The sequence below is a fragment of the Apus apus genome, chromosome 14, assembly GCF_020740795.1.
Source record: "Apus apus isolate bApuApu2 chromosome 14, bApuApu2.pri.cur, whole genome shotgun sequence".
Taxonomy (NCBI): Eukaryota; Metazoa; Chordata; class Aves; order Apodiformes; family Apodidae; genus Apus; species Apus apus.
The window spans coordinates 14214023-14329632 of NC_067295.1; the positions used below are offsets into that span (position 1 = coordinate 14214023).

Below are 115610 nucleotides of genomic sequence, written 5' to 3' on the forward strand. Positions count from 1 at the left end.
ATGATGCTCTGCTATCCTCACTGTAAAAGTCAAGTGGCTGCACATCCTGGAAGCTGTAAGGGGAACCACTCTGGAAACCCAGTTTTTGCTCCAAGAAAAGCCCAGCACAACCGTGTGCATGCAGTGTGCTGCAGACCCCAGGGTCTCAGAAAGCCAGGTTTTCTAACTGCAGATTCTAAGTGATTCCTCTCACATCTAAAAAAAAAAAAACAAAAACAAAACTTTTTGCCCAGTAGGGAGGGAAACTTTAATCTTCCCAAACAGATGAGCTTTTACAGGAGGCTATTTTAGGTGCTGATTCTGTAACAGTGAAGTTATGGGCCAAATGAAGACCATGGCATATGCTGTAGCTTGGAGCAATGCACATTCCTCAGGTGCTAAAAGCTTTAAATGCTTCCTTTGGGCATGAAATGGATCTGCTGTCAAAGAAGCCAGTGCTCATCCCACACACTCCCACAGGAGAAAGTCTGCAGAGCTGAACTAGTCTGACCCCAGGAAATCCTTCCCACATCTCTCATTCTTGCTAAGCTTCTCCTTTAATTTTCAGAATTTGCTGAAAGGCCAGTTTGATAGCAGTTTGGTTATCTGCCTTCTCATGCACTTTCTTGGCCTTCCTTTCTTATGTTGATACCACATGAAAGCTGGGATGTGAACCATGCAAGTCAGGCCTGTCTTGCCCTGTCTTGCTCTTTCAGAGACACTCAAGTCAATACTGCTGATGATTTTTTTAAATTTCTCTTGTTGTCTTTGCTAATAGCACAAACAGCTGACTTCAGACTGGAGCTAGACACCTTTATGCAGCCAGCAGGTAATACCTCTCCAGGGAATCCTAACTCTTGTGAGCTTATCTTTGTCCATTTTAACTGAAAAATCGTTAATAGATCTCCAATTAAAGTATCAATAACTTTAGGATGCATGCGTGTTTCCTTCCTTTTCTTCCTTACACTACTACAGCAGCAGTGCTATCCTGCTCCACAGCAATTATTTAAGGACTTTTCAGTGCATTCTTGGTGTTGCTTTGGGTTCCAAAGTACATTAGCTGTTTCTTCATGGTGAAAATAATTAATATTGTGTAACAGACTCTGAATGTTATCCATTCATTGTTGGCTTGGGAATTTTTTTTTACATCTTCTTACTAAACAGGAATAGTAAAATTTGGCAATTCTGGGTTCAGCTCAGGGTTTACAGGAATATCAGAGCTTTTTATCTGGCTCCCTCACATTTGAGCTCACCACTGGATTGTTAGTCCCCGTTTCTGTCTCCTTTAGAACACCCTTAGCCACTCGCACGCTTGGCTGCACCTCCAAAGCTGCTGATGTCTCCTAAAATTTTAGTCAGGAATTCATTCTTCTCCCTTGTAAATTTATGAGTGGGGTAGACTAAGTCTTCCTTTTCCAGGTGGCTGGCTCCTAGGCGGTGCTGTCCTAGCTACTGCTTGCCTGGAATAATACTTTATTACACAAATTAGAATAAATCTATTTGGATCCATCAGACTTTCCCTCATACCCTTCATGCAAACTCTTGCTTATGACTCGATGGCCCTGGCTGCTTGTCTCCGGAAAGTTGTGAAGAAAATTGTCTTTTCACCCCGTTCTGTCCAAATGCTCCATCTGGTTAAAAGCTGAAGCCAAGTATTTATTTTTTTTTTCCTGCAGGCCAGACACTTGTTACTCGGGGAGCTGAGGGAGTAATTAACGCAGCTCTCTATGTAACCATTCGTATCCATCAGAAAGTATATTCACCCGTTTACTTTTCCGAGTCTAATTAATACGAAACAGCAAGAAGTGGATGCTGAAAACCAGGGAGAGCTCCAAGACGGCCTGAAGAGGATCTGGGGCCCGGAAAACAAGACCTACGATGAGAGATCAGCACGCTCAGAGAAAAGGCTGTAAATCAATTCGATCGCAGGGAAAAAAAAAAAAAAAAAAAAAGGCCGTAAATCAATTCGACCGCGCTCCACCGCCGTCCCCAGAGGGAAGTTTCAGGGAGAAGGCCGACCCGCAGCTCCCGGCCCTGCCCCGCTCCCGGGCCCGCCTCCCCTCACGCCTCCCCGGGCCCGCCCCGCACCAGAGCTCCCGGCTTCCGCTGGGCCTGCGGGCCGGACCTGAGGTAACGAGCCGAGGAGGGAGAGCAGAGGGGGGAGGCGGCGACGCGGGGAGCCCCCGGCAGGTGTGGGTGTGTGGGTGTGTGTGGGTGTGTGTGTGGGTGTGCGTGGGTGTGCGGCGGGAGCAGCCCTGGGCTGGGCCGCGGCCCCGGCACCGCCCGCCCGGCCTGCCCGTCCGGCCTTCCCGAGCGCGGGGGGCGGTGCCGGGGCCGCCTCTTCTCCCGCTGCTCGGAGGCCCCTGTGCCACACAAGTGGTGGCTTGGACCCTGTCGGGAGGAGGAGCAGCCGGTCTGTGGAATCCCGCGTATTATCCGGAGCTGTGTGGGAGGCTGTCCTCTCCTCACAGCCTCCTTTGTTCCTGGAGGGCCTGACGGGTTTGCTCTAGTGGTTTGAAAATCATCAGGTATTTGTCTTCGCCTGTATTTACACTCCTGCTTTTGCAGACTAGCATCTGTTAAGGTTTTGATCTAGTAAAAAGTGTCCCTGCCCGTGCAGGGGGGGTTGGAACTAGATGATATTTAAGGCCCCTTCCAACCCAAGCCATTCCATGATTCTATGATTCTATGACCCGGTTCTGTTTTCTTGCTCTAACTGTTTAACACACACAATGCAATGCAAAGCACACACAGGTGGTGTTTGTAAGGAGGATACACTGTACAGATTGATCCCGAATTGCTAAGTGTAGGAAAAGCCTTTCCTCTGGTTGAAAATAGAAGAAAGGAACTTTCTCTCTAAAGGTTTGTGGCGTGTGCGTTGAATCAGTCCCAGTTTCATCTCCTTGAGCAGCACCTCAGCTGTTCCTGAGCCTGTCTCACGGCTGAGGACAAAGTGTGGCTGTGGTTCCCTCCACCTGGTTTTGTTGGAGACCTCAGGCCCTTTGTGCAAAGTGTGAATACTGTCACCTTTCTTTGAGTATCTTGGCCTGAAATCTGGAGGAAATAATCTCTCTTTCAGTCACAGATTTCTCGTAGGACTTCCCGTGTTTCTCCTTTGTACAACTGCACGTGGAGCAGGTCCGTTCCTCTGACTTCTCAGGAGGAGGTGTGAGAGCTCTGCTTCTGTGCTCATGCAGGGATTCACTCCAGGATCTTTCTGTAGGTGAATCTTTGTGTCTTTGCTGCTTATGCTTTCCTTCCTAGCCTTTAAGTTACTGGTACTTCAACAGGAACTCTTCAGTGGAACTCTGTTTGTGGATATTGTTCAGATGTTTCAGCATTTGTGTCACAAGTTTTACTTTTTGTCAGTGCATCAGTTCAGGCTTTGGTAAAACACCTTTGGTCACCAGGTCAAACCCCCATGCCTGAACTAAACTGTGTCTTGGGATTGAGGAAGGAATGTATTTTCCAGGATCTTCTTATAAGATGGGTCCCTAAGACTTCAGTGTAACTAGTTTTGTATCCCCTTATTTAGCTTTTCCAGTGTGATTTATAAATCAGGAGTGTTCTCACTGCCCTCCTAGAGGTGGAAAAAAATTACTTGGATGATTAGCCCAAGACACCCAATGCACTTTTGCTACAAATTATGTAGATACAAATGAAAAACCTGAACTGCAGGTGATTTCTGAATTCTTACATCCATTTCCTAATCAGTGTTTGTGGCCTCTCTTAACGCTGCCTTGCTTAACTAAATGCTGGCTTGGTTAACTCAAATCACAGAATGCTGAGCTAGCTAACATTCATTGTCAGTGTTATATTTAACTTGTTTGCTTTCATTTAATATATAAGTTTGGTACTTGGTTAAAAATAGCAGCTAGAATGTTGAGGGGAGAAACAGAACAAAGCAAAATGTTTTAAAAGAGTCAATCAAAACAGAGCACAATTTTCTTGTGAAGGCTTTTTGGGCTTTTCATGACTTTTCATCACTCTCCCTTGTTTTTATTTTCTACATTCTTTACAGAAGGATGAGTAAGCTTTCATACCAAAAAGCTCACCATGTCCAGTAGGTCTCAGGAGTGAGGATGTCTTGCAGAAAATTACACCCCCAGTGTTCAATAAGGTAAGTAAAAACATTCATTTTGCCATAATCTTGAGGTATTGGTAGGATTGCTATCAAAGTCTGTCTCTGGATAGATTAACTTAATATTTGTAGTTATAGTAAACTAAATTCACTTTTCATTCAAGAAGGTGGGTTTTTTGCCTGCTTCTCACACTGTTGTCCCAGAAGTTGTACATGATTAACTCATTTCTAGTTACTGATAGGTTAGACTGAACAGGAAAGGTGGATGGAATTCCTTCTTGCTGAGAACTCGTTGAAGGATCTGGTTGAAAATAAAGTGTCTAAGAGGTTATGGAACAAATAGACAATGGGCAGGAACAAGTTGCCCCACCAGGTGAAGCCCTCAGGCACAGTGCTGCTAACTATGGTCTCTCCCTTCTCCCTGAAAGCTAATGGAGAGCAGCCAATCTGCCAATACTTTTAAAAAGAGGGTTCTGGGGGAAATCTGTGGGCTGCAGACCAGGAAGTTTGACCACTACCAACTAAATTATAGAAAAAATAGCAAGGTAGAATTACTGGACACCTGCATAAATATTATATAGTGGGGAAGAGCCAATGTGGCTTTTGCAGTGGAAAAGTTATGCCTTTAAAAAGTGTTGGAATTCTCTGAAGGTCTACTAAATAAGCATGTTGAGAGGTCTGGCTTGCAGTCAGTACTCAGATTTCAGGAAGCTTTTAAACAGGAGCCCTCACCTGAGCAGCTCCTGTCATAATAAGGGAGTGCCCTGTCGTAAATGAACAGTTGGTGCAAAGATAGGAAAAAGGATGTGAGTAAATGGGCAGCCCTGGTGGTGGCTGGAGGTCACCACTGGAGTGCTGCAGGGATGTTTGTAAATGACCTGGAAAAACCAGGTTTCCAGCTGGCTTTACATTGTTTGAGGTGGTAAAGAAGAGGACTGAAAGTGATGAACTGCAAATATAAACTGATTGGTGTGGGTGGGGAGCAGTCCTCATTTCACACACAAAATAAGTGAGTTCTTGGAGCCATGGTGGCTAATTCTGTGAACCTTTCTCCATCAGCACAGTCTCAGTTTTACACAGGCTCAGCAAGACTGCATAAGGTCACTGCCCATCTGGGAATTGGTACCAGCAATTGTCCCTTCAGGGTAGCAGTGTGTTCTCACCTACACTGCCTTTTCATGCTCTCAGAGAGATGGATGTGTGTGAGGAAAACATTCCAGCTGCAGGGATCTGGACTTGTGAGCCAAAATACATGCAAATACTGATGGGATTTTTTTTTTTTTACCTCCTTTCAGTGGAGCTCATTAAGTACATAAGGAAATACCTACAAAGGCCATCTTATTAGAGGGATTAAAGTAGCCTGCGTAGACTCAGTTGTGCCTTGACCACAGGGGGTTTCTGCAACTGAGCTGTATTTTACACAGGTTTTCAGTGTCTTTCTTATTCTGGTTGGCAGGGTCCCTAAACACTTGCCTGCTGACCCAGCAGCCCTGAACACTTCAGGCCATTGTGCAGGCTTACCCAGCTCTCCATCTTCCTGCTCTGACTTCCACACTTTTTTCTGTATGCTCTTAAAAACTTGTCGCTCCTTTGGTTACAACAGGATTAGTAAGAAGTGATTAAACCCACAGCTGATTTATTGGAGGCACAGAAGTAGAATTTGTTTACTATACAAGCAAATAGGGGTTCTTCTGGATTTCTCAGGTGGTTCTGCAGTCCCCTCATTCTGCATTGTTGCTTTTAAAGCAACCACATTTTCCTACATGATCCATTTCTCATGACTATAAGGCAGTGTCCTGCTGTTTCCAGTGGAAGTGCTGAGATCTGTCTAGGAGCAGCCCACAGCAATGAAATTACAAGTGCCCTAAGGCTGCCAGTCTAACATCTACATAAAAGCACTTGTAGCTTATAAGAATTACTTAATTGGAAAGGCAGTAGGTGCCAGGCAACTCAGATCCTGTTTCTGATGTCACATTCCGTAAGAGCACCATGCGAGTTAATGTTCCACTCAGGCTGGCCATGTGTTCAGCATGTCTTTATGTATGGCTGATGAACTGGAAGTTCCAGTTAATACTGTCAGAGAAGTCTGGAGGTCTGTCTTCAGACTGAGGCATCCCCTTGAGTGAGTCTTTTCCAGGGCCAGTCTGATACGGAGAAGTGTTCCTCCTCCATCCCTTCCTTCCTGCAGCCCATTTTCCTATTCTCACCCTCTCTCCTAGACAGGACTCTCATCAGGGAAGGCCACCAGGCAATTTTGTCTGAGGCAGGCTGGTGACTTCTGACAACATTTTTAACAATTCCCACCAGCTGAAAGCCTTGGTTCAGAGCAGAATACCTGGCACAGAGCTGCCCATTCTATGGCAAGTCTCTGATGTCACTGAATTATTGCAATCAAGAATTAAATGTGTAGGGGAAAAAAAAAAATCCCACCTCCCTGCCAACCCTGCCAACGTGATTTATTCCTTTTTTTTTTTTTTGCTGCCTATTTTTATATGTTTGTGTCTGGATTCTTCTGAAGTGAAATGTAACGCTGCTGGGGAATTGGCAGTGATGATCCTGCAAGCAGCAATGCTGAATTTGGTTCAGTGTAGTTCAAGGAAACTGTTGCTGGTGGATCTTTTTTTGAGAGGAACATCAGAGCAAGATAAGGATTGCTTTTGGTGGTGATGGGTTTTGTAGCCTTTTTAAAAAGCTGATATCTGGTGAAAAATGAGCGGCAACAGATACATAATTATGTATATACTTCCCTTACAGGCTCAGCTGCAAATAGGTCCTTTCTCCATCTCTAATTATGTATCATGTTGAACCTTTGCTGTTCTCCTTTGTATCTACATGTGGTTCAATTTCAGAACTTAAGAGGCATCTTCTAAAACTTGGTGTCTTTGCATTCTCTTGAAAGAGTCCTTTTTTGAGGCTGACCCTTTCTTAACTTAGTCCCTGTGGGGGAATTTAAATAGTTTGCTTTCAGCTTTTTGTGTACCCAGTCCAGGAAAAGTACATTCCTCACTGGTTTCATAACCTGTTGTATAAAAAAGGCTAAAGAGCATCTCCAGCAATGCCCCAGCTGAGAGATCATCTTTTGTTAAACCAATAGAAAACTGCAAATTGTCCTTGAGTTTGAGCTAATGATGCAGTGTTGGTATCATGATCTCCAGCTCCAAAATCTCTCAGCCTATTTCAAAGTGCCTTATACAGTGAATAAACAAGTTTTTCCCTGTTTGACAGGTACAAGGACTGCAGCACAGAAAAAGAAACATTAACTGTTTGAAGCTCACCTAGTAAATTGGTGACAAACCTAGAACTATCTCAGGTTACATTACGTTGACTGGCACAAACTGCTCTTCATCTTTCTGGTAGGTTTAATTGAAAGCTTGTTTTGTGGAGGTTCTAATACAAACTGTTCTACAGCATGATAAAAAAGTTTGTCCCTGTAACTGTAAATCAGGCATCTCCCAACTGAAATGTCTGTGTCTTGTGGGGTTTTAGATTCTGATCAGTGATGTTACTGATTAAAATTATTAATACACAACTCTTGTGGACTTTCAGAGTCAGCAGAGTTTTTGAGGTGGTGTTTCCTCTTTATTTTTTTTTTTTTTGTCTGCTTAACAGGTGATGTTAATTTGAGGTAAAAAGTATGTAGTACTGGTTTATCTTTGTTTTCAGTTTCTGAATTTCCAAACCTAACAGCTAGCAAACATTTTTACTGCTGAGTGGAGCAGAGTTGCTTTTCATCTGCAGTTCTTAAAAGATGGATACTCGAAACTGCAGTTTTCTGTTTGCTTATCAGTAGAGCCCAATATTTGCCCAGCCTGATGTAGACACAGCTACATCTGTCACCTGCTTCTGTAGTTTGCTGAGACTGTCCAGTCAGGTTGAGCTTTCAGATTCATTGTTGTGTAAAAATAAAAGATTGTGGAAACGAGTTACTTTTTAATAAGCTTTATATTCCTAATCATGTTTTTATCAATCTTCTAGAACTATGCCAAGGAAAAGAAAGCTGTTGGCTCAGTTAAGTGCTCTCCAAAGTAACACCAGCTTCCCTCCTCTTGATGCCTTGGAAAACCTGAATGCTACACCTGATGGGGATTCTCCAAAAAACAGCAAATACTTTGTGGCAGAGAAAAGAAATTCTTCTCAGCTAGAAGCAGATTTCTTCAACCAGCCCTGTATTAGTCTGGCCAAGTCCTTTCTGGGACAGGTAAGACATCAACCCCGAGATGACTGTACTGGAGCACGTGCGAGTTAGTAACTCAGTGTAAAAGGATGGAATTCTTTTTTTGCCACTTGACTCCAGGGCTTTGCTATTATAGGAATACAGCTCTAATCCCTTCTCTTGTTAAGTTCACTGGAATTCAAGGACTAGTAGCCAAATCTATTTTGGATTAAGTGACAGGAGTAATTTCTCAGGTTTAGTTCACTGTCACATTTCAGAATTAGTTTTTAGTGGAGTTTTTTCTCCATTTTTTCTGGTTTACTGCAATGTACTTTGCTGTTTGTGGGTTGAAGTTTGGTTCAGGCTTTTTATTTTCCTGTCAGGTGTTCCTTTGTTTTTGGCTCTTGCTTAGCCCAGTGGAAAGCAATCCTCTGCAGTCAGCAGCATCTCCTTCTCTGCCTCCATTTTCCTCTCTTGTGATGCTAATAGCATGGCAGGCCCTTGGCCTTTCTTGACTAGAATCCACTGTCAATCTACTGGAATATTTTGTTCTTATCTGCAAGTTCAGCAGACTGCTGGGTCCTTTCTTTTGTACGGCCCTGGCTGCTTTGAAAGTTGTATCTCATGCTACCACCTGCTTTTGGGTGTGCTGTTCTGAATAACTCATTATTGTCAGTACACATGGGGAACTCTCCATCGATCACCTTTCCCAGGTTATTCACACAAATGCTCAAGACAGCACAGGAGTCATTTAAGAGTCCCACAGCTAAACTCTCTTCACTCTGAAAACAGCTATTCCTGTCTTTTGTTTCTGAGTTTTCAAGCCATTACTTGTTCATGAAAGGGCCTTCTCCCTTATCCTATTGCAGAAGCTTTGAGGAATGTTTGGGTCTTGTTGAAAGCCTTTGGAAATCAGAGTGGGGGAGATTAAACACGTCTCTTCTGCTCAGTGAGTCCTTCAAAAAAATTCTCTTGCTGTTTCCATGGGAGGGAATTCCTCCAGTGTTTTCCCTATAAAAAGTTCCAGTCTGAGACCTCGTAAACGCAATTGCAAAATGTGTTTTTAGTTTCACTGCTGTCGTCTTATCTTCCCTGGCTCTTTTTTATACCTTTATTGTCTGTAGGGGGAACAGATGCCCTGGGTTCTCATTGGTTTAGATAACTTCAGGAATTTGTTCCACAAACTGTTGGCTTTGGCCTGTCTTGCTGTGTCTAGCTTTTTTTTTTTTTTTTTTTTTTTTCCTAAGGATATTGTCTTGCTTGTCATTGATGCCTTTCCTCTGCTTTTTAACCCTGCTGGGTTTTTTTTGGTCTGTCTTAACCTCCCTCTGACACATCATGTGTATTTGCTATCTTTCTAGACATCCTGCAGGAGGGTTCCCTTTCCAGCTTCAACCTTTGGCTGCCTCTTTTAAGTTCTTCCTAACAAGCTTCCTCACTTTATGTAGTTTCCCCTTTTTGCTGTGTGCAGAACTCTGATAGATTATTTTTGGACCTTACCACTTGTGGAAAGGACACTGAACTTGATACTTCATGGTCATGATACCAAGTTGTTTTTCAGGGATAAGCCTTTGGAAAAGACTTTTTCTTTTTCACTCTGGATCAGTCTGAGAGTTTCGTTTTTCCTTGTAAGATCCCTGATTACTCACTCTGCAAAGCATCTGGTGGTGTCTCAAAAAACACAGCCTGTGTCCTGTCCTACTGTGATAGTCACTTGGTCTATATGAGGACACCTGAAGTCTCCCAGGACTGATGCATCTTTTGTCTTGATGACTCCAACATCCTTATACAATCAGCTGCATTTAGTCTTAATTCTATACATTTCCTATTTAGGCCTAGAATTACAAGCCAGGCAATTTCTGTGTCAATTTTATATCTTCTTTAAAGTATAACCCCCAGTCTCCCATGGCCCAGCCTAGTCTCCTTTTCTAAGAATTATAACAGTGATTTAGTGTCACATTAATTATTTTAATTCTACCACATTTTGGAGGTGCCTGGTATATTAATATTGCTTATTCACATGTGATTCTTGAATTCTTGGAAACCAAAAAAATACCCCAAAACATACAAGCAATAAATAGCCTCTTAAAATGAACTTTCCTAGCACCAAGATACATCCTCAATGAGAAATAAAGACCTCTATCAATTAGTTGACTGTGAGGTACTGTCAATAATTACCATTTTTCAGCTGTTTAACTGTGAGTGTTTGGTGTGTCTGAGAAGTCAGGGAAGTGCCTGTGTGCTTTTAAAGTCATAACCTGACCAATGCATTTGATCCTATTGAAAGAGAAATGTGGCCACATGGGTTTTTGGGGTGTTTCCAGGCAGTTGCTAAACACCAGTGCTTTCCTAAAGCCACTGCATTTTTCATAAAAACAGTAAACTGATTGTTTTCAAGGTTTTGAGAAGTGCTGTAGGGAAACCCTGATATGTTGGAGTTGCACCGTTGGAAACTGATTTTGGGAGCATCCATGCTGGATCAGGTCAATAATTGCATTAGCAATCCAGCAGAGGCATCTGTTAGGAATTAAGCTTTGTTTCTTCAAGGTCATATTTGAAGGGCTGGTTATCAAATATGGAAGCATGGAATATAGCATAATTAAACTGATAGTCACTGTTGCCTAAATGAGACTATACTGCATTATTTCTTAAACACACATGATGTGAATGAAATTTAGAAATCAGTTCAAACCACAATAAACTTTGTATTAAATTTAGTGATTGTTTTAATTTAAGATAATCTTTTCACTCTTGTGTTTGTTGTTTAGGTTGGTGGATTTTTTTTCCCACATCTGCTTTGTTTTATTTAAGGAGGCACCAGCAGCAGGGAACACACTGTAATAACAAAGCTCTGTGTTGTCTGCCTGAAGCCAGTTCCCAGCTCTGTAGTGAAGAAAACAGCAATAGCACTGGTACTCACCCTGGTTGTGAGTATCTCTGTGGTTAGGGACTAGAACCTGTTTGAAACATCTGTATGGAGAGATCACACTACCTCATCACAGCCATTATTTATTTGTGGCACTGTCATATTTCCTCTGATCTAAAAAATACACAGTTGTGATTCTTCCAGGTTGATAGTGGTGGTGCTTTTTGCCTTAAACCTGACAAACTGGGCTGGAGAGTGCAGAAAACAACCCCAAAAGCAACTAACTCTGGTTTTACTGTATTTAGGATCAAAAAATGGTTCTTTATGGTAGTGCCACATGTGGACACTCCAGGTGTTTTGTGGGATGAGGGACAGGTGGGAACTTCTTGTGCTAGATAGTAGAAGCTGAGAAAGTTCTGGTTAGCTTACAGACCAGACTGCTGGGAAAGAGGACAGTATGTGGTACCACCAGGTCCTTTTTCCAAACTCTTTGCTCCCACTGCCCTTGTGCTCTGGTTATTTTGTACCCATCTGGGTTGCTAACTGATGCCCTCTGACCTCTCTTTTCAGATTTTAGTGCGCAAACTTCCTGATGGCAGAGAACTCTGGGGGAGGATTGTTGAAACAGAAGCTTATCTGGGTGGGGAAGATGAAGCTTCCCACTCAAAAGGTGGGAAGCAAACTCTGCGAAATGCAGCAATGTTCATGAAACCAGGAACCCTCTACGTGTACCAGATCTACGGGATGTATTTCTGCATCAATGTTTCCAGCCAAGGTAAGCTGAGGCTGGAGGAGTTTTAATGCCTAGAGTTTTAATGCCCCATATGCCCCTACATGGGGCTGGTATTTCAAGCTACACTTGCTGTGTTGCAGTCACTTATGAGCTCTGGCAAGTCAAGGACTTGCTGTCACAGTCTTTCCTTGGGGCCTGGGTTTGGCCATTGGGAGCAGTATGTAACTGTGGACAGTCAGCACAGGAGCTTTCAACATCACAAAGAAGGCCCATCTCTGGCTGCACAGTGGGGTTGAGAGCTATGTGAGCTGTTCAGGCACAGAAATAAAGACTTAAGGACTGGAGGAGAATCTTGATAGGATGGAGCTTTCCCTTTTGATGACCTGGGCTGCTGTTCATGTGATTCAGTGAACTTTGTTCCTTGAAAATGGTGATGTAGAAGTAAATTTGCAGTCTAATGGCAGCCTCAGTCGTGGGGTCTGTTTTCATGACAAGAAACTCTTCTGTCTCCTGCCTTTATCTTCAGAAGCTGTAAATGCTGGGTAAAACAAAAAGGTCTGAGATGCCCTAAGCATAAGCAAGGAGTCACTGCAGGAGCATTTTAGGTGCTTTGCTTTATCTTAAAACAAAAAATCCCCAATCAAAATACCCAGACTGTTACAGAATCTTCAGTCTTCTTTTATTATTCTCAGGATAATATAATCATCCCCTAATCAAGCAATTCTGGAATTTACTGAAACTCTCCTTCCACGGTTTCTCTCAGCATGCAAATGTTATTTTTAAAACTTGGGGTTTTTCTTTTCTGCAAGAATGACACTGCTTGCCTGGCAATAAAGCTATGGGTTAATCAGACACCTTGAGATGGCAGCAGGTAGTTCTTAGCTAAACTCTTCTTTTTGGCCATTTTAAAGATACAGCTTCAAAAAAAAGCAGCCACTTGAATATTCCTAAGTAGAAAGCAAACGTTGTAACAGTGACTATGACTCCTCAGATTTTGGCCTCTGGACAGGAAAGCAGTGCTGGGTTATAGTGTGGGGGCAGAGCCTGTCCTTCTAAATGGAGATCTGGAGCCTGGTGGCTGAACATGTCTGGATTTCATTACCTTGTCTCTGCCAAATCTGTTTAGATAATGACAGCAGAATGGTTCTTTATTCAGGATGGGATTCTTGGTGTTTCAAATATCACAAATAATAATTTTTATTTAAAAAAATATGCTTGGCCTTTGAATTCTAGGAAGATTTCTTTGAAACTTACGGTTTGGGAAATTTTGCCTGATATACCTGTGTTTAGTTCTGTAGCAAATGAGTCAAAGAGCTGACTGTTGTGATGGACTGAGTTGGATTTTTTTGTTCCAAACATACTCTGCATTAGCCTGTCATGCATGCAGCTATGCTGACAGCAAGCCCAGCTGTCACTGCCAGCTTTGTCAGGAACCCCCTGAAGTAAACAGCATGGCTGTGCACCTTGTGTGTCACAGATGAGTCTACTTAGGGAAGATTTACTCCTTCAGTGTACTTGCCCATGGGCAGATGTGCTGAAAGAAAAAATTTGAGGAGGAATCATACCCAAGATGCTTTTCCAGTCTTAACACAGAAGAAGGAGCCTGTCCTGTCTTTTAGTCTGAGGGAAGGACTGAGGTGGTGGCACTTACGCACCTGAGTGGAAGGTAAAAGCATTTCATTTTCTGGATGTGGGACCAATCTTGGAAACTGTTTGGAATCTGGCCGTGGCTGTGCAGAAAACACAAGCAAACCCTGGCAAAAGAAATGTCTGTTGTGCCTTAGTAGCACAGATCATGTTCTGCTTATAGCATAAACTTCTGATGTAAATGGTTTCATCACCTTTGTGCAGGGCATTTGATGCAAAGTATCTTAGTATTCAGGGTGTCTCTGTGAATGCTGAGAAAGCCTGAGGGACTGACCAGGAGATGATAAAAGGGATATGAACATACTCTTTCTGGAGGTGTTGCTTGGCAAGACTGAACACAGATTACTTGAAGAACACTAAATGTCTTTCCTTGTCAAAGGGCACATCTCCAGTGATGTCCCAGAGCTGCATCACTCTGCTTGGATTTTGGCAGTGCAAAGCTGCAGAGCACAGGAGTTAAACAGTGGAGAACATGGGGTGACTGCATCTATTCTCATATATCATCATTTGCCTCCTGTGATTTCCCAGGATCTTTCATATCCCTTCCTCATCTGTCTTTCAAGCTGAGAGTTCCTAATTCTATTTCATTATTCCTTCCTTGCTCCAAAGCTAGTCCATAACTTTGATCATCCTGGTTGCTTGTCCCTGAATCTCTTCCAGTTTTGTTACATCCTTCTGCAGATGGAGAGGAGGAGCAGAACAAGTCCAGACATGCACGCAGGTTTTCAGGACAGCAGAGCAACTTGCTTTATAGGAGTAGTTGGGGTTTACATCTGGGAATGCTGTATGGCTGTTGGAACAAGCACACAGATTTAACTGAGATCCAGTGTGGTTTTAGGCAGTTTATTAAAGTTAGCACAAACTAATAACCACAAATGAATTCTTAGTGGGCTCAGATTGAACTATCTAGTTTTGTAGTGGAGGCAAGTCCTTGTGCTGCTTAAATTACAGGATCCTCATAGGAGGAAGGCAGGTGGTTCAGAGAACCAGAATATTCTCAGAAGTACTGGCAGTGACTGCTCTCCTGCTGCTTCTCACTCTCTTGAATGGAGTGACCATAGGGCTGATTTGGAGCCACTCACAGGCTGAAGGAAAGCAGCTGTCCTTTTGCTGGAGAGAGAGCAGACTGATGTTCTGTCCTTGTGTTCTGCTACCTTCCTGGCACAGACACTGCCCAGGGCTGTCCCAGACACATGCTGTTGGGACCAGGCAAGCAGCATGAACTGGACTGTTGGTACTTGCTTTGGTAAGTAACCTTGTAGCATCTTCTGTTTTAATAGCAGGTGGAATAACCCTTCTCTTCCATTTCCTATATTTGGCTTATGCTAGACTTCAAGGCTCAGTGATATCACTGAGGGATAGGAAAAGGTGTGTCACCAGCAGAGCTGTGCTGGGAAAGGTGTGTGGTAGAGAGGCTATAAAAGCATAGACTTAACCTTGAGAGCCACCCCCACTGCAGTGTCCTCAGCAGGGTGTCCTCAGCCCAGCCTGATGGTTCCAGCAGACATTAGAAGCACTTCAGCTGTCACTGGGTTTTGCCAGTTTAGCTATTCCACTGGGGCAAGATGTGTGCACGAATCCTTACAGCACATCCTGGCAGCAGCCAAATCGTCTCACTACAAAGAGCCTTCCCTAGGGTTAAGACATTGGGCTTCCCTCACTTCAGGAAGAGGGAAAATGCCAGCCAAGTTTTTCTTTCACTTTGCTGTGATTTGTTTCCCTGGAATTTGCCCAGGTGTGTGTACTGCTGCCAGAGCTGAAAGAACAGCTTGTAAAATCAGGATCCCAGTGATGCTCTGTCCAGGCCCAGGGTCACACAGCATGGACTTCCCTCTTACTTTTGGATCCTAGACTAGGACTTTGAAGGAAGTGTTTTGGGAGCAGTGAGTCAGATGGGTGGAGACAGAAAATGTTCTTCTCTCCAGCAGCCAAGAGCTGTTTCCAGGAATGAGTGCTGGAGCAGCTCCAGGGAAGGAGCAGCAAGCTGCACAGTGGGGGTGCCGGACTTCCCCATCACTTTATGATTTCTTGCTGTTCAGGGAGAGAATTGGCCTGAGCATCATTGTCAGATCCCAGTGTGTAGCTCTGAATGCTGCTCGGGATCTGGAGTGACTCTGTTAGCTGTGGAAGGGAGATACTCAGCACCTCTGGACTGGCCCTGCAGCAGCTGACGTGCCTGTGGCTGTATCCCTGCCAGGCAGATGCTGAAGCCAGGTAATGCCTGAGGGCAAACTGCTGTGGGGGGGAGCAGGGCAGGCTGCAGCACTCTGGCAGGCAGGAGGGGAGCTGGAAGGATTTAGCTACTCTGTGGTTGTTAAAACTTCTGATGTGCAAGCATGCTCAGGAGGACCCAAACATCAGCCCAGGGGCATGGGGACAGATGAGGGCAGAGAAGGTAGTAGCTTATCGTGGCATCCCTGCACTCTAACCCTGTCTGCTTTCCACCTCTTCCCAAAGCTCTTCTGGTGTTGCTGTCGTTCAGGGGCTGCTGTTTCAGAGCAGAGTGCAGGGTCTGTCTTGCACACAGCTAGAAAGAGTGTGAAAACCTTCTGGTGGAAAGGCAGGAAGAGCAGCCGGAGACAGAAATGCCAGGTACCCCCTGCCATGGCTGTGCAGGTGCTCTGAGTGCTTGTCTCTCTTCACATGAACCCCCAAGAACTCAGTTCAAGTCAAGTCTAACCATAGTTTCCACTTGCATTTGTGATGGCTGAAGGCAAGGAGTGTAATTAGTGATTGCTCATAATCCCACAGTTGTTCCTGGCAAGGGAAGCAGCATCCCACTGCAAGTGATGTTTCTTTGTGCATGGATGAAAAGCAGAATTAGGAGATGGAGCATGTTCTTAAAAATCTAAAGTAACCTTTGAGCTCTAAATCACTGTAGTACAGGGAAGCAGCTTTTGGCTGCCAGATTAGCATCACTCTCCTTCCTTTGAGAAGGGAGTGCCTGGGAACAGATTGCTGCCAGCTGCTGGAAGTCAGTCTGTTGACTTAATGGAGCTGTTCTGAGGGCAGTGGGGGCTCTGAGCAGGTTCAGGGCAAGAGACATGCCTCACAAAAGGCAGAAATTGGGTCCTCAGTTGACAGGCTCAGCTAGGAGCCCAGGAGAGTAATTTAGTGTGGGATTTGTACAAAATATGAGAGGGATACTATTTTTGGAAATCATGAGTCCTCAGGGATCTGTCAGTGCCTACAAAAAAAGCCTTTGCCAGGCAGGAACATGGCTCCAGATGTTTGAGGCTGGAGAGGGAGAGGGATTCTTGCAGAGAGGCAGCATGGAGCACGCAGATGGTGGTGGGGAGGAATGTCGTGGGTGGCCCCAGCACAAGGGGGGCTGTGTAGGGCAGCACACAGGCGGCTTTACCAGGCTCTCTCCTCACCCACTCAAGGTCATGAGAAGACCTTCCTTGCTGTCCACTGGAAAAGCTTATGTCTCACTTAGTCTAGAGATCCTCATCATAGGGGAATGTCTGTGCTCAGAATCACAGCTCTGCTTCACTGCCAACAAAAGCAGGCAGGACAGCTGATGGCAACAGCTTGGAAGGGCTGGGGTTCCTTAAGGCTCCTGGCAGAGTGGCAGATCACATCTAAGAGAACATGTCAGTTTTCTTCACTTTTTGTCTCAGAGAGGTCTCTGCTGGAGTGATGCTCTGAGGGCCATTTGTCCCACAGCCAGAGATGGTACAACCCTGCCCTGGGTTCCTGTCTTGCAAGAGCTTCCCTGGCACAAGGGTTCAGATCATTCTCCATTGTAGCTCTGCAGTTACCCAAAGCCATGTCAATCCCACCTGCTCTTACACCTCCACTTGGATATTTCAGTTGGTAACACCTGCAGCCAGGGCTCCCTGAGCACAGACAGCAGCCCTTCCCTGTGCCTGCAGCTCCTGCCCTGCTTTCTCTTTGTCCAGCCTAACCCTGCAAGCTGCCTCTTTCTGCTGGCAGCATCCAGACTCACTCCTCCTCTCCTTTGTTAGCTGGAACTCTTGTAATCAGAGTTCATTATAAATCCACTGGGTTTGGGAGCAGCTTTGGATAAGAATGCCAAAACTGAACCATATGTGTATTTATTCCTGAACATTGTGCTGACATAAGAAGAACCTCTTGCCCTCTGGCAAGCCTTGGAGCAGCAGCTAGACTTAATAACATCAAGAAGTGGGGTTGGGGAAGAACAAGTCAGCACTGATGAATGAAGGACACAGAGCTATGGGACAGGGGACATTCAGAAGAGGGAAGGGAGGGCACAGGTTAGCAGCTGACCCAGAGTCTGGCACTTGAAGCCAAGGGCAGACTGCAGTTAGGTGCTGCAGGCCATTCCCTGCTCCATCAGGCTGAGCTGAAGTGCTGCTGCTGAATTCAGAGGTTGTTGATGAACAGCCCTGCACTAACACAAGGCTCTTGTTCTGCCCAGGGGAAGGGGCTGCAGTGTTACTTCGGTCCTTAGAACCTCTTCAGGGCTTGGAAGCCATGAGGGAGCTGCGCAGCACGGCAAGGAAAGCGGCCCTGAAGCCCCTGAAGGACTGGCAGCTCTGCAACGGGCCCTCCAAGCTCTGCCAAGCCTTTGGGATCGACAAGGCTTTCGACCAGAGGGACCTGACTCAAGATGCAGCCATCTGGATGATGCCTGGACAAGACCTACTGGGGGAGCACGAGGTGGTGGCCACAACGAGGATCGGTATTGGCAACAGGGGAGAGTGGGCTCAGAAACCTCTCAGGTTTTATTTACGAGGAAACAGATTTGTCAGTGTTATAGACAAGAAAACTGAGAGAGAAATGGCAGCAATGGGACACTCACCTTGCAGCTGAGGAGTCTTGCAAGTGTGCCACTGAGCAGGACTGGAGCTGTGCTCTGTGTGACAGCCTCAGGCTATGTCATGGCAGCAGCTAGGCAGACAGTGGCTTAGAGGTTTTTAACAATAAATGTACTTTATCACAAGGAATGGGGCAAGGTGGCATTTTATTTCTGGGGCAGACTGGTGTGGGTCTCCCAGCCAGACCTGAGGTGGGGTTTGGATGTTGAAGACCGCTTTCTCCCTTGTGAAGAGATCCAGGCTCAATTAAGGTGGACAAGCAGTGAAGGTTCACAGCTCTGAGCTGCTGTGCTGCTCCCAGGAGGGGCCATGGCCTGGCTGAAGGGGAACAGTCAAAAAGACTGGCTGGCAGCAGGGCTGGCTGAAAGGATGAGAGCTGGGTTTGATCAGCCTGGAGGAGGTAAAGGAGGCATCTTACTGTTGTCTACAACCACCTAGTGGGAGGGTGGAGAGAAGGCAGAGCCAGACTTTTGTTAGACAGGATGAGAGGCAATGGGCACAAGCCAGAAAACAGGAAATTCTCATTAGCTGTATGGAAAATATTTTCACCATGGGGGTGATCAAACACTGGAACAAGGGCTTGGAGAAGCTGTGGGATCTCTGTCCTTGGAGACATTCAAATCTCCACTGGAGAAGTTCCTGAGTGACCTGACCGGTCACATTTTCTTTGAGCAGAGGTTTGGATAAAAGACCCCCACAGATCCCTTCCAACCTATGCCAGTCTGTAACCTGCAGCTCAGAGAATTAGAATGCTTTTTGTTTGCTTTCCCAGCTGCTTGTGAGACTTAGCAGTGTGTGAACCCCAGCACAGAGATAAAGCACTAATGCTGCAGCCTGCCATGAGCTACAGGGGGAGAAGCCTCTAGGATTTGGGGCAGGGCCTAAAGGACTGTAGCCACACTGGCAGCCTGAAGGGTGACAGGGACACTTGCCACCCTCACCTTAGGATTCACATGCAAGAAAACAACCAGAATTTTTCAAAACCCTTTTCTCCATCACATGAAAAAAATCTTATTTGGCCCCTTCTGAACAGCCCTTGTTATGCCAGTCTCAATAGTTCACTTCGAGATACAGGTGCTGGTGGCTGGTTGGGACAGGGGTCCTGAATATTGATCTGGTTTTCAGGTCAGGCATTGCTTTTGCTCTTCAGTAACATCCCTGCCTGCAGCTGCAGGGATGCCAGAAGGGACCATGTGCAAGTAGCTGTCACCAAGTATCTGGTGCACTGTGGACACCAGGCTCCCCTGTCACAACTGTGCCTTGCTGGTGGTACACAAGTTGCATATAGCTCACAGTTTCACCCCATTTGTGTGGGAAGTGAAGCTGCTCTGTGAGAGCCTGCAACTCTGGGAAAAAATCCAGCTTGTGTGTGTGGTATAAGGGAAGGTCTTAAAGAGGAGCCTGGAAAGTCTTCTAACAACACATACCCCTGGAAGACACCAACATGGAGGTAAAGGTCTCCCCCCACTTCCCTGGTTTGGGAACAGTGGCCTCACACAGGCCAGGGGTGAGCTGGCATAAGCTCCTGCTGTCCCCAGACACAGGGCTGTCACCTCTCATTCCATCCCTGGCACAGCTGGAGCAGCACTCCTCACCCAGATCAGGAAACAACCATGTAAAGGCACCTTGGTTCCCAGCTGGACAGCTTTAACCCAGGCCAGGTCCCCAGCCTGGTTCTCTGCCAGAAAATTTCACTCCTGCTCAAAAGCCAAGCTCCCCACCCCTAGTCAAAACCTGGAAACACAAACACAGGCTGCTTGGTGACAGCCATGCTCTGATGGACATCTAGTGTTAAGGATACTGGGGAGAGGAAAGAACAAGCACTAACAACACAGTGAGCAAGTCACTCTCATTCATAGAACTGTTTACTGGCCATACTTGGCCTTCCTACCTACATCCTCACTGCTGCCAGATAACAGGGATCAAACAGAATTCCTTGGAGCCCGGGGACGTTTCCTGAAAAGCCAGGCCAACTCCACTGCCCTCCAACAGAGGCCATGTACACTGCTGTGGGGACAGGCTGCTCTCACACGGTGCTGGTGGCCAAGTGGCCCTGCAATCCTGTTGCTGGGGAGCAGACGAAGCACTTGTGATGCACCAGTGTCCACCCAAAGGGGAAGTGCTGATGGTACCACTGCAGTGGCAGTCTCCTTGGTTGAGTCTCACAAGCTCTGGGGAGGGAGCAGGGGCAGAGTAGGGCTGTGAACTCCCATTCCATGGACATGACACAGCAGGAATCCAGGCTGAACAACTGCAAACTGTCCTGCAGCAGCCCCAGAGCCCTTGCACAGACCAGCCTCAGCTGCCACCACAGGCAGCAGCAGATGGGGAGAACTTGCTCTTCTGTGTCACATGGCAAGAAGGAATCGAAATAGCCTCCTTTCGTTTTCAAGCATCTTTCAGAAAACCAGCGTAGGGGGTGTAGCTGGTTCTTTTCCTTTGCCAGCAGAGTCACTTTAAGAGAGACTGAAAAACTGAAATGACAGGGTCCTCGTGGCTGGTGACCACCAGCACGCTGCGGAACTTGTCAAACAGCATCAGGAGCTGGGAGCGCCGCATGTTCTCGTTGTACATGATCTCCTCCAAATGGTGCCGGCCTCGGAAGTAGTGCAGCAGCCTGGGGGAAGGAAAGCAAGGGAGGCACATGAGCCAAAAGCAAGTGCATGCAGCTAGAACTGATACTGCCAGATCAGAGGGTCTTTGGTTGTGTCCCTCAGAGCTTTGCAAAGGTCTCCTTTGTAGCAAAAGCTTCCCTAGCCTGGGGCATTTCCTGAGATTGTCAATCTTCAACACAGTTTTAACTCAAGAAAGTAAAGAACCACAAGTGCCAACAAGCCTTAACAAGTTAGCAAGTGGCAGATTTACTTCTGCCCTCTTACCTGGTTCTACACTGCCCTTTGTCACAGTTCTGTGTCAGAGGCCTGGGTACCTACACTTGCTTTTAGAATCAAGAGCGTATTTTTCTCCCACAGCAGCCCAAGGGCTTGGTAACTACAATTGTGCACTTGAGGTTTGGTCAGGTGGAACAGTCAGGGAGCTGGAAATTTTGGTGACAGACACCACAGAGAAGCTCTAAGGAGTTTTAAAGCCCCCCAAAAGGCCCCAAACCCTGAAGCCTAAGCTCAAACCACAGTGGCTTCTTAAATTCTCAGTTCTTTTTAAATAGAACCAGAACAGATAGCCTTTTCCTGGCCACCAACATTCTACAGACAACAGAAAACCTTGGCCTGCACAGTCAGTCATGGCAGGGTGTAAGACTAACAAACTGCTGCAGCCTCTTCAATGCTGAGGTCCTGCTCCCTAGGAACCCTCCAGAGCCATAACACCAAGCCAGACCTCCAGACAAAGTTCAGGTTCACTGCTCAGTCTCTTAACTGTCTTAACAACCTTCTAAACTTGGAACCAAAGGCACATGCCAGAATCACTTCCCCAGCTACACAGACAGATGTGCAACCCCAGGTGTTACACATCACACTCTGCACTTCAGCTCATGTTTCCATACCCATCTGCAGTTTAGGGATATCCTGGCCTGCTGTTTCATGCCAACTGACAGTAAAAAAGAGTGGAGATGACAGAATGTATTTTCCAGTTCATTCATACAGTCCTCATGCAGGATCAGCCCTCGGAAGACACCAAATAGCTCTTGGAGCATTCCTGCCTAGTTCACATAACAGCAGAATGGGGCCTCTCATGCTTTCCTTGAAGGACCAAGGGTTGCTCAGCTGTCTTCTCCTCAGGCCTGGCACTCCTGTCATGGGTGATGTCACTATGAAACACTCCTCCATCCATCACACTCTCCCTCTACACTGCAACAAGCAGGTCTCACCTCTAGTACTCTGTCTTTTGTGTTTCTCTGTTCCCCAGTTTGCCATGTCCCTCCTTTCACCCCCCTCTTGATCCCTCAACAGGCTCAGAGCTGGAACCCTCACTGCCTCAGCCCTGTGCAGCCTCAGCACACTGCAGACTCTCTCTGTTTTGACATTCACCTGCTTCCTCCCAGATTGGCACCACTGGCTTGAACGTAATAATTGCTGTCTCTGTACCTGCAGTACAGACAGACATACAAGCTCCAGTCCTATTTACCTTTCCAGTCTCTGGGCTGTGCATTTGCCTTTTGCAGTATCTCCCACTGGGTATTTAAATCAGGCTAATTGGCTTCTTCACCTGGCCAACAGTGTACACAGAAGTGGCCATTAGCAGGGACAGCATCACTTTGTGTGTCTATGTGTCAAAACCAGACCATTCCCTGAGCTATTGTATCTTACAACTTGTATCACTGTTCAAAAAGTTATTTTGAGAAAGATTTTAAAAGCTTTGTGTTCTCTCCCTTCTACAAAGCTGCTCCCTGTGATTGTCCATGCTCTCCTGGCACAGCTGTCTGCTATGCAAATGTTTATGACCTGGCTTTCAACAGCCACACAGACCAAGCAGGAGTTTTCCAATAAATAAATCCATTCAAAGAGAGTCTGGATTTGTAACAGGTCAAGATTAAATACTTTCCATTCCAATAAAAGCTAGAGAGGATATTAAAAAACATCACAAAAATGCCGGCTGGAAGACCCCTCCAAAGGCTAATCCAGCATCCTGCTCCAGGTGGACTATTGCCAGTGCTGCAGTATTTTCTAGCCAAGCTCTGAAACCCTCCAAGGATGGAGATCCCTCCTGCATGCCTGGGTCACCTGCCCTGGGCTGCACCACCCTCCCAGGGAAGAAGTCTTCCCAAAAGCCAATTAGAATCTACAAAGCTGTAATGTGGGCCACTCAGCTCCGGTCAAGACAGGCGCTCCCTTCGCCTTTTTGGGCAATGAACATTTCTGGGGCCCAAACAGGACATCAGATGGCACTTCCTGGGACAGCAACATTGCACCCGAGTCCCTCTGAAGATGCACAGGTAAGTCTGTTGACAGATGTGCATGTCCAGATCCAGGTGTGATGATGGAAGATTACTGGTCATCACTGTTCTCTCCTGCAAGAGCTGCATCTCTAACAGGAGTCTACTGTTCTTAAACACTAAAAAGATTACCTCAGACTACTCATTCAAATAAAATTAGCTTATTTCTGGCCAAGGAAATACCCCTTCCACCAGCACTGCTGGAAAATGGAGCCAAACTGTCCAAAGCTTAGTGCCACTAATGAGCATTCCTCAGTGGAGTAAAGGATCTCCATCTCCCAGTCTAAAAGCAAGAAAAAAAAAATCCTGAAAGTGACTCCACAGCCACAACTAAACCCTTAAAGTGTCTTTGAAAGCACAGCTGTTTGTGCAGTGAGGAAAGCTTTGGGTACATTACTGAAGATCCAGCTCAGAAAGAACCTGACTCCTTCCTAAGTTTAGTTCTGGAAAGACATGCCAACTCTCCTCCAGCAGCACCTAAGGAAAGAACCTGGATTTCAATTCCCATTGAACATTACAAGAGCTAATGCAGCCAGTGCTGGAGCCAAGCCTCAGTATTCCTTATTTCCCCCAAAGGTTTCTGCCTTGCAAAAACTGGCTGTACATAGCAATGGACAGGCACCAGCTCTTGCTGCCATCTGTTTGATGAGTAACAGGCATCCAGAGGCACAAGAAAGTGTATGGGGCTGAAATTTATTGCTCTGCTGAAAATAGCCCATCCCTGTGTGCACACACAGGTACCCTTGGAAGGGCAGTTGCAGTATATTTAGTGCACTAACTATGCATTTATAGCAAGAGTTTGTTCTGGAGGCAGCTGATGCAGCAGAGCTATATGCCAGAGCACAGCCCTCAGGAGGCTGCTGTTCCTCACAATGGAGCAAAAAGAGCTGGTGCAGTCCCTGTGTCAGAGTAAGGAGGGAGATTCCCCCCCCCTCACTGCAGCAGCCTCTCCACAATTGTCTACACTTCCATTAAGAGTAATAGGTTTACCCAGACACTCATCTCTGATGGTTCATGGCACAAAAAGAGAGAAAATACACCCACTGCCTCCAAGTTATGGTGTCTCATAAAGCTACCAGTAACCAAGAGTGTCTCACATAAACATTCCCATTTGTGCACTTCAGCATCCCACCCACAGGACGCGTTTATCACATCTTCTCTCTCCCTCACTGCTGACTTCAGGGTAAACGCTGAAGCTGGCAATTCAATCTACAGTAGAATGGAAATTCAGACTTAGCAAAGGCATCCTGGGGGCCTGAAGAAGAGCCTGGTGCATGAAAAACCCATGAAATAAACAGCATTCAGGCAGCTCCCTGGTTACAGCAGCTGCTTTTATGAAGAAACCAAAGTAAATTTTTTTGCACCTGCAATTCCAAAGCTTTCATTCAAATGGCTCTTTTACCCAGATGAGGGAAGTGATAGGGGAGCAACCCTGAAATCCTTTCTTCTCCCTGGGATAACTAAGAAGCCACATTGCCACTAAACTGGTCCAAAGCATCCCCCAGAAATCCCACCTTAAGGTATCACCTATTATTATTTTGTTTTTACTTTCCTTTCTCACCGGTTTTGTACTGATTCATCTTGTAATGAGGAAAAAAACATTTCCAAGTTCTCAAAGTGTTACCTCTCCATCAGAGATTATCCTCTGAACAGTTTACAGAAGATGGAGGAGGAGATGAGTAATTTTGAGATCATTAACTACCCACAAGCTTGAGAGTGCTCTATGAAGACACCCGAGCACAGCATAGCTGCAAACTTTACCACAGACAAGAGAAGGGTTTTCTTGCTCTTACAGTTTCTCTAGGTGCTTGACTATATCCATCCTAGGGCAAGAACCAGGTTTTCAGGGGATTACCAACTGCATCTGGGAAGCAGAGAAAAAGCTGCAGCACTTGCTTCAGGTGGTTTTCTGCTCCACAAGTATGCAAACCAGTGGAAGCTGCATTCCAGTGATGCCACTGTGTTTTGAAATACTTAGGAAGAAAAAGTCTTCTCCCCCACACCTTTTTGCCAGATGGCTGGTTACAAACTCATTCTGCTTTTTACCACGTGTGGAACCACATCTTGTGTATTTCAGTTGCTTCAAATTTGTAACAACAAAACTATGTGCTACTGATCACACATCCTAATGACTTGAGCTAACTAACCTAACATAACAAGCAGCTCATCTCTGCAAAACAGACCTGGAAACCTTTGTAGACTTGTCTGTAAAAGTACTCAGGCTGGTTTTGTGTCTGATGTCTGTCTCATATTTGCATGGAGTTTACAAACCCTAGAGAAGTATAGCTGGCTTGGAAATATCACTGGACACAAAGTGACAGCATCAGCATTGCTAGGTCTTTACTTTGCAGGCTTAGAAGGTTTTTTTTTCAGGCTGTGCAGTTTTATGTCTACCATGTGTGGACACAGGAAAACTGGCAGAAAAATAGTGAAGTCCCTGTTGTCCAACCACACACCCTGATGCTTCTTCACACATCCAGGACTCTGTTAACAAGTGTTCTTGTGACACATGCATTAGTTTTAGTCAAAAACTCATGTGCACAGATGAAAGAGGTATTAGGGGAAGAAACCCAAAATAACTTATCCTCCAAAATCCCAAGCTACTGGGATTTGCTCAAAGTCCACACCAATCCTTCAACAAAACAGCAACAATAAGGAAAAGAAAAACAACAAGATCACATTCTGCTCTCCTCATTTCCTACCTTGCAAACATACGAAGATCTTCTGGATTTTGGGCAGCAGGGACATTAAGGATAGCTTCCCGTTCATGTTCCAACAAGCTTGCCAGGAGATTCTCTGTCATCCTTTTATTTAGGGGTGAGTCCCCACCAGGTATCAACTCAGCACTGGAATTATCCATGCTAGGGCTTGTCAGAGTCATGTCGTCACTGCTAGCTATCAGGGGAAGAGAGAAAGAGACAGATTTTTTATATTCCTCAGCATAATGATGCAGAAATTATAAATTCAGGCTGTTTCTATGGAGTCTTTCCAAATAATCAGGTTTGTAGAGCAAGAAGGTGGCTCTCAAAATGCTACTTATATCTGCAATTAGTCATATGACAACACAGCAATTTTCTCAATGCAAAAGTCAAATGTTTCAAAGTCATCAATTTATGTGGAAAATTGTACTTCTGGAGACCATAAACAGTCCATAAAAAACATCTGAAAAGAAAATTCCCAGCCAGCTCTGTTGGAATACCACAAAGTGGTAACATGAAAAGCCCAACAGCTCAGAAGGTGGGAGCAAGCAGGAAGGCCAGGAAGCAATATCCTCTTGTGAGCCAAAATATACAGATCACAGACTTATCTGACTCATGTTCCAAGATTTCTGCCCTAATTCCTGACTTGTGTAAAGCTGAATGTTGTACAGAGGATCTCTCCTGATATCCAGCCTCAGTGGTGTTCTGAGAATGCTGCTCCTGACAGCACAGGCAGGAAAGTTTGGGGATTTCAGCACTGTATATGATTCATACTCATGAAAAAAATGCTTTCCTAGAATCACTTTGAGAAATGACACTGAGGACATTAAAGAAATCAGGAGAAAAACAGAAACCAACCACTCATGAAAACAACAGCTAGCTCTGCAGCCCTTTATGTGGCTCTACAGAAACCAATGCTGTTTGAAACAAACTCTCACAATTTTCTTCCTCTCCTGAAAACCAAAGTTCATGCAGTAACAGTGGTGCAGCCACAGGAACATGGCAGTTACTCTTGAGGACAGCATGAAAGCAGGGAGTGACTTAAAAAACTAAAGTACCTCTGATAAATAAATTTTACATGACCAGACGAGAATATGGCAAGTTACAAAGCAGCACTTCTTTCTTAAAACAAGAATTTAAGGTCTAATGGCCCCAGAGACTTTCACCAATGTCCAGGTCTAAGTTTAAAAAGGGCTGGACCTAATCAGCAGGCATTCCAGCAGAGAGGAGCTGTCTTGTTCTCAGGGCCTGACTACCCTGGGCACTGCTAGGGAAGCTCTAGAAGTGGGCTGCAGCCTGACCAGCAGAGAATAGGGTGCTCATACTTGGGGAACCAAAGCTGAGAGCATTTGGGGTGCTTAAACTTCGGCCTCCAACTCTGGCAGTAAAGGGCATGTCTTCATCTTGGGCTCGGAACTCCTCCTCGTTTGGTGGCACCATCAGACAGACATAAGTGTGAAGCTGGATGAGAAGCCGGTGTTGGAGCATCCATATCACCATCTGGATGAGCTGAGTCTGCAGAGGGAGCAACGAGGTATTAAACACCCATGGAATAAAATCCAGGAGGAAAACAATGCACAAGGGTTAAGCTTTGTGGCTAGGAAGTCACAAGGAGAAATGCTTCCCCCCTCCCTCCCCCCCCGCCACAGTTTTATCTCTTCTCCAATCATAAAAAAGTGACCAGGCACAGACATTCATCACACCCAAAGCCTCTGTGGATGCAATCAAGCCTTTAATGATCAATATACCTTTATGCAACACTGACCAGCACAGCCAGTGTCCTCAAATGAACCAGCCCTGCCCCTTTGCCATAGCCCAGCACCTGCTCTGTTCTAGCAGAGCAGCTCAGTGCCCTCCACCACACTCTGCTTTAGCCAGACAGCCCCTCCTGGAGTTGTTTTGGCCTCTTTGAACAAAACACATTTAGTAGGGGATTAAAAAGATGGCATAATCTTCCTTCTGGGAGACCAGACGTGGAAAATGAACCAACTAGACACAGGCCTTGTTGCCCACTGGAGTGAGCCCTGAGACCAGTTTGCTGGTTTCTACTCAAGGCCCACTGAAATCCCTAACCACCAAAGGGTTAATTCCAGAGGGGTCAGATTAAGGTGTAGGTTCCCCTAAAAAGCCAGGGAGAGAGCAGGGTGACAGGGCAGAGCTGAAGCAACCAAGACAGGTCCCCAGAAGTAGGAGCCATTTGCAGTCAGAGGGGAAATAGCTGCATAACCATGGGAGAGACTCTGGAGACCAGAGCCCTGCCAGGACTCAGTGATGCAGAAACAGCACTGACAGCAGCAGGAACCTTGGCAAGAGAGCAGCCTGCTGCTGCTAGGGAGTCCCCTCTCACTGCAAAGAGTTCATATACCCCATTTGCTCACCATCCCTCTGCAATAATAGGACAGGCCAAACTTCTAAAGGCATCTAGATTTTGAGGGTCAGACGGGAGAGTTTCAAAAGTGCTGAGAGATGCTGCTTGTCTTGAACAAACATGCACAACACCTTTGTGTCACAGCAGCAGCAGCCCTGCACAGTGTCCCCAGGGTGATGCTGATAGCAGTGGGCAGTGTGAGGGACAAGTGTTTGTAGGTTCTTGGCACAGCCTATTTTCAGGAGTTTTGCAGGAGCATTCAAAATGCATCATCATGTCTGAATTTCTGCACAAAAAGCCTTTTCATATCCCTGCAGGCAACCCATCCCATCACCAATGGCTCTGAAAACACTGATTCACTGACAAAAGCTGTTTGGGGATTTCATAGCAACAAGCACTGTTTGGGTGAGAGAAATACAAGCAGAATGAGCTCAGACTCTGAGAAGGAAACTAACTCTGCTGTATTAATCATCAGGGTAACAGGCCAAATCTCAGTGAAAGCCCCAAACCGAAGTTCATCAGCCCACATAACTTTCCTTTTTCAATCAGTCTTATAATTCACAGTTCCTCTCCTCTGCTATCAAATCACAAAAGAAACATTTTCTGTTTGCAGACAGACCCACACCCTGTCTTTTTAGGGATTACCCTTTTGGGGGCTGAATGGATTTTAATCTAAAGAGAGATTATCTGGGATCACCTTCAAATGTATTTTTTTGGAAAATGCCCTAATTCATTTTTACATGTTTAATAGAAAGTCTACAGAACAAGAAGGTTGGCAAAGGATCCCAAATGCAGAGTGTTTGGCTAACATCTGAAATCAGCCTGAAGGAGAAAGGAGGCTCACTCCAGTGATTATGTTGCTAAAAGCCTTCCTTCCAGATGCAGGCCTGGATGGAAAGATGTCTCATGTCTTTTACTTATATTTCCAACCTGTTGGCACACAGTGATAACTGATTAGCTAGTTTCACATCAAATGAAATAGGTCTGCTCGTTTCACAGCATAAAATAACCCTGGAAAAATCCAAGGCAATTCAAAGAGACAGTAAGACAGGCTCTACCAGACCTGCAGAATCTGCCAGGTAGTGCCTGACCTAGACCAGCCTCCACTGGTCACCTTGGTGGTTTCATGGTACAAAAGCAGCCAGTTGCTTTTGCAGCAGCTCCACATGCATGGAAAGCCTCACCCAACACTAATTCTGTACATGCACCTTCAACTCTGAGCTCTTGTGGCAGTATCTAGAAAGCCACCCCTGAGCCAGCAGCTCTGGCTCAGTGGAACAAGAAGCCAGACAGAAGTAACATGACAGCTTCACCACCAAAACACTGAACAACCACTGTCCGATGCCCTTTGTGCCCTAAGCTGGAGATCAGCTGTGACTAACTTGAGAACTGGAGAAAACTGTTCTTCTAGATTGAAGTGAGCCTGAACAATCATCTCTAGGTAAGAGAGAGTGACCATTGATGGTTAGCTGTAGCAAACTAGACTCCAAGGGGAATTTGGTACCTCCTAACATCTAGCCCTAGAAAAAAGCTCAAGCAGTGCAGCATCCTTAGCTGGCACCATGCCCCAAATAGTGTGCTCTGTGCCATCACTGGAGATGTGCCTCACACCATATCCACTTCTTCCAGCTTTAAATTTATTTCTTAGCAACTGCAGCAAGTGTTTTCACACACTTTGCCCATATGTTCTGCCCCTTGTCCTTCTGGACATGAATGGTTTATATGGTCTATATCCATTCTCCATCTGCTCCTCTTGAGCACTGATGGAGCTTACAGACAGGTCTGCAGAAGAGGCTTCCCTGCAGCATCTGTGCTGTGCTGGCTGTTGGAAATGCTCAGAGATACAGGGTTATCCTCCTGCTTGGTCTCTACTCAATGAGCCAGGCTCCTTGCTGAAGCCAGAAGGGCTGGGAGTAGCTTCCCAGGCCTGTCTCCCCTCACTCAGCCATCATCTGGCATGGCAGGAATCCACAGCCACCCTTTTTTGGCTGAAACACCAGGACCACGACAGAAATAAAACACATTTTTCATTGCTTAATTTAACTAACAACCAACTGTAAATGTCATCCATATTCTTTCATCCTTCCCCTCTCCCTGTGTTGCCTGTTTCTGGTCTACTTCCAGGGGGTCCTCTCTGCCACAGCATCTGGATCACTCTCACTGGCATGGATCAGCCCATGGCCACCCCCTTCTTCTCCCCACCTGAAGAAGGGGGTGGCCATGGGCTGATCATGCCAGCAGGGGAGTTAGAGCATGTTGTCATGCACAGTGGCACGCAAGGCCTTGGGAACAACACCCTGCTTTGTGCTGCCTGACAAAAGCAGAGAAGAAGCAACAGCTTCTGAAAACACAGGCACTATACATCAGCCCATCTGGGCAGTTTGGGACAGGCAGAGGGAAGGTCAGCCCTATGTCTTGGAGGGACAAGATCCAGCATTCATTATGTTCTTCCCTCTGGGAACCAAAGGGAATATTTGTAAAACTCTTGAGTAACGTGTTAAAAAAAGACACAATTCCTGCAAGGATTCTTTAGGGCTTTTTTCTTTGCCAGACCTAAAAATAACTAAGACCAGCAATAGGTTTAGGAAAGGGGAACGAAAAGGAGCAACCCAGAAGCACTCAATCCTAGTTTGTTTCTCACTACATGAGGATGCACTTTTAGTTAAAACAGAGCTTGTTTTGCCTACTAAAGTATAGGAGCTTGCTTTCTCCAGTCTGGATTATCCAGTTATTTGACACAGGCACTCTTCAAGGTCTGACTTGAGAACTAAGGGCTGCCTTGGCTCAGGAGGATAGCACCTTCATAGTCACCGGGGTAAATGGGTGTTCACTGACATATTTTACCCGTCTTTCTCACTCAAACCACACTGTTTTATCAGCTATTAAAACTTCTGTTTTGGAAAAAAAAAAAACCAACAGACTCTGAAGACCTGCCTTAATGTAGGACAGAACAGTCAATGTCTTAATATTGCCATTTTAATCATTAGGTAGCTGCTTTGAATCCTCAGGTTAACCATTCCCTCCATTTAGGCCTAGAAAGACATAAAAAAAAGTCTTTTTATATCTAGTCCAACTGAATGTAAATGCACCTTCATACGACTTCCATATCTCTGCCAACAACAGCTCCCATGACTCCTAATGCCTTCCAGATGCCCAGCAGAACAGTCCCATTTGCAGCATGTCTCTCAGAAGACACAAGTGCCTATTCAGTATTTGCATGCAGCTCCTCTCCCACTCCCACCTCCTGACACACTCCTCATTCCCCTCTGGGCCCTTACACAAAGCACAGCACGTTTTCCAGATGTATAAGGCACAGGCCTCATCTACCACTGCCTTGCTCTCAACAGGATGGCCAGACTTACTAAAACAGAAGGGAAAAATTAAATTCATTTTGTTCAGTGGCAGCTGTCATACTTTCCCATCTGGTTTTTTTTCTGCCGTTATCCTACTCCCATCAAGGGAGTATTAGATACATACAATAAGAATTACAATGTGCATTATGATAAAGAGTGAGTGTAGTGAAGGGGATGCAGGGAGGAAATGGGGGAACACTCCTATGTTATGAGTGGAAAGATCCCTCCTATTAGTCCACATTTGCTCCTCTAGGACGGGTAGAGTGATGTTACTGCTTCTTCTGAAACAGCTGAACTAGCTGAGGCCACAATGAGGCCACGGATGAGGGGAAGCCACAAGCATTATCCCTTTCTCTTGGTTTGCAACGAAACTTTGTGCAGAGTAGCTGGGTGAAGAAACTTTGAGACTGTACAAAGAAAGCCTCACACTGAAAGCAGGCACCAACTGCAGAGCCTAGTGCACAGTCTGTCAATGAACAACACGTGCTGACCCAAAACTTTCAGGTCATGCTCCTGGGCTTTCACAGGAGGTATTGAAGGGGTGTGAACGACACCGAACAACACTAGAGCTCCACGCTGGTGTGCTCTGTGGTCACATCTAGGCTGTGCCACACAAGTGAGAAGAGAGCACAGTGACAGGAACTAACAGCCATGGTCAGCAGAAGGAGGGACAGCTTCTTTGGGGTCAGGGTAGAGGAGATGCAAACTGCTTCTTTTCCAGTAAGACACTAAAGGGGAAGATGAGTATCCCTATTGTATCAGCTCACAGGATCTGGCTGCACCCTGGTGAGGTCCAGCACAAGCAGTGCGAGCTAAACTGGTTGCTCTGCAGGACCAGGCCCAGGCTGCATTGGATCACTGCAAGTCCAGGTGACACCACACAGCACAGTGAGCTAAAAAACACCTCACCACTGTAAGAAGGGGAAAAGAGCTTTTGCTTTCCTCACGCACATCCCCAGCTGCAGAAGTGCCTCCCTCATTCTGTACCAGCCCTGGAGTTTGTTGGATCTCCCCCTGCTAACCTGGCAGAAAACTAGTGCGGCTGAAACAAGCTAAGTGAATAAAACCAAGCTGGGCAGGAGCCAGAGCTCCAGCACAAAGGGAAGAGGGAAAGGAGGAAGGCATGTGTGCACACACCTGAGATTGGAAAGGGAAAACAGGGCCTCCCCTCAGCAGCACCCAGATATCCTTAGATCAGCTGAGCTGTATGCCTAGGCTCATCCCCATGCTGCTGCAACACTGCTATCCAAGTAAGGCAGGTTAAACACAGGGAAAGGGAAGCTAGCATAGAGATCCCTGCAAGAATACCAAAATCTTCCCAAATTATAATCACAAGACCACCAATATACAACAGAGCTCAGCTACACTATCCTCCTCATCATCACAGGCAAGAAAAGAGATCAAGACAATAAGCTCAAGAAGAATTCCTATCTCTAGCATGGGGCATGGCTGACAGCACTGGCAGAGCTGGCAGGCAGCACCCACTGGACCTTTCCTACTCACTGGACACAGACACCAAAAGCAGAGTGTGGACAGACACTTTCTAGGCAGCCTTGTCCTTGCTCAAGGTATTGCAGGTTGTTTGTACTTCCTACCAGCCAAATAATACCACAGCACCCCAGGTATCAAAATGTGTCACATTTTTTCCATCTACCCAAAGGAATGGAGCAGCTCCACCCATGTAAGAGTAAGCAAACAACAATAACTTTGTCCTCTTTCAAATCAAGCAGTACAACCTCACATAAAAACAGGAGAAAGGGCTTTTTAACAGCTTCCCTCTTTTGTATCATGGTCTTTATTAATGCCTTCTGTGCTCTCTGCCCATCCAGTAGCAGATGCCAACAGGAGGGAGCCAATCCCATGCCTAAGACAAGAATCAAATGGGATGGATGCCATGAGACCATAACAGTTTCTGCAGAAAATACAGCCCTTCCCACAATACTGGCCTTCTAGCACAGATGACCTTCAGAAATACAGAGACAGTACAGTCAGCATGATGAAAGCACCAGATAACAGACCACTAGTGAAAACCTTTTTGAAGATCTGAAGATTAAAAGAACCCCATGTCCCCTCCTATGTACACAAAGAATAAAATTACAGTGAAAGGTCCCAACTTTGTTAAGTTTTTTTCAAAGGCAAAGCAAATACAATTTGACAATATTTACAGTTCAGAGTACAGTATCTTGTATCACTGCACGGTGGAAAAAAACCCCACCTACATTTCATCAGATTAATTGCTCTATTGACTAGATCTCTGTTAATTACAACTGGAGCCTGACTACTTCAAGCCAGGGACTGGATTCGTCTCCCTTGAAAGGCTAGTTCCTAACAAAACAATAATAAAAAAAAAGAGTTCTACACAGGTAAATCACAGTAGAATAACATATACTGATCTGAAAACATGTCAAAAGTCTCTCTGGTCTAAACTCCCAAGAACTGTCATGCTTATCTTTATCCAGAAGAAGCTTGCCATGACTGAAAGCAGCCCAGCAATGTACGGGGGCCTCCTTCATCTTCACAGACACATCTTGCCAATGTGTCCCTGACTCTTCTGCACCCATAGACCTCACCTCCCCTTTCCACACTGTAGAAGGCCCTTCCATAGCTTTTCACAGCACCATCCTTCCTCCTTCCATACATGCTGAAAGGACAGTGAAAACAAGTCATGCTTTTGACCTTTAGGGCCCCATCACAGGCAGGTAAGCACCAGAGAGCAGGTGTGCACTCTGAAAGAGCCATTTTAGCACTCCAGCAGCTCTGGCAGACATTGCTCACACACTGTTTCAAGGCACAACTGCAGCAGTAAGTAGCAGATATTATTTGTGTGTTTTAACAGAAGTAGGACCTCTGAGAACAACCAGAAGTATTGAATGAGAAGGATTAAGGTGAGTAATTAATTTTAAAAGGAGTCCTGAGAATAAGAATACCTCCTGAAGCTACTGCAGCTGGAATAAAATGAATGCTGTTAACTCAGCTTCAATTTTCAGGACACCGATTTGTCTGTAACTGCAACAAAGTACTGACAAAAAGGTAACACTGCTCCTCCCCTGCCTCTCAAGGTGGCAGTTGACCAGTACATACTATTGGGATTAGACACTACCTCATTACTTATCTTTATCTCTGATCATAATCTCCGCCAACCTGTAATTACAACAAATTCTTCTCTCACAATTTTGCCTGTGTGCGCAGTCGATGTTAATCTTCCAGATATGTGACCAGTGGCTAAATTCATATAGCCAGCGAGTCATCTGAGTATGAAGGCCAGGAAACAGCTCTACAAATCAGCCCAAGAAATCTGCCTGTGCTTCCTCTGCCACAATGAGCTGTGCTCAGAGGTCCAGGCTTCTTCATTTGGGAATATGAGTGTCAGCCAGGAGGCCTCACGTTATGGAGCTCTTTCTTGCATTTCACCAGTTCCCAGAAACGCCGCAAGCCATGAGCTCTGCGTGAGCAAAACAACAGCTCACAGGTCTAAAATCCATATATTATTATCCCAAATCTGAACATTAAAATGCTAATCTTGTAACACATGGACTTCTGCTGACTACATGCCGAGTCTCCTTCCTCTAACAGTGTTTCAACAATTCCAGTTTCACAGCAAAAGCTAAGTGAATAGACAGTTTGCTTTTAAAAGCAGATTGTGAACTTAAAGCAGATGGAATATAATAAAATTTAACATGGTTGTGAGGAATCCACAAACTTGCTCTCAGCCCTACTAATTTATTATAGTTTTCAACAGACCAAATGGAGTTTCAGTTTTGCCTCCTGTGACACTCAAGGAAAAGACACTTTCTAATTTTTCTCTTAGAATTGAGCTTTGCTACCACAGAGCATCCACCCAGCTTCACCTTGAACATCCCTCCAGGTTTTTGGCACGTGAATACCAAACAACAAATCACATAGTTGGAAACACAGTAATTGGCAACTTCTGAACCTGCAATAAGGTTCTTGACGAGGTGCTGCAGAAGCAACACCATTCCTTGTTCTCATCAGCAGGAGAACGAGGAGCTCTTGTGCAGTGCCCATCTCACCTCCTGCACAGGCGGCGCGAGTGGATTCTTGAACTCTGAGAGTGACACAGGGAGGGAGAACTTGGAGAGCATGGAGGGCAGGTTGTGGCCCCGGAACTGGCAGGAAAATGCATCTGCTAGTGGAGAGTAACTACAGAAAAGAGGGAGAGGCAGAAATCAGTTTTATATTGCTGGTCAGTGTAACACTTATCCATTTAGGCATTACAGAAGTGCCAGTTTCCAAATGAAACACTGTCTGTGTAAGGATAGTTTATGGCATGTTGCATCCTGCAAAAGCAAGCATGTGCACTTTCATCTTGGTGTTACATTCAGCCCCAGAACAGTATTCAAGGTGTGGAGGGAATCCAGAGCAGAAAAATAAAAATTATAAGAAGTCTAGACCTGTGCAGTCCCTGATCACAGGAACAGGGATTGGGCAGTCAAGAGAAGATGGGGATGGGCAGGATACACACAGTCTTTGAATATAGAATCACAGAAGCGTGTTGTTTGGAAAAGACCTTCAAGTCCAGCAGCTGCAGATGTGACTGCTCTCCCTGCTGATGCTGGAGAGTCAATTTAAATATTAAGAAAACTGTCTGTCTTGGGATTTCCATCTACCAACGTCGTCAAGAACAGCACTGCCATATATGATGCAGTCACAGTTGTTTGTGAATGACCTCAAGGTCCCTTCCAGCCCTATTTTTATACTTCCATCACAGAAGTTTTGACTTAAAACTATTTTTCTATACCGAGTTCCAACAGAGATTCTAAAAACATCTCAAAACCCAAAGGGTTGCCAATCTTCAGCAGAACAAAAACACCCAGCAGTGCCTCCACATCTCTCTTGTACTGCTGCTGCCTGCTCTCAAAGTGGCCACATCACCTTCTGCCTGCAAGGTGTGTCAGTATAAAATGCCATCAATATGAAACAATACAACAGTGACAGCAGCACTACCCTGATTTGCTATTTCTTATTGATCTCAGGTGATGCTGCATGCTAGATACACAGCAAGTTCTATGAAACACTCAGTTATTTCACTTCATCATAAAGTATTTTTGTTTCCATACTGCTTCAGGTTCATACAGCCTTTCTGACAGGGCCATTCAGTCAGCAAGCATCCTAAAAATACTACAAGTAGCTTCACAGGGTAAATATTGCTTCCTAAGCCTACATGGCTGCAGAAGCTTATTGATCTGCCATGATCCTACCACACACAAATTCTTACGTGCCTTTCCTGATTCAGAAACATGGAATGGTTTGTGTCCAGTGAGACAGGGAAGGAAAGCCTGTCTGGACTTCTCACCACTTTGTTGCTACAGCCACTCATTTTCCTTCTACTTACAGACAGACGCTGGCATTTGGAGAGAGCATGTAGACATTGTTTTCACACAGAGGATAAATAATAATTGCTTTTCCCCAGTAAACAAGGTGTGCAGCAAGCTGGAAAACCTGCATTGAGAAAACAAGGAAAAATTAGGGGAGCAACAGTAAAATTTAAACTCTCAGCAAGAGTTCTACACAATGACAGAAAAGTCTTGTTTGAGCTGAAAGGAAAGAAAAATGTTCCATCCTTTCAGCCTGCCTTCTGAATAAATTCCTTGCTTAATATAACATATGGCATATCAAAAAACATTTGACAAGGTTATGAATTTCCAGGCATTCACTTCACATTTCTAAGCAACTTAGTATTTCTTGCCTTAAAGGGATTTCTTCAAACTATATTGACTTTAGTTCAGTTACCTTTCATGCCCCAAAAAACTATTTTTGTTTATGCACAAAATGCATTAAGTGTTACACATGAAAAAAACCCCAAAAGAATCAGCCTCTTCTATGATACAAACATAAAGGAAATCAGCACTGCTTTTTTACTACACTGAGATATTTTAGTAATGAGTTACACGAATTATTTTAATGTCTTAAACAAGTCAGTGGTTGTTAATGGCTCTGGAAGAGCCACATAAGTAGCATCTATGAGACATAAAATCCAGCCTGCACCATTAGGTGCATTTAACTTTGCTTTTTTGTGGAGAACAAAACTAGAGAAGCAGGAGGGAATTTCCAGAGTTAATCCCATAGCTACATAATGCCAAGTCACACCACAGACTGCTGTAAGCAGACCTGGAAATTTTATTACCAAACAGGACTTTTGGAATAAGAAGGTGTGGACCTACCATCAGGAGCATCCAAGATGACAAGCCATGTTCTACTCCCCTGTTACACAGACCATAGATTGCACCCTGGGTTGGAATTGACCCTGAGAAGCCTGGAGTGCTTCACCTGAATCATCTAATATAGCCATCAGGCCTGACAAACAAAGGGCCACAACGACCATAGTCTTGTGTCTCACATGATTGCTGGAATCTCCTTCCCTTCACTGGCACAAATGTCCCTTTTCAAGGGCGTGTCACATCACCTTGAGCAATTCAGATTTGGAATCTGGTTGCCAGCACTGAGAAGGCATTTGGAATGAGCTGCTGGCTTGGAAAGACCAGCTCAAAAACTTTTGCCCATGCCTAAACTAGAGCTTCTTCCTGGACCTCTGCAAAGTCCAAGACCAGTGCAGTAAGGGCAGTCAATAGGTCTGCACAGGCTTTCAGAGCTCTTCAGCAGAAAAGACCCAGGGGAAACAACATCTTTGGCCATGGTAGCCCTAAGCTTTCACTTGTATTTTGGGTGCCTCTGTTTGCATACAGATATCAATGTGGCAGAACCAAGACAGACCACTGTGGTGCAAGTCAGGACTATGTGCCCTACAGGGCACAGGACTGTGCCCTACTTAACAGGCAGGCACAGGGAAGACAGAACTGCTCTTCTGAGAGGGCTCAGAGAGGTGGTGGGAGGTACCCCTGGAGGAATTCAGAATTTCAACAGACACGCTCCTGAGCACCCTACCTTAATGGACCCCCTCTGAGCAGTGGTGTGTCTGTAGACCCGCAGGCACCCCTGCTGCCCCACAGCCATCAGTGGTGGGGCTCTGGCTGCAGGACTGCCCAGCACTGCCACCCTTCATTTCTCTGACCTTTCCCCACCCTCTACAACTCACGCTTGCACTGTGCACTCTGTGCACACCCAGAGAAGCGACATGGTCCTGCACCACAGAAACCCCTTGGCACCCAGAAAGAAAAGACTTCATGATTTAAAAGAATTTGAACTGCTGCTGACAGCTCCCCGTACCTGCAGCAATGCCAAGTCAGCATCTTGAGCCAGCTGCTGCAAATTCTTCACAGCAGAGGTAGTTTTAATTACTCTCACCAGGGCAGGAGAGCAGTCCAACGGGAGCTCATTAAGCAACGACTTCTCATCATTTAAAAGTAATAAGGCATGGTAAGGCCTGCAGAAAAATATAATACATTTGCACAGTAAACTGCAGTGTTTCCTGAAGGCTTAGTTGTTCCCAGACCATGACACCTGGGGTCAATCTATTGGTACAAAAACAGAACCGTTTTTGTACCCTTTCATTCCCAAGTATCATCCATTCGATGTAAGTGGGTTCAGAATACCCTTGGGTTTATGTCACAAGGTTAAGATGCTCCCTACAAAAAGGGAAGAGAGAGCTGATGGTAACTGGATGTCCCAGTGACTAGAAAAGAGACTGCACTGTGCTGGCATGCAATTAAGCCTGGAGAACTAGTCTGAAAACTGCTCATCTGCATTACTGAAACACAGAATGGAGCAGAGAAGGGAAGAAAGCCAGAGTCAGTCACTTTTGCTGATAAAAAGTTGTAAATACGGAGTTCAGAAAAAAAGATATGACAGAGCCTGAGCCCAGCATCATGGTACCACTGCTTCAGCTTCAGGGAGTCCTGTCTCAGCCAATGCACTCACCACAGCTCAGTGTCACACTCTGAAGCACAGAGCTTGCTCTTACCTGATAGATTTCAGGCTTCTCTCAATTGCTTCAGGGGGTATGAAGTTTGTGGCAACGTAATGGATTTTATGAGGCAGGCAGAAACTCACTTCCAGCCAGTTGTTAATATGTAAACGGACCACCCCTGTTGTGCAGAGACTAAAATAGGAAGAAAATAAATACATACAGCATTTACCATGTATAACTAAAGCAAACAGTGGTTCAGATTCACCATAGGAATCACATCAGGACACAAAGGCTGAATGTAACCAGTCTGTCCCCAGACTGGACCAGCTGATTCCCAGCTGCAAGGGCTTCCCTAACTTGCACTTACAGAGCATTGTCCCCTATGAGGCATGCAGTGGGGTTGAAATACTTCATTCTACTGATTTTCTGCTCCCTCTGCTCTTAACATTGTGGCAACATCTCAAGTTAATAGTTTCTTGAAGATCTACTGCAAGGCACCGGAAAATTCCCTAGACCAGAGCTGCAAAGGGCAGAGATTAATTTGGCACAACATTTTCAACTCTAATTTCCATCTTCCTCTCCAAGGAAAAAGAAAAGCAGATGTCTGTATTGGGCAAGGGGTGTTACAAGCAGCAAGTTTCCACAATAACAGACTCCTTTGGTTCTGCTTAGGTTGTTTGTTTCCTACTAACGTGCTCCTGCTTGTCACATGAAATCACAAACGTGCTTGTTAAATGGTTTCTTCATTCTAGGAAACCGCAGGGACTGAGCTAAGCCTTTAAGCTCACTTCAGACAACAGGACTGGAGTGGAAATGATGGACATCTCAGGAACAACAAAGTCTGTTCAGCCTGAAAGCAACTATAAGGCTCTTTTGCTGAAAAAAACCCAGAAAGTTGGAAAAGCAGAGCAACAAACAAAATTCAGGTAGTTTTACAGACGTCCATAAATCTAGACAACAGATGAAATATACTTCGGTAGGTAACTACAGCTTCTTAAAACTGGGTAAAGATACCACAAGGGTAACATACCATACGGAGTTAAGCTAGCACCACCTCACAAACCTTTACCATGCTGCCTTCAAACCTTCCTGCAGGCAGGAAACACCAGCCTGAGCACAGCTTTGTCAGAGGCAGCAGGACTGAACAGGAAGAGGCCAGGCCCAGTCACCTGTCCATGTATCCCAAGCTAGGAACACAAACCTGCAAATCAGTCCTGAGCAACAGCTAATCTTGTCAGCACTGGAGAGCTGAATTATTCAGTACATCCTTTGATTTAAAACTTTGTTCCAAAAGATCCTTCTTTTTCTTTTTTTTTCCTTACTAAAATGAAATTTCAAAGTTTGCACTCTGAAAATTCTAGTCTGAATTTTAAATTCAAGTGTGTTGAGACTTGCAATGTGACTGTTGTGTTGGTAACACCCTTGAACTTCCCCTCTGCACAAAACATTTAAAAACATGCCAGGAACAGGCTGGGAGCAAATACATGTCTTGGAAACTCTTTATGTGGTGACTTAAACACTTATACCTCGCATTCAGTTGTAGGCCACAAACTAACATGCTCTTTTTCAAGTTCATCTGGTTGTACACAGGGTTTAAACAGACTTGAAAATTCAGCTTTACAACAGAAACATTGGGCAGCTTTGGCTGCTGGTGGGACTATTCACCAAACCACAACAGAGTGGTGAGAGAGCAAACACCATCCCAACCTGTCTCCTTCATGATCAGACTCATTAGGGAAAATTTCACTGCAGAAAATGCTTTTCAGAAGCAGAAGCCAAGGTTTTGTTCTCAAATATTGCACTGACCTCCAAAAATATACGTATTTTCCAAGTTTGCAAATGGAATATTTACTGAAAGGATGAATATGCTCTGATGCTACAGCCTCACACCCCATCAGAGGCTCCAAACCCTGCAGGAACATGCAAAGCCCAGCAAACCTCCATTTTTCTTGCATTAAAAGCTGCAGCTCCAGGAACACTGTTTATCCCACCAGCCATACACCAACTGACAGATAAAGCTAGATTCTTCCAAAATACCTCAGGGTAAAGGGTACTCTGAAGCAGCAGTTACCAACACCATCTACTGGGCCAGATACTCACAAGAGAAAACCAGACAATAAGTGAATGAGACAAACAAGTCAGGAGACTCCCTGAAAGCTACTGGGTGGTTCAAACAGTTTACCAAAAAGCAGCAGAGATAAATTAAAACATTAAGTTCTTGCAGGGATATTATCCCTGCTTAGTTTAACATTCAAGAAACAGAAAAAAAACAAAATACAAAAAAACCCCATTTGGTTGCTTTAATTCTTTGGTCCAAGTGCACCAAGGCAGAAGCTTTAATTACATAATTACACTCTCCACAGCATAATTTTGTCTACAGTGCACTATACAACAACAGCCTAGAATTAAAGACAACAAGAAAGCCACGTTTACAGTTCTAATCTGGATCTTCATTTAATTCTTCTACATTTGCATTCAACCATACAGTATTAAGCCTTCATTATAGTTTATGTATAGGATTTCTCCTTCATCTGCCCCTCCTTGCATAGAAAACAATTTAAGTCTCTAATAATTTGCCAAGGAATAAGCTACATTCTCCAACAGCAAGATATGTGACTGCCCTTAGCCAGCCAACAGAGTTAAATAATTCCACCAATGTAGACACAAAGATCCATGCAACATGAAATACAGTCAAGTCACAGAAAGTGCAGCACTTTTCCTAACTACTCTTCACATGTTATGGGGATTTTTTGCAGTGCTGCTGCATCCTGAGCCTTTTCACCAAGTTGACATTTTTTCTGAACTGCTGTCATTCCAAAAGCTCTTTTCAGAGCAGCCATGTACTCTATTAAGGATTACATACATTAGTTTACATCTGTCTACACGGAATTTCATCTGCTGTTTTATCAGTTAACTGGTATCCAGAGACCTTGCTGCAACTTTTCCTTTTTCCCACAGACTTTAAGGTAACTGGGCAAAAATAGCCTCATCCCCCATATTCTAGCTGGCTGTTAAACCCTGAAAGGCATTCCATTTTATCCCATGAAAAGTTAGCTTTGACACTTTTTTTTTAATCTCTTGTTAGATAATACATGGTGAGACATCCTGAGGGAAGCATGGTGAGGGATTAGGATACTGAGAAGGGATATCATAGTCTAAAACTGAGACAGGGAGAAGTAAATAGGAAAAAGCTGTTTTATGTCTCTCTCTCTCATAAGACCTATGAGACACCTCATGATACCAGAAGAAGTAAAGTTCAAAAGAAATAGAAAGAAACACAGAAACTAGTCAAGCCATGGACCTCCTTATCAGAGGATGCTGTGGTTGTTCAATATTTACTCTGGCTCACAGGATTGTGGACTAATTCCGGGAAGTGAGATCAGCTGAAGGCTGCTGAATATACAGAAACCACCTCCAGAGCTGCAGGAAGCTGGGGAATGTTTTTGGGAATATCACTGCTCTTTTGCTCTAGTCTGCTCTGCCTTGAACAGCCACTGCCCCAGAATGGGAACCCAAAAGCTGGCCAGTATCCCACAGAACCGCAGCCTGCATTTTCATAACTATTGGCAAAACAGAAGAGTTATGAATTTTTTACATATGCACACCTAATTTTATGTCTATCTTATTTATATCAGAAATTAATAGTCTGTTTTCTCATTTGGTGGAGCTTTGGAGCTTTTTTTTGCTAGAGGTTGTGACTACTGAGAGCTTAGAAATTACTTCACATTTCCTTGTAACAGACACATAGACCATACTATGATCAAGTAACAGTAGTTAGTTTATATTTTCCAGTAGAGCCACACAAATCACATCAAATCATTCATTAAAACTCAATTAATTATTCCACTTCTTCTAGAGCTGCTGAGATAGGCTAGATCTACCAGTAGTTCAAGTCCCACTAGGCTAAAAATGTGTAAAGGCTCTTTGTGTTTTAAACAGAGGAAACAAACAACCCAATCCTCCCCAAAAAACTCCCCATACTTTCATGTTTAATCCAATATAAAGCTAAGAGAAGTTGGCTGTAACAGACAACTAGTTAGCTAGTATCAAGCTAACATCATATCCGCAGTTGCAAATAAAACATGGTGAAAGCTCTTTTAATTCCTTTAATTGAACCTTTTTGTACATTTGTCAGCACTGGAGGTGCTTTCTTGGTCATAAAGCCGTTGCTTTTCATCCCACACTAAAGCTGAAGCTTGAGAACAAGAATGAAAACTCTCAGATCTGATTTCTGAACTAATCAAAAAGAAACATTCTAGATTTCTCCATTAGTCAAGGAAAGGTCCCAGAATCTAGATGTTGCTAACCTCTAAACTGTCAATTTAATACCAAACACTACTATGGCAGCAATAGCATCACAGTCGTATTGATTCCTGCCTTATCAAATACAGGCATTTCATTCAAAACACAAGGGGCATTTTGAACTAAAAAAAGATTCATACACTTGTGGTTTTGCACAAGCCAGCTTGTTAAGGGACATGTAGGGTCTTGCCTGAAATACCTCAGCACCATCTACAGGAAAAGAAGGGCCAGACAGCACCTCTGGAACAACCATGGTATTTCAAGGTCTTGGACTAGAATTGCAGAAATCAGCAGACGCTGTAAGTGCTGGCTTGAGCTTAGTTCCCATCCACAATGCAAAATGCTCTCTGCCTTACTCTTACTCTCTGCTGTTCCCCTGTGCCAAAGGCTATGCCCAAAATCCCAGTGCATTTAAACCAGCACATTGTCACTGCATGCATTTGAAGATTCACTGTTCCCAGCAGTCTTTCTCCTCTAAAAGAAACAAACTACATCTTTCCATCTTCCCTCTTGGGTCATTCTCACTCCTTCACACACTCCAGTGGCCCAAATTCTTCTTGAAACATTGTGCCCAGAACTGGAAACAGTATTCAATACAGCAAGAGATGTACAATCCTGAGCTGGACTGGTTCCCATCTTACAGACAAGAGTTTTCTTACGCATTTTTATCTATAAATTTTTTTCTGCAGCCCCATGTCACTTGTGGTTAACCCCCATTTCATAAAAAGACCACAAAGATTTCACTCCAGAGCTGTTGCCACCCAGGAATTCTTTGCCTTGGAGTTGCAGAATAAAAATCCTATTTCTAGAATATTTCTTCTACTTGAGCAAAACAAATTAAATAAAATTAATTCTGTGCCTGCCTGGCAAGCTACTGCAGCCCCTCTCACCTAATCTGACTGTAGGTGTAATAAGCATATTTCCTATTCTCTCATATGAAAACAATACTGCAGACCACCACCATATTACCCAGCCAACCAACAACACTGTTAACTGCTCTACCAGTAGAGCTTTCCAATCAAATGCTTATTTGACCAACACCTTCTTGCTTGTATTTGCTTATGACAACGTCATGCAAAAGTGGCAAAATGTAACTTGCACCACTCCTCCCTGACTCACACTGCCTAAATGAGGGAGATTCTGTGCTATTTTACATCTGGGAGGCAGCACCTATGTGTGTTTCTCCATGGTCAGTCTATTCCTTCTTGTAACATAGAAGGGGTTTATTAGCTCACTTCATGAGCTCAGGCTGTGTGTTCCTCCAGTCACAGCTAAATGCCACAAGATGTCACTGTGTCACTAAAATGGCTGGAAATAAGATCAGGGTTTGCCCAGTCACAAACACGTAGCCCTAGAGGAACAGAAAAAAGTAAGTAGTAGGTGAAGTTTAATATTAGTCTTAGAGGCTACATAAAAAGAGTCTTATTTTAAACTTAGTGCAGGTTTTGGGCAAGTTGTTTTGAAAAGTACACAACATTATTCCCAAACAAAGTGAAATTCACAGCTCTTCTACATAATAGAGAACAGCTTATTAGAAGTTTTCTAATGTGCTTTGCTCTCAGAGCCTCACCTTACAGGGTGTTTTAATTATTCCCTTTTCACCAGGGAAACCACAAACTAAGGAGGCTGAAGGGTTTGTCTAATGACATACAATATGCTCTACAGTCAATCTAGAAACTCCAGAGTAATTCTCCCAAGTCTTGACAAACACAATAAGGGGCATATCATCTTCCTCCCTACCACAACGTTCTGTACTCATTTGTCAAGGCCTTTCACCTCGTGCACACCCTGGATGGAGGTGTCTGCTCCACTGACAGGCAGTCAGAGCAGAGGGATGCCAGAGGGAGGAGGTTGGTGCTGGCTCCTGCTGAAATCCAACACTGACTCCACACTCCTTTGAAATCCTTGCCAGAACTTTTAATCCAGTCAAGAAACAGCATATTACACACAAACCCACTGTCCACACATGCCCAGAGTAAGCAAATGAAGCCAGGGCAGTATCTGCCCTGCCATCAGTGCTGGGTGCAGCACTTTTCTCTTAGCTGCAGGTTTAGAGCCCTTCTGTGGCAACATGACATCCACATTTTGACACTTTTCAGTTCTACAATTTACTTGTCTTTATATTTCTCTGTGGTGAGGCAGAAAAGAATAGTTCTTAAAGCTATGACAGATATCACTAACTTCCAAGAACTAACATTTCCAAAGGGAGACCAATTATTAGGATAGCAAATTCTGCAAACATTTCACCTGACAGTGGCCTTCTCATTGTTCTACCTGGTCTAAAACCCGAATCTCAATGAGTTCACAGCATGAAGAAGTGGATAGTATCCTAAGGAACAAGGCCAGGAGGTTTCAGTGAGAAGCAGTACACCATGAGGAAGGAAATCCCACCTACCTGTCATATGTCTCTTTGAGATCTCTGGCCAGTTTGCACTTGGGCAGGATGTGATGAAAAGGTGACTGAGGACCTTCTGTGGCTAGGGAAGATTTCAAAACAAGAAAGCAAACAACTGATTTAAAAGCAAAGATAGTTTTATCTTCCCCCACTAAGTATGAACCAGTATCTTTGGGACAGAATTTCTATACTTTTAATCTTTCAAAGCTTGTACAATAACTCAAGTTACATGTTAAAATAATAATAGTGAATAGCCAACACATGTAACTTTGAATTTGACAAGTGACAATTTTAAGTGTTTTTGTTTGCATACATGCTAGTTTTAATTTTTAATGCTTGAAGCAAGATGATGCATCTCTGCCAGACAGAGTTCACCTCAACTACTGCATATTATAGTAAATTGCTTTGAAGTACAGTCAATAAAACTGCTTTGTAACTGTTTGCTAGCCATGGTAACAACATGTCAGAGTAAAATTTCTACACGAGAAGTCTGGTGACTCAGCACACAGCATTAAAGCATGGGAAACCTGCTCTAGCTTGGGTGAAGCAACCTACGCGAGTTCTTCCATCTCGGCCTGACAGGCAGATCTAATTGTGATGGTTCAATGCCCAGTCTATAGCTAGCAAGGAAAGTAAATATGCTACTTCACTTCTAAAGTTGACATCTCTGCATAGGGATAGTGATCTTGCATGAGGGAAAATGCAGTCAGAAGCTGTCAGAATGCTAAGAGAGCACCACAACTTGTTCATACTGATCCCAATCACAGTAAGAGGGCACAATTGGCACACTCCTGAAAAAGTACTCCTGGACAAACATATTCCTGCTCAAAACCAAGCTCAGCACTCACTTTCTGACATGGCAGAGACTTCATCCTGAATAGCCAGGATCAGCTTGGCCTCCCTGGTCAGGTACTGGCAGCGACGCTCCTCGTGCTGCAGGACGATGGCGATTCTGCGGGAGAGGTTGTGCAGGCAGTTGATCACCGAGGGGTCTGCATTGGCCTGCAGGAACACAGGAGGGAAACAGCTTGGCTACTCAGCCACACTCACATATATGGAACTGCAGGGATGGGACAAGGAGTCTAAATAAGTATCTTCAGTAGATAACCAAAATCAGCCTCTTTGTGACATGGAAAAGCAAGGAATTTTCTCTAGCAGCAACAAAACAGAAGCTCAGAGATGTCCCGAGTTAGAGAGAAGACTGGGGGATTTCTGAGCTTGCCTGGGTGCATCAAATCAACACAGCACCTGCAGTGGGATACTCTGCTCTGCTTTATTCTGTCCAGTTGTTAGTGGGCCTTCTGCTAGCAGAGAGACCAAAGAACTCCATTTCACACAGTGAGAAAAGACAGCGTCAAGCTGTTTGAAAAGGCAGAAAATCAGGATGTTCAGGTTAAATTCATTGATATCAGTAAATTATATCAGTGAATAATATCAGCACCAAGACTGTGGTGCCTTTGACACAGCTCATTCACTCCCTGGTGCTATACTGATGTTTGCTTTATATACTGACTAGACAGTAAGCAGGTAAGAATCACCAGCTAATGATCAAAAAACTGATCCAAAACCAGAATGAACTGGGATTTACATTTCCAAACATCTCACAAATAAGGCTTATTGCTAACACTGTATTGGTGCAAGTCCCAGAATGAAAGTGCTGGAAAAATCTATCATGTAGGTCCAGCTGACAAGGGGGGGCAGTCAGTGGCTCCTGTGACTAAGCAGCTGCTTCATGTTTGTTAAGACTTTTAAAGGAATGTACAGTTCTAGCAAGTGATAATTTGGCATGTAAACTAGCAAGCCATGAGTCATCACTTTTGGGTTTCCCTGCTCTTGCTGAGTCACGGCACATTGGTAACCCTGAAGCTTAAACACAGCAGGATCAGTGCTGATAGCATTTGGGACTTTGCCTGCTCTGTCTGCCCACTGCAGATGGACCCTCATCTTTATCTCGGTGCCTCCACCCACCCTCTGCACTGCACTACACCCTGCTAGGAAAAAATTTCCACTTGCTTCTTGTGCAGCACTTTCCAGAAACCTGTCAGCTCTCTATGAACTAAGTGTCTCATTTGGCAAAAATGATTTAGTGCTGCATCACAGACACAATTACATCAGTGTCACCACGGTGCCAAAATGCAAAAGAAGCACATTTTCCTAGGAGAACCAGTAGGAATTAGATTCTAGGAAAATGTGTAGTCTTCAGTTGCATTTCGCCAATCTCTTTCAATGCTGTGAATGAAGAAGCATTGGTTTCAACACTTCTGCCTCCACATGACTCAATGTGCATGAATGTTTGTGCCTCCATGTGCATCTACACACATGGTGCTTTATCAATGCACCAAAGCATCAGAACTCTCAAAGCTAATGTCTCTCAATGTGTGAAATCTAAAATCAGCTCCAGTATTGCAGATCTGGCAATTCCTGACCTCAGAATGTCCCAAAGCACAACACCAGATCCCCAGCAGAAATCAGGGAATGATGTGTTGCTTGCTGGAGTAATTGTCTTTTGTGAAACCTTGCTCTCCAACTGAGGAGAAGCCATCCAGACTGTGGCCATGTCCACTTTAGACACCACTGGAAAGCCAGGGGTAAGAAAAGTACTAGTGCTGAAAGGAAAAAAAATAAACATCATTTCACAGGCAGGGAGCTGGAGGCTTTTAAATAATTATATTATATCCAGCTGGGAAAAAAATCAACCACTTCTAAAGACAGCTGTTCCAACTCCCTCTCTTACTTTCAAAATGTTTCTTCACATGTGTACACACCACAAAAATAGCATGATGGCTCCACAGATGCAAAGGAAAAGAAATCTAGAGCTCAGAAATCAAATACTAAAATACAAAAGAATTTCTAGGGTTTTATACCACCAAATTAGCCAAGGCAGGATCCCTTAATAGAGGTATCAAGATCTAGTCAATAGAATAGGCCTGAAAAAAAATCCAAGCAAAAATTACATTATTTGCTCCAGGTTCTTGCTGAACATCAAAACCTACTCAATATTCACATCTACCTTCTTCTCATTTGGAATGCTACAGCTGCTGCTCCCTAGCTGTCTTCCTTTACAATGATCTCATTGCTAAGAGGAGGCAGCTTTCAAACACTGTTTATTTAATTATAAAAAAAAGCCTAGAGGCACTGAGCAGAGGCACGAGTGTCTGTGTCATACAGCATGAGTAAGGGCTCAAAGCAGTGCTGTTCTGAGCCAGAGCAGGTTTCGGGACGACACTGGGCAAGCTTGGGTTGACAAAGGCCATGGTGGGGACCTGACTCTTCAGGCTGGCCCCAGTGGCCTCTGGTCTGGAGCAGAACCAGAGGTCTGAGCTGCACAGAGTCACCAGGGCTCAGCAACAGGCTAGTGCAGCTCTATGGATCTGGCCCAGTCCTGAGCAGGAGTCCTGTGTAGAGCAGCCCCTGCCACACCAGCCCCTCAGACCCAGGCTGCCTTCTTGCACAGCTTAGCTGGATGAGCCTCAATTGCAGGGTCTGGAGAAATCACAGCCCATTAAGGCAAGGCACACACAGGGCTTGCAACTGGGTTAATTTCTATTTTGCAAAGTGGTCTCTTGCATGCCTTTACACTCTGCATACTTAAAACAAAAAACTACCAAAAATATCCTGAAAAAAACAACTGTACTTTTTTTCCACTGGGCTGGAAAGCTTTCCCACTTGCCAGTGTCATATTCTACATTTTTTAGGTTTGTTGTTTCAAATGAGTATATCCCAATGAAATCAGGCACTGAATGTTTCACAAGAGATTACTGGAATGTGAGCCTACTGCATTCTCCTATACATCAGCAGCATATCCCACCATCAGATAGAATCAACACAGTTCTTACCCTTAGTGCAAACACCACATTGAAGAGAATCATAGTGGGCATCTCTCTCTTTGGTGAGGGATCAGTTTTGGATACCTGAAAAATATTTTTTGCAAAATCCCATAGGCTTGTGTCAGTTGGATCCAGTAATAATGGGAAAAGAAGAAAGAGGAAAAAAGAAAAAAGAAAACCAGAAAAGCCCAACCCAGCCAAGTAACAGTCTGCTGACAGGAGAGAGCAGACAAATCAAATTATACCATCAACATTTGACCTTATGTAAAAACAGAACTATGATTACTTTCTTACTCAATTGTCACAGTTACTCTACAACACTGCCTTTTTTGAGAAGCTGTGAAGACTGAAACCAAAGCATTTTGGTCAAGACCGTGGAAATTAGTATCAGTTAGATAGCAGTCTTACCAGGTCTCTTTACTATTGCATTTTAGCCTCCTTATGGATCCTAGATTTAAACTTTCCTTAGCACAATTGTTATATCTATTGTTAGCTAAAGGCAAGTCAATGGGTTTCTCAGGCCACATCCATTCTTCTTTTCCTGCAATGCCCACTGGGATGGCATTGTGTTACAAACTGATGCTTCTATCAGAAGTGCCCATATTCAAGCTTACACACTTCTGCAGTACTAAAATAAAAGCCTCAATTTTCCCTACATGCAGGATTTCAAACATGTTTTCCAGCCCTCTCCATTCTTTCTGCAGCAGAGAGCTTCACCCCTAGTGCAGGTACAGACTTTCTGCTGGGGAGGAACACATAAGATGGAGCCACAAGATGGAGCACAAAATCCAGAGGATATTCCTGCCACCCCAGAAGCTCCCTGCTGAACACCCATCCCATCTCAAGTGAAAAGAGCTATAACCTGCCAGGCCAAACACCCAGCTAACCTCATATCTGGTCTCTACCCAACATATGTGCATAGGGCAGTGGCCGAGATGGGGCAAACACAGAGAAGCTGGCAACAGCAGAGCTGCATCCACCCTTCCTGACAGGTCCCAAGCATCAGCAACAAACTGCTTGGCAGTGAACTCCAAAATCTGAGCACTTTCACTGATTCAATAGTCTTAAAAATCAGAGAAACTAAAAGAAGTGATACATAGCTTTGTTTTTTCTAAAGTGTAAGTGAAGTTCTATCAAAAAGGCAGTGACAGGAGGGTGGTGAAGCCAATTTACTGTGTTTATTCCCGTGGAGTTCCAGGACACCCTTTGAACTTCAAGTCAGACTCAAGAGCATTTCTGAGTGTAGACACTACTACTTGATCTTCTGATCAAAGACACTACCACCATTTACATCAATTGGGACACAGGCTACATTTCATATCACCTCTTGTCCAGAAAAAAAGAAAAGGACTAAGCTGGAAAAGAAAATGCTGAAGGAATTTGAACAATTCAGAATATTGCTACATAAAAGGCAGCCTGGCACACGGGATTAAATATTTGTGCTCTTGTAACTCCTGAATCTCATCTGAGTAAGAATTTGCTGAGCTGTTGTGGGAAACTGTTCTTTTCTTCCCCACATAAGTCTGTGCATTAACTGACTGCAGCATGAACTCCAAAGAAACCCAAACCAGACTGTCAGGTTACTTCAGCTACTGCTCCATGGGAAAGGGGCTCCACCTGGCTTCTTCCTAACTGCAAAAGGGGCCCAGATTTACACTCAGACAAACCCCCAGAGATGGCTGCCACATCTAGAAGGTTCTGGATACTAGAAAGTTCTGGGATGCCTATTAGGGTGATACGACACCCAAAAAGAAGATCCTACAAGGAGTAACAAAGAAGTGTTTACAGCTTTTTATAACTTTTTTTTACCCAGATGCAATTTTATTTAGACAAATTGAAAATGAAGAGGCCTTTCATGCAATTAGGATAAAACTGACTGTAAAGGGGAGAGAATGTATAATAATATGTGGTGAAAAAAAGCAAATACAAGTTTTTAAACCTCATTTACACCACATTTAAGAAGTTGTGTCTTTCAGACAAGATTAGCAACAGAAAAGAATGTGATACTGTGGGAGAACAGGCTACCCTGTCAGGGCCCTGAGGGCACCAGAAGTTCTCAGTGACTCTCACCAGCCCCACTTGGGTCCCCACACACACACATACAACCCAGGAGCCCTGTTTAAGCTCAGCCCAGGGCAGCAGGTCTGCTTGTCTCCAGCCCTGTCTCCTGGATGGACCTTCAACCTGCATCTGGGCCAGGATCCCTTTACAGACCCTGGGCCTGGTTCACTGCTTGCCTTGCCTCGGGCTGCTGATGTTCTGGCACAGCTTGGGGATGCTTGAATTCTTTCTTCCAAACCAGCTTAAACATTGGAGGACTGAGTCTTAGTGATCTTTTGTTACATTTCTTGTAGACTCATGACTGAGTTTTGACAGTAGAACACCAGCCAGCTCCTCACTTGGATTAAAGCAGTCTGGTCCTCTAAATATCAAGCAGCAGATGCCAACAATCTGTTTGTACCTCTAATTACAGAGAGAAAGGCTGACAGAATTGGCAAGCAGATTTTTTTTCCTTGAAAAAATGGACGACTTAATAAATTTTACTAAAAATGAGACCAAAGCAGTTCAGTGGCAGAGATCTGTGTTGGATTCAGAAATTACCAAAGCGTAGTTCATTCTTACAGTCTACCAGGAAGAAGGAATGGGACAGGGAATTTTTTGCACATAGAAGCATGTAAATACTTGCCTAGATTTAAGGAGGACCTTTTCCATAGCCTAGGTGGCAACTGCTTTCATTCCATGCAGCTAAAACACTGGCAAGGGAGCAAGGTCTCTATGCAAACAGCAGCCTGACTTTGTCCACAAGACAATTTTAGACCTCTTTCCAACTGATCCTTGTGAATCATCATCAGCACCAGTAACAGTTAAAAGCCAAACAAGGCTGACATGGTTTCCAGCATTTGTGAACGCTTGGCTGTTATTTTTATTTTAACTGCCATCCTAATTAGAGGTGCTAAAAAGCTAACTTGCAATAACTAACATAGTGAGAAGCAGCTTTTTGAGCTAGTCTGCTTAGCATTACTTCTCTTTACCCACCCTGCTTTTCTACAGTAAAGAGAAGGGGGTTTCTGTGTAAATCACTGACACAGCTCCCTCAGTTTGCCACCCACTGTATTTATCTGGATGGAAGTCAAAGACAGTTTTGAGCATCAAAAAGTAAAAACAGGGTCAAAAGCCAAGAGGCAGATTCTGAATTCTGAGTTTCCTAACTAAGCCATGCAGTTTGAACAGAAAGCAAGTCCCCAGAGCAGCCCTGCTACCATACCTGCCCAAGGGCATGCTGGAGCAACGTGGGATGGCCGACAAAGCGAACATTATCAATCTTCAGTTCAAACTTTTTGCCACACATATCAGACTTGGTAGCCAAAATTGTTGCCAGGATGACATCCGAAAACCTTGAAGAACAGAAACAGAAGTTATTACCATTTTCAAAAATAATTCCCCCAAAACATTCCTCCAAATACAGATGTATACAACTTGTATGTTTTTAAAGTATTGCAAGTTGTGTCTAAATTGCTGTACCTGGAGTACCACCAATTATGGAGAATTAAGAACCCCTTAATTACATCTCTCAGATCATCACAATTATAAAACAGGAAGCATTCACGACAGAGACTGCAGGGTCATGCTCATTTAATCACATGCTCAGCAAAATACATTGGAAAGATTAGATGCAGTTTGCTTGAATATAAAAACAGCTCCAGTTAGCCATTGCCTGGATTTAGCTGCAGGTTAATGAACTTACTAAGCAACTACGTATCGACACAGCCTGTCACTCAAGCACAACAGAGATCTTTTAGCCACCCAGTATGGCAGAGGGGAAGGTAAGAAAGAGCTGATTCAAACAGGAGAAACACACATCCAGTGCTTGTCTTTCCTTTCCCAAAGCTCATCAGTGAGACTGGAAGTTACTGAGCAGATCTCAGCCTGTGGCCAGCAGACCATCAGCACCCTCCTGAGAGCTGCCTGGCCTCACCTGGCCTTTCTCATTTGATAAACTAAATTGAAACAAATTTGTGACAGGGCAGGCCTTTCCCAGCACTAACTGTGGTGTCACTGGATTGCTCTGGATCAGTGGTGGGAAGAAAGCAGCTGCAAGACAGGAGGCTAAGTATCTACAAGGCATCTGCCCTGTAAAATACAGCTGTTGCTGCAAAAATGGGTAAACATCTAGTGTGACTAGGGAGGAATTCTGCAACTGCTCCTTCCAGCAGCCTTGCAACATTGGTTTGGTCTCTATAAACACTCATTTTCCTCAGGGTGTCCCTTGAGACAGTGGAGCTCAAATGCACAGGAAGAAGACTTCAGTTAGCTGCTGGAGGGAACTTGTTCTAGAATGGGAGCAGTGCAAGGTTTGGTATCAGCAGGTTTTTTCCTCATCTGATTTCTCAGAGGCTCCCATTTAAGCAAAAGAATTTCAAACTAGTTTCTGATGAGAGCAGTTTTTTAAGAATGAAATACTTATTTCATTTTCTTTATTTACATTCAGGGATATGTGTCCCTGTCAGACCATCCCCCTCCAGCAGGCAGGTATCCCAGATAACCCCCTATCACTCAGAGAAAAGGGCAGGCATGGGTGTGTGCTGCGCTCACCTTATCTCTTGGCCACAAGTGAGACCTCGATGCCCAGAGAAGGAATTAATGAACCATATTCCTGCTGCACTCCAAGTTATGGAGTACTACAGAAATTAATCCAAACGCACACAGCCAGGTCTTTTCTATCTATCTGCATATGACCCAGGGGGGCACTTCTTCTATTAGACCTACATAATCTGAAGGACAACGCAGGGATTTACAGTCAAAGCCCCTGGTGTTCATAGAAACAGGTCATCCTGATCACAGTACGCTGCTTATGTTTGGCTTATGGAAGGAGAAGTTCCATACAAACTTCCAAATCCCTGGCTACTCTGCTCCAAACACAGCTAGGGGCAAGCAGGGAGATGGGGACACTAGCTAGAGACTGCTGTGGCCACTGAGCCCATGCTCCTCAGCCACCACACTGCACTGGGCTGCACAACAAGTGTCCCCAAACTGGACCTGCACTGACAGTCCCTGGAAATCACATTCAAATTAGGAAAAAGTCACCATGACAGCAATGAGTTTTTCCCCCTCTTTTTGCCCTGCTCAGCTGAGTTCATTAATAGGCTCCTCATGGAGCCAGGACTACTGTAACAGCAATGAATCCAAAAGGAGCATATGTTTTGGGGATCAGAGGGAGAAGGAGGCTAAACTAGGAAATGCCTGCTTTTTGGTGAGAAATTAGTTACTCTTCCTTCCCACAGCTTTGGCAAAGGATACCTTGGGAGCTGGGAAACTCATCATTATGATGACTTTCACCACTGTTAAGGTTTGACTCTTACAAAGAATTACACCAGCAGATCTTCTAACAGATAAATGTGGTGCTGAACATATCAGATCAGCAGTTCCCCAGCAGAGCTCATGACACTGCCAGACCTGTCTGCCCCACCTTCTGTGTGGCTCTGTGCTGAGGAGGAGATTAAAAGGTTGATTTTGTAAAGTCCTCAGTATCTTCTCACTAGCAGAGACTTCTCTTTCTGGGAGAGTACTGGCAACAGCCAGATGACACGCTCAGGAAAGATATCCCTGTGGTGGGTCACATGGGTGCTAACTAATATTTACAGACACCAGGTATCACCCAGGCTCTCCCAAGAGTGACCTAGACTCCAGCCCCATTCTCCTTGTCTGACAGCCTAGATTTCTTGGATTTGCTGGTTTGGGTTTTTTTTTCCCCTGATGCTCTACATAATTTACACATTTCTTAGGCCTCAGGATGATTGGGAGATGGAGGGACAGTAGATGCATTATTCCCATTATTTCAGTTCATAGAATCACAGAATTGTTCTAGTTGGAAAAGACCTTTAAGATCAAGTCCAACCATTAACCCAACTCTACCAAGTCCAGTGCTAAATGCATGATCTTATCTTAGAAAATAACACTTCTACTTCAGTTATTTTCATACTGATTTCCTGATCTCTGAGGTGTATTAAGATGATCTAAAAATACTGACCTATCAGAGCCCAAGAGTTTGTTAGAAGTTATAAGGTTTTGCAGTTGGGTAGTAACAGTCCCTTCTTCTTTTAGATTAGTTCGAGCATTGTCATTTCCAATGGGAAGCAAACCTCTCCTGTTCTAAGGAACACAGCAGGTGGAAATTAAAATACAAAACCCAAAAGCTTTGATTTAGCCCAAATATTCTCCCACTCCTACCACAATCTCAGTGCAGCAGCAACAGCAGCCAGTCCAGCAGCATGACACAAACCACACTAGTGCAGATGCTGCCACCAGCATCTCCTCTGGAAACCCAGCTGAGACAACAGTTGCTTTAGCACATGGAAAAGGAAGGGGAAACAATCTCCAACACAAATTCAGTTTTTTCCCCATGAATGGATAACAACTTGTTATATGCCACAGGAATCCAAAACAAGGCTTTTTTTTGCAAAGAATTCTTCTTTGAAGTAGTTTAGAATGGGACCTGTGCATCTAGGTGAGCATCTTTGTAAGCAGGGATTAGAGTTGCAGTTTAATACTTCTGGGGCCCTGGGCAGAGATAAGCACTTCTCCCTCCACACATTCAAAAAGGGGCTATAATGCAGTCATCCAGTTCAGCTTAGTGAGGCACCAAGAACAAGCAGCCAGAGCAGCTGCTCAGAACCAGGTCTCTCCAGAATTACTGTGAGATTAAATAGTTCACTCATTGATCTGTACTTTTAAGTCATTGCTCATCAGAAAGCAATTTGTTTAGGAGTCCTTGTTGGATTAACTACAGTGCCAAGGCTATACTTGTTGCATTCTCAGAGGGTCACAACTTTTCCCAGTTCACAGAAGGGTCAGTACCCTACCCATTCTGGATACCCTACAGGAAGCACAGAAGTGTTAGTAGGACCTTTGTAATTATCCTAGCAAGAACCTTAAGTAATACAATTCCTACAGACACTGTGATTTAGCATATAATTATCTCATCATTCAGTGTAAAACAGAAACCAGAAACAAAGCACAATTAAAAGGATGGTGAGAAAAGAAAGCCATTCTAGACAAAGGTGATTGTTTAGAACGTTTGGTCTTACCCTGAAACCAATTGCTCATCAGTTAGAGGACATTGGTCTCTGAAATGGGAACATGGCCATAAACACAAAACAAAATACAACAAAAGAAAATAAACGAGGCAAGTACACAAAATACAAAAAAAAAGATATAATATTAAAAACTAGGATGAACTATTGAGGGTTAAACTCCTGTAAAGGAAATGTAACTATTGAGAAGAGTCAAAAGTTATTAGCAGGTGAATTCCAGAGATTTATTGCAGGTTTAGATTGACAACATGGAGAGAAAAGGCTAAGGCTTCTAGTCCTCTCTCCAGCACTGGCTGCTGTCATGTGTTCCCATGGTATGTTGCATTTATGGAGCTGTATTTACTTTTCAATTCACACTTTTCAATTCATGCTTACCTTGAGAGAAAAACAGAAGAGGCTGCAGCCTGATTTAGAGCAGATTCAAAACTCCAGTTTCTTTTCTAGACTACTTCTAGAGTTTTCCCCAAAGGAACCCCCTTGCAGCCCCAGGTGACCCACAGCACTTCATAATTGGTTCTAGTGCTCCCATACCCACAAGACTTAGAAAAAGAGGATGCCAAAGATTTATTTTTTCATGCACAGCCAGGATTCTGTAAAGAGCCTTGCACATAGAGCTGCTGCTGCACCCCCCAGAGATCTAAACAATAGGTCCAAGTCTGGCCAGACCCACAGCACAAGCTGAAATCATGCTCTGTCTCTCTGCCCCAGGCAATAATCAGAAACTTAAAGGTAGGCTGAGAACGTTTTCAAACCTGAAAACCTTCTTTACAACAGGTGTACAGAGCGAGGCTCTGTTAACAGCTGTACTCACTTTCAGATCAGAGAAACAAACACCTACGTCTGTTTTAAGTCAACTGCTTTTTTTTTTTCTTTCCCCCCCAAATAACAAGGAAAACAAGGACTTGGATTCTGAAACAAATTTCCTAAATAGACTAAAAAATAAATCTGATGAAAGCTTTATGCTGTCCATGTTAGAAAGGGCAGACAAAATTAAAACCTCCAACAATCATTAATCCAAAAGACAACAGGTTTCTACTGGTTGAAAAGGGAACCTAGAGCAATCTGAAATTACAAACTACACAAAAGGGGGTGATATTACAGGAAGGATGTTTAAAGGGATGGATGGATGAATGGAAAGCACAGGGCTTAAAGAAAGGAAGCCTTTCAGAACAAACACAAGGAAGAACACTGGAGTCCAGTGAAAAAGGGACAGAGGATACAGAAATGTTATCACAGCAGAACTACTGTTTGTTAGAAAGGGACATTCAAGTCCTTGTTTGTCAGTAACTTGACTTTTTTTATAACAGAAGCAATTAATGGCCAATTAATGACTGTCAAACTCGGTGAACCTCCTTCATTTAGTCAGCTATGCTGCTAAAAAACACTAAGTCTGGTGTAACATATGTTACTGTACATGCGTCTTCATTCGAATTTTTGCTTACCAATTATACCACCCTTCTGAAAAACTAAAAAAACCCTTTGAAACCAATTTAACAAAGCATCATTTTACAGCTCCAGAAGATGGCCTCACATTTTTTGAGGTGTATTACTGGTAAAGCACTCAAAAACCAAAGCATGTTCTTAAAGAGAGCAAATTATGAAAGGCTGAGAAGAAGCCAACAAAGAGAGATGCTTGACAGGGAATTTGTTTTGACAGTGACAGTTCTTCTGAATACCTTTTTTGTTGCATGGCCACCATCAACACACCTCAGCCACTTTTGCTGCTTGACTTGCTTTTAAAAGGAAGAAAAAAAAACAACCCCAAACATGCAGCTCCACTGAGTAGAAATGAATAGAAGCAAATACACACCAGAAACCTAGAGGTTGGATTGTCATGAATAAGCTGCAATTGTCTATAAAAAACAAAAAGCATAACTATGACCAGGAAATCCAAGTCTGAAGGCTAAAGAAATCCAAGTGTGCACACAATTATGCTAAATGGAAATGGAGAGTTAAGGTACCTACACTGATCTAATTTTGTCCTTTCTGAGGCCATAATGAAATCTATACACCTGAGTTGCTCCAGGAAAGGTCAGCTCCAAAGTAATCAATCTGAGTTGCAACATCTTAGGAAAAAGGCAACAGTGAACCTTATCTGGGATACAACTGGTGCTGGTATTCTTTTCTAATACTGGTATCCCTCTTTGTTTTGTGCTGGAAGAAGGGTCTGTGTACCCAAAACTTTGGTATTTTTTCCAGTAACTCCATTAAAGTTCTTATCTCTGCCAACAAACTCCTCTTGCCTAATATAAACAAGCAGTACTTGGTACACAAAAAGCGATTTCTTCTACTACTGTTCTTTTGTCTGAAGACCATCACTGCAGAGACAGATTTCTGTCTTAATATTCTTTCACTCAGTCCTTCAGAACTGTGATACTTTGTGCTGACTTGAGCTCAGCTGAGAGATCATAAATTCTTTTAAACACTAGAAGCTTAATAACAAATACCTGACCTGGAAATTAAGCACTAACATTCAAGCCCAGAGTTCTGGACACCAGTACAATGAAATCTAAATTTTTGCTTAATGTAGGTTACATGCCAGCACATTCAATCTACTTAAAGCCAGTTTCAGGAAAATACTAGCAGTTTTATCATCTGGCCAAAATTTGAACTGATAAAAAGCTTTTCCTGCATCACTGCAATAGCCACAGACTGCATCCCAGGCAAAACCCAGTGAAGGCAGCTCCACATTAAATGTTTTGTCCAACCTGCCAAAACAGCCCAGGCAACAAGAACCACCATCAGACAGAAGCTGACACTGCTCCAACACCATCTTCATCTACCCAGGGAAATCCTGGAGCCAGGGGTTTGAAGAGCAACCCACAAAATCCCCGAGATAACCAGCAAAGGTGTGCACTGAGCCTCCCTAATGTGCACAGGAGCTGCTGTCCAGAGCCATTCCCAAAGTGCCAAAGGTCCCAAGCCAGGACTTGCTCCTGCTGGAGCTGTGCCCTGTGCCTCACTGGGGACACACCACTAGAAGGTTTCAAAGACACCTGAAGAGGCAAGAGATACAAATGACCTCAAGCAAAATATGTTTTCCTAAGTTTCCAGCCCTGGAAAAACATTTGAATTTATGGAGTTCAATGCCATGGGCAATTTTAATTTCAGCTAAACCATTCTCAGTCAGAAAGTTAAAATCAAGCTTCTGTTTTGTGAGGTTGGGATATAAATTTATTTGGGGGTGGGGGCAAGTGATAAGTGCCTCTTTTTTACTCTTACATGAGAGAAAAGCAGCAACTACCCCATTTTATTAATATTGCGGGGGTTAAAACACATATCACAAAAAAAAAATCTGCAACTGAGTTATGGGCCAACAGACCAAAAAAAAAAATCCCTTCTCTTCCTCAGATTTGTCTCATATCTGATAGTGGTAAATTTAGAACCTTGCAGCAGATTTCCAGTTTTCTACAAAAGCCAATGAGAGGGTCCATTGGTACATACACACATGCTGAACAACACACTGCCCATCTTCAGTGTGTTTGTTACCCACTCATTTCCTGTTACTGAAAAACTATCTTTGAGTCTCAATTTCCTTTCAAGCTACTATTTCACTCCACAGACACAAGGGCAGCTATATCTGGAGAAACAAAATTAGTTATTCATTAGTGCACAGCAGTTCCATATGACAATTACACGAGCTAGGGAAGAATTTGAGGCAACTGAATAATATATCCAGTTAGAGGTAGGCAGGTAAAGAAAAGTGGAATTTTGCCAAAGTATTAATACTCCTAGCTTTGAAAGAGTAATACTGTCTTTCTAACAAGCACAAAATACTCATACCTTCCCCAGAAAACAACTGATTTGGTAGCTTTCCCTCATGAGAAATCCCTTGTTACTAAGCCCTGATATGCTCATAAATTGGCATTAGAGCATCTTTCTGCAAGCTATTTTCTATACAGTCCAAAAGAATTTGCCTACTGAAGTAGCAGACAAGAGAGCAAGAGGTCAACTCTCCTCTGTTTCAAATTCTTAGGCAAGGACAAATGTCTTCCCCTACCTGGAGTCCCCATCTTGATCTTCTGTGGTGTCACCTGAGCTACTGACAGCATATCGACTCCTTGGTTTATCTGAAACAAAGAGTAAGATAACTGTTTCAAAGGACAATTTCCCTAAAGTGTTCATTAAAATATGTCCATTAAGAGAATGCCTGTGCAATAAGAGAACACTTGTCTGTGCCTTTTAAAATTATCTATAAGAGAGACCTAAAAAAAAAAAAAAAAAGTAATATTAAAAGCAGAAAGACCCTTCCTTTTTAGGTTGAAGTACCAGATTTTTGGTTTTTCTATTCTCACTCAAAAACGCATCTAAAAATAGTAGAAAGCAATTTTCATCTGAAAGGGATAAACAGGAGGCAGTATAATATTACCAGAAACAGCTTTTCTCTCAAGTGCCAGGAAAAGTTTGCAGTTTGAGAGTAGAAATTAAAAACCTGACCAATGCACTTCCTCAGTATTGCTCAGGTTTCAGGACAATGATCATGCTCCAGAAGCCCCTCCTGCAGTCACAGCTGTTGAAACCCTTTACCAACACAAAGCAGGACAGGGACAGGAGGGAAGCAGCCAAAAAAACCCCCCACATTTTCAGATTTTACCTATAAAAACAAAAAAGGGCTTGAAGATGATTCTTTCTTGGCAAAAAGTGACCCCCAACCTAAAGAGCAGTGTCAAACCACTCGTAACATACAGAAGTGACCCAAGACTCGCTCTGCAGCACCTTTAGGCCCTGGGCCAAGACATTCACCCACCAGCAGAGCCAGGGGGGACACTGACCACAACCCCAGCACCACAGGTACAGCCACCCTATCTCCAGCCTCAGACATCATCCTGGAATGGGAATGTCAGAGGAAGAGGCACAACCAACAGCAGCTCTACAGGAGACAGCCTAAAGGCCCCATGAAATGAAACCCCCTCCACCCCATTACTCAACACAAGAGCCTAAAGTCTCATAGCTTCTCTACCCATTATCATTTAAAGCTCAGTTAGTGTCTTCTGAACCTCCTCTCCCACAGCAGTGCCCTCACTTCCCACCCTACCTCTTCCTTCCCTTTACAGCTCCTTAAAACCCACACTGCTTCAGCTGGGCCAGGAACAAGGCACTGAGTCCATAATAACACTTGGCAAAAATTAACAAATCCATAAAACACCTGGCAATAACAAATACTCAATTCACCTGTGGCATGTGCCTGAGGGATGCCAGCTGTCAGAAAAGGTATGAGGGGTGGGAGGGGAGCCAGGCCCCCAAGGGTATGAGGTGTGGGGGGTTGTGCCAGGTCCCCTCAGGGGGTGTTGAGGGATACCAGGAACCCTCGTGGGGTATGAGGGGTCTGTGGGATACCAGGAACCCTTAGGGGGTATGAGGAGTGTGACTGGGATTCCAGGCCCCCTCAGGGGGTGTGAGGGGTGAGTGTGGGATTCCAGGCCCCCACAGGAGGTGTCACTGGAATTCCAAGCCCCCTCAGGGGGTGTGAGGGATGAAGGGGGGATTCTAGGCCCACTCAGGGGGTGTGAGGGATGAGTGCGGGATTCCAGGCCCCCTCAGGGGGTGTGAGGGATGAGTGCGGGATGCCAGGCCCCCTCAGGAGCCCCGGGGGCTGCCAGCCCCCCTCGGGCGGCAGCAGGGCCCCGGCAGAGGCTCCCCCGGGTCCCCGCGCACTTACTGGCCTGCGCGGCGGGGTGCTCGGCGCCGCGCTGGAAGGGGAAGCGGAAGAGCAGCTTGTTGCCTCGGCTGCCCGAGCTGACCAGGATCACGCTGATGGGGCTGGTGCTCTCGCCCATGCCGGCCCGCAGGAAGCCCGCTGCCTTCCGCCTTCCGCTCCCGGCGGGGCGGAGCTGCCGCTACCGGGGCCGGGGCTGCGGGGCCGGGGCTGCGGGGCTGCGGCTGCGGGGCTGCCGTGGGCGGGCGGAGCGCTGCGGGTCCCGCGCCTTGCAGCCCTGCAGCCCTGTCCCCCAGTACAGCCCGGTGCCCCCAGTTCAGCCCAGCATCTTGCCCCCCTGCAGCCCTGTCCCCCAGTACAGCCCAGTGCCCCCAGTTCAGCCCAGCATCTTGCCCCCCTGCAGGTCTGTCCCCCAGTACAGCCCAGTGCCCCCAGTTTGAGCCAGCATCTTGCCCCCCTGCAGCCCTGTCCCCCAGTACAGCCCGGTGCCCCCAGTTCAGCCCAGCATCTTGCCCCCCTGCAGGTCTGTCCCCCAGTACAGCCCAGTGCCCCCAGTTTGAGCCAGCATCTTGCCCCCCTGCAGCCCTGTCCCCCAGTACAGCCCGGTGCCCCCAGTTCAGCCCAGCATCCTGCCCCCCTGCAGGTCTGTCCCCCAGTACAGCCCGGTGCCCCCAGTTCAGCCCAGCATCTTGCCCCCCTGCAGGTCTGTCCCCCAGTACAGCCCAGTGCCCCCAGTTTGAGCCCAGCACTGGTCTGAACCAACGACCCGCTAGTCCCCTTAATCAGGCTGATGTCCCCAGTTCAAACCAGTGCTTCCCATTCCCACAGACCTCGCTGCACTCCCAGTTTATTCCAGTGCTTCCCAGGCTCACAGCCACCACCTTCCAGCTCAGCCCAGTGCTCCCAGCATGGCCCAGTTCATCCCTGCAGCCAGCCAGAGGGCTGCCCACTGCCCACCCTTCCCGCTGGCCTCTTTGGGTCATTTGTGGCCTTTCAGTCACGAGCGACTCCAGAACGGACCTAAAAGCTGGTGGCAAAGGGCAGCGTCCCCAGCGAGGGCTCCTGGCTCCCCCGGGGCTGGCTCGGCCAGGGTGGGTGCCTGCAGGAGCCAGGCCCTGGAAGTCAGACCTCCCGGCTCCACGGAAAGGTGCACTTGGTCTTGTTTCTCGTGTTCGTCGCACGATCTCAGGGCATTTACACCACTGATCCAACTTGCCTTGGGGTTCCTGTCAGCTCTAGAAGAGCACGGGTAGCATCACTTCCCCTGGCAGCCCCGTGGGTGCCCTCCTTCAGTTTCGTGTTTTTACCCAGATCAGAAATTACCAGCAATCATGTTAGAGGATGTCCCAGGTTCTGCACACAAATTCTTCTGGATTTAATTGCATTATTTACATGTTTAAAAACTGAGGTACCCCCACTCTGGATTTTGCTCTGCGGACCCCCTCTGGGATGTGGGGCAGGGATGGGTGGCTGGAGAGGGAGATGAGCACACGTGTAATCTGAGGGGCCATCCTCGGCAGGGCCAGCGATAACGATTGAAGGGGAGGGGAGAAAGTTGTCTGAGGGTGATTAAAGAGCAGTCCTATTATCACAGCAGAGCACTCCTCCTGCACCAGCACTGGGCAGCTGTGTTAAAATTTCCCAGTGTATCTGCTTTGAAGTATAATTGTACTTTTAAAAATAATAAAACACAGACATCTTAGTTATTTCCAGCTCTTTGAGGGTGGAGTTTAGTGAAAGGGAAGTGTTGCAAGTTCTTCAAGCCCTGGTAGGACATTAAAGAATAAACCCAGGATTTAGATCCCACTTGTAAGGTTTCCAAAACTTAATATGCTCCAAATTTTTCAGAGTTAGAGCAGATGTATGTGCCACCTTATCTGTGGGAATTTGCTTTGAAGGAGAGGCAGTCCCCATGGAGAATACACATCCATGAGGAAAAGTTCTCCCCGATCCCACAGTGATGCCATTAAACCAGTAACTGGATTTACAGTTAGGGCTGATGGAAATTACAATCTTGCTTTTATAATGAGCAAACAGGCCTGTTGGTCCCTTCTGCCTTTTAAAATTACAAACTCTGGCAACCTGCTTTTGCAATAGGATTTTAAAAAAAACAACCTATGTTAATATTAAAAATCACCTTTGGTGACATTTCACAGCTTCTTCACCAAGATTCATCATCTGCCCAAGGATGGACATTCTGCTGTGGGTCTATGAATCATAATTATGAGAAGCAGCAGCAGAAAGAGAGGAAAGCAGGTCTGGTGGGGCTTCCTAGAGGACACAGCTTCAGTATAAGTCCTGGCAGAAGAAATCATATTGTCCAGGTCTTTGCATTGTTGAGGCCAGGACCTCCATGTCTCACTACCCACGGGCAGCTGGACCACTGGGATGAAGGAATGTGGGTGAGAGATCCATGCAAGGACCTCCATGTCATGTTCTGAGATGTAGCCAAGGATCATGCTTCTTCCACGAGGCTGGTTCCTGAGGAGTTCCTGCAGCTGTCCCTAGTGCAGCCCTGATCCTGGATAAGCTTTGAGCTCCTTCTAGCAAACCTCTGTCATCTTTTGGCTGCCTTGGCTTTCCTGATAGTGCAAGAGTAACTCTCAGAAGATTAATTCAAATTCCATAAAAATTTCAGTGGTGACAAGCTTGTGAGCATCACTCTGATCCTCACACAGACCTTAAATCCTACAGACATGGCAGATCAATGCTCAGCTTGAACACTGGGCTGCAAAGTAGGAAGGAGTCCTGATGGTCTCTGCCTTATCTCTGGGTCTATCTGGGTCACAGTCAATTCCTGCACGTGTTGGTTGAGTGACCTCTCACTGAGGAGAGCTTGGAGCACAGCCATGCAGCGGGAGAGACTGCTCTGCACTGCATCTGTGTAGCCAGACAGATTTAGCTCTGGGTTGTCAGTGAACATGTGTGGCATTCACCAAAGGGAGGACATGCAAAGAGCACTCTGATAATATACCTTATTATAAACAATTCAGTCTTTACTGAGTCTCAAGTGAGTCTTCTCTCCTATCCCCTCCTCAGGTGAGGTACTGAGAGGAGTGGGTTCTCCAGCAGGCAGGAGGGTTGAGGAGGGAGCTGTGGCACTGAACACAACTTTGATGAAATCCCAGATGAAGTGTTGGGCTCCACAGAGGGGATGATAATTCAAGATCACTGAATCCAGCCAGGCTTGCAGACCAGGAAGCATCAAGTGCGTTGTGCCTGCCCTTTGGGAAAGACCAAGATTTCTCCCGCTTCGTGTGACAGGTGATATGTGCAGAGAGGCTTAAATTCAGAGCCCAATGCACAAAGCACAAAGGGTGGGGCAGGGCCCTTTTTAAGTGCCACTGCAGCCACTAGGACACCGGGGACAGCGGAGGATACAGCAGCAGCTGCCTGACCCCATCCCCACTGCTTCTCTAGCACCACCGGTTCATTCCCACCTGCCCCCAGGATGCCCCCAGGAGGACCCCCAGCTCCAGGAGAGAGGAGTCCAGTTGTAGTGTATTTAACAACTCCTCTGAGCTGTGGAGTCTACCCAGAGAGCAGAGACCTGTCCCCATGGGAAGGCACAGAAGAAACTCCCACTGCAAACACAGCACAGATGGGAGGGCGCAGCCACACTGTGGCTCCCAGGAGAGGCTCCAGGCCCGGTGCCCCTGTTTGACACTGTCTCTTGGTACAGATAAACATAGGCTGGACACACTCCAATGCCTGCATGACTCGAGTGTCATTAGTTCCCTAGAAGGGCTTTCCTCTTAGCAGGATGGCCATGTCTGAGGAGCACCCTCTGTAGCAGTCAGTAGCATTGCTGGGCAACACAGAAACATCTGAGTGGGGAATCTGGCTTATACATATTGACCTAGACACAGCACAGCATGCAGGACTATTTGAGCAGAGAGCCCTATCTGGTCTCTGACTGTACCAGCCGGCTTTCCATGCATGGGTGCCAGCACCCAGTGGTGATGTGTATGGCTGCTGTAGTTTATCAGGGTGGCAGAGAGGTTTACCTCTGCTTCATGTGCTGGCAGGATATTAATTCCCAGAGCTTCAGTGACAACTTGGCCCCCTGGTTACAGATTTGTCCTATTCCCTTTGCTTGTTTGGTCCTTCACCCACCAAGTGTGTCTGTGCCCTGAAGCTACAAGTCACCTCTGGTGGGACCAGGCTTTTCCATGTGTGTCCACAGCCCACACCAGCACTGGCTGTGGTGTTGAGGGATAGTTTACAGTACAAGAGATAATTAACAGTAAGATCACACAGCTAAAAATCAAAGATGGTCAACCTGAGACAGTTAGTGATTAAAGAAAAAGTCTATCTGGGCTTTCTCACACCCACATGCTTTTTTCTAGGACCATATGAATTTCATAAGCTCCTGTCCCTGTAGCCATTGGAATAATTACAAATGGTGGCATTATAAGCAATACCAACTGGGTCCCTGATTCTTTTCAGGAGGCTGGCAAAGTGAAGTCCTGGCAGTACTGAAGCAAATGGCAAAATCTCCACTGGTTCCCACAAAATCAGGGTTTCACTCCCTCTCTGAACTGTACTGCACATCTCCCAGCCTGCACTGAGGAGCCATATCAGATGAAATATTGTGCCTTGTGGCTGCCACATGTGCTGGAGGTGTATGATGTGGCACAGAAAGGCCCACTCGTGTTCACAGCTGTGAAGCATGGCAGAAAAGGCAGATTTTCCTCCAAGCTTCTTAGTATGCTTGAAACCTATATGCTCCTTAGCTTCAAGATGTGTCCTAACGCTCCGTCACTGGAATTTTCCAGCATTATCTCTCTGCTCACCTATCAATATGTGTCCAGACAATTTCTTTGGGCCACACGACCATCACGTTAAGAAGCAAGAAGCTGATAACGGCAGCAAGAAGGAGGCCAGTGCACTGACCCTTGCTGAAACAAGCATTGTTCCAGGGAGAGATAAGAGTCTCCCACCTCCATGGGTGGGCCTCTGGAGTGACCAATGAGCGTGGTCAGGCACCAAGGTCCACTCTCCCCATCCTCTTTATAACCAGGGCTGTCAGGGCGATGAGTCCAATCCTGCTCGGAGCCTTCACTGCAAAGAGCCTGAGCCTGCTCCTCCTGCACAATGCTGACTCAAGCTGAGAAGGCCATCGTGGCTGCCATCTGGGCAAAGATGGCTACCCAAATTGATGCCATTGGGGCGGAATCCCTGGAGAGGTAAGTCCCCCAGAACCCCTCCAAAGAGGGTTCCTCCTCTGGCTTTGCTCTTAGGATGCACCTCATGTAAAACTTGTGTGGGGGAGAGCACACTGGGACTGGTGAGAGCTGATGGCTGACCTCTGTGTTATTTGATATGTGATTTTCTGGCATTGTATCTGTGCCACTAAATGCTAATAGATGGCTTCAGATACTTACAGCAAAACGTAGTTTTTCTAAGCAGTTCTAATGGTTTCTTTCCTGTTATAACAATTTAGGGAGAATTCCGAGCCAGAAGCCCTGGCAAGGAATTCAAAGTCATTCATACTCAATGTCCTGAAAAGGGCTTATCACTATTAGGAAATGGACTGTACAAGTGATGCAATTTCCCTTGCAGTTTCTAGGCCTTAACAGCTATCCACTAAATTCCCTGGATACTCATGTTTCATTGTTCCAGTTGGTAATTAACAAATTGTTAGGAAACAAGACAACTGGACCCCCTGCATGTTGTAGAACACAGTAATAAAAGATTCATGCAAATGATAGTCTGGAAATGGCTCAGAAATTATTATATTATTCAAAGTTATTGAAAGGTAACTTACAGCTCAATATGAAGTATTGTGATACTCCTTCCAGGACTTTGAATACCACTCATGGATGCTGGTTTGTTCAGCTCCTGTTAGTTTGAAGATCCTGCAAACTGGCTTATGATATAACATAGGAAATGTAGGGACAAACTAGGGCTATGATTTATTTAATACAAAACAAAAATACATCCAGTTTAAAATTATTTTTGATGCTTCATTCTTCTCTAGTATGTACAGATTAGCCCACTGTCTAATTTGCACATACTGCAGAGAGTTTTAAGAGCAGAAAGACCTTCCTGATGCAAGCTTCAAGCTCCCAGAGCTCTGTTGCCACTGCTGAAGGAATGCCTTTCTGTACCTGATGGGCTTACCCTGCACTTGCTCTGAGGTTTCACCACTTCATGCACACTATTTCCACTGCTGAATCTCATTCACATGTTCTCCTCCAGGCTTTTCTCCAGCTACCCCCAGACAAAAACCTACTTCCCTCACTTTGACCTCAGCCAAGGCTCAGCTCAGCTTCGTGGTCACGGCTCCAAGGTCCTGAGTGCCATTGGGGAAGCTGTGAAGAACATTGATGATATTAGAGGTGCTTTGGCCAAACTCAGTGAGCTGCATGCTTACATCCTCAGGGTGGACCCTGTGAACTTCAAGGTGAGTGAGCACAGAGACTTTCAGGGGTGAAAACTGCCATCACAGAATGAAAGACCACAGATCATTTTGGCTGATGGCAGCTTGATCCCTGACTGCACTGGATAGCCTGGTCAACTCATGTCACTGCTCGTTCCTCACTTGCTTTTTAACCTGAGACTGGATCTTTTCATGAAAGAGCTGGTGAAGCTCAAGCAAAGAACTACTCAGAGGTCTCCTATGGTTTGTGTTAGACTCAAGTCTCTGCTGCCTTTGTTGTAGTGTATGAATCTCCTTCACACATCAGGTTCTACCACCTGTCTTGAACAAAATCTCAGTACATTCTAAACATTTTGACTTTCTTGTGTTTTCCTTTGGTAAGGAACAAAGGGACATCTGGAAGAGGGAGTGGAATCAAGCAGTGCCTTTTCCCCCATAGCTTCATCACACATAACATCAGGCAGCAACACTGCCTGGTTGGGACATGTAGTTGTCATCCCAGAGCACACTGGGACCAAGGTCCATTGCAGACCCCTAGACTGAATTTTGTTACTAAGATGGATTTCATCCTGTTTTCCCTTGCAGCTGCTTTCCCACTGTATCCTGTGCTCCGTGGCTGCCCGCTACCCCAGTGACTTCACCCCAGAAGCCCATGCTGCATGGGACAAGTTCCTGTCCAGTGTTTCATCTGTTCTGACTGAGAAGTACAGATAAATGGTGTCTACAGTGGGGGAGGGATGCATATCCGTGGTTCATGCCAGCTGCCAGGCTCTGGGGTATTCCCTACTTCCTATGCAGTCCTCTCAAATTCCCTCTGCAGGGGCTTGGTCATCTGCAAAACCTAATAAATGACTCAAATGTGAGCTGTGGTCTCTGTGTTTTCATCTCCATGTGTTCCACCTACACTTGACTGTTCAGGTGGTGGGGGGGTCTGAAATATCTACACAATACAGAGGGGAAAATACTAAGCTGTGTAAATTCATTGGGAATAACATAAAATTCAGTGGGAATAACATACTAATGAGCAGAAGCCCAGAACAAGTTGGAGCCCTGTGACTGCTACTGTTCACCAAAGGTGTGTCCACAAAAGGTATATCCACAAAAGCTGTATCCACCAAAGACTGTTTCCAGACTGACCAGGAAATAATCTTTTACCCTGCTAGTATATTGAGTGGAGCCAGACTTTTTGTTTGGCCTATCCAAAACCCAACACAACCTGTTGTGAGCAAAACCTGCATTGCCATATGTTGTGATGTGCCCAGAGCCACTCTGGGCATTGTCTTCTCATGCTCCTCTCCACAGGGTATGGCCAAGGTATCTGATGTGCTTCCTGAACACCTGGGGCTATCACACCTGCTACACAGGTTTGGGAAAGGGACAATCCCCTCAGCTTAACATCTCTTCTTTTCAAACAGGAGACTTTACATGCATTTGAAGTTTAGGAATACTAGTGGCCACTGAAGATCAGTGTTGGTGGCACCTGGGGGACCACAAATTCCCAGGGTTTCTCTGGAAAGTAGCAACAGGGATGGTCCATATGTACCTCCTGTGGGTTACCCCAGTGACAGCCAAGCTCTGCACAGTGGTTCACACACACTCCCCCCCTCAATGGAACGAGGGGAAGAGGAAAGGAAGAGCAAAAAGCAAGGAAACTTGGGGGTCAGAATCAATTCATCAAACAAAGAAATAATGGTCGAGTAAGTGAAGGATAAGTGGAAAAGGGAAGAAAACAAAACAAAATAGGTGATGCTGAGGCAATCACTCACCACGCCCAGTAGGCAGAGTGATGCCCAGCCAGTGCCTGAACAAAAAAGATGGGTAACCCCCCTAAAACTCCCTAAACCCTCCTCTTTTCCCTTTATTACTGAGCATGTCATTATAGGGTATGAAACCTGCCTGGTTGTTTCCCATCCCAGTGTATTGTGCACCCCAAAATCTATTCCCTGGTGGTCAGAGTGAGAATCAGAGATGGCCCTGATGCTGCTCAGCAGCAGCCAGAACGCCAGGGTGTTATCAGAGCTGGCTCGGTCACCAATCAAATACACAGCACCATGGGAGCTGCTGGGGAGAAAATGATTTATCAGGTTGCATTCTCTGCCCATGCCTGTCTCAGAGCACTTCTGACATAAAAAGATGGGTGCCAAGTCTTAATCTTGCTCTGATTGACAGCTTGAACTGGCACTGCAAGCTCTGGTCCTCATCTCATTAACAACGTTTTGAAACTGTGTTTGTGCAAGGGGGAGAGATGGTGCAGAAGCTCTGAAGCCACCAAATTGCTCTGAATGTGTCGCACAACCTGCCACAGGAATTTTAGAAACATTCTGCCTTTGTGGGTCTCAGGTGACCTGAACATTTCGATCCACAACTTAAATGGTAGCTCAGCATTTGGTGTGTCCCTGACCCCAGGTTTGTACCAAAGACTTAGTACAGAGGCTGAGGGAAGGATGTGATAGTCACCAACCTCCGTATCCCCTGTGGAATGTCCCAGCACTTAGGGAGCATACACTGGGGTGGGAAGAAGGGAAGAAGCCCAGACCTGACAAACACCACAGGACAGACTTTGGGAAGACCATGTGCCTAAAAAGGAGGTTCTTCACTGCCCAGGTTTCTCTGTGTTGCTGGAGAGACAATGTTTCCCATGGCGGATCCTGAGGGAGGGCTTGTCTGTGGCTCCTGCTCATGGGGTCTATAGGCAGAGAGAGGCTGGATGTGACGGAGTCTGGAGGACATGAGGGGCCAGGGACACATGTGGGACCCATCCTGACACCCACAGAGCCAGAGAGGACCCTGGGCCAGCCAGGGGAAGTGGTGGATCCTGACAGGAGGCTTGAGGACAAGCTGTGCCACCCACGGGACATGCCCCTGGCTGCTGTTGACCACGGGGCAGCCCTGCCAGCTGCTGCCCCCAGCCCGCCGAGGGGCTGGTGCGGTGGGGCAGGGCAGGGCAGAGCAACTGGGGCCCCCCAGGGCCCCCCGAGACAGCCCTGCAGCCTCTCCCTAGGCTGCACACCGCCGGCCCCCCACCCCTCCGTGCCGATAAGATAAGGCTGGGGCGGAGGAGCTGGCTGCTATAAGAGGGTGGCCCGTGGATGCTGCTGCCACCGAGACCTCCCTGTCCACTGCCAGCCACCACCATGCTGACCGCCGAGGACAAGAAACTGATCCAGCAGGTCTGGGACAAGCTGCAAGGCTGCCAGGAGGAAGTAGGAGCCGAGACCCTGCAGAGGTGCGGGCAGGGCCCAGGGAGCCCCATGGGCAAGGGGGGTGAGTGGGTGGGAGCTCCACGGGGGCTGGTGGGGTTGTCCTCTGAGGGCCAGCAGCACTGACCTTCCCGCTCCGGCAGGATGTTCACCACCTACCCACAGACCAAGACCTACTTCCCCCACTTCGACCTGTCACCAGGCTCTGACCAGATCCGTGGCCACGGCAAGAAGGTGGTGGCTGCCTTGGGCACTGCTGTGAAGAGCCTGGACAACCTCAGCCAGGCACTGTCTGAGCTCAGCAACCTGCACGCCTACAACCTGCGTGTCGACCCTGTCAACTTCAAGGCAGGCGGGGAAGGGGGAAGGAGGGATGGGGGATGGGAGTGGGGGAGAGGAACTGGGCTGGGGATCCAGGCAGCAGGGGCTGTGGGCTGGGCTGGACTGGAGGGCCAGAGGCCAGGGGATGGAGAGTGGGGGACAGGGACTGGGATGGGGAATGATGGATGGGGGACAGGGAGTAGGGGATGTGGGCTAGAATGGGGAGACAGGAGACAGGGGATGGGGAGCAGCAGACAGGGACTGACCTGGGGGCTGGTGGTTGTAGCAATGGTGCTGAACCCTGTTCTGCCTTGCAGCTGCTGGCACAGTGCTTGCAGGTGGTGCTGGCCACACACATGACCAAGGATTACACCCCTGAGATACACGCTGCCTTCGACAAGTTCCTGTCGGCCGTGGCTGCTGTGCTGGCTGAGAAGTACAGATGAGCTGCTGCTTGTGCCCGTGTGCCATCAATAAAGACACCTTTGACAATGCACCATGTCTGTCTGTGCTGTGGCCAGGGCCTGGGTGGGCTGGGGTGTTGTGGTGCTCCCGTTGGAAGGAGGGAGGGAGGGAAGAAGCTGCTGGAGAGGCCAGCCATGGTACAGGAGGGTAACAGTGGCCATGGGCTCCCTGGCTGCCCCCCAGGGCCCTGCCTCCTTCCACCCTGTCTTGGGATGCTGCCAGTGCTGGTAGCAGGACCTGGGGAATGCAGCTCAGCCTGTCACCTCACCATGCCTGCATCCCTCTGAGGAGAGAGGGGGGAAGAACGTGCCAAGCCAAATGTGGTTCTTGTGTCTCTTTGAAGGATTCTCCAGGGAGGGTAGGATTAATCCCTCCTGGCTGCATCTATTATGATGACTGTTTAGGACTTTACTGGGGATGCTGCAGGAGCTAAGTGCCTGTATCAGCTCCATGGGCAATCAGGCAAGTTCATGGACGGAAAAAAATGCACCACAAACCACGAAGCTCAAACACTGTTCTTGAGCTCAAGCCCCTTGAGCTACAAATCCCAATCGACTGCCAGTGAAGAGCCCTGGGTGTCTGCTCTTCCCCTGGGAGCTGGGACGGATGGGAGTGGGGCAGGCAGGCTGCAGTCCAGCTACAGGGACACTGGATTCAGAGTCTTGGAGTCTGAAATTAAAAAAAAACATTGTGATGGGTTGTAAGACAGTAAATTAGCTCTGGGTTTGCTCTGCACTGTGACACCAGAGGGAGGAGACGAGCATTCCTGAGGGATGGGAGATGTGCATGAGATAGCAGTGCCTGCGGTGGCTCAGTGCAGGCAGCAGCTGGGCACGGGGCATGTGAGGACTCTGCACAGAAACAGGGCTGGGAGTCCCTGTGCCACGCTGGTCCCTGCTCATGCCAGAGCACTCAGGAATCCACAGCGACTTCCCTCCATCCTCAGACACATCCCAGTCTGCATCCCAGTGTCTTCATGTGCATCTACACACATTTATTTTTGTGCCACCAGGCTGCAGGGCTCTTCTGCCTTTGCAGTTTGTGCCCCTGATGCAGCACTGGCAGCAGACACGCCACCCCACTGCTGTTCCCTGGGCTCTGCTTCCCAGAAGATTAGCCCCCCCGGGCCTCCCCTCCTTCCCTGCTCTGAAATGGTGCCAGTTTGAGCTAATCTCCCCCAAACACGAATGATAAGAACCATCAGCCACGGAGGAAACACGGGTGTGAACTGTCCCATCTGCCTGTGCCAGCTCTCGAACCTACTAGAAGCACCACAGGGCCCCTCACCCTCCTCACCATCCTTGTTTTCCTCACCATCCCCATCTTCCTTGCTCTTCTTGCCTTCCTCAGCTTCATCATCTGGGGCACAAGGGGCTTGCCATTGGCTGCTGCAGCCCTGCGTGCCTTCCTTCCCCAGCTGTGAGCTCCTGCCTCTGCAGGCCAGTGCTTGCATCAGTGCCCAGAGCTGATCCCTGTGGCTCTGCTGAGTGTCTCCTCTTCCCAGCACTGGGGTCAGCACAGTACGGGCTCAGCAGAGAGGGCTGGGGCAGGGGAAGTCCAGGGCCTGGGAGCAGACGGATGTCACTGTGGTTTGGGGAGCAGGGGGTGAAGAGGGCACACACTTTGGGGTTCACCAGTTTGGGGTGCACTGAGGGAAGGAGAGCAGTAGGTGCAGAGGGGCAGCGTGAATGGGTGGCTGTGTGCACAGGGGCTGTGTGGGGTGGTGGGGTGTGCACAGGGGCTGTGTGGGGTGTGCACAGGGGCTGTGTGTGTGCAGGGATGGTGTCTGTCTAGGGGCTGTGTTCACCAGCAGTGCATGTAGGGGTTGTGTGTGCACCAGGGTGGTTCACCCGTGTGCCTGGAGGCTGTGGATGGGTCAGTCTGTACATGCAGGTGCCCAGGGGGCTGTGTGTGGGTGCCAGGGGTGCTGGGCACAGACTCCCACCACGCTGTTATGATTAAGTTATGTCCCAGGCTGCAGTCCCCTCAGCCAGGCTGTGCCAGGGGGACCTCAGCCGGTACCCCCAGCTCCAAACTGGTGCCTGTGAGGGGAGGGGACACACAAGGGGCTGCTCCACCCGGGCCAGCGCAGACCCCAACCCCAATCCATGCCAGCACAGACCCTAAACCTAAACCTAAACCCAAGCCAAACCGCACAGGCAGCCGTGCCAGAGGGTCCACCCAGCCTGTGCTGCTGCCAGCCCGCACCCTAATCCCGACCCTCACCCAGCCGGTGCCGGGGGACACAGCCCCCCCCGGGCCCGGTGCCGGTGCTGCGGGGCGGGGCCCGGTCTGGCCGGGGTCCAGCGGGGCCGGGGCCGGGAGCGGGGCGGGCCGGGGGCGGGGGCTGCCCCGCTCCCGCATATAAGGGCGGCGGCGGGCGGAGGGGGCACCCGTGCTGGGGGCTGCCATCGCGGAGCTGACACCATGGTGCTGTCTGCCGCTGACAAGACCAACGTGAAGGGCGTCTTCGCCAAAATCGGCGGCCAAGCCGAAGCCCTGGGCGGCGAGGCCCTGGCGAGGTACGTGTCCTTCCCCTCGGCATCCCCTCTCCTGTCTTGCCCCCACTCCCCCCTGGCTGCCCTCGCCCTCTTCCCGTCCACAACTGTCCCTGTCCTACGTGACCCTATCTCATCCACCCCTGACCTCTTCTGTCCTCCAGGATGTTCGCTGCCTACCCCCCGACCAAGACCTACTTCCCCCACTTCGACCTGTCACCAGGGTCCGCTCAGGTCAAGGCGCATGGCAAGAAGGTGGCCAGTGCCCTAGTGGAGGCTGCCAACAACATCGATGACATCGCAGGTGCCCTCTCCAAGCTCAGCGACCTCCACGCCCAAAAGCTCCGTGTGGACCCTGTCAACTTCAAAGTAAGCTTCTGGAAGGGGTGACCAGCCTGACTCTTCCCCTGCGCCTGCCCTGGCCACCCCCTCACCTCCCCTCCTTTTGCTCACTATCTCCTTTTGCCTTTCAGCTGCTGGGCCACTGCTTCCTGGTGGTGGTGGCCATCCACCACCCCTCTGTCCTGACCCCGGAGGTCCATGCTTCCCTGGACAAGTTCCTGTGTGCTGTGGCCACCGTGCTGACTGCCAAGTACCGTTAAGACGGTACCATGGCTAGAGCTGGACCCAACCCCACCGCCAGCCTTCTGACAGTGAGCAGCCAAATGATCTGAAATAAAATCTGTTGCATTTGTGCTCCAGCCCTGGCGTCCTGCTCTGGTTGCTGCCTGTGGGGGGGGAGCGGGAGGGATCCGCTCTGGGGTCTGAACTGGGAGTTTTCCCCCTGTCAGGTGGGCAGCTGGAGGAAATGGGCTCTGGTTTTGCTGTCTCTGAGAGGAGACAGTGTTTGGGTGGTGGTGTCAGACAGGCACTGCTCTGCCAGCTGTGGGGCTCTGGGAGCAAGCAGAAAACTTCCAGGCACTGGTGAAGGAGAAAGACTGGCAGATAATGGCGAGAGTCTGGTGCTTGAGAACTCCCTGCAGCCCCAGCCTGTCCCGGCCATTTCACCAGAACACCATGCTGGGATGCCTTCTTGCCTGTGCAGGCCAAATTGCTGGAGACCATCTCCTCCTGGAAGTGCTTGTGGGAGACAGTGGGGTACAGGGCCTCCTGGTGCCTGTGACCCTCTGTGTGATGACACAGCAAGGATGCCCTGAGGACCTTCAAGCACAAGGGCATCTTCCTGTGCACCCTCAGCATGCAGGGGGATCCCTTCTGTTTCTACCTAATGCTGCATTGCTGAGGTGTCACTTTGGAGCAGCAAAAGGGGCACTGGGTGCTGCAGTGCTGGTGCCTGCACAGCCCCCAGCCCTTATCACAGCCCACAGCAGGGTGGCTGTGGCAAGGGGGGGTGGTGCTGGGAGGCTGATAAAGGAGAGTGTGGGCTCTCCTCCAGCTGTGGGTGTGGTGGGAGATGGGGCAGCAGATAGTCCCAAGGGGCTACAACTTGCCAGGTGCTGAGTAAGGCTGCCCTGCCCTGGCCAGGGCTGGAAGGTGATCAGTGCCAGGGTGAAGATTTGAAAAAGCCCTGGGGCAGCTGGGGTGGTCACAGCCCAGAGCCCAGCTATGGTGGCCATGGGCCCCTTTGCTCCCTGGCACTTGTAAGGGTGGACACTTGCCCCAGACACCATCAGTGAAGGCATCGGAGGCTGGAGGGGCCTTCCTCACTCCCCAGAGTCAAGTGAGGTCTCCCCAGGCATCACGACCCCCATATTCCCAACACACTTGGGCGAGGGGAAGAGAAAGCTGGGCAAGGCATTTCTGACTAACCTGATCTACCTTTGCATGGAGCAGGTCCCAGAGTGGGCACAGCTCTGCCCCACAGAGAGCCTCAGCTCCCTGGGGAGTTGGAGGGGAGCAGGGACATGGTGGGGGGTGTCAGGGGACAGAGCAGTGTGTGCTAGTGTGTAAAGCACTGGAAGAGCCAGCAGCAAATCCAGAACAGCTCCAGACCCAGCCACAGAGGACCCTCGTGGTGTCCTTATGCACATAGTAGGTATGTAAGGGACAAGGTGTAAAAGCAACGTAGGGGACAGTGGGTGTGTGGAGGGGAGGGGGCTGGGCAGTTGTCCCCACCGCCTCTGCCAGGTTTTTGCTTTCAACCACGGCATGTTGTGCCCTCAGGCAGGACACGGTGGGTGGCAGTGGGCAGTGTCCTGGCTCTGCAGCACTTTCCCAGGGCTCTGCCTGGCCAGAGAACCGCTGAGCTCCGAAGAGCTGCGATGAGTTTTGTCCCGGCCATTTGTCCCAGCTGCCACCAGATGGGGACCTCAAGCCGTGGTGCTTTATCGGGGCCAGGCAGTGGGTGCTGAGGGCCAAGCCTTGGTCCTGCCTGCTGAGCTGGAGCCTCCGGGCAGGGAGAAGCAGGCTGCCAGGATGGCTTCCAGCCAGCCCCAGGTTCTGAGCACGCTGGGGACACTGGTTCCAGCTTGGCGGGGTGTGCGAGCCCTCCCCAGCTCCTGTCCAGTGCTGGGTCCAGCAGCCAAGCACCCCATGGCACATGGCAAAGGGTCATTTGAGCCTTGGGCTCCCTTCTCTGGCCATCCCTTGGTGGCCATGGCTTCGTTTGTCCCAGGACACAGCCTGTGCCACGGGCAGGACAGGTTGGCAGCAGCTTTCTACAGCTTGGCTCTCCCTGACCTCCTGTTCCTGCCCAGCTGCCTGAGGACCCACAGGCAGAGCAGAGGCAGTGGTAGAACTTTTCCTCTGCTGCCTGCCCAGGTTGGTTTTGCAGCTTGTTTTGGTGCAGCCCTGGTGCTGATGAGGTGGAGGCAAGTTCTGCATGGCCACAGCAGCCCAAAATGATACCAGGAGACGTGGAGGAGGTGGACTTGGGGGGTCTCAGTGCTCAAGAGGCATAGTCACAGCAGGCAGCTTTAGGAGAAGAAGGAAGATGAACATCTTCAGGTGAGAAAAAAGCCTGTTCCGATGCCTCCACTGTCTGAGGGCCTTTCTCACCACTCATCACCATTTATTCTTGATGGACAAAGCATCTATGGTTCAAAGACACCCACAGAACAACATGGTATTTTGTCACATGATAGTCACCAAGGCAAGTGGCATCTCAGAGCTCATTTTTTTGGAAGAGGAACTAAAATGACATCAGGAAATAACCTTAATAGTTATGACTTAACCTCATCACAACATGTTAACAGTCTCCTGAGGGGCTGCAAGCAGCTGTTGTCCAGGTAGCTTGGATACTATTTTTATTAGCATCTGATGAATAGTCATGGCCCAAGAGAGTGTGCCCTGGAAACAGACACAGAAGCATATACTCCTGGAGGAAGTCAAGCATCCTAGAAGAATTTACCAGGAATTTCCCATTCAAAATTCAGCAGAGGAGTGGGAAGACACAGGATTTATTTCTTACTGGAAACTGATCTTAGGACATCAGTTGAGAGGTTCTCTTGCTGAAGAGAGGAGGGAAAACATCACATGTTTTACAAACTGTTCTTCTGTTTATACATCCCATGTTGGCATTCAGTATTCCAGCAGCATAGCTCATGACTGGTGCAGCCTATAGGTCTTTTGCTGAAAAACTGTTGCAGGAGCAGCTTGTTTGCCACATATTTGGACAGTTACTCTTTCTTAATGTCAGGTGTTTCCATACCAAACTGATCTCCCTTCCCTGATTTGTCTGGAACATGCTGAATTTTAACCCCATGCTTTGGGGTGCTCACAGACCCTGCTACTCAGGCACATCTGTGAATTTAATAACCACGTTCTCCTTTACAAAACATAAGATACTGATGAAGAAGCAGTGAATAATAATATTGAACCAAGGACTGGAAGCTGTCACAAAAGGAAAACAGACTCATCCGAAATGATTCATTCTTGGCAATGGCCACGGTTATTACTCATCTCTTTCTTTGATTAAATGTCCCTCTGTTGTGTTGGGTTTTGGTTTGTTGGGGTTTTTTTGTGATTTGAAGTTGAGTGGTTTATAGTTCCTTGGTTTCCTCCTTTTACCCTGCTAATGAGAAGAGACCCTCTCGTCTCATCTCTGCAACAGCAGAGTCCACAGCAGCAGTAACAGCGATTTCAGAGGGTACAATCCTGCCTGTTGCCTTCAGTATCTGTTTGTTGACCTGTCCATGAGTTTGCTATACCCTTTCTAAACCTGCTGATCCTATTCGTTTCCACAACCTCCTGTGGCAGCAAGTTCCAGAAGTTCATTCTCCCCCTGCTCCCTATAAAGTCCCTTTTATCCATTTTAAACCAATCTGCTAGACTCATCTGTGACCTCTTATTGCAGACCCTGATCAACACCAGGTCCACATTCACTTTATGGTTTTGTAAAGTTGGTCCTTTTGGCTCCCCCCTCTCCAGGGAAAAATCCTAGTCTTTCCAGGACCTCCTCATCCCATAGCTGCCCTGTCTGCTTGATCATCTCAGTTGCCTGGGTCAGGACTCTTTGTCCTTAGATCCAGAGGCCAGAACTGCACAGAGGTGGGTGCACCCAGCTGTTACACAGCCAGCAAAAGCTGCCCTCTCTTGTTTTGAGAGCCCTTCCTGATGGCATCACACATTTTGCAGGCTTTTTGGTGTACATCAAGGCTACAATTTTGATCAACCATCTATGAGGGCTCCAGAATCTTTTCCCTGAGCTGTAAGAGCCAGTTTAAGTTCAACCTCCTCTGTTTTAGATCATATTCCCCTGTCTGTGTCACTTCACATCTATCTACACTGAAACATCTGACCTCCTGGTTTTCAAAGCTCCATGGACTATATCAAACAGCCCTGCAGCAATCTCCTGCAGTGATGGACCATCAGCTGATGTTTGTCTCCCATGTGAAAGCACTCGGATGGTTGGTCAATATTCTGGGGACACAATTCTTCATTATACTTCTCCTTTCCACATCCCCTGACACAGGGACTAGGATGGGCAATGAGCTGCTGGGTAGACACAACTCAACGAGGATCTGACTGGAGGTGGTTAAAGCACAGTGTTTTTTAGTCCTTGAACCAGAACCAGACAAACAGAGGTGGGGGAGCAGCCTGTGCCAGCTCTGTGCTCTCCAGAGACCCTTGCACATGGCCAAGAGGATCCCAGCTATGGATTTATGGAAAGCAATATAGCAAAATGTGCATTGCAGCTGCTCAGCCAGAAAGCTTTTATACCTCCTTCAATGGTTGAGCAGCTGAGTGCTATTATTAATAGTAGAAGTGTATTTATCAAAATTCGTGGGTCAGCATTGTTAAAGCTCCACAGATTCAATTTGGACAGGCCACCATTATTTATGTTTCCAGATCGTAGCTTCAAATGGGGATATTTTCAGTATATAGCCCAGATTTCCTCCAGCTTGAAATGCTCTCAGAAATACACTCTCCAGAGCAGGGATTTTCCACTTGTGCCTGACTTCCTGAGGAGGGGCTGAGCTTGGGGACCTAAGGACCAAAGAGCAAAAAGCAGATGTGGTGACCCCAAGCCATCACCTGCACTATAGTCAGTCAAGTGTGTCCCTGAGCTGGACAGAAGCCCTGGCCTCGGCACAGCTGTGCCCCCCGGGTTTCAGCAGGGACAGAAGTTCACCAGCTGTCGGCTAAGCATTGCAGTTTTTGTAGCCACCAGAAGAGGAGACAGATACCACGGCAGCTGGACCTTCTGAGTGGCTGCAGGTCATACTTGTCCATGAGAGGCTGCACTGCCTGTAGAAGTGAAGGAAGTTTCAGCTCCAGCTCTGGAGCAAAAGGCAGAGAGAGCATTTCACCCTCCCTGATTCAAACTCAGCCCTTCTTCTGAGACTGCAAGACCACTGAGCCAAAGGGGGAAAGAGCAATCCATGGAGTCACTAAGCCAATGACAACATTTCAGTGTCCTCATGTGCCTGGAGCAACGGTCAGTCTGGAGGTGACATGTCCTACAGCATCCACCAACCCAAACACTTCTGTTGAACCCTGGAATGCTTTTCTTGGGGAACAGGAGCAATGCTGTTGATGGGATCCATCATCACATTTGGTGGGTTTGAGCTGTGCTCAGATCGCTCAAATCTTTGACTTTGAAACTCCTTTTTTGTCCTTTAAGAGGAAACTAACTGTAAGTAGCTACAGTGTTGCAGGAAGGTCATTCCTAAGGAGTGATTGATAATGAACAGATACATTTAAAGCAAAATGTAGCATGAGAATAGAAGGGTTGGTTTGTCCTTCTTTCAGAAGAACAATTTTTGAGCAACACCAAAACCAACTGAGAGAGTGTAAAGCTAATCTGGCAGAGACTTCCTTCAAGAAAACACTGTAAAAGTACTTCATATCCCAAAGAAGCAGGAAAAACAAGAGAGAAAGGGTGTAATCCCTACCTGGGGTTTGCTTTCCTAATATCAAAAGGATATTAGGAATAACAAGGACATTATGAAAAACGGAAGGAGAAGTAGCCATTAAAGAAGGCTTTGATTGATGTTTGCCATATGCATGAGTGAAGTAAGAACAGATAAATCCATCGAGTTGGAGGTCAAGATCTCAAAGCTCAGCCATGAGCTCTGCTCCAAGTCCTGAGCCAAGTGAACAGCAGCATCATGTGGTGCTGGGACCATGGGGTTTAGCCTGGAGAAAACATGGATTAGTGAAAGAATTGCAAGATGGAGCTCTAGAAAAGAGGAGTGTTGAAAGAGAATTACTGGGCTGGAGGGGAATTACTGGTAGAATCTGACCTTGGAATTTGTATTAATGGTCAAAATACTAAAAAGAAAAGGAAAAACCAAAAATGTGGGCACTGTCACTAGAGAGAAGGATCAGGCTATTACAGGATACCTGCATGGCCTCAAGGATTAACATAGCAGAAGTTGTATAATGTCCTTATGCCCAGCAAGAACATGAGGAGGAAACTGATGCTGTCATTAGGTGGGACACGTTCTAGAAGGAGAGTTCTGAACATCCAAGGACAATATTACACAAGGACAAATGGAAATGAACAAATCTAGGCTGGAAATTAGAAGAGGAGTCCCTTCCCATCCCATGCTGCTTCTTCTCAAGCTCCTGGGCTGACTTCAAGAAAGCCTTCTACATTTGATGAGGACATTGCTAGCTATTGATTGCATGAGCTGCTCTGACTGGATTTTCAGTGGCATCAGAGCCCCTAGAAAATAATTGCCTCATCCCTAAGGGATTTCCTTCCCATACCTAATAAATTTATCACAAATATACTAGACCTGTGAGAGCAAGAATAAAAGATTTTAAGCTTCTGAAGTAATAAGTCCATTGTGAGAGAGTCTGTGTTTGATGGAAAGCAGGTCCTCAACCTGCTGACCCATAAGCAAGTGGTGGGATTTTTGCCTGAGCAAGGACTGTGTGTGTGGACTGTATTATTCTCTTGGAGAATACAAACACACCAGAAGATGTCCCAAAGAAAAGGCACGTAAGACGAAAGACCTGCTTGGAAAAAAACACCTCCTTGACTGTTTTGAAGACAACCAGAAAATCAGAGAACGAGTTGACCATTCCTATGAAAGCCACATGTCCCATAAATCCTGTGAACATGGCAGCTACGTGAGAGCCAAGGGAGCAATAGGACTCTCTAGGGAAGAGTTTAATAAAACCCTTTCAGATTTGTGGGCTGGGCCTCTCCTGGCTTGTTCTCTACTGCTGTGCATCTCCTCCCTGGGTCCTCTGTTAGTTCTCTTTCCCTGAACAGAGTCAGAGCTGCCATCAAACATCGTTCAAGCCCGTGGATGTTGGAACGAGGTCGTTCAGCCTCCCCGATGCTGTCAGTTCTGAGCGGGGGTACCACGGGCAGCTACTCTCCAGCTACCACTGAGGCATGTCAGTGTTTGTGATGTCAGGTTGAACTGATCTTAAGTTCGTGGCTCACTTTTCTCTTCATGTCACTGAGAAGCAAACCCTCGAGTTTCCTGTCCCCCGTGGCAGCAGCCTGGCTCCAGCACCCCTAGTCCCACCGGACCCCCCTTTTCCCAAGAATGCTCTCCCACTTGTCCGGGGGGCTCCCGGGGCTTGGGACCCCCCCTCCCAGTCACTCTCCTGGATGTCTGTGGGTCATGGGGCTCGCCGGGGTGGTCCAGGATCTCGGGGCTCTGATAGGGCTCCAGAACTTCCCAGAGTCTCGGGGGTCCCCAGACTCATCCCGGGGGCTCCCCAGGGATAAGGCGGGGGGGGTCCTCAGATCGGTGCTGGGGCTCCCTCAAGATCTTTGCTCCCCACACGCATCACTTCCAACACCGCCTCCCCCCCGCTCCAGGCTCCCCCTCTCCGGGGGGACCCCCCAGGTCCATCGCGGTGTCCCGGCGGGGGGCGGTGGTTCCGCCGGGGGCGGGCCGGGGCGGGGCGGGCCGGCGGAAGCGGGCGGCCGGCCCGGAGAAGAGCCGGGCGGCCATGGCGGGGGGGCCCGGCCCGCCGCTGCGGCGGCTGCTGCTGCTGCTCCTGCTCCAGCTCCTGGCGCTTCCCGCCGGCCGCGGCAGCCGGGCCGGACCCGGTGAGTCCCGCCGGGAACGGGGAGGGGGTGGATGAGGGGATGCTCCGCGGCGGGGATGCTTGTGAGATGCTCTCGGGGACGGGACGGAGGGGCAGGTCTGGCGGAGGAGCCGGGCCAGCGGCTTTGCTGCCCACCCGGGGAGCAGCGGGGTGGCGGGGGATGGAGGCGCCGGTGGGAAACCCGCGGGGTTGGGTGAAGGTGAGCGGGGACTTGCCCGCCGCGCAGCCCCGGAGCTGCGCTGAGCCCCGCAGCTCCTGCCAGGGGTGGCTTTGAGGTAGCTTGGAAGTAGCTTCCTGATTTCCCCAGTGATTTGAGCGCTCGGGGCTCTGTGAGCCGTCCCCGGGGAGCAGAGAGGGGTCAGGCCCGCCCCCGCAGGGGTTTCTGCTCCGGCTGCGGCGGCCCCGCTTGTTTCCCGCGGGTTTGCTTTGTTTTCAGGTTCCTTTACCTGCAGAGCAGCGGGGCAGCAGCGGGGGTGCAGCGGGGCGGTGGGATGCTCTTCACGGAGGTGCTGGGCTCTGCGGTCCCCGGGACTGTGCCTGCCCCTCCGGAGGGTCAGCGAGCACCTGCCGTGGTGGGAAGGTTTGGGGAGCTGAGGTTGTTTGCCTGCCCCATCCCACCGCGAGGCAGGCTTGTGCCGGCAGTGCCTGTCCTCTCTCGATGGTGGTGATCGCTTCCTCGTCGTCTGCAAAGCGCGGAGGCTCTGGGGAGCCGATGGGTGCGATGGCCCCGGGCCCACCCTCCTCTGGCATCCTGCTAGCTGGGTTCCCAGCCCTGGGGAGCTGCATTGCTCTCAGGGATGGCGGTTGACTCGTCTTGGCGCCATCCTGCCGGCTGGGGAAATGCCTTCGAGGTGGGGGGGGATAGGTCTGGGAGCTGGAGAGATCAGCACCTCCCGAGAGGAGCGAGGGGTCCTGTTTCGGGAACGTTTATAGATGGGTTTTTGACCGGGCTAAAGGAACAGGGTGTCTGTTACATTATGAATGGCCAAACATCCTGCCACGTAGCCATATCTTCTCTCAAGTCAGATTGATGAGCATCTCTCGTAGCTTTACACAGGGTCTGCTTTGAGCTGAGGGCTTCATCCTTTTGGTGGGAAGCCCTGGAACCAGCAGTCAAGGTATCATTTCCTAAAGCTACCATGAGATCATCTTTGGACAAACATATCCAAGCTGTTGTTGCAGGTGGCTCTTGATTTTGAAATTCAAATAACAAGTCTCCTCTTTGCATCTGTGACTCCACCGCGTTTGGTTTCTTGACTTAAGAAAACCTTTATTTTTTGCATAAAATGCTTGAAATCTGCTTATGTGAAATCTACATGGGAGAGGTTGGAAATAACATCCCCTTGCCAACTCCCTCGCTCAGTTTTGAGGGTTGTTTTAACATCCTGGGACAGCTGAGTGGGACTTTCCCCAGGTGCTTCCCTTGCTGGTGCAGAGCACACTGAACAGGGACGGGCACATCCTGAGCACACCAGCTCCCGGTGTTCCTGCTCCCCATGCAAATGGACTGCAGGAGCACACACCTTGCCCACGGTGACCTGTCTTTCTGGCTTTTTTCTGCTGCTCTTTGGTTTATCTGCTGGTGGTATTTCCTCATCAGCCCAGGTAGAGGAGGCAGTGATGCCCAGGAGAAGGGGCTTGGCACATTGTCACCAGGAGAAGCTCTTTCCCAGTGGACTTTGTCCATGCCAGCATTTTCTTGGTACAGGCACAGCTGCTGCTCACCTGGTTGTGGGCAGGGCACCTCTGCCTGGGACTGCCCTTCAGTTCACTCTGTGTAATTGGCCAGGCCTCAATAAACAGCACCACTGGTCGCTTGAGTTTTTAATTTTGCAGCCTGCCTGCCCTCTCATCCCCAAAACCCACACAAATCGTGCTCCAGCTCCGTGAGGACGCGCTGGACGGGTGGTGGCTGTGCCTGGTGTCAGAGCCTGAAAGCTGGTGAGGTTGGAGCAGCTTTCATCAGGGCAGGAGGGCTTGTTCCTGTGCAGGTTCTCTGATGGGATCCATTTTATTGAGCAGGACCAAAGCTCTCCCAGCTTTGTGTCCCTGCCTACCCTTGTCCTGTGCCCAAACATCTCCATGGACTTCCAGAAACAAACATGCTGGGTGCATGTGAAGTGCAGCTGTGGGTGTGGGCACCACTGGTTTAAGACTGCTCCCTTTTGTAGCTCCTGTGCATGAAACATAACCAGGCTTGTAGGGGGTCCCTGCCAGCTCTTGTCTGCAGTAGCCCACGCACTGTGCTGGCATTGCAGCTGGGGAACCTTTGCTTCAAAAGCCCCTTTTGTGGTTTCTGCTCCTCACTGGCCTAGGGAGCAGCCTAACCGTGGCGTGGGGATGGCAGCAGGACAGCTCTGCCCCTGGGCTGTGGGCTGCTCGCTGTCCTGCTGGAGGCCAACCCTTCCCAGTGCCCTTTCCTGGTCCCCTGCATGAAGGAGCTGCCAGGCTTCTGGCTGGACCCCATGGGCGTGCAGCCAGGGTAGCCCCTGTGGCCAGATGAGGTGGCCACACTCTTCCTCCACTAGCAAATCCTCCAGCTGACTTGCACAGCTGGTATTTCTTGCTTTCCTGTTTCCTCCTTTCCCTTTTGGGTTTGCAGGGTGCCCTGGGGCTTTGGTTTGGTAATTTGCCAGGGAGTTAAACCCTTGATGACTGTTCCTGTCTTTGCAGAGCCATGGGTGCAGGCCAGCAAGCATCCTGCTTTGGGGCAGTAGTTCCTGCTGGGATTAGGTTCAAGTAAGTCCCAAGGCTTCTGTCCTGCCCGAGGATTGTTTTCCTCTTTCTTTACTGTCTTTTTTAAACTCAGTTGGGTCTCTGTGTTTCCAACAAGACCCCATGCAGCACTGAAGCAAGGCAAGTTAAACTGTGCTTGCTGCTTTATACTCTGATAGAAATGAGGAATCTGCCTCTGAAAGCTGCCACAGTTTCTCCCCACTCCAGGCAATTCCAGAGCAGAAAAGAAGCATCTGAGAGGACACAGCAGAGAGGTGAAGACATCACCTTCTACCCCCTTGCTGAGTTTTATGAACCTTGTTTTTGGGTGGGTGGTGTGGCTTTGGCTCTGCAGCTTTGTGCAGTTTTGCCCCCTTCCCAGTTCTGGTGTGATGTTTCATTTCCATCCCCAAGTTGCAGTCTGGCTGGTTTCTTGCTGACAGCAACACTAATAAATAATTTTGCAGGTGAGATTCTCGTCAGGCTGGAGGTGATCTGTAGGCATAGCTGGGCAGAGGGATGGCTGGAGGGTTCGGCTAGTCCTGATGGCACCTTGGTTGAGTAGCTGTTGTCCTCTTGCATGACCTACCCTAGGGCTGTTCTCGTTGTCCTGGCAGCCTTTCTTCCAACTAGGAAAATCTTTAGACTTTGGAACGTACGCCTGAAAGCAGGATCAGGTTTGCAGCACATGGATTTTCATCACTATGCATGTCACAAGAAGACAGTGTGCTGCACAGGATGTGTATTCTGAGCTGGGTGAGGCCAAAAACATCAGCCTGTGTGCTCAGCAAGGACAGACAAGGGCACAACCCTTGCCTTTTGGCACCATAAACTGCTGCTGGAGCCCAGAGCACCCCTGTTCTACCTGCACCCATCTGCAAACCCACCATTTGCCCCTGGATTGGCTGCTGCCCACTTCCTTGCATTTCCTTGTGCCATCACCTTTTCCTCCTGATTTTTTCCTCCTCAGTGTCTCTGGTGATCTGTCGTCTTCAGAGCACGTCCTGCAGAGCATAGCTAAGGTATCTTTTAGTGCTCCCTGGCTTTAGGTGATGGTTTGGTATCTGGGGTGTGTGTGGTTCTGGCTGGAGGAACAACAAGGATCGCCACGGATCTCATGGGACAGGGATGGGAAATCAGGAACACAAACGGTTCCTTTCCAGCAAGCTTGGAACTCCTGTCTGCTTCCGTGGGTGGGTGCAGCCCTGCAGCCTGCTCCTGGCAGCCACCCCAGTGACTGTCCTGCTCTCTGCCCTTTCAGACTCCCTGTATGTCTCTGAGTACTTCTCCCAGAGCGCACAGAAGCTGTCCTTCTACAGCTGGTACGGCAACGCCAAGCTCTTCCACTTCCGCGTGCCCGAAGACACGGTGCTGCTGCGCTGGCTCCTGCAGGCGTCCCGGGGGAAAGGACCTGAGTGCACCAGCATGGAGATCACAGTGTACGTATGTCCCTGTGTTTGCCCATGTGGGCTTCCTGTCCTTTTCTTGTCCTGGTTGCTCCTGGCCGTGGGTGTTTGGTTGGTTGCAGAAGGCTGGGTATCTGTTCCCCGGGGGTAGCAGCCGTAGTTTCACAATGTACTAGCACTAAATCTGTGTTTAGAACTGTAGGAGCATTTTGTGTTCACCTCAGCAGGGGATCTGGGGCTGCCTATCAGATGTGCTGTCCAACAGATGCCTTAGAAACACTGGAGAGAACTTCACAGTGAGGCTGGTGTTGCTGCTCACTAGCCAAGGTGTTCCTGGACCTTTTTGTGCCTGGCAGCACCCTGCACATGGTACCAGAGGGTGTGGCAGGACTACAAGAGGCTCAAGAGGACCCAAACTGGTTGGAGATGGACAAATTCCACAATACAGAGCATCTGAAAGGGCTGGGGACACTTTTTGTGGGGGATGCAGCTGTGTGTGGAGCAGAGATAGGCGAATGCTGGGTCCTATGGACACAAGAGCATGAGAAGATTGCAAGCTCAATGCTAGTGAGAGAAATGCTACTTAAAGCAGTACTTGAGTTTTTGGGGGATTTGAGGTAAAAAACTTACAGATGGGGTGAGGCTTTTAGATGTATCTTGAGAGAGTCCCAAGTTTCCTGGGCAGGTTGTACCCTTAGACACACGTGTGTCTCAGGCACCCTCTCCATGGAGGCCTCAGCAGTGACTAGAGCTGCTTGGCTTGTCCTTCTCTGGTCTGTCCTGGGCACAGAACAGTGCTTTGGTTGCTCCAGAGCAGCCTGGCACAGATGATCTTCCTACTTTCTGCTTCCCAGAAGGATTTCCAATAGTCTGGGGATGTGAGGGACAAGGCAGCAGCTAAAGGATATCCTAAGAAATGAAGCCAGGCCAGCTAAGCTCAAGCAGGTTAATAACACATCACCTGTCACGTTTGCTTGCTGTTGCATCCATTGTTCTGTTGTGGTGCACTCCAAAAGCAAGGAAATTACATGGCAGATTGGCTGCCCAAATAAATGCCTCACATATTACTACTTAGCTTCCTGCTTTTCTGCTGCTTTGGTTGTTAGGTTGCTTCTCTGGAAAGCAGAATCATCATAGAATCATAGAATCATAGAATTCTAGGGGTTGGAAGGGACCTCGAAAGATCATCTAGTCCAACCCCCCTGCCAGAAGTGCTGGGTAGGGTACTGAAGTCAGTCAGATGGATGTTCCTTGGTAAGCACTTCTTTAATCTGTCAGCCCACTGCCCTTAGAAAAAGAAGAAAGAGGGAAGATGCAGATCTTAGCTGGAAAATGAAAGCTCTTTGCTTGCAATTCAGCCTATATGGGGAATTTGCTGGCTATAAAAGAGGAGTAGTCTGGTGGCTGGGGCTTAACCTTAGTAAGTGTGGAAGTTTGCTTTTGGACTTGATGGAACCATGGAAATCCTTCTCTCAATAAGCAGCCAAATTAAACCAATCTCTACATAAATCCCAGATAAGCTCAGACCAGCCAGTCACCACCAGCTGAAAATGATGGCTCTGTGGCCTGCTTGAAAATGTGGGGGTTTTTTCCAGCCTTCTCCCTCTCCGATCCCTGGATGTCCACGATGAGTTTGGATCCCAGTGTCTCTTGCTGGTGTTTTTTCCATCCCTCCACATGTTTGTGTTCTGGTTTCTCTCGCAGGCACTTCCGCTACGGAGCCCCTCCTGTAATTAATCCCCTGGGCACTCGTTTTCCTGCCAATGCCACCGTCCGCCCATCCTATAACCTCAGCATTGCTCTGAGCACTGCTCTGCAAAACACCACCTCTGTGAACCTCACCAGCCCTGCTGCCGGAGACTGGTTCATCGCTGCCCACCTCCCGGAGGCTGCTGGCAGGATTGAAGTGAAGGTGAGGGTCCTGGAGAGGGGCTCAGACCACCCTGCTCTGCCCACTGTGTCCCTCTGCAGCTGACCCCTCTGCTCTTTCCCCCCCCACACACAGGGTTTCTCCACTCCCTGCCCCTACATGTTCCAGGCGGATATGTTTGTGCTCAGGCTCGCTGACGTGCCCGTTCTGGAGCCTGGTGTTGCTGTGCCACAAACCATCGTCTCCCCTGCTAAGCCACTGCATGTCAAGTGAGTGAGAGCCACGGATGGCAAGACTGGGGCCCTGGGGGGTGGGATTTCCCCATGAGGGCTCTTCAGGAGAAGCCACAGTTGTTTTCCTGTGGGGCTGGAGCTGGGGGGTCCCCCAGCCTGTTTGCCAAGCAAGAGTGGTAGGGTTTGCACGGGGAGTACGTGGTGTCCCTCTCCAGCTCTTCCCAGGTGGGCTTAGAGATTCAGATGCAGGAATTTTAGTGCTTGGAGATGCTTCCCTTGGGAAGGATTTTCACAACGCCAGCCGAGCCAACCTTGTTGTGCTGTTTTTTGCTGGGATGCAGTGGATTTCCTTCAGGGTAGCTGGTCTTGGGGCTGCATTTTGGATTTGTGCTGAAAAGAGGGTTGATGATACTGGGATGTTTTCCTTGCAGCTCACCAGTGGTGACACAGAGCCAAGGCCTTTTCCCACCCCGCCAGCGCGTGGGCTGGGGGTGCACAAGAAGTTGGGAGGGGACACAAGCTGGGACAGCTGACCAAAGGGATATTCTGGGGTTAAACCGTGACACTTGCCTTGCCACAAAGCCCCGGGGTCTGTGGTGGGTCGTGGCTGGCTTGTGGTGAGAGTCCCGGGCTCTGCGAGCTGCTGGTCCCTCCTCCTGCAGGGTCTTTGTTCCCAAGCACGCCGCAGGGATGCGGTTTGAGCTGCGGAGCTGCGTGACGAGCCGGCAGGAGGCGTGTGCTGTGCGGGTGGTGCTGGGCTCCCTCACGCTGCCCCAGTCCTTCCAGAGGAGCCTCACCTGCACGGGCAGCGGGAACTGCAGCCTGGCCCTGGATTCCCCGCCCTGGGAGAAGTGGCTGCAGATCATGGTGGAGAGTCTGGGTGCTGCCAAGGCCAACGTGTCAGTGGAGATGCTGGCTTCCTTCACAGGTGGGTTTCCCCTTTCTGCAGACCCATGGCATGGAGCAGGGGCTACCTTGTGGCTGCTGTGTCTCTCTTGGGCCTTTGGGTGGCTGGCATTCCCCAGCCTGCTGCTTGTCTGGGCATAACCTTGGGGCCTGAGACTTAGTTGTTGTTTTGGGGTCAGGAGTGAAAGGCTCCTGTGTTCACCCAAGGGGTGATACTCCCTGGAGCTGCCTGCTTGGGACATGACTGCAAAGTCCAGGGCCTCTGAAGCAATGATGTTTTCCAAAGGCTGTTTGGGAAGCAGTGGCTGGCTTAAAATCTGGTGGGGAGAATAGTTTTGGGTAGATGCACCAGACTGTAATGATATGTTGACTATTGTTTGGCCATAAGCAGGCTACAGACAGGAAACCATCTCACAGAGGTTTACTTGGGGTAATGTCTTGGGTTGTAGTGAGGGGATGTCACCATTTCAGGTGACAGGAGGTCACAAAGTCCTTGTGGCTATGAGAGGCACATTTGCATCCTCTTATTATGTGACGATGATCCCTGCTTGATTATTTGAGTCTTGGAAGCTCACCAAGATACGTTTTTAAAAGTGTTTTCTTCTGCTGGTGGTTCTGCCATTCCTGCCTCGAAACAGAGCCTCATCCTGTGTGCTGGAGGCCCTGTCACTGGCAGCCTGAGGTGTCAGAGGGAAGCACTAGAGTCTCTGGGAGTGATGGACAGGCTCTAGCAGTGGCACTCCAGGTGTCACATTTGTCTCCAGCTGCTGTGATATGGTGGCTTGTGCCTGTAGCTTCTCTTTTCTGTTCAGCCTTGTCTGCCCAGGACTGGGGGACTGGTAGAGACTTTTATGTAGCCTGTGGGTATGGGACAGCTTAGTGCTGTGCTCTGGCACTGGCCAGGGAGTACTGCCTGGGCACATTGATGTGTTGTGATGCTGGGTTAGCCCTTCTGTTCCTGCTCCACTTTCCCTGCAGCTTCTGGTTGCTTCCACCCACTGTACCACTGTCTGGCTTCTATCAGTGTCCCAACTTGTGGATATTGATGCTGGAGTTCATAGTGGCTCTCAGGGACTGTAGCAAGTACTGAAGGGTCTGAACCAGCTGAAATGCCCCCATTTTGTGCTGCCACTTGAAGGTCTGGAGCTGCTGGGGCCCTGCCTGGGTGAGGGGCTAGTCCTGCCTGTGCTGATTCCTCCCTTGTTTTGCTTTACAGTTTGCAGACCGGGCAGCACCAGTTCATTCATTAACTTCAGCAGCCTAAACCAGAGCCAAACTGGTCCCAGACCAGGCAGCGCAGGAGCAGCAGGGAGCCCCACTCTGCCTTCAGGAGAGGCTGCCCACAATGTGTCTGACCAGAGGAGCTCCTGCCTGCAGAGCCAGCCTGTCGTTCGTGAGGACCTGGACGTGGTGTCCGTGCGCTACCGGCTCCTGAACGGCCCCAGTGTGCCTGTGCATGTCACCTCCCCCACCCTCCTCCTCCTCACCCTGAACACTGGCATGGACAGCGGGGGGTCCCTCGTGGTCAGCCTCCTGCTTAACAAGGTGTGAAGGCTGCTGGTGGGTGGGATTGTCTTCCCTTTAAGGGGCTTTGTCCCCGCTCCTGGGCTGCTTTGCTGGCAGGTGCCAGGGGTTGGAGGTACCAGTGGGAATATTTCCCTTTCTAATTTGTTGTCACAAAACACTGAGCCTGCTCTAGCTGCTTCCAGCATGTCCCACCTGCCAGCTTCACTTCAAATGCCACAGCTTGCTGGCATGTGGTGACAGTGACGCAGAGAAGGAATGGAAAGCAGCTGCAGTGCTATCTCCTCCATGGGAGCCCGGCACCTTGCCACCAGGAGAGGAGGCTGAGCAGGGAAACCCAAGGATTTTCCCGCCCATGTCTCTGATTCCCAAACTGCCTCAGTCACTCCCTGAAATCAGCCCCTTGAAATTCTGACCACGAGGCTTGTTGCAGGATCTGGTTATTGCCTTCCTGAGGGCTGGAGCAGAGCTCAGCCCTGGTGTCCTGCAGCCTCTGGCTTCTGCTGCCCCATGCTGGTGCTGAAGCCGTGGGCTTGGGTGAGTGTCCCAGCTGTGGGGCACTTCCTCCCGTGCAGTGTCCCAGGAAGCTCTCTTGCCTCTGCAGGGTGAGGGGAAGGTGGGTTTGTCCAGAGAGAGCTGGTGAATTGATGAGTGACCTTGATCTGCAGGATTTTAATGTCACCTGCAGCTCCCGTATGTCATGGGCAGGAAGGGGGTGGGGGGGAGGTGACTTGTGCAGGGGGTGACATTGGGGTGCTCTGACATGGGACACTGCTCTGTTTGCACAGACCTCCTCCGTGAGCCTGGGCAATGCCACCGTGGTGGCATGTGTGAGTGCTGCTTCACCAGTGCTGTCCCTCAATGCCACCCAGAACTGCAGCACAGGTATGAGGCGCTGGCACCCACCACCACCTCGGGGCTTTGCTTTTAGGCCTCCCGAGCTGCTGGCTGATCTGAGGCTCTGTGAGGTATTCCAGGGAAGCTGATTTTGGCACACACCCTCCTGAGGTCCTTGTGCCCAGGGTGCTGGGGTGCAGGTGCTGTTCTGGCACCAGCAGTTAGCCTTCTCCAAAGGAGGGTCTGGTTGCTGGCTGGAGTTCTTCCAGCCTTGTTGGCAGGAGGTTTGGGGATGGCCAAGGCATTGCTGGTGTCAGAGAAGCTAAGCTCTGCACTAGAGGACTGGCCAAACTAATAGGCTCTTCCAGGTGCCCTGTGCTGTCCAGGCAGGTACCAAGAGCAGAGATGAAATTAAATACAAGGGTCTTGGGTGCAAGGTTCCTCTCCATCTCCCTGGTGCCTCCTCACAATGGGAACAAGGAGCCACAGGAATATTGATTCCTTCACAATCAGTCTCAGCCTGGGATTGCTGGGGGCCTTTCTCCCCTAGTGCTAGCCCATCACAGCACCCTCTTCTCTTTTAGCTTTTTTCCAGGGCTACCCTCTGAGCCTGAGCACGTCCTCTGCAGAAGCGACGCTGCTCGTGCTGTACCCACAGACTGATGACTGGTTCCTCTCCCTGCAGCTCATCTGTCCAAGGGGCCAGGGGTGAGTCTGGTGTCTCAGCCCCCCTCGGGCTGCCTCAGAGCACTCTGCCTCTTGTGTCCCACTGCCCTGGGCTGGCCCGAGCAGAACCAAACCCCTGTCCTCACTGCTGTGCTGTGGGCTCCTCTCACCTGTTAGGGGTGAAGCTGTGGGTGCAGAAGGGCAGGGAGATGGGTGGCATTGCCAGCTTGCTCTCTTCTGAGCACCCGTGCAGCTTCTCTGGTGCCAAGCTGGCCTGTCTCATGCAGACTGTGGGTGGCAGAGCCTGCCTGGATGAGCTTCCCCTTCCCCAGATGGATTTTGAGGTGATACACGGGTACATGAAAATGCTGCTCCCTCTGTTAAGGGCTCTCTGAGGTCCAGGCAACTGTGCCCGTACTCCTGCAGTTTGCCTCCCTGCTGGTTCCTTGTGCAAGGGCCAAGCACAGGCTGTAACACAGTGCTGGCTATCAGGGCCTGCTGGGGGGCTCTGGGAAGAGCTGACACCCCCCTGCAAAGGGGCTTGGCAGTCCAAGTGGAGAGGGATCCAACTCCACTCCCAGCTCTTGGCAGGGATGGAGCAGATCCCAAGACAGTGGGGAGCTGGCATGAATGAGCACGGCCTGGCCCTGTGGAGCAGTCTGCTCCCTGGGGACAAGGCTGCCCCAGCAGAGCAGGGTGCCCACACAACCTGCTCACCTCGCAGGGACTGTAACGCCGCAGAAGCCAAAGTGACCATCTTTGCATACCTCACCCCCTGCTTCAACGACTGTGGGCCCTACGGGCAGTGCAGCCTCCTGAGGAGACAGGGCTACCTCTACGCTGGCTGCAGCTGCAAGGCTGGTGAGTGCCCTTCCCTGGGAAGCTTTGCTGCCATCCCCCCCCCCTGGCAAGGGGAGGCCTCGTTTTTGGGCGGTGGTGTTTTGGAAAGAGGAGCCTGGGGTTTGCTACGGCTGCCAGGAGCAGCCTGGGGTCACAGCTCCTGCCCGAAGAGCCCTCGGCAGCGGTGGTGGCCTCTTTGGGAGCATCCCAGCTTCCCTGAGGTGTGTCAGGTCCTGGGAAGCACAGAGCACCCCAGGGGAAGTGGGGAATCGGGCTGAGGGACAGCTTTCTGATGACTGGTCGTTTTGCTTCCAGCCTGGCGTCCCCCAGGACTTGCAGAGGTGCTTCTGAGCACCCCAGAGAGGTCAGGGTGCCAGCAGGGCTGCCCAAAAGCCCTGCTCTCAGAGCTCTGTGTTCAGGGCCGTTTGTTACACAGGGTTCTGGCGTGGGATGTGATGAGGCCGGGCTGCAGCTCCTGCCAGGAGCCAGCTCACACGCCAGCCCTTAGTCTCAGAGGTGCCCCTGGCGGAGGAACATCTGTGTCAGCTGCTAATTATCCTAATGGGATGAGAAGACTGGGCAGGAGGCAGTGGTGAAGGGAAGATGATAGCTCTGCTGTGCTCGGGTGGGTGCACGTGCCTGTTCTCAGCAAGAAGGACAAGGCACAATGTGGTTCCCTGCTGCTTTGCTCCTGAGCCAGGACATCCCCTGCTGCAGTGCTGATGCACAGTGAGGAGCGAGATGGAGGGAGCAGCATCCCAGTTTGCCTGAGGGGTGCCAGGTTCTGGGAAGCACTGAGCACCCCAGGGGAACTAGGGAATGAGGCTGAGGGCAGCTTGCTGCCAAACCACTTGGAGCAAAATACCCCTTCTGCATATTTGTGGCCCAGAAAGAAACTGGAGGAAGCAGCTTCCCTGGGCTCTGCCTGGCAGGGAGCCAGCGAGGGGGCCGAGCTGCTGGCTTGGGCTCCAGGGGCACTTTCATGGGACAGATGTGACTTTTAACTCTGTTCACCGTGGGGTGCCCTGTGGCTGACAACCTTTCCCCAAAAGAAGGGCATGGGCATGCTGACCTTGAATTAAAATAATGAAATTGACAATAACAACAACAACAAAAAACCCAACAGGGCAGGTTTGTGTTTGTTAAGACTCTCCCTGCAGTCTTTGGTGTCCCATCAGCAGACTGAGAGTTGCCCCTGGTTTCAAGTCTCAAGCACCCACTGTCCCCTGGGAAGTTTTCAGACTGGGCAGACCTGGATGTTGTCCTGGGCTGAGGCAGCAGGTTTGGTCACCCTGGAGAAGAGGCATTGGAGGGGGATTGAATCCCACTTTCCACTGCCCACGGGGCTCACAGGGACTCTGGAGCCAGGCTCTTCTGGGGGAGCTCAGGGAAAGGGCAGGAGGCCCCAGACACACGCTGGAGCAAGGAAACTTCAGATGAATCCAAGCAGACAAGTTCCCCCCTGTCAGAGTTGTTCAGCTTTGCACAGTATCCAGGTCTCCATCCTTGGAGATCTTCAAAACTCAGTTGGGCAAGGCTCAGAGCAACCTGAGCTGGCTCTGCAGTTTGCCTTGCTGTGACAGGAGCCCATCGGCTTCCTGGATGTGGTGGATTCTTCTCCACTCTGGTTCCTGGGATCTGTAGGGATCTTACACCATCATCTGAAGCATCTGAGCCTCAAAGGCAGAATGGAACACCTGCAAGTAGCCCTTGTGTTGAGTTACTGCGGGGATGGAAAGTACCAGCCTGGACAGACCCATACTGGACATGGAAGGGCCCCTGCTACGTGGGAACAAGCTGGGGGATGTCCTTGGAGCAGACACAAGGCTCTGCTGGGGCTCCCCAGGACTTTCCCCAATAGAGTATGCAATGGGTAATGAGACCATCCTGAGAACAGGAGTGTGAGTGGCTGATGGAGGAAGGGAGAAGAGGCCAGGAGGTAGTGCTGGGCTGCCACAGCTGCTGAGAAGTCCAGGCTCCTGCCATGTGCCACGGGAAGACAAGGCAGGGCATGCAAGTCCCACACAAGCCTCTCTGCTCCGCAGGTTGGGGCGGGTGGAGCTGCACGGACGATACCAAGGCCCAGTCTGTGGGTGCACAGAACCTGGCCACCCTCCTGCTCACCCTGAGCAACCTCATGTTCCTGCCGGCCATAGCGGTTGCTGTCTATCGCTACTACCTGGTGGAGGCCTCTGTCTACACCTACACCATGTTCTTCTCCACGGTAGGGATTGCTTTTTGTCGGGCCCCCTGCCAGCTCCCCCTGGGCATCAGGGATGCTGCATCAAACTGAGGCCCTTGGTGGAGCAGCCCATCCTGGAGGTCCACACGGATGGACATGTCCTGCCCCTTCAGAGCTTGGCAGGGTGTTACTTTCACTGGGCTCTTCCACCCACAGTGCAGGTGCTCATATCTGGGGGTGGGACCCCTGGAAGCTGAGGTGGGCTGGGAGCATTGCAGACTGGAAGGCTGCTATCCCAGGAGCTCTCGGCTGCTGCTGGGGGTGCAGGTTGATGGCTGCTCTCCTCTGTAATGCCACGGGGGTTTGGTGGAGCTTCCTGGAAGCACCGCCAGGAGAGATTGTGGCCACCACGGGTTGGGCTGAGCCTTCTCCTGCCTCTCCTTCCCAGAAATCTGCGTGCTGCTGCCTTGTTCATGCCAAGCCTTTGCTCTTGTCCCCGGCTGCAGTTCTACCACGCGTGTGACCAGCCGGGTGTGGCAGTGATGTGCATCATGGACTACGACACGCTGCAGTACTGTGACTTCCTGGGCTCTGTGGTGTCCATCTGGGTGACCATCCTCTGCATGTCTCGGGTGAAGAAGATCCTGAAATACGTGAGTGTCAGGTAACCCCGTGTGGCAGGGCCAGACCGGAGCCAGCCAAGCCACAGGTGGCCATGCTGAGCCCTCTCCTGGCTGCATTCCAATGACACAGCCCTGCCTGGTGACACAACCTGTTTGTCACCCAACTCACACTCTGATTTTTAAGCCAGTGGGTTGTTTTGTCACTGGGGTTGGGATGGTGAACCTACGTGCTTGAAGGGCCTGGGCCTGAAGGGACTGAGATTTGTGGAAAGGGTTTGTGGGCCCTCTGGTTTCTCCTCCTGAAGGTGCTGCCCCTGAGTGCTGCAGGGCTGGGTGGCCAGGAGGTGAGGTCCTCCCTGCCACTGGCATGGCTGGCTGTGCTCTGGCAACAGGTGAGCTGTTGACAACAGTGGTCGTGTCTCATTCCCAGGTCCTTTTCCTCTTGGGAACCCTGTTAATTGCCATGTCCCTGCAGCTGGACCGCAGTGGGGTGTGGAACATGATGGGTCCCTGCCTCTTTGCCCTCATCATCATGATTGCAGCGTGGGTAAGTATGGGTGGGCAGGCAGGACCTGCTGCCCTCAGCTCCTCCCTGGAGAGTGATGGTGGCAGAGCAGACCCCAGGCTCCAGCCTGTCCACACAGAGGGCTCGATCTCCTCAAAACACGCAGGTGGAGGGAGGGGAGGGATTCACCTTCCATCCCTCCAGTAGCTGAGAAATCCCCTGGTGATGGGTCTCACACAGTCCAGCCGAGCTCAGTGTTGTCCCAGGACAGTCAGTTGTTGCCTGTGCCTTGGGCAGGAGCTGTGGCACCTGTGCTGGGCTTTGGTTGCCGCAGTTCTTGCAGACAAGAGATGGGCCCAAGGTGGGGGAGGCTGAGTTTTGGGGGGGCAGCAGGCACACCCCCTTGCTGCGAGGTTGGCAGATGCTCCTGGGCCAGGCAGCGCTGCCTGGTTCCCCCTGCCTTGTCTTCTGCTGGTCTGCTCAACCCTTCTGGGCTCTCTCACCTCCAGGTTTACCACGGAGTGAAGCGCAGAAGCTGCTACCCCTCCTCCTGGAAGCGCTGGGTCTTCTACCTCCTCCCAGGGATCACCTTGGCTTTCATCGCCATCTCTGTGTATGCATTCATGGAAACCAATGAGAACTACTACTACACCCACAGCATCTGGCACATGCTGGTGGCTTCCAGTGTTGCTTTCCTGCTTCCTCCTCGGGACAAGCATAAGAAGCCCTGGGCCTGGTCACAGAAGCTCACTTGTCGCTATCAGATCTGCCAGAATGACCGTGAGGAGCTCTATGCTGTGACCTGAAACTGCCTGGCTCCTGGTGGCAGAGGGGGAGTGCTGGTGAGGTTGCTCCTCACCTAGGCACGTTGGAAATCCTCTTACATGCTCATTCACTGGCCAGGAGAGCTCAGTGTGGACCAGGTTTAAAGAAGAAGATGGTGGGCTTGCCTTGTGAAGGCAAGTTTGAGGCCACCTCTGCTTTTCTGCTGGGATGGGGTAGGCTCTTCATGGTTCTAGAGCAAAGAACAGCCTGTCCCTCACCTCCCCATGGCCCTGGGGGAGATCACCAACCCTTCCTCCCTTCCTGCTGCATCCATCAGGCTTGGGCTTTGCCCACACTGAGCCGGAGCCAGGGCTTGGGCTTCTGGGCTCTTCCTGGCACACCCTGTCCTAGCAGAGGGTTGTGGGATGGGGGTTTCCTCTGCCATCCTGCAAGCAGCATTTGAACCCAAGAAAAGAATGGATTTCTGATCTGGGGGCAAATGCTGCCATCTGCCCTTGGTGCTGACGGGGAGGGAGGGAGCTGATCTTGGTGGGTGTTGGGCCCTTGGCCACTGTCTCCACAGGGTTCTGGAGCTTCTCTCCCCATGGAACAAGCAGTGCTGCTTTTCCCTCATCCTGATTCTGGGGGAGAAGAATGGGGCCAGGACTTGGGCCCCGGATTCAGGTTCAGACGCGGCAGGAATGTGAAAAAAACCCCATGTGGGGATGTGCAGGGGGTATCAGCAGCATCTGGTTTCACCAGAGCTGTGAAACCCACGGTAGTGCAGGGTTTAGTCTAAGTTAAACTTTCACCCTCTTAGCTCATCTGGAAGGAGCCAGGCTGTTGCACTGTCCCCTTCCTCTCAACGTTCAGGTATTCATCACCATCTTCCTCCCTTTTGTGGGTTTGGGGTGTGTGTGGCTGTGCCCGGGCAGTGTAGGTGGACAGGATGGCATGCTGGCTGTGCAGCCCTGCTCCTCCAGCCTGCTCTGCCTGGGAAGCTGGATGTTCTGTGGAGTCACAGCTGACCTGAGGCCACCAGGCAGTGTCCCACCTCAGCAGGAGCATTGCCACGGGCTCCTTAGATGGCCATGCTCTCCTTTGCAGCATCTGCCTCACCTTCGCCTTACCATGGGGCATGCAGGTATCAGAAAGCAAGGGCAGAAACTCGGCAACCAGGCCAGTTGTCTCTGCCCATCCTTATTCTACAGATAAGGGCTCAAATACGCTGTCCCTTGCTGGTTTATCCCAGCTGTGGTTGGTCTGGGCTGTGCTGCTGGGCGCCCGTCCCCAGAGCCCCTCCTCGGGTGGCTTTTGGGGGCAGAAAGAGCTCTCGATGAAGGGTTTTGTCTCCTGGTTGATAGCAAAGGAGGTCATCCCTTTGCTTGGAAGAGCACCCAGCCTTCTGCTCAGCCCGGCCCTTCATCGCTCTCCCTCCCCTCCCTCTGCAAACTCCAGCTTTCCAAGCAGATGCAGGATGAGCAAAAGGCCCCTCACCTGCCCCCAGCCCCCCCACAGCCCCCACCTCTCCCTCTGCTGCCGGGAGACTCGGGCCCCTCGGGCTTCCCTCCCGCTTTTACCACTTTTAGGCACTTTTTTTTCCTTTCCCCCCCCCTCCCCGCCTGGTTTTGCAGAGCGGGGCTGCAGCCTCGGGCCGGCGATCACTGCTCCCTCGGGGCCGTGCCGGGCTCCGCCTGGCCTGGGTGCTGCTCCCCAGGAAAGCAATAATCACAGTAATAATTATTATAATTAGAATAATAATTCCTCCTCGGGGGGGGGCGGGGGGCCCTTGCTGCCCGGCAGGAGCCAGCTCTGGGGCGAGAAACCTTGCTAACGTGATTCTTTTATGTCGGATCCTTGAAATCCTCCTTCCCTGGCACAAAGGGTGGGGCGGGGGGGGGGGGGAGTTGATTATTTTGGGTCAATTCCTGTGTCGGGGGAGGGGAAAAAAAAAACACTAAAAAAAAAAACAAACAAAAAAACCACACAAAAAACAAGCTATTTTTCTTTGCCCTTCCGACCCGTGATTATTTGATACGGTGAGTTTTAAAGCGGACGGTTTTCGAATGGGATAAAGGCGGCCCGGGGGGTGTGGGGGGGGCGGTGCGGTGCTTCCCGCCCGCCCCGGTTCCGGCCCCGGTTCCCGCTGGGAGCGGAAGCGGCCCCGGTTGGCGATGCCGCTGCACCCGTTCCCGCCGCGGCTCTGGCCCGCCCTGCGGCTGCGGGAGGGGATCTGCTCCCGGCTGCCCGAGCACTACCTGCGGGAGCTGCGGGAGCAGCCGCCGCCCAGCCCGGTGCACTGGCGGCCGCTGGGGCTGCGCTACCGGCGGAACCCGCGCACCGGCGAGCGGGAGCGGGTGCAGGACGTGCCGGTGCCGGTTCACCTGCCGCCCGCCGCCCACGAGGGGCTGTGGGGCGGCGAGGGCTGGATCCGCGGGTTCCGCTACGCGCGCAACGACAAGGTGAGCGCTGGAGTCTCTCTCTCTGTCCCCGGTGCTCCCGGGGGCACGGGCGGCAGCGGCCTCCCGGTGCGGCGCGGGGCCGTGTCCCGCACCCCCGGTGCCGCTGCGCCCGGTGCTGAGGCCGCTCTCTGCAGCTCTCCACCCGGCTGCCCAAGACGTGGAAGCCGCAGCTGTTCGAGCGGCGGTTCTACAGCGAGATCCTGGACGCCACGCTCACCATCACGGTCACCATGCGGACCCTGGACCTCATCGACGCGGCCTATGGCTTCGACTTCTACATCCTGAAGGTGGGGAGGCCCCGAGCCCTGTGCCCCGCGGCTGCCGCGTCCCGCTCGGGGCGTGCGGGGCCGGAGCTGCCAGCCCGAGCGCCCTGGGCCAGCGGAGAGCTGGCCTGGAGCCGATGAGCTCCAGAACAAACCCCAGGGGTCTTTCTCCTTTCGTGGAATGGGTTGGGTTGGGAGGGACCGTAAAGATCATCTAGATCCAACCCCCTGCATGGGCAGGGACACCTCCCACCAGCCCAGGCTGCTCCAAGCCCCATCCAACCTGCCCTTCAACACTGCCAGGGATGGGGCAGCCACAGCTTCCCTGGGCAACCTGGGCCAGGCTCTCACCACCCTCACAGCACAGAATTCCCTCCTCATGTCCAACCTCAGTCTCCCCTCTGCTAGTTTTAATCCATCCCCCTTGTCCTCTCCCTCCCTGCCCTTGTCCCAAGCCCCTCCCCAGCTTTCCTGGAGCCCCTTCAGGCACTGGAAGGTGCTCTAAGGTCTCCCTGGAGCCTTCTCTTCTCCAGGCTGAACACCCCAACTCTCCCAGCCTGGCTCCAGAGCAGAGCTGCTCCAGCCTCTGATCATCTCCATGGCCTCCTCTGGACTCTCTCCAGCAGCTCCATGTCCTCCTGTCTTGGGGAGCCCAGAACAGGACCCAGCCCTTCAGGGGGTCTCACGAGGGGGGAGCAGACACTCCAAACGAGCGCCCTGAGGGTCTCCACAGTGTGTGGATAAACTGCTGGTGGTGTCTCCACGCTGACAGACTCAGGTGCTGCCTAGCAGATGGCCTCTGGGCACGATTTCACCTCAGCCTGTGTTTCCCCAGACCCCAAAAGCCGACATGTGCTCCAAGCTGGGGATGGACTTGAAGCGGACGATGCTGCTGCGGCTGGCACGGCGGGACCCCAAGCTGCACCCTGATGATCCCGCCAGGAGAGAGGCCATCTATAACAAGTACCAGGTGGGTGCCTGCCCTGCAGGCCCTTCCCTGGGCTCTGCGGGGACGTTTGCTGGTTGTCCAGACTGAGAACGCCCCAGTCAGCCTGTCACAGCACGACCCGGTGCTGATGCCTGTAGGGTTTAAGGGTATGGGCAGGGAAGATCTAAACATCATTCGTCAGGTTTTTCTTGCCTCTCTCTGGGCTGCTAGTTTCTGTACTGATCATTTTAGGCAGACTAAAGCATGTATTTTTGCTATGATTGAGGTCAGCAAGGGTCTGTGATAAGCACTGGGAGGATCTGGCTCTGCTGACAGCAGCCAGGACTCCAGGCCACCTGTGTGCAGGCTGGTTGTGGGCAACTGGTGATGGATGCCAGCCTAGAAACACCACCAACGTCCGTGCTCCCTGGAGTTGTGCCCAGAAACAGGCCTAGAACAGCACAAAGGAGAGGCCCAGCAGTGGACACAACTCATCAGGTGAAGCAGGACCCCTGCAAAGGGAAAAGGAGAGAGAGGAAGTGGACTTTGATTGCCAGAAGTGAGGGAGCAGTGTTCTAAGAATAGTCTGTAATAACATTCCTCCTGGATTGTGTCTTTGTGTGAGTTGGTTTTGCACCTTAGTTACTTGGAAAGACTATACTACCTGCTCCTTCTTTCATCACAGGAATTTGTGATCCCAGAAGAGGAAGCTGAATGGGTTGGCTTGAGTTTAGAAGAAGCAATAGAAAAACAGAGGCTCCTAGAAAAAAAGGTAAGTTCCTGAGACAGTGCTTAGCAAGGAGATGTCTGAGGCACATCAGGCTGCGTGTCCTGCTGGTCCTGAGGAAGAGGTGAGCTCTGGTTACAGAGCTGAGCACCAGCTGTGCCTGGAGGAGCAGAGTAGAAGCTTGTCTTGTTTAGCCACTAAAAAAGACATGATCCCTCCTTCTTGGGTGTTAACTCCTGGCACTCCTGCTGCACTGGCTCCCTAGGCTCTCCCAGGCCTTGCTGCTGCTCAGGTTCACTCCCTCTTAAGTGGTTTATCCTCTGCTTTGTTTCAGGACCCTGTCCCACTCTTTAAGGTGTATGCTGAAGAGCTTGTCAACCAGCTGAAGGAACAGGCTCTGCAGAAGCAGTAGAAGGAGGGGAACGCCTGGAGCAAGATTTTCCCTGCTGCAGGCCAAGCTGTGGGGTTCAGTGGGTCTTCTGTCTGAACCACAGTGTGTGGAAGAGGCCACATGAAGAGTGTGTTGCAGTTATTGAAGTCTAATGGTGGCCTGAATTCAGTGAGGAGCCATTCCCATGGGCTGAGGAAAAAAATCCTGTCCTGTGGCCTCTGAAAGTGCTCTTGTAAGATTGACTGTGGTTCTTCTGCCTGTATGAGTAGCTGGCTGCTGTTGAGAGCTTGATCATGGTATGAAATGAAATATGCATTTTGGGCATATCAGTAAACTTTTCTCTGATACTCACTAGTGTGCTCATTAGCTTGTTACAGCAGAGACTCTGGGGCATGGTGGTGTGACCTGGATCAGTCCCCAGCCTGCTGCAGCTGGGACCTGAAAGCAGGATGACCCCAAACCCCTGCTTCAAGCAGGGCCTGCCAGCAGGTGGGGCTGAGCTCCCCTTCCGGCTCCCTCTAACCCCTTGGCCTCCAGCACCGTTTCTGTTTGGTGGCTTTTAAATGTTTTCTTTTATAAAAATGTAGTCGAAGTGGGTGCTCAAGCCTTTGGTCCTGTCTGGCACTGAGGGACTTGAAAAGCACTGACCAGGATTCCCTGCTGCTGGGCAGTGCTGTGGGTCACTGCTGCCTGTAGACTCCGTTGTGCTGCAGTGGGTTTGAGGCTGGAGCAGAAGCAGCCCCTGCTCCCATTCCCTGCAGCTTTGAGGGGAGGGACAGGCTCAGAGCTTTCAGGGTGGACCTCGTGTGAGCCCCAGGAGGAGACTTTGCCTTAACCTGGCCTGGGGATGAGACGTCTCCCCTCCCTAGCACATAAGGGCAAGTGCACAGTCTTGGTTTCTAAGCCACAGGAACTGTTACAAGAGAGAAACTGGGCTTCTGGAGCAGTGTGTGGCTGATTCCCTCTGCCCTGGAATGGAGCAGGACCTCAGGGGAGCAGAAATTCCTAGTGCCTAACTGTCTGCCCTAAGGATTTGGGGGAGAGGTGCTGTGGGGTGGGCACAGAGCCTGTATACTGGGTGGCTGGGGATGAGGGAGGTGGCTGAGGTGAATGCCATCTAAATGGTGGTGTTTCATGAAAACCAGATTTCTCTTGCTGCCTTTTGGGCCAGGGAATGTGTTGGAGCCCTCACAAGGGGTGTTTGAGCCCCTGGTGAGCGTGGCCCAGCTGTGCAGCCCTGGGCTGGCTGGTCAGGGGCTGCCAGGTTGGGGCCACCCTATGTCTGCAGGGGTGCAGGACACTCAGTACTGCAGGGGACATGTTGGGTGGCAAAAGCTGGGATATTTCCTGTGTATTTCAGCTCTGCTGAGTCCAGCTTCTTAAGAGCAAACTGGCACAGAAGGTCACATCTGCCTAATTACTGAATTTGCAGCTAGGCCAGCACAATGACATTTGCTTATCTTCTCCTTCTTCTGCAGCTGAGCTGAGAGGGAAGCTGCTGCCCAGCTCCTCGGGGACCCTGACACTCTGCCCTCGTTAGACATAATTAGCTGGGACAAGTTCCTTGTTTGACAGCTCTGCTCGTCATTAGGGCTAGCACAGCTCATGCATTTTAATGCAGCTCTGAGCAAAGCTGCAGACTGTGACTCTGCCCTGACCTCCTCTGGAGCTGGACTGGAACATGCCTTGCGGATCTGGCCAGGGTGGAGCGTGGCTGGCACCTGCCTGCACCCCTCCTGCAGCCCTGGGGGGTCCCTCAGGGCCTCGCAGCCCCTCGGCAGTGAGGGGGCTGTTTGGGATGGCTGAGGGGTGGCAGCTACCAGCTGCTAAGGGGGCTGGGAGGTTTCGGTGATGTAAAATTCCAGTTGTCTCTGGCTGCCCCCGGGCACCGCTGGCGTGGCCTGGCCTTGAAGCTGGCTCTGTTCTTCAGTGCTGCTCCTTGGTCATGCCTGGTCTGCAGGAGCTGCTGCCTTGGGAAGGTTGGTTGGGTGACAAGGGGTAGCAGGAGCTTTTGGGCAGTGCTACTGGGGCAGGGGGTGCTGATGGGTCTGCAAGAGTGAATTTGGAACTGCAAGAGCTTCTCCATGGGGAAGGTCTTGGGGACACGGTTAATCCTGACTTCTGAATTGGAGCCCTCTGTTCTCTCATCCTGCCTGCCTTTGCCTCAGCCTTCCCCTTGCTCCTTTCCCTACACCTGTGTTGGATGTGGCTGGGATCTTCACCCCGAGGACAGGCCCTCATGGAGATCCTCTGCTGGCTTGAGAACCAGAGGTGCTGCAGATACCAGGTTCCTTCTCTGCCCTTGCAAAGGGAAGCAAGGGAGCTGGTAGTTTGCCATGACAATGTGTTCCCAGGAAGCCACATGTGCCACAAACCCACGGGTACGTATTGGGTGCTGCCAGCTTGTGGCAGACAAAACTAGGAAGGGACACAGCCACAAACTGGCAGGTTCAGGTTGGAGAAGAGGAAAACCTTCCCTCAGAGGCTGTGCGGCCCATGACTGGTCAGCAGAGAGGGGCATCTCCAGCCTTGGCAGTTTTCCAGGTGTTGGTGGACAAAGCCATGGGATGTGACTGGTGGGCTGGGAGATGCAGGCATGGGAAGGTCAATCCAGGACCGAGAGGCTCCTGTTTAGTGCATCTCTCGGGTAAGAAAAATCTGCTGTTCCCTTCAACAGGTCCCAGCAAGCCTGCCACAGATAGGGAAGTGCCCCTTGAAATGTGGATTGTGGGTCCACGGGCTGATTGTGGAGGGGGCTTGGTGTTCCTTCAGCCCCAAACCCAAGACTGCAAAATAATGCAGAGGAGCAAAATGTCAACTGGGGAAAGCACCCAGACTGGGAAAGCTGGGGCTGGGATGGTCAGACTGGTGGAATTTTGTCTCACTCGTGGCTCCCATCAGGCCGTGGTCACAGATGCAAAAACCAGCTTGAGATGAAGGCAATGTTTCTCAACAAACTCGTTTTCTTATCTACCTAAATTCATGAATTAAACAGTATTTCACTTGCAATTTCCCAACAGACCCCTCTGTACTCAAACAGTGAGTAATATTTTGGAAGCGTTAGCAAAAGCATCTGTCCCTGCCTTTCATGCCAGTCTTTGTGTTCCTTCATGGCTTTGAGGCTCTCACTTTGGAGTCTGATGGGACAATGGAACATGATTTTTAGGGGCACTTGTGAATCATCATGAAGGCAGTGTCAGCACAGGACAAAACTTAGCCTTTGGCCATGCCCAGCAGAAGGTCTTCCAGGAGTGACTGCTGGGTTTCCTAGTCCTGCTGGTTGCTGACTGGCTGCTCACCCTGGCCAGCTGCCCCAGCCCTGCAGGAGAGGGCATGGCTGGTTGTGTCACACCAAAGCTGGTGGCCTGGCCATGGTGTGGCCTCCACAGCTCGGGGACTCTGCTGTGGGCAGGACACAGCTCAGAGGGCAGCCAGGTGAGACCAGCTGGGGTCTGGGAGGGACACGGGCAGATCTGAAGGGAGCTTAGCTTCTCTGGTAAGGAGTCATAAGAAAAAAAAAAAAAGCCTCGTAAAATCTACATATGCAAATGCAGTAATAGCCCAAAGCATCTGCTCCTGACACGTTCCTGCCGTGCTTTCTCCCACAGCCATGGGCTGAGCTGGACCAAGGGTGCTGGGCATATGGAGCACTGGTGGGATGTGGAGTTACCTTCATCCACAGCTCCCGCTTCATGGCATGAGCCCAGAGTGAGCTTCTCAACTGGGGGAGAAAGGGCTGGGGGTGCCAGGGACAACTGTGCCAGCTGAGGAGTGGCCACAGGCACCTCTGCCTGGCCGGGCTCTGCCATCCCTCTGCATCCCCACCGCACATTTCCCGGGCAGCCATCGCCATGGCAACGCTGAACATGGGGCTGGTTCGGGCCGTAGAGCGCTGAGAGAGGCGGGAAATGGTATTTCTGAGGTGGGAGCAGGGCTTTGCCCCCAGGGCCTCCAGGTAGCTGGGGGCATGGCTGCTTGGAGAAGGTCCTCACAGGACTTGGTGCCCCCAAGGATGCACATCTGAAGGTGGTGGAGGGGGTGTGTGGGATAGGAAAGGTGAGGGGAAAGGGAGCAGCTGCAGAGCGGGTTTCTCTGGTCGTGCTTCTGGCATGGACAGGGCTGGGAGCAGCAGAGCTCTTCCCTGGGATGGGGTGTGCAAAGCCAGCCTCTCCGGCAGCCGCAGCAGCTGGGCTGAGAGGTGGGACAGGCATTTGGAGGAGCTGCGTCCTCAGCCCAGGGGTCAGAGCCATCCAGCTCTGTGCTGGGATTTTGTGTTGCTGGCTTATCCATCTCCACAGGAAGCAGGCTGCTCCTTTTCCTGAGGACAGCTCTCTGCTGTGCAGCCAAGCTGGGTTTTTCCCTGAGTGCCTGTATAAAGGCTGAACTCTCCCTGCTGTTCAACCCTCCAGGCAGTCCCATAAGGTGCTTTTGCAGCTCCTCCTGGCCAGCCTTCATCTTCTTACCCTGATCACCCAGGTATCATCAGCAAACCTGATCACCTGCTGGAGGAGTGCTGGGCTGTGCAGAGTCCTTGGGGGCTGCCCTGCCCTTTGCACTGCTGCAGCACAGAATCATTGAATCATTTTGGTTGGAAAAGACCTTTAAGGTCATTGAGTCCAGCTGTTAACCCAGCACTGCCAACTCTGCCGCTAAACCGTGTCCCCAGGCACCACATCTACACGTCTGCCCACTTTGTGTTATAACCAGGTATTTATTCACATGGGGACTTGTCCACTTGTTCCAAGGCATCTGAATTTCCATGAGAGCCCTTGATATGGACCCATCCTGAATGTGTCTTGAGGCCCAGGTGGACCTGCCCAGGATGATGTGGGGTGGCTCTGCTCTGGTAGCCCATCACTATCTGTGTGTCTGCTCATTTTATTCCTTCAGATGGTGTCCATCAACTTCTGAGCCAGATGGGAGACCTGAGCTTGGTTAAATCCTTCCTTCTGAAAGCCATGCATGGATTTGGGGGGGTTTCAAGTGTTAGAATGTCTTCACTCCTAACTTTAAGATGCCTTGCTCCAGCTCTGGGAGTTGAGTCTTGTCACACTCCTGCTCCCAGAGCAGGGAATTGCTCTACCTGGTATTTTCTCCTCTCCCTCACATTGTGACCTCTCAGCCTGTCTGACATTGAGCTTCAAGCCTTGCTGCAAGGCTTTGTCTCTAGACATCACTAACTGTGGCCTTTTCTTTTTGCAGCAGATCCCTGCCACTTGTTTTGAAGTGTAGGACTGGAGCTGGGCACCGGCACCAACAACTGAGGGAAATCTCTATGGATGCAGGCACTGGACTAGCAGGCTTCTGTCTGGCCAGGCAGTCCTGGGAGGCACAGAGCTGGGACCTGCCATGGTGCAGAGGTGGGAAATGACCCGTGCACAGCCCTGCCTGTCCTGCTAAGCTCCCCTCTCATCCAGGAGCGCTCTGCTCCTCTCACCTGCTACCACTTTTTCCTTGTTTTCTGCATGATATGCAGCAGAAAAAGCAGAATTAGGGCCCATGGAGATGGCTCTGGGGAAGGTACTTCTGTAGGGGGGTTGTGGAGCAGCTCTGTGCAACAGGGTGCAGGGTGGTGGGCCACTGGCAGAGGGGCCAGGAGGTCCTGGGTGGCAGGAGGGGACAGCAGCAGTGGGAGGAGAGTGGAGGGTGGTGAAACCCTGGTGTGGGAGCTGTGGTGTGGGGAGGTGTGGCTGAACTGTGCTGGCGTGTGGCTAAAGCCGTGCGGGCTCAGGAACCGGGCAGTTGCCATGGAAACCATTGGAGGATGCTGGGGAGGACCAAGCTGCTCTGCCCTGGCCTTGGATGCTGGAGTGCTCGGCTGGACCAGGGCTGACTGTGCCCTCTTTGTTTGGGCCAAACCTTCCTGGGCAGCCAGGCCTGGCACTGGGACCAGGTGCAGCAGCACCAGTTGCTCCAGGCATCAGCCAGTCCCTTTCCCCAGGCTGCTCCACGTCCCTGCAAGGCTTTGGTGACAGCAGTGTCCCCAGCCCTCTGCACACCCGAGGGGGCTGTATCATGTGCCTCAGCCCACACGTTGCTGCTGACACTTTCCAGGCTGGCTGCTCCCAGGAGATGGGCCTTCCCTCTACAAGTCATCTCAGCTTCCCCGGCAGGATGTATTTAACTCAGGTGCCCACAAAGTCTGTTCTCAGGAGCATCTCTGCCATCTCGCTGGCCCAGCTTCCTGAGTTAGTGCCCTGCCCTTTCCTGGCTCTCTCTGTAGCACGTGAAAAGGAAAATTGTTACCACACCTGCCAGGCTCCAAACAGCCCTTTCTGGGAGCAGGCTGGTAGGGCTGTTTGAGGATCACCTGGTTCACCCCTCAGCTCCTTCAGAAGCCCTGGAGATGCCTCCTAGCCCTGTGGCTCCTTGCTGATGCCTCCTCAACTGGTTTCACCTTGTTGTCTCTGGTCAGCTCTGTCTCCTCTGAGATCCCCAGTGAGCAGGTCACAATCTCCTGGTTCTTCCACCAAAGCAAGGAGCCTGGGCAGCATCTCCTGGCGCTCCTTCTGCAGCCAACCTGATGGACTCCTCCTTCTGGATGGCTGTGAGGTGGGAATGGGAAGATGACCTTTGCTTCCTTGCCCTTTTTCTCAAGCCCATGCTGCTCTTCTCTCACCCTCCTGCCCATGAGTTCTCCATTTTCCCAGGATCTCTCCAGGCCTTGTATTCTCCCCTTTTTTTCCATTTTCCTGTAATTGCTGTTTGGTGCCGGTGATGATCAGTGGAGACAGAAGCACCCTTGGGTCCTGTGAGGGTGTCCCAGCTGGTGAGGTAGGCTGCCCACCCACTTGCTGTTCTTTGGCTGTCGTGTCTATCCCTGGACCATGAGGATGGAACCATACTCCCACCTGCCTCTCACCTGTGGGACCCACATGAGCACAAATCCTGGCCCGTGCTCACATCTGGCAGCAAGACCTGCACGTGTTGCTCCATCCAGCATCAATAACCAACCTCTGGGAGTAATGAGATGCTCCATGCCTTGCAGACCCAGCCAGGGGCAGCTCTGCTCGAAGGCTGTGGGGCAGCCCCAGCACCCTGGCCTTGAGGGATGAGTGTGGTGGGGGCCAGAGCAATGAGCTGCCCCATCCCAGTGGGAACCAGAGGAATGAGCTGCCCCATCCCAGTGGGAACCAGAGGAACAGGATGCGCCATCCCAGTGGGAACCAGAGGAATGAGCTGCCCCATCCCAGTGGGGGCCAGAGCAACAAGCTGCTCCATCCCAGTGGGAACCAGAGGAACAAGATGCCCCATCCCAGCAGGGGCCAGAGGTATGAGCTACCCCATTCCTGCCAGCACTGCCAGCAGATCCTGCAGAGCTGGGCAAAGGGCCAGCTGAGCTGGGCAGTGCTGGTGTCCAGGCAGAAATCCCACATGCTTTGGAAAGGAGTGGCTAATGGCAGCAGTCGGGAAGGAGGGTGGAGGCCATGGAAGGTCTCTTGGCCCCATCCTCGCTTGCCAGATGAAATGGTGTGAAATGCCCATGAAAGGCAGAGCAGTGGTTGGGCAGCCTCCTGGCAAAAGCCACTGCAGCCAGACCCTGACACCCATGGGGGGGGTGTTTGTTGTGCATCCCCACCCAGCGCCACTCCTTGGAGGAGGAGGATGGTGAGGGCTGCATGACAGTGCAGGAAAGCCCCAGCATCGAGGCATTGTGTGTTGGGGACATGTTGGCCAGGGGCAGGCAACAGCCTTCAAAGAGTTTTCCTGAAGTCTTGCTGCTCTTCAGGGCTTCCTCCTCACCCCCCCCACCAAAAAAAGTAATTAATAAATAAATAAAAGGGGAAAAAAAGGCAAGGAGGAAGAGCAGTCTCTTGGTGTGGGATGAAAGTGGCCTGTCTTGACTATTTACCCAGCAATTATAAGTAAATCGGTGGTGCCTAACGGGGCTGGTTGCCATAGTGACGATGGGATGGAAGGACCAGCATTTAGTCCTGGCCGCAGCCAATCAGGCTGGGAAGCCCAAGCTGCAATATAAAGTAAAGATTCCCATCTTCCAGCCACGCACTTGCCAAGAAAAGGGAAATAGGTTCAAGAGTCTGAGGTGGGGAGGGGGTTGAGGGTGGGGGGGGAAAAAAAAGTGCTCCAGGCCGACGGCAAAACAGGGCGGCTGCTCCCGTCATGGCGGACTGCGAACGCCCGGGCAGGTGAGAAACCCCAACTCTCCCCATCTCCCCACGCATTGTTCTCCCGCGCCGCGGTCCCTCCGCCGCCCCACCCCACCCACGCCGCCGTCCCGACCCCCTCGCCCCGGCACCCGCCACGAAACCCCCCCCCCCACTCCCCACCTCCCCTTTCCTTTTCGTAGAGGGGGGGAGAGACAAAGAGAGGCGGGGTGGAGAAAGGCTCCCCCGTCCTCCCCAAATGGCCATGCTAGGCCTTTCAAATCAAATTTCGCAAAGCAGCTTCATCAAAGGCCCCCGGCTGGGAGGCGTGAGCCCCATATTCCTATATCCCCCCCATCCCCCCCCGGGGCGTGCGGCGATCCCACACAAAGTCGGCGCCGCTCCAGAAGTGTCTTTGGCAGAAAGAGAGGAGAAAAAAAAAAAAAAGGGGGGGGGGGGGGTGGTGAAAAAAAATAATAAAAAATAAGAGGGGGGTGTGGGAAACGGTTCTACTTCTTCTTCCCCACGTAAGTCGGCTCAGCGACAGGGGGGAAAGGCAAAGAAAAAAAAGGAAAAGGGGGAAGATGGAGATGGAAAACAAAAAACGCAAGCGAGAAAAAGCGGCGCCTAAATTGCTGGTCGACTCCCCATCTCATTACTGGAGGCTTCTGAGGACGGGTGTTTCCAAAGGCTGCTGTGAAAGAGTGGTGGCTGGAGCCCCCCCAAGCTGGGAGGAAAGCTGGGGGTCGGGATGAGCTGGGGGAGCCTTCCCCCCTGCCGCCACTGCCCTCCATCTTCCCTGGCGCCGCTGCTGCTGCCGCCTGACCCATCTTGCAACGGAGAGCGGGGACAGCGGCCGGAGCCCAACGGCGGCTGGAACCAAGATGAGCAAACTCCGCCAGCTCCCGCTTCCGCAACTCTCCCAAAATTTCGTCGTTCATAAAAGAACTTATTCCAGCCAAGATCTTTCCGGACGCTTGGAATTGCAGACGAACGGGTGGTTTCCCCAACGCTCCAAGCCCATGCCTTGGGTCTCGTCCCTCCCCGCGCCGCGGCACGGCGAGGCCGGAGGATCACCAGCCGAAGGGCCGAGGACAAAGGCAGGAGGACAGAAGTTGTGCCACTTTCCCTTCCCGTTGCCTCCCTTCAAATCCCAGCTGCTTTCTTCTGCTGGGCAAGAAATTCGGCTCCGGGCAGCGTTCCCACCACCGGCAGACGGGCGCCCCATCGGCGGCACGGAGAGCAAACTCACAGATGGTAAAATAAGAGAGTCGTGTAGGGTTCAAAGAGACCTTCTATGTCAATTGTTATATTATTAGGTAAACTCTAAGAAGAAAATCTTTTAATCCACTGTGGCTAATCCAGTCCACTTTTGTTGGCCAGGACATATTCAGCATCAACAAAAGGCTCTGGCCGACGGACATACATAATGTATTGATAACGGCGGGAGCCGGCGCGGCGGCAGAAAGAGCGGGGGCTGAGGCAGAGGATTTGCCCCACTTTCATCACTTTTCTTCTCATTTCAAAGAACCCGGCTGATATTTGCACTGCTCCACTCACCAGGGGGAGCACAAAGAGGGCAGGGATGTTCCCAGCCCCGAAACCCCGCTGGGATCCTCATGGGACTCCCCCCAGGACCCCATGGAACCCTCCCAGGACCCCATGGAACCCCACCAGGACCCTGTCAGACCCCACCAGGACTCTCGGGCCTCACGTCCCTTCAGAGTTGGGGCAGTGTTGGGATAATGGCAGCCAAGGGGCTGAAAGGGCATATTTATCCCACACCTGGTTTTGGGGTGATGGTTCCCATGGGGAATTGGCAGCTGGACACAGCTGGGGTGGCTCCCCCCAGAACAGGTGTCCTGGGCTGGCAGAGTCCCCTGGAATTTATCTGGGGAAGGTGCAGTTGCCCTGAGATGGGGGGAGTCACCTTCCCACAAGGATGTGGCATACGACTGACATGAGGGAAGAGCTGCAATGGGCCAGCACTGCCAGGTGGAAAGCAGAGCATGGGTAGACCTTGTCCTCCAAACCTGGGGAAGCAGAGACCAGAGCTGAGAAAGCTGGAAAGCAAATAAAAACCAATGGCAGCAAACGGAAGGTGGGATGTGAACATGGAGCGTGTGGCCACAGCCTGGCCCATGAGGGATCTTTGGCAAGCTGGGAAAACAGCTGCTGCAAGAAGATGCAAGGTCTGGCAAGATGAGGTGTTGAACATCCACCACCATGTGGTTTCTTGTGCTTTGGCCAATTGTAACTCTAAAGGATCAGGAGGAAACACAATACGAGGCCTTATTCGGTGATGTTTGCCAGCCATGGGTTCTCCCGGGGCTGGTCACCACACCAGCCAACACTTGTTCACTGAAGGATTTCTGGCAGAGGAGATTCATTAGTAAGAGAAGGTCCAGCAGGATGGTCAGAGCAGGGATGACATTATCTGGGAGAAGACCAGGGGAGCCTGGCACATGAAGGTCAGAAAAAACAAGGCTGTGGGGACTGGGCTGCTGGGTGTTCCCACCACGAAAGGGAAGAGCTGCAGAGGCTGAAGGACAGAGCTGGCAGAGCACAAGTGGTGTGAAATGGCTGCAGATGGGCAGGACACCAGAAAGGGGCTCCAGCTCTGCAGAGCAGGGGATGGCAGCAGCCTCCGTGTCCTGAGGGGGACAGGGGCCGAAGGGCTGGCAAGCAGCACCACTTCAGGGAAGATGGTCCAAGGCGTGGTGTCTGGAAGAGATGGGACACAGCAAAGCCTGAGACACCTGCCCAGCCTGCTGCTTATGCCTCTGCCAACTGCAATTAGCCCCAAACAACTTCCCAGCCAGGCTGCTGACCTGCCAGAGCACTTGGAGCTGGTGCTTCTCTGGGCACAGCACCTCTGAGAGCAGCTTCTGGGGTATCCAGTGCCCTGTCAGGGAGGCCTGAAGCAGCAAGGAGGATGGGACTTCCCTTGGCAGCACCCGGTGTGAGCACAAGGATCCTTTGCCCCAGCCAAAGTCTGGTTGGGTTTTGGACCTGCATGCACGAGCCACAGCCTCGGCTGCTGTTGTCACCTCATGGGCTGGGAGCTCTTCTGGAGAAGGACAATGATGAGTTGAGACCTGAATTGTACCTGTCAGGTACGTGTGCAGGTAAAATGATTTCCAGAGCTTGTCCTGGGTGCACAGCTGTTTCTGAGATGTCCACACAAGCCTCACTGTAGCCAGCAAAGCTGGCCATGAACCCACGGGCCACTAGGTGGACTCACAATAAACCAGAACTGCACGATACAGAGTTCATTGACTGTGAAGAGCCTTGGCAAAGCAGAGGCATGGTCAGTGAGCCTCGTCCCAGGCAAGAATGGAAAAACCAACAGCACACATCCAACTGGCCACCACTGGTCACCAGCTGTTGGCCAAAACGTGGTCAATAGACTTTACTTACCACCAAAGTTTTTGCCAGCCCCCTGGGAAAACAAGGAGCGTGGGGACAAGCACTTGCTCCCAAGCTGGGCTGTTGGTTGTGGTCACACCAAAAGACTCCGGTGGAAGCCTGTAGGGCTGCAGGACAGACATCAAGGCGTCACCGAGCTCTGATCTCGCTCTCACCAGCCAGGCTGGTGACCACATCTAAGCCAGAAGATCTCACCCAGGGTTGCAAAACTGATCTGCAGGAGTGAAGCAACTGATATTTCCAGCAGGACTCAACACCAGCCCTTCCTTGTC

At 49.3% G+C, this 115610-nt stretch overlaps 7 protein-coding genes across 16 annotated transcripts; 6 read left to right on the top strand and 1 right to left on the bottom strand.

The window, feature by feature from the left end:
- The first annotated feature begins 2045 nt into the window (after positions 1-2045).
- MPG (N-methylpurine DNA glycosylase) lies at positions 2046-18397 on the top strand. Of its 7 annotated transcripts, none has more exons than XM_051632170.1 (6): positions 2061-2169; positions 3059-3198; positions 4001-4099; positions 8036-8258; positions 11650-11854; positions 17865-18397. In XM_051632170.1, the coding sequence occupies exons 3-6, from the start codon at positions 4062-4064 to the stop codon at positions 18257-18259; spliced, it is 861 nt and encodes a 286-aa protein (XP_051488130.1). In that variant the 5' UTR covers positions 2061-2169; positions 3059-3198; positions 4001-4061; the 3' UTR covers positions 18260-18397. The 7 variants fall into 7 exon arrangements, with proteins under 7 accessions (XP_051488134.1, XP_051488130.1, XP_051488132.1 ...); XM_051632172.1 differs by having other exon boundaries at positions 2061-2109; XM_051632173.1 differs by lacking the exon at positions 2061-2169 and adding an exon at positions 2225-2507.
- Positions 18394-62802, bottom strand: NPRL3 (NPR3 like, GATOR1 complex subunit). Of its 4 annotated transcripts, none has more exons than XM_051632167.1 (14): positions 62675-62802; positions 61016-61085; positions 57010-57048; positions 53190-53319; positions 49934-50008; positions 46946-47099; positions 46098-46173; positions 39455-39592; positions 38761-38917; positions 36929-37035; positions 35607-35736; positions 27180-27369; positions 25858-26050; positions 18394-20881 (listed from the first exon to the last, which is right to left on the bottom strand). In XM_051632167.1, exons 1-14 carry the CDS (start codon positions 62790-62792, stop codon positions 20716-20718), a joined length of 1743 nt encoding a protein of 580 aa, XP_051488127.1. In that variant the 5' UTR covers positions 62793-62802; the 3' UTR covers positions 18394-20715. The 4 variants fall into 4 exon arrangements, with proteins under 4 accessions (XP_051488127.1, XP_051488126.1, XP_051488128.1 ...); XM_051632166.1 differs by having other exon boundaries at positions 46098-46179; XM_051632168.1 differs by lacking the exon at positions 57010-57048 and having other exon boundaries at positions 46098-46179.
- A 4879-nt stretch (positions 62803-67681) lies between these two features.
- Positions 67682-69919, top strand: LOC127390612 (hemoglobin subunit pi). Its single transcript, XM_051632438.1, has 3 exons — positions 67682-67860; positions 68876-69080; positions 69642-69919. Exons 1-3 carry the CDS (start codon positions 67769-67771, stop codon positions 69768-69770), a joined length of 426 nt encoding a protein of 141 aa, XP_051488398.1. The 5' UTR covers positions 67682-67768; the 3' UTR covers positions 69771-69919.
- A 2222-nt stretch (positions 69920-72141) lies between these two features.
- LOC127390611 (hemoglobin subunit alpha-D) lies at positions 72142-73073 on the top strand. Its single transcript, XM_051632436.1, has 3 exons — positions 72142-72282; positions 72400-72604; positions 72895-73073. The coding sequence occupies exons 1-3, from the start codon at positions 72146-72148 to the stop codon at positions 73021-73023; spliced, it is 471 nt and encodes a 156-aa protein (XP_051488396.1). The 5' UTR covers positions 72142-72145; the 3' UTR covers positions 73024-73073.
- Positions 73074-75416: 2343 nt separating this feature from the next.
- LOC127390613 (hemoglobin subunit alpha-A) lies at positions 75417-76241 on the top strand. The gene is made up of 3 exons (XM_051632439.1): positions 75417-75564; positions 75705-75909; positions 76014-76241. The coding sequence occupies exons 1-3, from the start codon at positions 75470-75472 to the stop codon at positions 76140-76142; spliced, it is 429 nt and encodes a 142-aa protein (XP_051488399.1). The 5' UTR covers positions 75417-75469; the 3' UTR covers positions 76143-76241.
- A 7618-nt stretch (positions 76242-83859) lies between these two features.
- PGAP6 (post-GPI attachment to proteins 6) lies at positions 83860-99533 on the top strand. The gene is made up of 13 exons (XM_051632537.1): positions 83860-83962; positions 87938-88115; positions 89787-89994; positions 90088-90221; positions 90848-91113; positions 92308-92636; positions 93404-93500; positions 94037-94160; positions 94843-94979; positions 97004-97182; positions 97647-97793; positions 98194-98310; positions 98778-99533. Exons 1-13 carry the CDS (start codon positions 83863-83865, stop codon positions 99072-99074), a joined length of 2313 nt encoding a protein of 770 aa, XP_051488497.1. The 5' UTR covers positions 83860-83862; the 3' UTR covers positions 99075-99533.
- A 1633-nt stretch (positions 99534-101166) lies between these two features.
- Positions 101167-104155, top strand: MRPL28 (mitochondrial ribosomal protein L28). Its single transcript, XM_051632613.1, has 5 exons — positions 101167-101495; positions 101630-101782; positions 102594-102728; positions 103372-103458; positions 103748-104155. The coding sequence occupies exons 1-5, from the start codon at positions 101208-101210 to the stop codon at positions 103823-103825; spliced, it is 741 nt and encodes a 246-aa protein (XP_051488573.1). The 5' UTR covers positions 101167-101207; the 3' UTR covers positions 103826-104155.
- Positions 104156-115610: the final 11455 nt, after the last annotated feature.

Excerpts from the sequence above, each read along its gene's own strand:
- MPG (XM_051632174.1), top strand. The coding sequence starts at position 4,062 with ATGTCTTGCAGAAAATTACACCCCCAGTGTTCAATAAG. Across the intron at positions 8,259-11,649 it reads CCAAGTCCTTTCTGGGACAG|ATTTTAGTGCGCAAACTTCC; the intron begins GTAAGACATCAA and ends CTCTCTTTTCAG. Across the intron at positions 11,855-17,864 it reads CATCAATGTTTCCAGCCAAG|GGGAAGGGGCTGCAGTGTTA; the intron begins GTAAGCTGAGGC and ends TGTTCTGCCCAG.
- NPRL3 (XM_051632166.1), bottom strand. The coding sequence starts at position 62,792 with ATGGGCGAGAGCACCAGCCCCATCAGCGTGATCCTGGTCAGCTCGGGC. Across the intron at positions 46,180-46,945 it reads AGTCTCTGCCATGTCAGAAA|CCACAGAAGGTCCTCAGTCA; the intron begins GTGAGTGCTGAG and ends AATCTTCCCTAG. Across the intron at positions 27,370-35,606 it reads TCGCGCCGCCTGTGCAGGAG|ACTCAGCTCATCCAGATGGT; the intron begins GTGAGATGGGCA and ends CTCCCTCTGCAG.
- LOC127390612 (XM_051632438.1), top strand. The coding sequence starts at position 67,769 with ATGCTGACTCAAGCTGAGAAGGCCATCGTGGCTGCCATCTGGGCAAAG. Across the intron at positions 67,861-68,875 it reads GGGGCGGAATCCCTGGAGAG|GCTTTTCTCCAGCTACCCCC; the intron begins GTAAGTCCCCCA and ends GTTCTCCTCCAG. Across the intron at positions 69,081-69,641 it reads TGGACCCTGTGAACTTCAAG|CTGCTTTCCCACTGTATCCT; the intron begins GTGAGTGAGCAC and ends TTTCCCTTGCAG.
- LOC127390611 (XM_051632436.1), top strand. The coding sequence starts at position 72,146 with ATGCTGCTGCCACCGAGACCTCCCTGTCCACTGCCAGCCACCACCATG. Across the intron at positions 72,283-72,399 it reads GGAGCCGAGACCCTGCAGAG|GATGTTCACCACCTACCCAC; the intron begins GTGCGGGCAGGG and ends CCGCTCCGGCAG. Across the intron at positions 72,605-72,894 it reads TCGACCCTGTCAACTTCAAG|CTGCTGGCACAGTGCTTGCA; the intron begins GCAGGCGGGGAA and ends TCTGCCTTGCAG.
- LOC127390613 (XM_051632439.1), top strand. The coding sequence starts at position 75,470 with ATGGTGCTGTCTGCCGCTGACAAGACCAACGTGAAGGGCGTCTTCGCC. Across the intron at positions 75,565-75,704 it reads GGCGGCGAGGCCCTGGCGAG|GATGTTCGCTGCCTACCCCC; the intron begins GTACGTGTCCTT and ends TCTGTCCTCCAG. Across the intron at positions 75,910-76,013 it reads TGGACCCTGTCAACTTCAAA|CTGCTGGGCCACTGCTTCCT; the intron begins GTAAGCTTCTGG and ends TTTGCCTTTCAG.
- PGAP6 (XM_051632537.1), top strand. The coding sequence starts at position 83,863 with ATGGCGGGGGGGCCCGGCCCGCCGCTGCGGCGGCTGCTGCTGCTGCTC. Across the intron at positions 97,794-98,193 it reads TGAAGAAGATCCTGAAATAC|GTCCTTTTCCTCTTGGGAAC; the intron begins GTGAGTGTCAGG and ends TCTCATTCCCAG. Across the intron at positions 98,311-98,777 it reads TCATCATGATTGCAGCGTGG|GTTTACCACGGAGTGAAGCG; the intron begins GTAAGTATGGGT and ends TCTCACCTCCAG.
- MRPL28 (XM_051632613.1), top strand. The coding sequence starts at position 101,208 with ATGCCGCTGCACCCGTTCCCGCCGCGGCTCTGGCCCGCCCTGCGGCTG. Across the intron at positions 101,496-101,629 it reads GCTACGCGCGCAACGACAAG|CTCTCCACCCGGCTGCCCAA; the intron begins GTGAGCGCTGGA and ends CGCTCTCTGCAG. Across the intron at positions 103,459-103,747 it reads AGAGGCTCCTAGAAAAAAAG|GACCCTGTCCCACTCTTTAA; the intron begins GTAAGTTCCTGA and ends GCTTTGTTTCAG.